This window comes from Nansenia antarctica, assembly GCF_963989245.1.
Source record: "Nansenia antarctica genome assembly, chromosome: 3".
Taxonomy (NCBI): Eukaryota; Metazoa; Chordata; class Actinopteri; order Argentiniformes; family Microstomatidae; genus Nansenia; species Nansenia antarctica.
The window spans coordinates 29,086,530-29,208,425 of record NC_137688.1 but is presented as its reverse complement, the minus strand read 5'-3'; the positions used below and the strand labels follow the sequence as shown (position 1 = coordinate 29,208,425).

The window sequence follows — 121,896 nt, the reverse complement described above, 5'->3', positions numbered from 1 at the left end:
TTAACCAATTATTAAAATGTTAAAACTTAAATTAAAAAAGCATTAACTACACAGACTGTGTGCTTGCTGCATGGGAAAGTATAGTATAAAGTATATACAAAAGAAAAAGATGCAAGCTGATGAGGCACAGAGTAAAGCTCTTGTGTCAAAATGCTCTCTATACTGTACAGTACTTGTGTGTGTTGATTACCATTATTCCTTTAAATAAAGGTATCGCTGTGACCAATGACCACTACAGTCACAATAGCATATGAATCAACTTGTAATCAATGGATGGAGCAGCAAAAAAAAAATGATAAAGAGTTTGAACTAATTGTTTGATCTTTGGATAGACCAGAGTCACTGTCCAGACCAGAGTCACTGTCCAGACCAGAGTCACTGTCCAGACCAGAGTCACTGTCCAGCCTCACTGGACCTGCAAGAGCGTTTGGTCATGTTTGCGTGTGATGATCTGCTGGAGAGAGATGTAGGTCCCTGTGATGAAGCCCACCAGGCCGATGACACTGATGATGGAGTTCTTGGCCGTCACCAGGGGTGACAGTCCCTCGGTGTGAAAGGTCAGGATCTGGAGGATGGGGGGGAATATCAGCGCCAGGAAGCTGCTGCTCACAGAGCCCACGAGGGAGATGACGAGGTCCAGCTCAGGAATCAATACGGCCAGAGCACCTGTGGAGAACACAATGGGACAACAACCAAAAAATCACATATCACACACCTAGGGAGGTATGGGGGGGGGGGGGGGGGGTTAAATGAATAGCAGTAAGAGCAGAACAGAGAAAACAAGCCGAAACAAACATCATTGTGATGACTGTTTTTCATGTGTCTGTGGAGCAGGCGGGTGGCCATGCTGTGCGGGCCACTGGGGGAGAAGTCATCTTCATCTGCTGCTAAGAGGATTGATGTAAACAGGGTCGGGCAGCTGTGCTCGCTGAAATAAGTCGCTGATGTCCTGCTGCTCCGCCACACAGAACTCTCTCTGTTTCTCACCGTGCGCCACAGGAAACCAATGGACTTTTTGAAATCTTCAAACATTCGCACATTGCAAACGCCTAGCCAAAGCTACACACTCGTACACGTGCACACATGCTCGCTCACGCGCACACGCGCGCACACACACACACACACACACACACACACACACACACACACACACACAGTCACTTACCATCTCCTCTATCAAGAGTGGAGAAGACAAGTCTACTGCACTTGTTCTCTGTGTGTTTGACACATTATGAGCGCCTGATAAGAGTCTTTGAACAATAATCAATCGCCTGTGCACCGTTCTCACAAAGTCTGGGGATCCCCCAGGGGGATGGGAAGGTTGCCCTTTCATGTGACAAGTCTGCAAACCACCTCGCGAGGGGTTTCCCGGAGTAAATGCATCAGTCCTCTTAAGGCGTCCTTGTATAAGGGGTCTTGAAAAGGCATTTGAAGCTCTCTGAGCAATTGAATGAGACAAACGGTCCAGGGAGGGGCGTACTTAGAGTGTCAGACTAATGTACAGCAAACAAACTACCCAGCTAAAGCTGACGGCTCTCCCCAAAGATAAGACAACTTCAAAAGGCAGAGGAGGGAACACTTGGAGGACGCTTATTATGTGACCTTAAACCAATCGAATCACATCTCCTTACTAGGAATGGGCAGGGTTATGTGAATATCCATACGGACGTATGTATTAGTAGGTTATGTATTATTTGAATTATAGAAAGAAATAAGATACAAATGTTTTAGGACTGTGCATTGCACAATACTATGACTACTACTGTCTCGTGTCAGGTGCCTTTCACAACCGGCGAAATGTAATATTTCTATCAGGTCGATGAAACAATGATTTTTCCTTTCCCATAGTCAATAAATAGATCTCAAATTGCATTTGTTTTCATTATTTAATCAACACATAGTCACAATAAGTATGTATTATGTGTAATGGTTATTTCGATACTGAATGCTCAGGGTCAAGTCAGGCTAATTTACATAATGTGTCTGCAGCAGCATTAACCACATTTTAAACTATCCTAACAACAACAAAATCTATAGTGAATAGATAGTAGTGAAACAATAGTGAAATCATTTAAAATGCCCATCCCAATCCTCACCCCCCAAAAAATGCCACATTATTCTGATCAGCTTTCAAACTCCTGATATGACTTTCCAAATGATCTACTACGAACACCACCAGAGAATAGTGACAACCATAGAACTGCTCTCCCCAAAAATGTGTGACTTCGATCAGCATCTTTTTTTCACCATTCATTTATGTTTTGGGGGGAAATTGAAGGAACCAGTGCACAAACTAAAATCCCTCTGACTCAGGAAAGGTAACACTGTCACATGATTTGCTTTTGAGTCAGCAAGTCAGGCCTGGCAATCCAATTTCATTGGACAGTGTTAATGACATTCTTGAGGACGTCACTGGCAAATTCACTGAGAAAAAGTTTCCCTAAACAAGAGTGGCCCTTTTGGTGCCCTTAAGCTTGGCATCAGCCCTGCCTCCCACCCACCTGATATGAGTCCAAATCCTTTTACTCCTCTCCAGCCCTCACCCCTGGCTCACCTTCCTGCACCACTTAACCAGCGCAGAGTAACGTCCCCACAGTGATGCGCTCAGCCTAAGAGAGAAAACTCTTTGGCTCGAAATATCGGGAGGCTTCCAGATTAATGAGCTCTGCCACTCTGTTTAAGGTAGATTTCTGAACAAAGCACTCTGCAGAGAAAGCCTTTTTTATTTGCAAACACAGCAAGGTGTCCAACAGTATCCAACATTGTCATATCAGTCTCAGGGATATTGTATATTGTATACAATGGATATTGTATCGACACATGTCAATTAAGCAATATCACACGAGAGGGAGTGTGTTATACTGAATATCAGCACGGCTGTGATTCGGTCGTAGGTACGAGGCCGCAGGCCGAGTACCGAAGACGATCACAGCCGTGCTGATATTCAGTATAACACAAGACGATCACAGCCGTGCTGATAGCGATTTATTAGTTAACAGTAATAAGCGACAACAGATTATGATTTGTTCGTTTATTTAATCATAAAAATAAACAAAAAATTGTTCCGCAACTGAACTTCAAATGGACTGTTGCCTAGTAACCTGAACACAAACTGTAGTCTAATTAATGGTCATTTAGTAGAACGGCGGCGGAGTGATACATAATAGTTAAAAGTCCCAGTACTGTTATACTGTATATCGTAACTCATGGAATGCCTCTTGTCCAATCAAATTACTTGGTCGGAACTAACTGTTGTATAATGGCCTATATTGTAGAAAAGATGAAAGTGGGGTTCTTTTGCCTTGCTGAACCGCTCAAGATTTATTACATACAGTATGAACACCTAGCTGTGTTTGATTTGACTCATTGACTCCAATACAAGCCAATACAACTAATTTGACTCATTTACGATAAATATAAATATATTTAAAAATATAAATATATTTAAAAATATAAATATATTTAATATAATTTAATATCTATATTTAATAGATAAATATATTTTCTTAAATATAAGAAAGGTATAACCTTTCGCACTGTAAAACAAGTAGAAAGTTATATTGCAAGACTACAAAGTTCAGGACATTTTTACAAACATGAAATGTGTGGGAAATACTGTCTCTTCATTCCTTGACAAATCAAACGAAGGGAGAGAGGAAGGACGGGACATGTGCAGTGAAGGAGTAATAACAGGAGTAATAACAACAATTTAGCTCGGTATTGCAAACAGTTGTTGGAAGGAAATGAGTTTCTCTCAGAATGATTCAAATCGGTCGAGCTGATTTGGAAAATGGCAAAAGAATTATATGAATTTATTGAAAATGAAACTGCTTGAGCCCTTAAGACACAATGTAAGAGCAATCAAAGAGTTTCAGACTGCTCCTAGAAAAATACATTGCTGAGATGGAACCTGTTTGATTTAACACGGTTGAGTGCCTCAAGGTTATTTGAGATTAAAGGTGTTTGAGAGTACATCCTTCTCTGGTTTAATTAAGAGTGGATATGGCACATTCAATTGGATGGTTGACTACAACTCTAGGAATCCATTCCTGACATGATGTACTCCCTTAGACGTGAACTTCAAATTATGATTTCCAAATAGTTACCAGATTCTACACCCCATAATTTCTATGCCAAAAAAACAAAACAGATCATGGCTGTTTGTTAAGAACACGACTTAAATAATTGAGGTAGAAAGGTAGAAGACAGAGCAAAAAAAAACACCCCAAATCAGCAGCAAAACATCATAAAGAAAGACTTTTTTTGGGCCAACCTGAGAGGATATCAAAACTGTTGCTGAAGCACGACAGAAAACGCCTTAGGGGATTTAGAAGCACAGAGATTTAGAACTGTGGAATAGAGGATCTGTGTGAGGGGGATCATAAGTGCTCCTTTGAGATGCACCTTCAAATGACAAAGCATATAAAAACAGAAATGCCAATAAGGGATCTGGGGCTTCTGCAGAGAAATACATCAAGTGCTGAGGATTGCCTTCTTCTTCTCTGGATGACAATAGCAGAAGATGATTGCTCCAAATTATAGTTCTCAATGGGAGAGCACAACAAATAAAACCTTGCTGCGTGCTTATTGCATGGCTTCATGAATAAATGCATATAAATGTCTTATGAAACGATGATTTTAAATAATTGGCATGCATCTTAGGTAGAATAGAAACCAGGTAATAAACGGTAGCAACGTTTTGTGAATGCGAGAGCTATGGCCAGTCAATAGAAGAAAAAAATATACAGTATATACCTACACATAATATATACACCTACACATTACAGTTTGACTTTCAATCTACCACAGCTATGGTGGTGTGACACTGTGTGTGAGTCCTTATGAAATAAATAAAGACAGATAGAAAGGATAAAAGATGGAGAGAAATTCCAATACAATCCGATACAACTAAAAGCTATATGTATATGACATGAAATACGAATTAGAAGGTCGTGGGAGGACCTTCACCCTTTTCTGCCTGGCATTCTCTAAGACCTTCTGTGTTTCCTAACCGAGGTGTCGCTTTGAGTTTGAGGGGCTTTCTCTTCACAAGAGAGAAGAGGGTACAAACAGGGAGGGATTGAGATGGAGAACAGAGGCCTTGTGGTGCTTCCTGTGCTCTGCGGCAGGTCAGAGTAAAGACACATCCCCCCCAGGCAGAGCCGTGGGGCAGTGTTGGGTCCTACACCCCTCCGGTAGCGTGTCACCTTCCTGCCACTGTGCTACTCTAGACAAGCTGCAAGACCAGAGGGGGCTCACGCAACGTCCTCTCCGGTTTCCATCAAGAGCATAGCAACCCGCTAGCTTTTGTAACTGAGGCCCGGGGGCGAAGAGCCAAATAACTTGTTGCTTTACTATATGTTAGCTCCCGCAAAACTCAACCCCTGCTGGGAATGAGGAAAACACCAAGAAAGGAATTACCACATCACATCATCAGGAAGTAACACATCCAAGGGAAAGTGTTGACTTCAAAAAAGAATTCATAGCATTGGAAATGACTGAGCTTTCAAGTTTGGTGGGGAAATGCACTCAGAACCAGTCTGGTGACAAGGAGAACAGAGGGGTAACAATGCTTCGGTTGTGGGTTCGAATCCCACTGGGGCCATATACAGTATACTGCAAAATGTATGAATGTATAAATGTATGAATGTATGCACTCACTTTGGATAAAAGCCTCAGCTAAATGGCATATACTGTATAGATTAAATTGAATGTATATATATACACTGCTCAAAAGAATTAAGGGAACACTTAATCATCACAGTACAACACCAAATCAATTAAACTTCTGGGATATTGATCTGTCTGTCACACCCTCTACCTCGAGGTAGCGGGCAGTGCCTCTCTCTCTCTCTCCTTCTCCCTCTTTCCCCCTAAACAGCAGGAGTGTTGTCAGGTGTGTGGGAATCAGGCTCAGCTGCTCTACATCTCAACTCATTAGCCCTCCATAAAGACCCAGTCCAGCCTTCACTACTCTGCCAGATCGTAGCTTCAGTTCCACTGTTAGTCACGCTTCCAGCCTTACTAGTATTCTGTTCTGTCAGTCTGCTCAGTAGGGGTGCAACGGTTCTCGGTTTTTTTACGGACGGTTCGGTTCGCGTTCCACGGTTCAATACACTAGTGAACCGTGACGGTTTTCGGTTTATCCTGTGTTTCATTCAAAGTCGGATGTTTGTTCATGGCGAGCGGAGTTGAGAACATGGCAACAGTTTGAGGAAGTCCTGGATTGCTACAAATCTGCGTTGTGGGGTCATTCATTCTGGTTTTGGTATTGAATACAGCGATGAGGGAATGAAAACAGTGAACAGAAACGCGTGTCGCAGAAATGCTTCACGCGTGTCCTATATGCGCTTAAAATGCGCATAATGGGTATATGGGATACAGCTCTCATAGCTAAAGTGCATTTTAACTTTAATTTCTTCCTCTCCTATTATATACTGGTCCTCAAGCCTAAGAGGCACTTTTTTTTGTGACGCCAGCTGGTGAAACCATAAACCACTTGCGTGAAACGGCTATACTTTGTTATGGGTTCATTGTTATTGTTTGAGGCTAACGGTAAGTGATGCATGGCTTGTAAACATACTTTAATTTTAGGACGTGTTCAAAAGCAAGGACTGTGTGATCATCTAATTATGTGTAGTTAGGTGTTTTTAGCATGTTGATGTTCTATCAGCATGTTGTTATGTTATTAAAATACAGTTTAGACGTTCATAGCGCTGTGTTTTGTTAGCTGTTAGCAACGTTTGCTTCCGGTTTCATGACAGCTAGTTTAACCCTATATGTGCCTGAGGTCTAACAACATTCAAATGACTAACTTCGTCATCTTTTTTCGGATTTCAATGTATGACACTTCATTTGAAAGCTTATGATCTGTAGTTCCAATCCACAACAAGTCACATTTGTAATTTGTTTACATTTGAAAGTGTTTTTTGTTTATATATATTTATATTATACAATATACCATCATATTCTGGAATGTGTCTAAATGTTAAAGTTCCATAAGTATAAGCAAAGTAAAGTAACAGTTTGTAAATAAATAGTAGCATTTAAAAATTTAAAAAACACGTACCGTACCGAACCGTGACCCAAAAACTGAGGTTCATACCGAACCGTGGGCCAACTGAACCGTTGCACCCCTACTGCTCAGTACCCTAACCCTTGTTCCCTGTGCCTGCAGTCCTTTAAGCCTGACTCCTGCCTGCCTGCCCTACCTGTCCTCCTACCTGCCCTCCTGCCTACCTGCCCTACCAGTCCCGCTACCTGTTCGCCTGCCCTATCTGCACTCTGTATGATCATAACACTGTCAGGAGAGGCAACAGCAAGACAACCCTCATCGACAATCTCTGTAATTGCATTGAACAAATAAACGCCTGGATGACACAAAACTTCCTCCAACTAAACCAGGACAAAACAGAGATCATTGTATTCGATGCACCTAACAAAAGATCGAAAGTCAGTGCAAAACTTGATTCGCTCTATTATATTTGATGTATATATTTTTTAATGCTATATGTAAAGCACTTTGAAGTGTATGAAATGTGCTATACAAATAAACTTGCCTTGCCTACAAAATGATGGGAAGAAAAAAGTATGGAGAAGGCTCGGAACGGCTCATGATCCGAAGCATACCACATCATCAAAAACATCAATAAAACACAGTGGAGGCAGTGTGATGGCATGGGCATGCATGGCTTCTAATTAAACTCTTATCTGGTTTTCCAGATGGCAGATAAACCGAGAGAGAGATAAGAATGAGTAATCTAAGCAGCCTACGTCAAGTAAACAGAGTTAATTCAGAATTAAAGGCTTCTATGAACTGACCATGGGTCAGAGAAAATTGGAAAACCTAGTCAGTCAATGCCTTGCCTCTTGGCATTTAGCCCTTGACGTTGGAAGAGCTGCTTTGACGTCACAGCAGGGCAGACCGATTCATACAGATCTTTCATATACAGTATATCTCAAAAGTGAGTACACCCTTTAGATTTTTGCACATATTCTGTTATATCCTTTCAGGGGATAACATTATCCTACTGAAACTTTGATATAACTTAAAGTAGTCAGTGTGCTGCTTGAATAACAGTATATATGTATTGTCCTTTGAAAATTACTTAGTACACAGCTGTTAATGTCTAAACAGCTGGCAACAAAAGTGAGTACACCCCATAGTGAACATGTCCTAATTGTGCCCAATGATGTTGTTTTCCCGCCCTGGTGTCATGTGACTCGTTAGTGTTACAAGGATTCAGGTGTAAATGATAAGCAGGGCTGTTAAATTTGGTGTTTTGGGCACAATTCTCTCTGAATGCTGGACAACATGGCACCTCATGGCAAGGAACTCTCTGAGCGGCTGAAAAAAAGGATTATTGCGCTTCACAAAGATGGCCTTGGCTATAAGAAGATTGCCAACACCCTGAAAATGAGTTGCAGCACAGTGGCTAAGATCATACAGCGGTTTTCCAGGACAGGTTCCACTCGGAACAGGCCTCGCCAGGGTCGACCAAAGAGGGTGAGTCCACATGCTCAGCGTCATATCCAGAGGTTGGTTTCCAAAAATAGACGTGCGAGTGCTTCCAGCATTGCTGCAGAGGTTGCAGAAGTGGGATGTCAGCCTGTCAGTGCCCAGACCATACGCCGCACACTGCATCAAATCGGTTTGTATGGCCGTCGCCCCAGACAGAAGCCTCTTCTGAAACCGATGCATAAGAAAGCCCGCAAACAGTTTGCTGAAGATAATGAATCCAAGAACATGAGTTACTGGAACCATGTCCTGTGGTCTGATGAGACCAAAATAAACCTGTTTGGGTCAGATGGTGTCCGGCGTGTGTGGCGGCACCCTGGTGAGGAGTACCAAGATGTGTTTTGCCTACAGTCAAGCATGGTGGTGGCAGCATCATGGTCTGGGGCTGCATGAGTGCTGCCGGCACTGGGGAGCTGCATTTCATTGAGGGATACATGAATTCCAATATATACTGTGACATCCTGCAGCAGAGCATGATCCCCTCTCTTCGGAAACTGGGCCGTAGGGCAGTTTTCCAACATGATAATGACCCTAAACACACCTCCAAGATGACAACGGCCTTGCTGAAGAAGCTGAAGGTTAAGGTGATGGACTGGCCAAGTATGTATCCAGACCTAAACCCAATTGAGCACATGTGGGGCATCCTCAAGAGGAAGGTGGAGGAGTGCAAGGTGTCCAACATCCGTGGGCTCTGTGATGTCGTCATGGAGGAGTGGAAGAAGATTCCAGAAGCAACCTGTGCAGCTCTGGTGAATTCCATGCCCAGGAGGGTTAAAGCAGTGCTAGATAACAATGGTGGTCACACAAAATATTGACACTTTGGGCACAATTTAGACATGTTCACTATGGGGTGTACTCACTTTTGTTGCCAGCTGTTTAGACATTAACAGCTATGTACTGAGTAATTTTCAATGGACAATAAATCTATACTGTTATTCAAGCAGCACACTGACTACTAAGTTATATCAAAGTTTCATTAAGATAGTGTTATCCCCTGAAAGGATATGACAGAATATTTGCACAAATCTAAAGGGTGTACTCACTTTTGAGATATACTGTATATATTAAAAAACATGTCAACATTAGAAAGACAACACTGTGAAGTTTTCATTATGAACAGAGAAAAATAATCTTAAGAGGGCGGTGAGAAAAGCTGTCTTTTCAACAACTTGAATTGACAGAATTGAAAATAAAAACACTCAGAAATATCCAATTAACTAATGGATAACATCATTCTTCTATTCTCTACTATTTCAAAGAGTTTGAACTAGTCTGAACTATAGCGTAGTTTAACTGCTCCCTATGGATATAGGGTATATATAGGGATATATATATATATTGGCTGTATTGAATATCATGATCAAAAGAGTTCTGATTGAAATAAGATACATTGTTTTCAGTTGTCATAATCTGACATCAAGTCAGTTGTCATAAGCATGTAATGAGATCTGTTATGTCATTGTTATGATAGAGTTATTACGTCCTCCTTATGACAGAGGGTTAAAGTACAGAGGCAGATCACATGTTCTAGATGTATGTAGAACTCAGTAGCCCTGTGCGCTGGAACACACAAGCCAGAACATTCCATTCGGTTGTTAAGTCTGACGTCAAATGTGACGTTTAGCAATTCCCGCGTCCAAACCAGAAATTCCCTGTACCAGTGTACTACAGCGGTAGAATGACAGTTCAATCGTTTTTTAGACTCGGATCTATTCATACAACAAGGGACACAGCACTTTCGCATTTTCCCATATTTGTCAGCGTCTTTGAGCCTCGGAAAAGCGCTATATAGTATATATACTATATAAATATAAGGAATTATTATTATTACTGAGGCATTTTGAAGACAGCGCCTCAGCCAACTTTGGACCCGGAAACACGTCACAACTTAACAACCGGATAGGGCACGAGCCTAGTTCCTGTTTCTGTAGCATGAGGAAACTTGATGTACAAGTAACCCCTGGTTACTAGTATTGGCAGTATAACTCATCTCAGCCTCTCTCTTCAACAGCCAGCCAGGAAACCATGGGCACTAGTGTTCCATGTTCTATATAACACAAAAGCCTACCTCCAGGGAATAAAGGCATCCCCTTCACATATCTTTGTGTTTGAAAACCTTTTCTCACATTCATAACCAATTACTTTCCACGAACTGTCCTACAGCCTACGTCAATCCTCCAACTGTGCCATTGTTTCTTCATTATGGAGTCTTTGTGTTATTCTACAGCGTGGCACTCTTCATCCACTTGGCTTCCACTCATTAAGCAGGAAGGCCATGAAGGCCTGAATAATCGAGCAAATTTCCTGCAGACATAAAGTAGCATATGCATGTATTCCTTTTTATATCTATATTAATATGTAATACAACCATGGAGGGGCAAAGATATTTTATATAAGATGTCTTTTATAATCGGGATCCAACAATGCTAACAAGTGTGAGAAGTCGTCATGGTAACAAAGAAGGAGAGGACAGAGGGGTTTCTGGGATATGGAAGCATTGATGTGGCACTAGAAATCTAGCCCTGGTGTCTGAAACTAAGTCGAAGAAGTTTGAGAGGGATGACAAAAGTAAAACAAATTAAAGAATCCTGTGACTCAAGCTACAAGGTATTAACACTGCAGAATGTTCTACAAGTTTTCCCTCCTCTTCACAGGTGGGGAAGCTAAAAAGGCTAGGCTCTCATTGTTGGAGAGTTTTCAAAAAGTCATTAAATATAGCCTACTTAATAATTGAACACCATTAAGTGCTCTAGGGGCCATCTAATCATTTGAAAATACAATGTGTAAGGGTGGGGGGGACCTACAAAAGGTTGTAAGATATATTTAAATTGATTGAAATCCTTTTTTCATTGAAGCAAAAAAGTAGTCTTTGAAAGTATCAAACGAAGGAAATGAATTGCATTTGATTGCAGCCACTGCAAACTAGATTAGATGCTTTTGTGACACAACACAAGAGGCAACCTAGAGCAGCCATTCTCAACCTAGAGCAGCCATTCTCAACCTAGAGCAGCCATTCTCAACCTAAAGCAGCCATTCTCAACCTAGAGCAGCCATTCTCAACATAGAGCAGCCATTCTCAACCTAGAGCAGCCATTCTCAACCTAGAGCAGCCATTCTCAACCTAGAGCAGCCATTCTCAACCTAGAGCAGCCATTCTCAACCTAGAGCAGCCATTCTCAACCCTGGGGTGCCATTCTCAACCCTGGCTTTGTCAGGGGTCCAAAAAAATATTCTGACGTTGCTGACATAATAAAATGGATTAAAAAAAAAGAATAGTTTTTCAACTTATCATGGAAATGCAGATCATTATCCGTCTCATAATTCATTCAAAATTTCTCACATGCGCATTTCCCCAAGTCACAACGTCAACGCCGGGGTCAGCGGATGACGGAAATAGCCTAATGTATGGTTTGTTTTTATTACCACGCAATGCATTGAGAGACTGTTGCATGAAGCACATGAAACTAAACTAGCATGGAACGTTTTTTTAAATGAAAGACTCCAGAATCAGATATTTCTGGATCTGAGCCTCAACTTCATCATCCAGTGGCTCAGCAGGGAGTAGAGGCCAGGGAGGGTAGTAGAGGCCAGGGAGGGTAGTAGAGGTCAGAGGGTAGTAGAGGTCAGAGGGTAGTAGAGGTCAGAGAGGGTAGTAGAGGTCAGAGAGGGTAGTAGAGGTCAGAGAGGGTAGTAGAGGTCAGGGAGGGTAGTAGAGGTCAGAGGGTAGTAGAGGTCAGGGAGGGTAGTAGAGGTCAGAGGGTAGTAGAGGTCAGAGGGTAGTAGAGGCCAGAGGGTAGTAGAGGTCAGGGAGGGTAGTAGAGGACAGAGGGTAGTAGAGGTCAGAGGGTAGTAGAGGTCAGGGAGGGTAGTAGAGGTCAGAGGGTAGTAGAGGTCAGGGAGGGTAGTAGAGGACAGGGAGGGTAGTAGAGGTCAGAGAGGGTAGTAGAGGTCAGAGAGGGTAGTAGAGGTCAGGGAGGGTAGTAGAGGTCAGAGGGTAGTAGAGGTCAGGGAGGGTAGTAGAGGTCAGAGGGTAGTAGAGGTCAGAGGGTAGTAGAGGCCAGAGGGTAGTAGAGGTCAGGGAGGGTAGTAGAGGACAGAGGGTAGTAGAGGTCAGAGGGTAGTAGAGGTCAGGGAGGGTAGTAGAGGTCAGAGGGTAGTAGAGGTCAGAGGGTAGTAGAGGTCAGAGGGTAGTAGAGGTCAGAGGGTAGTAGAGGTCAGAGGGTAGTAGAGGTCAGAGAGGGTAGTAGAGGTCAGAGGGTAGTAGAGGTCAGAGGGTAGTAGAGGTCAGAGGGTAGTAGAGGTCAGAGGGTAGTAGAGGCCAGGGAGGGTAGTAGAGGTCAGAGAGTAGTAGAGGTCAGGGAGGGTAGTAGAGGTCAGAGAGGGTAGTAGAGGTCAGGGAGGGTAGTAGAGGTCAGAGGGTAGTAGAGGTCAGAGGGTAGTAGAGGTCAGAGGGTAGTAGAGGTCAGGGAGGGTAGTAGAGGTCAGAGGGTAGTAGAGGTCAGAGGGTAGTAGAGGTCAGGGAGGGTAGTAGAGGTCAGAGGGTAGTAGAGGTCAGGGAGGGTAGTAGAGGTCAGAGGGTAGTAGAGGTCAGGGAGGGTAGTAGAGGTCAGAGGGTAGTAGAGGTCAGGGAGGGTAGTAGAGATCAGAGGGTAGTAGAGGTCAGAGGGTAGTAGAGGTCAGGGAGGGTAGTAGAGGTCCGAGGGTAGTAGAGGTCAGGGAGGGTAGTAGAGGTCAGAGGGTAGTAGAGGTCAGAGAGGGTAGTAGAGGTCAGAGGGTAGTAGAGGTCAGAGGGTAGTAGAGGTCAGAGAGGGTAGTAGAGGTCAGAGGGTAGTAGAGGTCAGAGGGTAGTAGAGGTCAGGGAGGGTAGTAGAGGCCAGAGGGTAGTAGAGGTCAGGGAGGGTAGTAGAGGACAGAGGGTAGTAGAGGTCAGGGAGGGTAGTAGAGGTCAGAGGGTAGTAGAGGTCAGAGGGTAGTAGAGGTCAGAGGGTAGTAGAGGTCAGAGGGTAGTAGAGGTCAGAGGGTAGTAGAGGTCAGAGGGTAGTAGAGGTCAGAGGGTAGTAGAGGTCAGAGGGTAGTAGAGGTCAGAGGGTAGTAGAGGTCAGAGGGTAGTAGAGGCCAGGGAGGGTAGTAGAGGTCAGAGAGTAGTAGAGGTCAGGGAGGGTAGTAGAGGTCAGAGAGGGTAGTAGAGGTCAGGGAGGGTAGTAGAGGTCAGAGGGTAGTAGAGGTCAGAGGGTAGTAGAGGTCAGAGGGTAGTAGAGGTCAGGGAGGGTAGTAGAGGTCAGAGGGTAGTAGAGGTCAGAGGGTAGTAGAGGTCAGGGAGGGTAGTAGAGGTCAGAGGGTAGTAGAGGTCAGGGAGGGTAGTAGAGGTCAGAGGGTAGTAGAGGTCAGGGAGGGTAGTAGAGGTCAGAGGGTAGTAGAGGTCAGGGAGGGTAGTAGAGGTCAGAGGGTAGTAGAGGTCAGGGAGGGTAGTAGAGATCAGAGGGTAGTAGAGGTCAGAGGGTAGTAGAGGTCAGGGAGGGTAGTAGAGGTCAGGGAGGGTAGTAGAGGTCAGAGGGTAGTAGAGGTCAGGGAGGGTAGTAGAGGTCAGGAAGGGTAGTAGAGGTCAGGGAGGGTAGTAGAGGTCAGAGGGTAGTAGAGGTCAGAGGGTAGTAGAGGTCAGGAAGGGTAGTAGAGGTCAGGGAGGGTAGTAGAGGTCAGGGAGGGTAGTAGAGGTCAGAGGGTAGTAGAGGTCAGAGGGTAGTAGAGGTCAGAGGGTAGTAGAGGTCAGGGAGGGTAGTAGAGGTCAGAGGGTAGTAGAGGTCAGAGGGTAGTAGAGGTCAGAGGGTAGTAGAGGTCAGAGGGTAGTAGAGGTCAGGGAGGGTAGTTGAGGTCAGAGGGTAGTAGAGGTCAGAGGGTAGTAGAGGTCAGAGGGTAGTAGAGGTCAGGAAGGGTAGTAGAGGTCAGGGAGGGTAGTAGAGGTCAGGGAGGGTAGTAGAGGTCAGAGGGTAGTAGAGGTCAGAGGGTAGTAGAGGTCAGAGGGTAGTAGAGGTCAGGGAGGGTAGTAGAGGTCAGAGGGTAGTAGAGGTCAGAGGGTAGTAGAGGTCAGAGGGTAGTAGAGGTCAGAGGGTAGTAGAGGTCAGAGGGTAGTAGAGGTCAGGGAGGGTAGTAGAGGTCAGGGAGGGTAGTAGAGGTCAGAGGGTAGTAGAGGTCAGGGAGGGTAGTAGAGGTCAGGGAGGGTAGTAGAGGTCAGAGGGTAGTAGAGGTCAGAGGGTAGTAGAGGTCAGAGGGTAGTAGAGGTCAGGGAGGGTAGTAGAGGTCAGAGGGTAGTAGAGGTCAGGGAGGGTAGTAGAGGTCAGAGGGTAGTAGAGGACAGAGGGTAGTAGAGGTCAGGGAGAGTAGTAGAGGTCAGAGGGTAGTAGAGGTCAGAGGGTAGTAGAGGTCAGAGGGTAGTAGAGGTCAGAGGGTAGTAGAGGTCAGAGGGTAGTAGAGGTCAGAGGGTAGTAGAGGTCAGGGAGGGTAGTAGAGGTCAGGGAGGGTAGTAGAGGTCAGAGGGTAGTAGAGGTCAGAGGGTAGTAGAGGTCAGAGGGTAGTAGAGGTCAGAGGGTAGTAGAGGTCAGAGGGTAGTAGAGGTCAGGGAGGGTAGTAGAGGTCAGGGAGGGTAGTAGAGGTCAGGGAGGGTAGTAGAGGTCAGAGGGTAGTAGAGGTCAGAGGGTAGTAGAGGTCAGGGAGGGTAGTAGAGGTCAGAGGGTAGTAGAGGTCAGGGAGGGTAGTAGAGGTCAGAGGGTAGTAGAGGTCAGAGGGTAGTAGAGGTCAGAGGGTAGTTGAGGTCAGAGGGTAGTTGAGGTCAGAGGGTAGTAGAGGTCAGAGGGTAGTAGAGGTCAGAGGGTAGTAGAGGTCAGAGGGTAGTAGAGGTCAGAGGGTAGTAGAGGTCAGAGGGTAGTAGAGGTCAGGGAGGGTAGTAGAGGTCAGAGGGTAGTAGAGGTCAGGGAGGGTAGTAGAGGTCAGGGAGGGTAGTAGAGGTCAGAGGGTAGTAGAGGTCAGAGGGTAGTAGAGGTCAGAGGGTAGTAGAGGTCAGGAAGGGTAGTAGAGGTCAGGGAGGGTAGTTGAGGTCAGAGGGTAGTAGAGGTCAGAGGGTAGTAGAGGTCAGAGGGTAGTAGAGGTCAGAGAGGGTAGTAGAGGTCAGAGGGTAGTAGAGGTCAGAGGGCAGTAGAGGTCAGAGGGTAGTAGAGGTCAGAGGGTAGTAGAGGTCAGAGGGTAGTAGAGGTCAGAGGGTAGTAGAGGTCAGGGAGGGTAGTAGAGGTCAGAGGGTAGTAGAGGTCAGAGGGTAGTAGAGGTCAGAGGGTAGTAGAGGTCAGAGGGTAGTAGAGGTCAGAGAGGGTAGTAGAGGTCAGAGGGTAGTAGAGGTCAGAGGGTAGTAGAGGTCAGAGGGTAGTAGAGGTCAGAGGGTAGTAGAGGTCAGGGAGGGTAGTAGAGGTCAGAGGGTAGTAGAGGTCAGAGGGTAGTAGAGGTCAGAGGGTAGTAGAGGTCAGGGAGGGTAGTAGAGGTCAGAGGGTAGTTGAGATCAGAGGGTAGTAGAGGTCAGAGAGGGTAGTAGAGGTCAGAGGGTAGTAGAGGTCAGAGGGTAGTAGAGGTCAGAGGGTAGTAGAGGTCAGAGGGTAGTTGAGGTCAGAGGGTAGTAGAGGTCAGGGAGGGTAGTAGAGGTCAGGGAGGGTAGTAGAGGTCAGAGGGTAGTAGAGGTCAGGGAGGGTAGTAGAGGTCAGAGGGTAGTAGAGGTCAGGGAGGGTAGTAGAGGTCAGAGGGTAGTAGAGGTCAGAGGGTAGTAGAGGTCAGGGAGGGTAGTAGAGGTCAGAGGGTAGTAGAGGTCAGAGGGTAGTAGAGGTCAGAGGGTAGTAGAGGTCAGAGGGTAGTAGAGGTCAGGGAGGGTAGTAGAGGTCAGAGGGTAGTAGAGGTCAGAGGGTAGTAGAGGTCAGGGAGGGTAGTAGAGGTCAGAGGGTAGTAGAGGTCAGAGGGTAGTAGAGGTCAGAGGGTAGTAGAGGTCAGGGAGGGTAGTAGAGGTCAGAGGGTAGTAGAGGTCAGGGAGGGTAGTAGAGGCCAGGGAGGGTAGTAGAGGTCAGGGAGGGTAGTAGAGGTCAGAGGGTAGTAGAGGCCAGGGAGGGTAGTAGAGGTCAGAGGGTAGTAGAGGTCAGAGGGTAGTAGAGGTCAGAGGGTAGTAGAGGTCAGGGAGGGTAGTAGAGGTCAAGGAGGGTAGTAGAGGCCAGGGAGGGTAGTAGAGGTCAGGGAGGGTAGTAGAGGTCAGAGGGTAGTAGAGGTCAGGGAGGGTAGTAGAGGTCAGGGAGGGTAGTAGAGGTCAGAGGGTAGTAGAGGTCAGAGGGTAGTAGAGGTCAGGGAGGGTAGTAGAGGTCAGGGAGGGTAGTAGAGGTCAGAGGGTAGTAGAGGTCAGAGGGTAGTAGAGGTCAGGGAGGGTAGTAGAGGTCAGAGGGTAGTAGAGGTCAGAGGGTAGTAGAGGTCAGAGGGTAGTAGAGGTCAGGGAGGGTAGTAGAGGTCAGAGGGTAGTAGAGGTCAGAGGGTAGTAGAGGTCAGAGGGTAGTAGAGGTCAGAGGGTAGTAGAGGTCAGAGGGTAGTAGAGGTCAGGGAGGGTAGTAGAGGTCAGAGGGTAGTAGAGGTCAGGGAGGGTAGTAGAGGTCAGAGGGTAGTAGAGGTCAGAGGGTAGTAGAGGTCAGAGGGTAGTTGAGGTCAGAGGGTAGTAGAGGTCAGAGGGTAGTAGAGGTCAGAGGGTAGTAGAGGTCAGAGGGTAGTTGAGGTCAGAGGGTAGTAGAGGTCAGAGGGTAGTAGAGGACAGAGGGTAGTAGAGGTCAGAGGGTAGTAGAGGTCAGAGGGTAGTAGAGGTCAGAGGGTAGTAGAGGTCAGGGAGGGTAGTAGAGGTCAGAGGGTAGTAGAGGTCAGGGAGGGTAGTAGAGGTCAGAGGGTAGTAGAGGTCAGGGAGGGTAGTAGAGGTCAGAGGGTAGTAGAGGTCAGAGGGTAGTAGAGGTCAGGGAGGGTAGTAGAGGTCAGAGGGTAGTAGAGGTCAGGGAGGGTAGTAGAGGTCAGAGGGTAGTAGAGGTCAGAGGGTAGTAGAGGTCAGAGGGTAGTAGACGTCAGGGAGGGTAGTAGAGGTCAGAGGGTAGTAGAGGTCAGAGGGTAGTAGAGGTCAGAGGGTAGTAGAGGACAGGGAGGGTAGTAGAGGTCAGAGGGTAGTAGAGGACAGGGAGGGTAGTAGAGGTCAGAGGGTAGTAGAGGCCAGAGGGTAGTAGAGGTCAGGGAGGGTAGTAGAGGTCAGAGGGTAGTAGAGGTCAGAGGGTAGTAGAGGTCAGAGGGTAGTAGACGTCAGGGAGGGTAGTAGAGGTCAGAGGGTAGTAGAGGTCAGAGGGTAGTAGAGGTCAGAGGGTAGTAGACGTCAGGGAGGGTAGTAGAGGTCAGAGGGTAGTAGAGGTCAGAGGGTAGTAGAGGTCAGAGGGTAGTAGAGGTCAGGGAGGGTAGTAGAGGTCAGAGGGTAGTAGAGGACAGGGAGGGTAGTAGAGGTCAGAGGGTAGTAGAGCTCAGAGGGTAGTAGAGGACAGGGAGGGTAGTAGAGGTCAGAGGGTAGTAGAAGTCAGAGGGTAGTAGAGGTCAGAGGGTAGTAGAGGTCAGGGAGGTTAGTAGAGGTCAGAGGTTAGTAGAGGTCAGAGGGTAGTAGAGGTCAAGGAGGGTAGTAGAGGTCAGGGAGGGTAGTAGAGGTCAGGGAGGGTAGTAGAGGTCAGAGGGTAATAGAGGTCAGAGGGTAGTAGAGGTCAGAAGGTAGTAGAGGTCAGAGGGTAGTAGAGGTCAGAGGATAGTAGAGGTCAGAGGGTAGTAGAGGTCAGAGGGTAGTAGAGGTCAGAGGGTAGTAGAGGTCAGAGAGGGTAGTAGAGGTCAGGGAGGGTAGTAGAGGTCAGAGGGTAGTAGAGGTCAGAGAGGGTAGTAGAGGTCAGGGAGGGTAGTTGAGGTCAGAGGGTAGTAGAGATCAGAGGGTAGTAGAGGTCAGAGGGTAGTAGAGGTCAGGAGGGTAGTAGAGGTCAGAGGGTAGTAGAGGTCAGGGAGGGTAGTAGAGGTCAGAGAGGGTAGGAGAGGTCAGGGAGGGTAGTAGAGGTCAGAGGGCAGTAGAGGTCAGGGAGGGTAGTAAAGGTCAGAGGGTAGTAGAGGTCAGAGGGTAGTAGAGGTCAGGGAGGGTAGTAGAGGTCAGGGAGGGTAGCGTAGGGATGAAGTGTGCAAAAGTGTCAGAGAAAACACTGGAGGCTAGCTATCTAGTTGCTGAGATAGTAGCTAAGGCTAAGAAGCCACACAAGATAGCCGAGATGGTCATATTGCCACCATGCAAAGCAATTGTCAACAAAATGCTCGACCCACAAGCAGCAAAAGAAATGGCAATGGTTCCGCTTTCGGACTAATTGCCAGTGGACCAGGAGCTCCGTGTCTGTCTCTCATCCATCTCTGTGTCTGTCTCTCATCCATCCCTGTGTCTGTCTCTCATCCATCCCTGTGTCTGTCTCTCATCCATCCCTGTGTCTGTCTCTCATCCATCCCTGTGTCTGTCTCTCATCCATCCCTGTGTCTGTCTCTCATCCATCCCTGTGTCTGTCTCTCATCCATCCCTGTGTCTGTCTCTCATCCATCCCTGTGTCTCTCTCATCCATCTCCGTGTCTGTCTCTCATCCATCTCTGTGTCTGTCTCTCCTCCATCTCTGTGTCTGTCTCTCATCCATCTCTGTGTCTGTCTCTCATCCATCCCTGTGTCTGTCTCTCATCCCTCTCTGTGTCTGTCTCTCATCCCTCTCTGTGTCTGTCTCTCATCCCTCTCTGTGTCTGTCTCTCATCCCTCTCTGTGTCTGTCTCTCCTCCATCTCTGTGTCTGTCTCTCATCCATCTCTGTGTCTGTCTCAGGGTTTCCGTTAACCGGTAATTCCCGGACTTTGTCCGGTAAAATTTGTCGAAGTCCGACAAATTGAAAACTCGTCGGACAAAATGTCCGGTGAAAATAATTCCCTCTAAGCACAATTTGAATACAATTCGCTAAAGTTCACATTTTGTATTCAAATTGGCTTTGGGCCACCATTTTCAGCTGGGCACCGGACACACACACACTCGTGCACGCGCGGCACTGCCCGAGAGAGAAGGACCCGCCCCCTCCAGCCAACCTATAGGCTAACCAAAGGGGGCGGGTCCTTCTCTCTCGGGCAGTGCCGCGCGTGCACGAGTGTGTGTGTGTCCGGTGCCCAGCTGAAAATGGTGGCCCGAAGCGGAAAGCCTTAACTTTATCGCACAATAACAAGGATAACAAACGAAACGGACAACATTTACACTAAGATGGAGACAAACTTCAGCGATATGATCTAACAGCCGGTTTTCAGGACGACATACAGACCCGTATGAGCTTACAGGGCTATCCCCTAAGTATGATTTGACAGGCAGCTAAACGAAATGCCTTCCCAACCAGCGAGACCTGGGGGGTGTTCTATCAACGTCGCCAAAGGAAAACCTAGGCCTACTTCGCCAAGTCCCGCGAGACTCTTAAAAAGATCCAGGCATATCTTGATAGATCTCGCGAGACTTGTCAAAACAAGCCCAGACTTTCCTCCAGCGACGTCGATGGAACACCCCCCTGGTTATAGAAATGACGTTGTTTTATTGATAAAAATAAAAAAAAGGGGAAAACTGGAAAGAGAAAATAGAAAACTCACATTAATCCCAAACAATTTAACAAACTTCAGTTAACGTAATGTGGAGTCCGTTCATTGATCGATGCTGTCTGTTCAGTTCCCAGTGAGGCGCCCGTTCAGCGCTGGACCCGTTCAGCGCTGGATTTGACGCATGGCATAGCGCGCATGCGTCAAATCATGTTATATTATTATATAGCTCGCATCTAATCGTATCGGATGAGAAATAGACATTAAATGGCATATATAGGCCGCTACACAACAGTAATCACCGCGACAAACAGCTATATTAGATTTGAAGAAAAAAAAATATGATTTTGAAAAAAAAAATAATAATATATATTTTAATATGATGACCGGAATATATCACGTTTGTCCGGTAAATCGAATTCTTCCCGGACACGATGTCCGACGGCAAATTTTTCTAACGGAAACCCTGGTCTGTCTCTCCTCCATCTCTGTGTCTGTCTCTCATCCATCTCTGTGTCTGTCTCTCATCCCTCTCCGTGTCTGTCTCTCATCCCTCTCTGTGTCTGTCTCTCATCCCTCTCTGTGTCTGTCTCTCATCCATCTCTGTGTCTGTCTCTCATCCCTCTCTGTGTCTGTCTCTCATCCCTCTCCGTGTCTGTCTCTCATCCATCTCTGTGTCTGTCTCTCATCCCTCTCTGTGTCTGTCTCTCATCCCTCTCTGTGTCTGTCTCTCATCCCTCTCTGTGTCTGTCTCTCATCCCTCTCTGTGTCTGTCTCTCATCCATCTCTGTGTCTGTCTCTCATCCATCTCTGTGTCTGTCTCTCATCCATCTCTGTGTCTGTCTCTCATCCATCCCTGTGTCTGTCTCTCATCCCTCTCCGTGTCTGTCTCTCATCCATCCCTGTGTCTGTCTCTCATCCATCTCTGTGTCTGTCTCTCATCCCTCTCTGTGTCTGTCTCTCATCCCTCTCTGTGTCTGTCTCTCATCCATCTCTGTGTCTGTCTCTCCTCCCTCTCTGTGTCTGTCTCTCATCCCTCTCCGTGTCTGTCTCTCATCCATCTCTGTGTCTGTCTCACATCCCTCTCTGTGTCTGTCTCTCCTCCATCTCTGTGTCTGTCTCTCATCCCTCTCTGTGTCTGTCTCTCATCCATCTCTGTGTCTGTCTCTCATCCCTCTCTGTGTCTGTCTCTCCTCCATCCCTGTGTCTGTCTCTCATCCATCTCTGTGTCTGTCTCTCATCCATCTCTGTGTCTGTCTCTCATCCATCTCTGTGTCTGTCTCTCATCCATCTCCGTGTCTGTCTCTCCTCCATCTCCGTGTCTGTCTCTCATCCATCTCTGTGTCTGTCTCTCATCCATCTCCGTGTCTGTCTCTCATCCATCTCTGTGTCTGTCTCTCATCCATCTCTGTGTCTGTCTCTCATCCCTCTCTGTGTCTGTCTCTCATCCATCTCCGTGTCTGTCTCTCCTCCATCCCTGTGTCTGTCTCTCATCCATCCCTTGTGTGTGTGTGTGTGTGTGTGTGTGTGTGTGTGTGTGCGCGTGTGTGTGTGTGTGTGTGTGCGTGCGTTGGCTGTCAGAGGGATGCAGTGTCGACTGGGGTGACTCAAGATTGTCATCCTTTTAAAGGGTGCCGTGACTGAGGTTGAGACATGCTGCTCTAGAGATTACACCACTGTCTGGAACCTATCGTTCACCGTGCTCCCTTTAAATCTCAACTTCCAAGAAGTCTAGTTCCCGGTTCCCGAGATTTCATCGCAGAACAATAGTAGGATAATGACAACAGTTTTCAAAAATGTTCTCTCTTTAAAAACAACAACAACAACACAAAAAAAGAAATGACTTTGGAAACAAAGTGCATCTAGGCCTACTCACTATTTACAGACAGACATTAGCTTACATACATCCTGCATATTTCATGGCTATCTACCAGGTTCTAGGAATCGGAAGCATGAGGTCATTGGACAAATGATGAAAGAAAGAGAAATGCATCTCTGGAAAGCTTCCATGAGAAATTCAAGTACCTCTAAATGCGGAAATTGTGGACCAATACAGCGAATGACAAGGCAAAATGGCCTCCTCATCTCCTGATAGCCTATGTATGTATCCCAGACTAGGAGCCATGCGATGCTAAACTAAGCAATCAGTCTGACAGCTGTGGTCTGGTGTACGAAATCTATTTCCCACGCAGGAGAACTATCAATGTGACACGGTTGAAACAGTCAGATAACAAAGAGGCCTGTCTGCGTCTAAGACTGGCAGGCAGGCAGGAAGGTGCACAGAAGGTGTTTGTCATATCAAAAGCATCATTCTATTACACGTACTCGATTTGATCAAGTACGTCACTTTCACAATATCAAATCTTTCAATTAAGACTTCAGGAGTGATGACAAGACTGAGCTGAAGTGAAAGCTGGGCAGATCTTCACGTTTCTACCGCCCTCCGTCCTCTCATTGGGACGAACAGATGGCTACAGCAGAAATGTGTCAAACACTGCCTCTTAGTGCACAAAAGCGCCATTTGTTGGCCAATGTAACTCCTCACAGGACAAAGTGCAAGCAATTCAACGAGAATCACAAGGCTTTGTTGAAAGGAAATCAATATCAGAAATATCACCGCTAAAAATACCACAGCTATAACAAGAAATGTTTGTCGTGTAATACTGTGCACATGGGGAATACATTAGACGAGAGTGAAAGTGGGAGCAGACAGTTTAATCACAGGCATTTAGAGAGATTTATTGAGCTCATTTGTGGTGGCCAAGGAGCAGGGTTGTGACTCTCCCTCAATCTCCACACTAACCACTCCCATGACAACGTACACACACACACACACACACACACACACACACACCCACACACACACCCACACACACGTCAACATTACTCAGCATTGCTCTCCAACCGTGTGTCATATTTCTCACATCCCTGTTGCTCTCATATTTTACTGGACATGACGTAATGTTCTGAGCTATATAGTAGCTAGAATATACTTCTCTGAGCTGAACGTAAAATGTTGAAATAGAGTTCAAACGCAAGGACCTTACTCTTAACTTTCAAGAAGGCGCTTAAGTAACTTAGCAAAAGGATAATACAGTATAATATGAAATACATCACATAGATAGGACATAATATCATGCCTAGAAATTGTATGTTGGATGCTGGCTTCTCTTAAAGGTGTTTGCTACATCTGATGTGTCATCCAATCAGAGTAGGCCTCAGGCCTAAGTCAAATACATACAGTACATACTCTGTATAAAATAAGTATTTAACAGGGTTCCTACAAGTTTCAACAAGTCAAATTTAAGACCTTTTTAGACCTTTTTTAGACCTCTTTGAATAGAATCTTTGACTTCTTCGCGACACCATATGATAGCTTTTTGTCATCCTCAAGGGGATGAAATTAGGGATTTCACTGCCATACAGACAAAAAAGGAAGCAAATTGGCATTTCTTTGGTTCCAGCTTGATTAGTTTCTGCGTAAATAGATGTAGTCGGACTGATTTCCTTGCAGGATCTCTTTTTTAAGACCTAGCACCTAATTTTTAGACCGAATAACTGACCTTTTTAGGCCTTGTAAATTGGATTGCTGGATTTTAGACTTTTTTTTTAGATTTTAGGCTTTTTAAGACCAGCGCGGGAACCCTGATTTAAGGAGTGCTTGATTTTGCTTAAGGTACATAGGTTGCCTGGTACTATGTAAATTAAGTAAAGTGCAGTTCAAGTATTTGAACGCATCCGACATATTTGACCCAAGTCTGATCCACCTAGATGGACATTAAACCTGTGCTATGAGGACACATCACAGAGGTCCAGACTGAGCGACTCACATGTGAAGACAACCAGGGCCGTGCGGATGAGGAGGTCCAGAGGCAGCTCCCATCTGGGTGAGACCCGGGCCACCGCCGGGGGGATGAGGATCTCTGCCGGGACGTAGAACTGCAGAGCGAAGGTGATGTAGATACCAAAACAGTACAGCAGCTTGACGATCTGATACATCCTGATAGACAGAGACACAGTGGTTAGTGATGTGATACATCCTGATAGACAGAGACACAGTGGTTAGTGATGTGATACATCCTGCATAGACAGAGACACAGTGGTTACCGTATTTTCCGGACTATAAGTCGCGCTTTTTTTCATAGTTTGGCTGGTCCTGAGACTTATAGTTAGGTGCGACTTATATGTCAATATATATATATATAATTTCATACTGACTGACATGAACCAATGAGTAAACATTACCGTCTACAGCCGACAGAGGGCGCTCTGGGCTTGTGACAATTATATGCTGCTCCTTTACCCCTGAAGAAGTGATCTAAAACATTAGCTTGTTGAAGCTAAGCAAACGGTAGCTTGGTGAACTTAATGGTAACTTGCTTGTTGGACTCGCTGGCTTGTTATGCTCATTTAGCCTATTCAGCCTCCCAGGTATGTTCTTTATGCTATTGTGTTGCTGAATAACTGTTAATGTGGCTTGTTATGTTAACATACCGGACTTCTATTCAGCCTGTTGTTCTGTGTGCTATTGTGTAGTTGAATAAACTTGCCTTTCCAGATTAAATGTCTGTTCTTGGTCTTGGATTTTATGAAATATATTTCTAAATAAATGTGACTTATAGTCCAGTGCGACTTATATATGTTTTTTCCTCTTAATGTCGCATTTTTTGACTGATGCGACTTATACTCCGGAGCGACTTATAGTCCGGAAAATACGGTAGTGATGTGATACATCCTGCATAGACAGAGACACAGTGGTTAGTGATTACGATCATAGTAGAACCAGTTAGTTATCAAAGTACTCAGTACTCATAGCTCATAATCACACTTGAAAAGAACATGGCCATCATCTATATTGTTGAATTGTCGCCATCTCTTAAAGAGGCAATCTGGGATTGATTGGTACATCCATGTTTGATGATATACAGCATAACTAGACATATAACTATAAATATAACTTAAGTTCAACTCTTACCCCATCAGAACCCTAAATATACGCTTGTTTTACTCTATTGTTTGTAAACAATGTAATTGTACACAAACACGGTATAGCTTAAAAACAAGTTTGCAACAATCATTATTATCTCATAGAGGGTCAGTCCTTGCATTCATAGCTGTCTTTGTGAATTTGAGAGTTGTTACATTTTTCTTTCAAATTTCTCTTCTCTTTAAAAAGTCTCGGCTTCTAAATACAAAATACACATTGATATGAATGGTCTGATACACATTGATATGAATGGTCTGATACACATTGATATGAATGGTCTGATACACATTGATATGAATGGTCTATTGGAGTGGTTGACTGTTAGCCTTCGCTGTGGGAGCAAAGTGGAGAATGGAGAAGCAGAGAAGCTCTCACTACTGTCCTACATGGCAGCTCAGGCTGAGAGGATATTTCACCTTAACATTAAACAGGCTGAAGCCTTTACCTTTAAGGTAAAGACTTGGAGAGAACAAAAGGCTTCAGTCACCATCACATCCTAAATACCCCAGTGGTGTTTCTGATTGACATCTCTAGCATCCCCCCTAAAGCTCATTGGTCAGCCTTCTTTCATGATGACACTCCATGACGCGTTCAATCTGCTTCCTCTCTCCAGCTGCCCGACTGAGATCTGCTCCACCAGGCCAGAGAACAACCTTCTCCTACGTTCCGATTGCCTGGTCTACTTGCTTCCATTACGCCAAGAAGCAGCAGGGGAGTAGTTGCCTTCAAATGATGATAATGAGTCCAAGTGCAGTTATCTGACACCTTGGATTCATTTGACTGATGGGCTTCCAGTGTCTTGGCGGAAAAGCTATTAGAGTGAGTCACTACTAGAGTGAGGCTTCATAGAGTGAATTTGCAATGGGTTCGAGGGTAGACATAAATACTGTGTATGTCAAGGAAATCAATGCGATTCATTGATCAGCTCTTCAGTTAGCGAGTCTATAGTGGGAATCATGCCAATGGAGAGAGTTAACCGGTTGCTTTTGTCAAGCACACTCACTCATAGGGCTTTCACACCGGCAAAGAACCGTTCCGGTTCGCGTTCGCGTTCGGAAACCTCTGAACCTTGGTGCTGTCTGGTGAACCAGCTCGCGTTCATACCAATTTAAGTGGAACCATCCGCATCATCAACGATGGGTGATGAAGGGGCGGGATAAACAAAAATGGCACAACTAGATGGCAGCTACTTCACTGGACATGAGGATAATATCTTCCACTACAGTATCTGAAATAAACACTATTTTCTATGAAACAAAACAAAAGATACGTTCTACACACGTTCTCTTACATTGCTGGAATAGAAATGGCTTACGAAATTTGCGTTCGCGCGTGTGTGTGTGTTTGCTGAGCATGTGAGGAAGATAGAGAGAATGCTGAAACTTTTGATAATTGTTTTGATCACTAATGATTAGATTTAGATTAGACTACATTTTGTCTCCTTCCTTCTTGCTGGTCTCTGCAGCCTAGAATATAACACCCACTGACAACGTGACTGTTCTACGTTTTGGTTCCCGCTTAAGAACCACTATTTTCTGGTTCCCGCTGCGAACCAATTGAGTTTCGGTCTGAACGCGCCGGCCGGTTCCAGACTTGGTTCGCGAACGCGAACCGGAACGGTTCTTTGCCCGTGTGAAAGCCCTATCAGTCACCCCTTTCAAAATCTGAGAGAAATGACCTATAAAGAACACAAACATATAACGGATATCATAATGGCCAACAGCCACTTTTCGCTGAAATGAGTCATATTCAACCAAACTCCCTTCCATCAAGTCCCTCCAGGCAACCCGGTGTCGATGGAATGCGGCAAACATCATCAAGGACACCTCGCACCCCAACCACGGACTGTTTGACCCCCCTACCATCTAAGAGACTCAGAAGGTACAGGATCCTCAGGTCCCGTACCAGCAGCAGCTTCTTTCACAAAGCTATCACTCTGATAAACAATCCCCCCCTCCACACACCCCACTGAACTACTAGTACTTGTACTCTGCAAAGACAATAAAGTTGAATCTAATCTAATCTACTAATCTAATTGGGGCAAAACCTGATAATGATTTCTGTCAATACTGCCTCAAAGGGTTGTCAGCAGTGTACTACAATGACTCACCAGCAGTTGGGCAAATTAAGGGTGATGCTCCCTCCTATCGTGTCCCCGAAACAGATGTAACCAACGGTGCCTAGGCTGATGTAGAGGAAGGTGACGAGGCCCATGCCCAGGTAGAGAACCAGCTTAAAACTCTGTGGATTCTGCATCTTATTCTCCAGTGGCAGGACCTGAGGAGAGACAACAACACACAACACAGTTAAACAAACAAGACAACATCAAAATGTGTATTCATAAAATTCATGAAGTCATATTTACCACTCCAATTCCCTCGAAAGCAAATATGGCAGTTCCAAAGAAGAGGGGGTAGTTCTTGGCTTCTCCCACCTTTGGCAAGTTGATAGGGTACGGGATGTGCTGACAAAGAAAAAGTAAAAACATTTGTATCTCAGTTAAAGTACAGTAGTCACTCCATAATACAATGCATAACAGTTCCTTTCCTACAAATACTTGCAATTAAATACATACATTCAGTGGCACAATTGTGTATAAATGTCTCGACAATTGACCAGACATATTGATCCATAGTATCATAAACATAAGGAAATAACGATCTGTCTACAGTATATCTCAAGACTCACGCAACAATAATAAGCATTTTAAAAAGCCTTTTTTTTGTATATACTCCATGCTTTTGCCCTTCAACATGGTGTGAGTGTCAACAATCATTCTCCATATCTCGTATTCATTGCAAATACATCTTTTGTCTTTTTTTGCAGGGTGGGAAATTGCTTTCCCAGTTATGCATATTTATCTGGGCACGCAACAGCTATCTATTTATCAAAGGCACCTATTGTGTGATTACATTTTTCAGGTGGGAATTGGAAATCACGGGTGCCTGTCACGGGTAGTTGCCTCTTCATCCATAACAACCACAACTCAATCAGTGAAGACAAAAGCCAGGGAGGGCATTGGTACAGAGAACAGACGTGTCAACATCGAATGCTATCATCATAATGTTTGAACATTTTATGAAGATTGTAATTAAAATTCATCAGATTTCTATGACAATAAATTAAAACTGGAGGGAGTACAACACGTACGAAGGTAGCTCGCTTCAAGCAATACCATAGGGAAGATACCTCATAAACTGCAGAATGTAAACATAATTGGAGACACTCGTCACTTTGAGACAGGCTGGTCTGGTAGTTAACTGGTAGCTATTAATGATAAATATGTGCTGCATGGAGACTCACCTAGCCACGGTAACGAGATGAGTGTCTCTTTGTGTTTACATTCTGCAGTTTATGATGTATGGGCTTTTTGTAGTGTATAGCACCCTGCACTGGAGCACTACAGCAGTGGAAATAGAATGGCAATTCACACCTTTGATTTGAAGGCTATGATTTCATTGATAACTTCTGAAGTAGCCTGTTAATCATTGCTTAAGCCCTATTTGCACAGGCCTAGTATTATCTTTTGTAAAGTAAGGATTCCACCGCAAATTACCTACCATATTCCCTCAAACAGAGGTGTTGTGTTAATATTAGTCTCGTGCGAATCGGCATCTCTGTGATTTGGGGTCGTTTGCAATGTTTTTTGTTTTCTCCACGCCGTGGAGCTGCAGTCGAAATGATAAATGTATGTTGTGACATCTGTGTTGTGACAGCATTTTGGGTGCAAATTCAGGAGGCTCATCTCTCGCATGGAGACCCGTTGGCAGAAAGAGCAAGCTCAAACCCAGAGATGATGAGATGCATGCATGGCTTGTTACATATCTATTATGTATAATAGATATTATATATATATATATATATATATATATATTTTGTTACATATCTATTATGTATAATAGATATTATATATATATATATATATATATATATCTTGTTGCATAGCTATGGTACACAGAGCCTTGACATCATATCCGGTGGATAATTTCAGTAAATTTGAGTAAAATACATCTTACATACATTTGCTTATCCCATGCGAATGAGCCACACGAAACACAGACATGGGCGGGGGTTTGGGGGTAATTTTTAAATCACATGAGCGTCAAAATCTCAAATGAATGTTTCCAACATCTTGTGGAATCAATGCCCCGAAGAATTTAGGCTGTTTTGAGAGCAAAGGGAGGCCCTACCCAGTGTGTGTGTGTGTGTGTGTGTGTGTGTGTGTGTGTGTGTGTGTGTGTGTGTGTGTGTGTGTGTGTGTGTGTGTGTGTGTGTGTGTGTGTGTGTGTGTGTGTGTATGTGTATGTGTATGTGTGTGTGTGTGTGTGTGTGTGTGTGTGTGTGTGTGTGTGTGTGTATGTGTGTGTATGTGTGTGTATGTGTGTGTATGTGTGTGTGCGCCTACCATGAATGAATAGATGTAGATGAGCACCAGGCTAGCACACATGGCCAGGTTAGCCACCAGGGACAGGGGAGCCAGGTACTTGAGGTTGCGTGTGAAGACCAGCAGGATCACAAAGGGCAGGAAACAGAGCATGTAGAGGCGCGAGTCAAAGCTGGGGATCAGAGGCACACCTGTGTGGTTGGCCGGTGGGTGGCAGTTCCAGGTTGTCGCGTTTGCTGCTTCCACAACCTGGACAAAAGAAGGTCACACATCAATGAACACATGTTCTTAAAAGCACGGGGGTGGCCTTCATCTAGACTTAGAAGACACAAAAACTACTTTGTACTTTAGGAATCACCATGACTAGACGAAAGAGTTACGGTGAACCTGATAAGCTCACAGTAAGAGCATCCATACAAGAAGTATGTTTCACTCGTCAACAATCAGTGGAGGCAGATTGTAATGCATGGAATGGAATGTGGAACGGTATCAAAAATGTGCCATTGTAATGCATGGAATGGAATGAGCAATGGTATCAGACAGACTTGTTTGATATTCCTCATTCCATTCCGTGCATTACAATGAGCCTGGCCTCCGTTTCTACCTCCACCAGCCTCCCCTGTCTGGAGAAGCTAAACACTACCATCTAGTGGCATGGAAAAGGTCCTACGGCCTGTGGGAGATGTCCCTTACCTGTTTGATGTTGTCACTGAGGAACACAAAGTAGACACAGCAGAACCCCAGCTGGGTGATGATGAGGAACAGGTTGACTACTCGTCTGACAGCAAGGTCACAAAGGCACAGACAGAGGCCAAAACAGGACACAGTCAAAGACAATTCAATAATCAAAACACCAAAAAACAAGAGGCATCCTCAAAAACATGTATCCAAAACTAAACATTGTGGAGAGATGATTTTTAAAGCACTATTTAAAAATACATGGTACATTATATGAAGGTAATAACCCATATGTTTACAAATATACTCATACTCAGTGTAATTCATAACCTAGATAGACATTTTATTACTGTGTAATAACAACATATTTTTACCTCCCCCATATTGAGTGTCTTCTGAGCCATGAGACGTTTTCCATCCCATACTCCATAGCTTCTCCGTAAGTCAGAAACGGTTTGTTCATCCTGGGAAGGAAGACAAAAGGAAAGAAAGGGAAAGAATATAGAAAGAAAGAAAGAAAGAAAAAAATTAAGGGAGGAAGAAAGGATTCAACAAAAACAATTGTTAAACATGGTGTTTTCTAACCAACAGCTACTTCCCCCAGGCTAACCAACAGCTACTTCCCCCAGACTAACCAACAGCTACCTCCCCCAGACTAACCAACAGCTACCTCCCCCAGACTAACCAATAGCTACTTCCCCCAGACTAACCAACAGCTACTTCCCCCAGACTAACCAACAGCTACTTCCCCCAGGCGATCAGACTCATAAACAAGCCTACTGTAGACAAAGTAAGACTATTATCCCTAAACACATGTATATGGACTAAACACATGTATATGGACTAAACACATGTATATAGACTAAACACATGTATATGGACTACATACCCTTAAGCACACAGTCACCTTTGTACTACTTGTTTACTATTTGTACTGCTAAATTGTGTCCTGTCTTATTTGTCTCTGACAACTTGTCACTTGTCTCACTTATGTCTTAAAACTAGATAAAAGCATAATATATTACATAAATCTATAGCATGAGGTATTTTAAGAAAATCCGGGTTTGTTTGGATATATTTTAAGATGTAAAAGTAATTACAATAATGTTTTGGAAAAACTATTATGATTTATTTTGATAATGGGAAGAACCTGAGATGACAATAGGTCCATAAAGTGGGATTAGGTGGACTAAAACCCACACTGCAATATTATATCAGAGAAGGCTGGCCTGATGTGAGCTGGAGTTATATTCTGCTTTGTTTGCACAAAAGAAAAATGAAGTGTGCGAGTGAAAGTGAAAGAGCTCCTACGATGGGTCATGTGAGTCACACTCGTGACAGTGCAAACCAAAAAACGGATGTTGAATATTGAGAGTGGTTGCAGATGAGGCTGTGAATGGAGTTCACTTACTTTACACTGAGATGATGTGAACATTTTACGAGGACGTTCATACAGTGGACAGCGATTATGCCAATCGCAAGCAGACTCAGAGGCCCTAACTGTAGGGAAGAGAGGAAGAGGACAAAACAAAGACAGATCCTGTGACTCCATCTCCAACTGTGTTTATTAGATATATAGATCCTCTTTATCCAGTGTTTCAAATTAAAGTGAACTATAACTAAGAATATATAACTATAACAATTCTATCAATTGTGAATACAGGCAAACCACACTACAGGCTCAAACTGAATTGGAGGTGTAGGCTAAACGGTGGTGAAACTGACACAGCTCACTGTTCATCTCATCTCATCTCATAGACATTATCACTGGACACTGATGCACAAGCCCACCTGCCCTTAGAGAACAGGAGAAAGAACACAGATCTGCAGTGCAGTTTGCCTTCATCAACAATTGATTGAATTAGGGTTGTACAGAAATAAATGCAATAACGAATTTCAATGAACAGGATAAGTAAATATATAATATTTATAGGTATCTTCTTACCACAAGCCCCGCATTTTTGACAGCCAGTGGCAGACCAAGCAGTCCTGTACCAATGTTTCCCTTCAGCAGGTGAATTAGAGTCTGACAAATACTGCAAGAAGAATATATTAGCAGAATGTGTATCCATGATCTCAACAATGAGACACTGTGAAACTGAAACAAAATGAATGCATTAAAAACTGAACAACCATGCTTTCTGGCTGCATAAGAAGATTTGTGTCTTTAAACTATCCTAGACACCTGACATCTGTAATTGATTGGAGCCTACAAGACTTAAATACCATCAAGTTCTGTAATAAATACTAATGGATGTAACATGAACCATCCTTACGAAGTTCCTGATCGACCTCCGATTCGCTCATACTCGTTCTGGACTCTTGAAGGGCCAGGGGGGGGAGGAGGAGGACACAGAATATCGTCCTCTGAGGGGCTGTTTGATAGGCTTGAAAAAGGTGGGCCTGAGACACAAAGACATAGTCAAATTTCAGGAAAGAATTGTCACAAAAGCTTGAGACCAAAAGAGTATGGCCCTGTTGACAAAGGTATTCTACTACTACATCAGGTTGCTATACAGTAGGCTACATTAGGATACAAAATACAATGAAACGAGTGTGTATTCAGTGTGCCCTCCTACTACTTGTATTGTATTTGCTCTGAAGAGAAATGTCCACAGTGTGTTAATAGCGTTTGTGTACACAACCAGTACATGATGTACCAGATGGTATATCACACCATTTGAGGCCATTGCCATGTTTCATAGAATGCAGTGAAGCAAAAGCTTTCAGAACGCATGAGGTCATTTATCATTTGCCTAATCATTTCAAATTATTATTATCATCAATGCAAAATAATTTTTTCAAAGGACATTCTTGAGCTAAATCTAATGCAGGCCTACCCTCGTCACGAGCGTTAGCGTTGGAGGTCATGGCTGGTTAGGTAGGTGGATCCTCACACTGCCAGCCTCTCTGATCCTAAGGACAGCAGGTGAAGGCGTCCCACATTGACAGCCTCTATAAAGATAACAAGAAACACAGTGCAATTAGCTCTCTTAGTTCAGCGCTTGTAGGGCATCACTTTGAAACAGTGACAGTACAGCTTGTACAGGAAATGATTTGTCTAAACATGTTGTACTCTTGTGACTATCAGTCAAACTGTCTGGGAAAATTAACACATTGACGACCCCAACCTGGTAGACAATGAAAGCTGGTTCCTCTGGCCAAGATTTGACATTTGCTTAACAACAGAAACATTTGAATAGTTACAGGCTTGACCACCTCCTTTGTTGACCCATGAAGGTGATAGCTTTGCCTTTGTTCACTCCTGTCCCCTCCCTCTCCACCATTGTGATACCATTGGAAAGGGAGGGCTAAAGTCACCCGCATCACCTTCATCCCTCTTCCTCATCTCCACTGTTGTAAACGTGACCTCCCCTCACTGTGGTTTGGACCTCACCTGAGGGCGTGTTACCATACATCCATGTTTCCTCTCTATCTGGACTTTTCCTGAGAACGTTTGACTACCAGACTCTCTGTCATGCTTGTTATGCTCTGCCATCCCACCCTGGGTACGAACACTTTGCTCGGCTGCCCTCGAACAGGCGGTTCAGGACCATGTACCTCCTACAGGTACCTGGGAGTACAAATTAATAACAAACTGGACTGGACTGACAACACCGAGGCTCTTCTCAGGAAAGGGCAGAGCAGACTGTTTTTCCTGAGAAGGCTGAGGTCTTTCGGTGTCTGCAACAAGCTGCTGCAAATGTTTTATCAGTCGGTGGTTGCCAGCGTTCTGTTCTTCGCCGTGGCCTGCTGGGGTGGAAACATCTGTGCCAGGGATGCTGCGAAGCTAAACAAACTGGTGAAGAAGGCCAGCTCTGTGGTGGGGACCGGGCTGGACAGCCTAGAGGTGGTGGCAGAACAGAGGATGGGGAAAAAACTGGCGGCCATGCTGGCCAATCCCTCCCACCCGATGTACTGCGAGCTGGCGGGGACAAAAAGATTTGGACAGTCCTTCGTTCCAGCTGCACTCCGACTCTACAACCAGGCCCTGCAGGGTGGGGGAGACCTGGAGCTGGAACTTTTGGAACTTTTTACTTATTGAGCCTGCACTGTTTTATGTATTTTATTGAATGTTTTCTGTTTTCTGTATTGAATGTTTTCTGCCCTAACTGAGCTGTTTGACAACAAAATTTCCCCATTGGGGACAATAAAGGTTTTCAATCAATCAATCAATCAATCAATCAATCAATGTTCGCAAGGACAAACAGACTGAAGCTCAGCTTCTACCCCAGGGCCATTCAGGCCCTGAACACAGCAAAGACCTAGGTTCTAGGCCCTGGACAATCTAGACAAATTGATGGCAGCTACTAGATTGAAATCAAGTGTAATACTGAAACACAAATGTGTACATTTCAAACCTGCAAACTGCGACACTTTAAATGAATGTGCAATAACACTATGTGCAATATGACAACCCTAGGGTACATAAGGTTCAGAGAATAGGAAATGTTAGAATAGGTATAGCATAGCATAGAGTACAGCACAGTGTTTTATTTGTATAGTATAGTGGATAGTGTACATAGCCTTTATTTATGTAAACCAGCTCCTTTCCCTTCTTGTTTTTTCGTTTTTTTCCCTAGCACCAGGGGAGCCCCCCCTCCCAAATTTCGTTGTTTGGTACCTGTACTATATTAATGACAATAAAGACCATTCATTCATTCATTCATTCATTCATTGTAAACTGTTCTCCTTTTGCAAAAAACTATTAAATACCTTTTCTATACAATTCGAAGAAACAAGGCTACCTTCATCTATTTTGTATTTAGATACATAATAATATTAAAACTAATATTTCTCTAACAAGCTACAAGGCCTAAGGGATATTAGGATATATACCAATAGATTATTTAGGAATTTTAGGCTTATATTATTCTTGTAGATGCCTCATGCACTTAATACAATCTGTCTTATACAATCATAACCCCAACTATAACTATGTCTGTTTTACACCAATGTTTAAACAACTAACAAACAACACAGGTAGGTAAACAAACTGTATAGTTTCAAAACATGTTTAAATCTCCCATGTTCATGTTCATGTCGAGTCCTTACTATGAATTGGAGTGGTAACATTTACCCCCATACTCCACCTTTGTGTGTTTTGTTTTTAAACTCTGGTATGTGACACGTTTTCACTCTGTTGAAACGTTGAACCCTTATCTGAGCTGGACAGTGCAGCAGCATGCTGTTATTCACAGTGGATGGGTCAATATTGGGTAGCAATGCATAAATAGTAAACATTATATTCTATAATATATCGTTATTATAGAATACATCTATGCAGTTATGAAACTAATCGCATTACTCACCAATAAACACAACATCAGCTGTAGTTGCGACCTAGCAAAATAATTATTTATGTTCATGCTTCAAACCTAATAATAATTCATTAATCGGCTCTGTAGGTGACTTACCTTGACAAAGCTGCTGACTGCTCCTTTAGCCTTTACACTGGGTCACTTCAGTGCAAATTCATGACAGAGTTGCATTTTAAGTCCATTGTCATCAATATTTTGTTCAGCAAGCAGTTCAGCTTGACATTGCTAGTCTGTACGGTCTGCGGTCTCCAGACCATTTCCGCGACACAGGGCGTCTGATCACATGATCTGAAGACGGTGCGTGTCAGCTGACTTGATGGAAACGTTCACCCAATGTCACACGACGTTGGTAGTAACTAGTGAAATATCGACAACAAAGCGAAAACGAGTTGGTTAAAATGATCAACGACTTTATCAAGTAGGAGAAATGTCAATTCACATTTGTGCCAGAATGATCTAGTTATTGTGATGGCATAATAGATCGGTTTTTTTCGCGGTTTCTGTCATAATGTAGTGATGACGTCATGTAGGGGCTTAGAGAAAGCCACCTGCCTGGCTATAACAAAATAAATCTAATTAACTTTTTGATAGTACACAAATCTAAGTGTACTGAATTAAAAAGTGTCCACAATCAAACTATCACCGTACCCTATCGCATATGCATTTCGCTTTAAATAGGATCTATAATCATTTCACCAATTCACTACAGTAACTTCTTGATGATCCCTAACTGATGTAACTGATGTAGTCCATTGCTATCTGAAGCCGGGTAGCCAACTCACTCCAGGTTTGCAGTAGCCGAAAGTCCATTGATCTGGCAATCCACCTAAACATATTACTGCAACATGACGACCGTGAGTTCCCGATCATTCCTCATACCTATAAGACGGTTATTTGTATAGTATAGTATAGTGTATAGTGTATATAGCCGTTATTTATGTAAACCAGCTCTTTTCCCTTCTTGTTTTTAGTATTTTTTTCCTAGCACCAGGGGAGCCCCCCTCACAAATGTCGTTGTATGGTACCTGTACTATATTAATGACAATGAAGACCATTCATTCATTCATTCATTCATTCATTCATTCATTCATTAATATATGTAGCCAGCTAACAGAACATACTAGAAGCAACGCGTTGCATGCCTTGAGATGTGTGGCTAGCTAGCTAAAACAAGCTAGCGCCAATGGCTGCCTCTCGTTTTATGAATAATAACAAAGTTTGTGATTTATTTTGTATCCACACAGAAGCACGAATTCTTTGTCGACATGACGTGTGAGGGATGCTCTGGCGCTGTCACCCGAGTCCTCACTAAACTGGGTGAGTGTCAGTGTGTTTTATAAAATAAATCAAATTCACTTTTTGATAGTACACAAATCTAAGTTTACTGAATTAAAAAGTGTCCACAATCAAACTATCACCGTACCCTATCGCATACGCATTTCGCTTTAAATATGATCTATAATCATTTCACCAATTACTAGTACAGAACTTCTTGATGATCCCTAACTGATGTAACTGATGGAGTCATTGCAATCTGGACCAGCCCAACCGTAAACTATGGAGTGCTATACAATAACAACTGTTTTGTAAATGTTGTGGTCCTACTGTAGATTACCTTGTTGACAAATGAATCAGCATTTGAAATGAACAAATCGTTTTTGTCAATAAATACATACACCTGCTGCTTTCATGGTCAATGTCTTTCATTGAGCACAAACTGCCATGTCATGTGATGTACAGTACATGCCTCGAGTCATGTTCATATTTTGGTTTGCGACACCACTCTTTAACGCTGCTAAAACATTGTATGACAATAAGTTGTTTTCCTGTCTCTTTTACTTTTGTTGGAGAAAGATGTAAAATTTGATATCGACCTCCCCAACAAGAAGGTTCTTATTGACTCCGATAAGGATACTGATGTACTTCTGGAAACACTGAAAAAAACTGGGAAGGCAGTCAACTACCTTGGCCCCAAATGAAGAAGGTTCATCGTTCTTGTCGAGAACAGGTGAAATGCTTCAATCTTTTCAAAACGTGATTTCAACTCTGCTTCACCCTACCCTTGAAATTAATTTAATTCAATCCACCAATAACATGTCACTTATCAACACATAGTTGGTACTGTAATTAGTTGTGTTCTTGTTTTGTGTGGCAGGTGATGCTCTCTGCTGGTGTGAAGGATCATGAGAGGAAGCTGCTGTGACTGTTAGGAACAGTCTAGCTGTCATATTGTAGGGACCACTGGAATGAGCTCTGCAAAGCTATCCACCACCTTTTTGATATTTAGATAAACACAGTATCATTGAGCACTATATACATGGTATTCAATTATGATTTTTATGAAAAGTGATTTTGGGCAGTTAGGGGAAAAGGCAGTCACCACCTTGTAACCTTTCCTCTTAAAGTCTTAATGTTGTCTATACCCACATGTACATTAAAAGGTTGATTCCACTTCAGAGCCTGTTGTGATTCTTTTAGCTATTTTTCTCTTTAATCTCCAAGTGTTGCATTGAAGATTAATTTGTTACTTCACCAAAACTGGGGTCGAAATGCAAGAGAACATTCTGTACCAGCTAATTTATATTAGATTTGTACTATTACTAAATCTACCACGGGGTGGCAGTGTTTGATCTTGTTTTAATTTCGCAGACTCTTCTTTTCGCTGCAGGGTCATACTTACAGTGTTACAGTGTTATACACAATGACATGTAGGCCTATATTGTCACAAACATGACACATTGTCATCAGGTTAAGTGAAATTAGGGAATTGTAAATCACTGACACTCATTCTTGAGGTATTTATGTAGTTTATCATGAAACAGGTCTGAAATATAAATGAATGAAGCAATGAAAAATATATACTATCTCTAAGGCGGTTAGGTCTTGGCCTAGCCCCATGGTGCTATAACAGACTGACCACCCCTTGCCTCTGTTGGAACAATCCAAGTGGAACTGTGTACTATCCCAAGAGAACATACTACTATGGAGTAAAAGAGGGTGGCACAGCAGATGTAGAAAGGCCATCCAAGGTATTTTAACATCAGTGGCATTCTCTTTAATGGATACCAAGAAGGTGAACACCGCACTCTCACCAATCACAGCTGCCAGGAAGATAAGAAGATGGATAAGACATAGCCTAAGAAATTGAACCATCCTGGCTGATTTGCCAAATAATGTTACCCTGCATATCATTACCAACAGAAATGCAATCTACAAAAATGTCCTTATACATTAAGTCAAGTATTCCATTGAGGCATATGCCCTGATGCAGTGAGGATTCCTTTAGTGTGCACAGCAGCTAGTTGAGACATATTTCATACCTGAAAAATGTTCAGGAGTAGTGCAGCAATAGCTGTCCTCCCCTATGTGAGAGCTGGTCTCATCTGCCAAGAAAAGAGCAACATCTAAGACAAGCTATAAGTGCCTGGAAATAAAAGAAATAGGCCCTGATATGAAACCCGCCATCAAATATGAGTATTGTAGTCATTTAGGTATTTTGGGTTATTCTTCGAAAGACATACCAACTTGGAAAGCTCTATACTCTATGTAATTTAAGTGCTACATTGCCCTAGAACTGTTCTCTTGGAGGAGACAGGTAGTCATTTCAGTGTAATAAAACGTAATGAATAACCCCCATTTTATTACATCATGTGAGTTGTCAAAATGTGTGTGAATAAAGACATCCTGGTGTGACAGAGTTTGAGTCTGATGACCTAATATGATTCATGCTACTAGGAACACAATATCAGACACTGACACAATTCTTGTATTGTCATTATGTACTGTATACTGACGCACTCTCTCCACAAAATAGCTAATATAATTACAGCTCACCCACCCAAGCCGCCCAAGCCATAATGGAGCACAGAGACACATTGTGAACAACACAAACCTGACAGACACTATGGTTGTCATCGCTGTTACAGGGTTCCTCATGCCATACTGTGGTATGTTTTTTGTTAAAACATTATTGTTTCAACCACTCTAGTCAAATGGTTTAGCCTAATCTTTAGGACATCCTTGAGGTTCCATTAGATTCTCTCTAGTTTACAATTGATGAAATGGTCAGTCTTCTTTCAGTCACTGATGACAGCATCTGATGGTGTTTCTGCTAGCAGATATTGGTGTGTACTGATTATATCACAGTTGAAATGAGGTTGGGTGATATTGACAATCTAAACATATTGCCTTTGTGATTTTAGCAAACATGGATACCATCAGCTGGGCATATACGTATCTTGACCACATACACGGTGAATATGCTGTCATTGTTGTCATCAGCAGCATACATGTTACTGTATGTAGAGGGGGAATGGAACACTTCAGTCCACATTTTTAAATGCTTATAGAAATCAGGCAATTTTTTTTCTCATGCAGAATTAAACAATTTTAAATGTTGAAACAATGTTGAGTAACTGGGACTAAATGTATCAGCTAATAATAAAACAAGTTGATGCATAATCCAACCACCTTAATCATCTTCAATATAATTTACCTTGTGTAATTCCCTTTTACCAAGGACTGTTTACCAATTTAAGAGACTTGATTAGAATTGATTAATTATGATAAAAATGGGCTTTTTCAATATCACACAGAAGTCCGAGGTAGCTCCAGAATGTGAAGGAGGCAACACTCACTCTCCTGTCCTGAGTTGACCAGCAGGTTGTCCTCCTCTGGGGAGAGAAATGGGCCTGTTAGATCCTGTAGGCCAAGCCAAGGGAAACAGAAACACATTGGGGGGCTATCGAGCATTAAGGTAAATGTACATATTGAGTGCTGAGATAAATATACAGTTGGCTCAAAAGTGGATTTACTGCAATATACTGTATTTCCTTTCTTGTATAATTGAAGACGCAGCTGTTGAAGCAATATGTACTGTACAGTACATACTCTACCACGTGCACTGTATAAGCAAACATATTGTCACAGCTAATGATGTGTCTTGAGCCCTTTTTTCTACCGTGGCAAACGACTTGGTCATGTGGAATGTTTGACTCTCAACAACAACTTGTTTTGGCTTGCACTGCACACACTGTGGTTCTCTTTTCATTCCTGCGCTGAAAACATGTCCTCTGGACTGGGATGCCTGATAGGGCTGATAAAGTGGAGCGACAGAGGAGACTGGGGGAGATCAGATTGGGAGGAGGACTATGAAGGTAACACGCATAGCCAGCAGTTTGTTTAGACTTCCTCTTTCTCCTCTTCCTCTGTAATCAGGGCCTCATCTTTAAAAAGGATCACAGTCAGTTGGCCCCTAGAATGCTCAGACAGACACTCACCAACACTTGGCCCCCTTGTAGCGCCTCATAATGGAGGAGGCGCCTCTGGCAACAACCCACAACATACAGAATGACGGATTTTGCACATATTAAGTAAAATACATACAGTTATACAGTACAGTACAAACAGTAAAGGGATGAAAACCTTAAAAAACCTGGATAATAATAATGTACACTGTTTATACTAGATAGTGTATATCATTGTTTATATATATATAGGGTTAGGGTTATATAAATACACTATATGGACAAAAGTATGTGGACACAATTATCGTCTGGGGCTGTTTTCATGGTTTGGGCTAGGCCCCTTAGTTCCAGTGAAGGGACATCTTAATGCTACAACATACAATGCGATTCTAGAGAATTGTATGGTTCCAACTTTGTGGCAACAGTTTGGGGAAGGCCCTTTCCAGTTTCAGCATGACAATGCCCCCATACACAAAGTGAGGTCCATAATTACATGGTTTGCCGAGTTTTGTCTGGGAGAACTTGACGGGCCTGCACACAGAGCTCTGACCTCAACCCCATCCAACACCTTTGGGATGAATTGGAACACCGACTGCGAGCCAGTCCTTCTCGCCCAACATCAGTGCCCAAACTCATTAATGTTCATGTGGCTGAATGGGAGCAAATCCCCGCAATCAGCATTTTTATATTCTAAAATCTAGTAGAAAGTCTTCCCAGAAGAGTGGAAGTTGTTATAGCAGCAACGGTGGGACCAACTCCATATTAATGACCATGGTTTTGGAATGAGAAGTTTAACAAGCACATATGGGTGGAATGTGTGTATATGTTACGGTACATGTGGGAAAACTAGGGTTAGGGTTAGGTGCTAGGGTGACTTGGTACATGCTGGCATGTCTAACCCTAACCCTAACCCTACCCCTAATCCTAACCCTAACCCTAACCGTAGCACCCTAGCACCTAACCCTAACCCTAGTTGTACCGTATTCCCACATGTACCGTAACATATATATATATATATATATATATATATATACTGTATATATATATATAATGAATAGGGTTAGGGTTAGGGTATGAATAATTAATTTAGAGCAACTGCCACACCTCTTTGAATACTGTAACTATGTGACATAGGCCTAGCCTCAGCACCTAGCCTAACGGGTAGGAACATGTGCCTCTGTTCAGGGAAAATGTTGAAAATGCTATTTAAAGGTCATTCAACATGACGGAGAGCATGTACACACTTGCATGCTATACAGGTAGGGGCAAGAGCAATCATATCGGCTGATGCATTCCAGCAGTTTAAAGCACTTTTGGAGAAATGTTACAATTACATTTTAAATGCACGTTTTTTTCTCCACTGTACCCAACTCTTAAAATTCTAAATATTGTTTTGCTGTAATTTATATATGCAAAGTTGCACACTCTTTTCCTTTTGTTGTTTTGGTACACTTTCCTATTAGTCAGCAGCACCTCATTTGGATGTCTGTTCTTAATTAATTAGGCTACTGAATTTATACATGGAAAACAATTCTAAACAATGCTTCAGACATTGTCACTAATTGAATAGGTGGAATAAATGTGGCAGTAAAAAAAATCGACTCCTAAACGTGCTTGTCATCTACCTTATCTAACTGTCTGCTGCTGATTTCACAAGTGTCCTCTAGATTGATGATACACTGTCAGAGGGCCATAATATCACAAAACCAATTTGTGTCAAGGTTGCTCCTCTGTGTCTGCTCAAATTCATTTCCTCACTACTTGGCATTGACCCCTGTAAGAAATAGACATGGACATAATGACACATTCAATAAATATCTCAATCTAGTCCTCCTTTTAAAGTTTAAATAAAAAGACTGCACCTTTAATGTAGTCAATAATCAACTGTTGAAATGTCTATATATCTACACTGTATTCCTTCAAACTAACCCAAACTAACCCTATTTCAGTTGTAATGTTCCAGTAACTAAGAATTTCCAAATTAATACCAACAAAAAGGGCACTTCACTTTTATGGCTGAACGTCCTGTTTGGTCTTTTCTGTCCAGGCAGGATGTGTGCCAAAGTGTCTGGCCAGAACAGTGAGTACAGACTGTGATCCACCCTATACTGTACACGTCATCACAATCCTAACCCGTGGAGACAGAAATCAGAGGACAAACTCAATGTAATGCATGGAATGGAGTGAGGAATGGTATCAAACACATCCTCCCATTTCTACCTCCACCAGCCTCCACTGATCCTAACTACGTATTTGCTGTTCCTCGATACTTAGTGGAGCTGCAAGCCCTGCAGCAACTCGTGAGCTTAGAATGATACGGTTCTATCTCCGTTTAGGGTAGTTCAGAGATATTGAGCGTCAAAGTTTTTACACTCCATTATGTTTTGTGTGATGGAACCTTTGTATTTTATTAATTACTAACTAAAACATTTCAACATTTTAAAAATAACACCACACAGGCATTAATAAACACCTAATGGATCAGATTATGTAAATAACTCAATTTTGACCAAAAATGGAGATAGAACCTTATAATTCTAACGTCACAAACTGATAACTTAGTTATTAGTCTCTCGCCATGTTTTTTTTAAAAGATATCATGAAAAGATAATGCAGTCACTCTCTGCTTTAGTATGGCTCATACGGTACCTGTGTAGTAACTATGTAAATACTCTATTAACAACATTGTATTCACGTGCTGAACATAGTACCGATGGCAAGTGTTTTGTTCCTTCATGGTGGTCTTTATTCCACACAAACTGCATAAATATTTACATAATCATTAAGTAACAGGATGTTTATACAGTGTCGTTTATACTGTACATGTGTAAGGGCAAATGTCAGAGATAATATTATTACTAATTGCAACATCATTTCTGTCAGACAGCAGTATGCTTGGTGATTTGGACCACTGTATGTTTGACAGTCGTATGCACCCATATATCTAGCCTATAGCTGTTATTTCCTTGGCCATGGCATTTTAAAAAAAATGAAAAAAAAGATGGAAGATCTGCCAAGAAATATAATTTGCATACAGTAACATGTTGATACAGACCCATACAGTAACATGTTGATACAGACCCATACTCAATTGTACACTTATTCTCAGTATAACTTGAAATATAGTGATGTGACCCTGAAGATGTGAGGTCACTGTTGAGACTTCATGGCGGTCTCACCGGGTGTCCTCTGTGTGAAGGGTAATTATAGACTACAACTGCCAATCAGTGTAGGTCCCTGATGTCACTGTGTGGGGTCAGTCAAACTGTCTGCCTTGAAGGACTTCAAAATCATCGACCTCTCCTGTAACACCATAACAAACACAATGTCAAGTAGTAAGATTAGATAAAAAAGTGAGGGGGGGGGGGGAGAGGTATATATACTGTATATATTTTAGATAGCCCTGCTTAAATCAGAGTTCACTGGATTTCTTTTGCTGTTTACCACTGAGACGGACAAACAGAAACATATAATTTACACATGTTATATTTTCAGAAGCTTATAAAACCCCAAAAACTCATAAGTTGTATTTTGATTTTACAGTTCAATGTTGATTCTTGATTATAGTGCTGTTGTTTTGTTTGAGCTGGGGGGGTTAAGCTTCCAGCAAAACATCTATCAGCCTAAAAAGGGCCTCTGTCCCTCTCGGTACAGTAGTAGTAATCATTTTTAGAGCCAGTGTGACTTTATAGAGGAAATGGTGGTGAAAGCTTTGATGTTGGCTGCAGGATTCAACTTTTTTCGGTCCTCATTTAGACAGATCCCCGCGGTTAAAGTGTACTTTTCACATGCAGGTGTGTCTGGAAAAAAGGACAAAATAAAACCGTAAACTGATACATCTGTCAACCTTTCGATGGAGTCTAATATCATAAACACTATAAGCTACTGAAGATGTCCATTTGCAGTAGAAGTGACAGGCTTTTAAAAATTTGCAAACTGCTCTGTCATCTATCCATTACATCTGTTTATTGGTTGCCTACTACTATGAGAATGAAGAGGTAGTTTGGCATGATAGTCAAACTTCCATACAGTCATCTGCAGGCTACTGGGAACGTTCATAATTGCAATTATACACTTCATTCCAGCTTAGCTGTGCAGCTCTGCGAGGACTTGTTGCCTCAGATACAGACAGTGCCACGTCTGTAGGGCATGAGAGCAAGTATAATTACGTCTCCTCTCCTCCTACGTCATCGCATGCATTCGGGTCAGGCTTTAAGTATCTGCAGAAGCCAGAATGGAAAATGCCACGTTGCAGAGTAGTTCTTTTTCCTCCCTTGTCTCATCCAGATGTTTTTTTCTAGACGCTGGTCTGGTCTGCACTGTAGGAACAGGCATTAGTAATCTACCACTGATACTGTACATCCACAACCACCTCAGAGATATTATAGGAAACAAACAAACACACCTGACTATTTCTGGATGATGTTGAGGCAGGTATTATTGATGGGTCAAAGGTGTACCACTCAGTTACTGACTTTTTCTGATAAACAAACTGTTGATAGATTTGACATACATTATGTAATTTGCTCAACTAAAACATATGTAAATAGTCCAAATGAAACATGCTCAATTTCAATGTCGTTCTTCTTATGAACAATTTTTCAATTATAACCGTATCTAAGGACTAACATTAATCAATACTTAAAATCTGACCACATTCTCACACATGGTAATTTGACAATGGTTTTATTCCCTGTACTAGCTAATTTCTGTAATCATATAGTTTTGTCTGGAGAAGACACCCTAATGACAGGCAGTGGTTGTATATCATCCTAAGGATGACAACTGATAATTGGTTGGGGTGAACCAAGATGATACTGATCATGAGCCACGGTTATTTCAAAGGTATGGCCGCAGCTGGTCACTGTGGCTTTCCACCAGCCCTACACAGTTATAAACACCATGGCGTAGAAGCAGACATTGCAGAGAAGGGGCTATGCATCAAGTTTACACAATCAAACATCAAATGTATATGATGTATATATATATATATATATATATATATAGAATATATTTCTGATTTGAAATACCTCAAGAGGTTTTTCAGACTGCGACAGTAGAACTTGTACAATGCATGCCCAAATGTGTGCTAAGCTCTAATATACAGTATACCAAATCACTTATAGGGGGGAAGTTTTGAGCACCAAAATACGGACCTTTAGTTATTGTAACACTATCAATTGAGCAAAGTAGGTTTGCCTCATGATCTCAGTGTGGTTTCCAGTTTGGCTGCAGGCTTTTTCTCCACACAAGACCAAACCAACAATCAATTGTGAAGAGCAGACACATCTACCCAGTCTTCAAAAACATAAAAAAGTAGAACTGAAAAGGTATCTTGGGCCTGTACAACACCAATGCTTAAGGAACATGCTAGTGGGAACATAGAGTTAATTTTAGGACCGTCCCACCCCGAGAGGAAGGAGGGGAGGGGTCAGGGGGGGCTACATGGGCCTGCCCACTGCAAATGTCTTCTGTGTGAACTTGTCTTGCTATTAGATTGTCCCAGGCCCCTGCGACAGCTGACTTCTTTTGGTTTTTCCGCTCGGTGTAGGCAATACAAGGTAAGACCATTCCTGAGCATCCCCAACCATTGATTGACCATTTAGCCCTTCTTAACAGCACAGTATTGAGTTGTTCTGATATGTCAACCATGTTTACCTTTGAAAATGTATTCTCTGCAGGTTAGTGATTTATAATACCTGAGGGTATGGAAAAGAGCACTAATCTTGAGGTTTTGCATGATCGTATGTTGTGTGATCTATCTATCATATTTGCACATTGTGCAAGAGTTAACATGTGTTGTCCAAACTTCAAATATAAATAAGTTAAACATTTGAACACTACTATAATCAACATTTAGTTACACAGATGCAATATTGAAATCCAGTCCAGACAGTTGCTCTGTGCATTATTACTCTTTCATTAAAATCGTTCCAAATGTAAACAAACTGCGGAACCAGTTCTGGCATTCTTTTTTGGACCAGCACAATGTGTACCAATTGTGTGCCACATATGCAATAGGAGGAGTGAGAGAAGGCTGGGAAAGGCAGGGGCGAGGGGGATGGGACTCCACAAAGCCTGAGAGGAACTGTTCTCAAACATCTCCCTCCCTCCCTCCCCAATTACTTCCATCAAAAGGAATGCATGTTACCATGGCAATCCCCACCAGCTGTTTAGGGCCTTTGTGAGATTTGCAGATGTCTGACTCCTCACTGCCTATCAGACTTGGCTCGCTGTCTGCCTGCTGCTGAGGAATTCGCAGAGAATCTGGCAACTTCTAAAACAATGAAAAACACTGGCTTACTTTATTAAAACAAAGGAAAGTGAATGAAATACCGTGCTCTTTACTGTATACAAACAGTCATGAATGAGTAATGGACTCTGTAATTAGAATATCTGACTATGTTTTGTTCGATTTTATGTTGCAATTTTTATGTTGTAATTGTCTGCTTTTCGAGTGAGCAAAGCTTGAGTGAGCAAAGCTTCTAGGCATAGGATAATAGGATATCTTTCTCTTTCCAGCCTCCACAGTGAGCAATGAGGGTTTGACAACAACAACATTTTAAATGGACTATTTGTTCACATATTCGTTGACTTTTAGGTATTTTTAGTACGTTTTAGTAAAAGTAAATGCATTAGTATGAGAGAGATCCTTTACCCAAAAGAAAGGTTGTTTGGTTCTGTCCGCTGAAAGGTACCTACTGTTGTTGAGAGTTTAATCCAGGCCAAGAAAAGGAAAAGGGACTGTGGAAATGTGGGACTGCCTGGCAACCATAAAGAACGCCTAATCCAGGACAGGAAGGCGTTATTGTGCCCCTGCCATCGGTTCCCCAATAGTGTGACGTGGACATGCCATGGAGATCCAACATTTGAGTCAGCATAAAAACTGTGGAATTACCGCAGAGTGGCAAAGTGGCAAAGATCTCACTTCAACTGAGGAAACAACCGACTGACCAAAAGTGCAAAATCACAAGGGGATGGAAAGAACAGGGGGATGGGTGTGATAGCAGGGGAGAGCAGGAGAGGACAGAGAAGGGAGAGGTTCAGATTTACTGTCTGTAAAAGGTGGAAGGAAGCAAGAGTGTATTGTCTAAGCAGTGACACTCCTCTGGCTCAGAGCCACGCGCCCAGAGGGATGGGGCCTGTATCTAGTGTACAGAGTGGTTTCCCCTCTGTCAATAACAAAAGCCCTTTTGTGTCCAGCAGTAAATGGCAAACATACACCACACAGATTTCATAATGTGTGTAATGAACACATCAAAGAAACAAAAGTATACCACAAGTACAATAGAAGAACACATGATTGTCACATATCTTCTATTAGCTAAGTTATGGGTGAATTGATTCATGAATTGAAGTCATTCAAATATGTGAAATAAATAAGCAGTTCTTACTTAGACTGGTGTGTTTAAAGTGTGTGTGCTGGGGGAGATTAAGGATTAAGGGTGGAGACATAGTACACATAGTTCTTAGTCACATATTGAGTTACAGAGAGAGTTCAATTCACTCAAATCTGTGAAAACACCTGAAGCCAAATGCTTTGAAACAACCTCTTATGAGAGAAAGAGAAACTTCGGATGGGGGATGGGGAATACCTTTTAAAGGTCGGGTGACGTTAAACTCGGGTTACATGGACCCATTTACTGCTATCCCCCCCACTCTTTTTGGACAGCTTATAGATTCCTGCAGCATAAGAATGGCCCATGAGTATCTATAGAAACCTATACAAAAACATATTTTGTCTGGCTTCTGTTTTTCTCTTTTTTTCCCATTGATGGAGATCTCATATTTCATAGAAAGTACATTATATTGAATGTATCACCTGCTATTCAAAGAAAGAACTCTTTTCAAGATTGGGCAAGGCAATACCATGTGATCGTGGAATTTGCTCCTGAAATGTACTTTTAGCAGGTTTTGAGCATCACACAGGGGGTTCTGTATTGGATAGGTGTCCTGCGACAGGTGGCTTACCACCTGTTACATAATACATGCGCCCTGGAAGCCAGAGAAAGTGAAATCTGAGATTGATTTGATGAGACTCCCCAAGACTACCACTACTACTGTTAGAACAAATAGTGTTTTATTTCTCTTTGGAGGTTTTTGGGGAACAAACACCAGTAGAGTTGGCAAGTGTTTACTTGTTTACTCCATGTTTTCAAGGATGTACTGTATGTATAGCTGTCAATGTGTCCCTAGTTAATGTTTCTGAGGATCCTTGAACGTTTACCCACCTGTTATGTCACTATGGAGAAGCAGAAAGAATTCCCTAATCCTGCCCCGTTGAAAGTCTCTTTGAAAAATGTTGAGATCGGCACTAGCTGTTTTCCCTCCTAGTTTACGCCTCACAACTTGCTTACCAAACAAACCTCCCAAATTAAATACCTGACGAAAAAAGGAATCCTTTATACACCACTGAGTTTCCCTTACCCCTGGCCTGTTTGATTATGAGTGGTGCTTTCCAAATAAAATAATTTGTTTTGCTGTTATGTCAGTCATCCGGCTAAGCTACAGAAAAAAATGACTAAATATGAATGTTAAAAAGGGCATTAGATGAGAACACAGTGGCTCTCCAAGACAAATACTGACATTTTATGAAGATTATTGTAGTATTTCCTAAACTGAAGGGCTCACATTGGTCTTGCTCACAGACACACCCCCTATATGTTTGTTCCCGGCAAAAAAACACCTTTTTTCTTGTCAAAGTAGAGAGAACGTTCCTTGTGCACAGCTTTGGAGACGTCACCCGTCTGCAACTTCTGCCAGAGTCACTGTATTTTTCCACATCCAAACCCATGCAGAGGCACAAGCAGCCCAAAACTGACCTCTCAGTTCCAGATCTGGGCCCTTCTTCTCACTTTCCAATAAACGGATATCAATGGGGAAAGGAACAGCTTGAGTTGGCATGGCTGCCCTGACATCTCCCGTTGTGGCTAGCCACATTGTTAGTCAGTTCTGGTGAGATTTACACCAAGCAGAATCTGCTCATCAACAGCAAAGTTGGCTGTTTTGAAGTATCTCCTTGCCACATTCCATAAAACTAATGCTGCAGAAAATTCAACATTCCAAAGTGAGAGCTTTGTAGATAAGCAAAAGGGCAAAACTATAAAATATGATGCTTGAGACTAGTCTGAGACTAAAAAACACCAGGTACTCAGTTCCCGGTATGCAAAGCTTACTGTCTTCACCGTTTTTGTCTGTTTTCAAGCCCTGGCAACCAGCCAAGTGAAGTGTTTTTTTTAAATGTCAAATCAATTTGCCCTCAAGGCAGTGATTTGCACAGACACTCCTCAAAGATTATGGATTTTGCCAAGGCATGTCTGAAAATGTGGTGGAAGACTGTCAAATTATTTTTCTTCCTGAAGTGGTTCAAATTCCTTCACTAAATTGCAAACAAAATAAAACTGTATGATGATTTGATTACTTAAAAATGTACCAAATGAGGTCTCTCCAATGATATCAGTATTGTTATTTTGCTTCGTGTATGAATGGCAGGATGCACTATATTCACGAAGATAGAAGATAATCATCATCATCCTCAATAGCCTACAAATGAAAATGCATGATTACAGAAATCACATAAACAAAGTGAATGTAGCTTTGATGTACGCCATCTTTTTTTTCTATTACCACTCAACATCATTGATAGCATCACTTTAATACCCTTATACTCTAGGTAGACCTCCTTTAATCTTTCAACCATAATCAATGTATGTCTGGAATAAGTATACTATCGTGGTTGTGGGTGGAAAGAGCAAGAATGCCATAAGGGAGAAGTCAGTGAAGTGTACTAGGAGACAAAGGGCCCTTATCTTATTTTGACTCAGACGAGACAGATCCATTACAGGGGAGAGAGCACCTCACATCAAAAGCTTCACAAGGCCTATTCAGGAAGGGGAAAGACAGGGGTTTTGCATTGCAGAATAAAGATATACTCCCTTACCTTTTATCTTGGTCGGTCACTGTGTCTGGCCTTTCTGCAGATAGGGACTTAAGGGCTTCTACTTAGCACCATGTGAAGTCATCCAGTGGAAGCATCTAGAACAGGTCTAAAGGGAGTCTAAGGTCATGGACATATCTCCTGCTGTTCTGTAGTTAATACTAAAGGCTGCAGTAAATAAACAAGTGTGCAATGGAAACATATACGTTCAGCCTCTCCCTAGAGAAATTATAGTGATCAATTACTGTAATACAGTAGGCCTACAAGAGCAGCATGCAGACATTCAGCTATGCTAACGCCCAATTGAACTGAGAGGGTCAATCAAACAAACCACAAACAATTTGGTCATGTCTTCCAAGTAAACAGACTGGACATTGGATGTTTTGTGTGAAACTGGATGACCATGCCAGTACACCCAATAGTATTGTATGTTGTGCTTTCATGAGTTGTATTCGACATAGTAAATGTTTGGACTGTGTCGGCCTCTACGTCATAGTTCAAATGGGCTCTCTGAATGTGGAACTAATTGATCAGGAAAATGGGCGAGAGCTAGCCATCATGTTGATGGAGTGTGTAACTGTTTATCTTTGTGTGTGTAACAGTGTGTAACTGTTTATCTTTGTGTCTCTTCAGACTTTGAGGATGAGGATGTGGATCGTCTTCCTCCTGTGCCTGGCTGGCCACGCCTTAGCCGCTCCCGTAAGTCATCCTTTGAGAAGTGGGCGTGCGTCTGTGTGTGTGTGTGTGTGTGTGTGTGTGTGTGTGTGTGTGTGTGTGTGTGCGTGTGTGTTTGTGTGTGTGTGTGTGTGTGTGTGTGTGTGTGTGTGCACGTGCGTGTGCATGTGTGGATGTGTGTCTATGAGTGTCACAGCTTATCTTTGCATCTTTACTTCTTCAGACTGAGGAGGAGCCCATGGTGGAGGAGGAGGCCATTGTGGAGGAGGAGCCTATTATGGAGGAGGAGCCTATTGTGGAGGAGGAGTCTATTGTGGAGGTCAGTGAATTTCCCAAATCCAGATGTCTATGTACCTCACAAGGGTTTTTGGTTGGCCTGCTGTTTTAGGTATACTTTGAAACATGAACACGCAACTGGGCCACAGAGGCAGTCTAAGAGGCTAAAGGATTTTTTTCAGATTGCATTTCTTGACATGCTCACAAAAGAATGCCATCTCTACAGCTTGTACTGTAGCAGAGGATTGTCTTCTGAATGTTGACCATTTCCTGTCATGTAGAAGCCCAGAGGCATTGGGATCCCACAGGTCTTATATATAGCCCAGAGGAAGCCATTACATGTTCATAGCTTCACCACATGTGGATGCAGCTGCTTGTTGTTTGTTGGACAAGCATACTCCCATAGGCCACTCTGTACTCTGAAGTGGACTCCTTGGTTACTCCCTTTTTTTATTTCCCTTTTTTATTAAGAAACCAACATGTAAATCATTGGTCATGAGAATTGGTAGTCTAACCTTAACCCTAACCCCTAGATTACTTTCTGGTACCAAAAGTGTTAAATACATGCTACCTTACATGCAGACTTCCCCAATATCGTTTTTGACCTCTCCACTACCTCTAAATCCGGGCACCCACATTACAAATCCCAATGTAAAAAGTTCTCTTCGAATCTGGAACCAATTCAGAAGACACTTCAATCTGCAACAGACAAGTACACATTCTCAGAAGAAATATCAGAGCAGATATGGGAGGACAGCATAGCTCGCATCCATACCTCTTCCCTGTGTATAAGACATGGTTCAATGCAGTTCAAAGTCCTTCACCGATTACATTTCTTGAACGCTAGCTAACAACAGCTAAAATATACCTTGCAGTAAACCCCAAGTATCCCAGATACCACCAAAGCCCTGCCACTTTGGGCCACATGTTTTTGACATGTCAGACACTGAACAATTTCTGGAACATTTTTGGTGTGACAAGTCTCATCAGACAAATGCTATTGTCTTTGCTTCTCTCCTGGCACGCGGTCTTATCCTTTTTAACTGGAAGTCAACAAAAAACCTTCATTTATACAATGGGTTAGAGAGGTGATGACTAGAAAAAATCTGGTACTCAATACGTGGGTCTTCAGAAATAGTTATATAACATGGTCCCTCTTCATAGACGACATAGACACTTTATCTTTCGCTTGAGGGGCCTTGGTTTGCTTGCTTGGTGGGATGTGCTTGTTGTAGATCGCTTTGATTTGATTATGGGTCGCCATGGCCATGGTTATAAAGATCTTGTAATAGTAAACCTTAATGTTAAAAGAATATGTCTTTTTGCCCTTTTTTGTACTATTTTCTTTTAAAATGTATTGTATTTTTTTCCCTCTTGTTTGTACATCTGTCAGTTCTAAACATGTAGTCCATCCAAACATTACTGCTTTAGTTTACTGTTTACCACAGGTATGGATGGATGTATATATGGATGTATGTTTACCTTGGAGGGCATGGTGGGTGGGTATGAGGAAAGGGAATTAGAAATGGAAAAATTAAAAATTAAAAATGTTCATCCAGAGCTTACACGCTATACAAGGTACTGCATTCTTACAGTTGAGATTAGACAATATATGTTTCACCTTACCCATTAATGTGTTGAGACCTAAGGAGGTACTATTTCTGACTTCTCCATGTTGTTATTGATTTGTCCCAGGAGGTAGAGATAGGGGCCAACCCAGTCCAGGTTGAGACCGGAGATTTTGATGAGGCCATTGATGTGGAAGACGAGGTTCTCACCGAGAGTAAGTTGTAACCATCAAAAATAGCAAATGCTTAGAAGTATGACTCATAAACAACATGCTACCTTACAACATTTGACAAGCTAACCAACTAAATGGCTAAATTGTGGTTATTACCTTGACGCCAAACAAAATGTGTATCTCTAGAAGACTACCAATATAATAGAAGCTTGCTGGCATTTGATTTAGCTGTATTTGATATTTGCGACAGCTGTGTTGTGAGATGTGGAGTGTATGGCGTAAGGAAAACATTGGTAATAACAGACTGCCTCTGTCTCAAAAGGGAGAGGTATAATTACGTGTTCCAACAGGCTACATGGGCTTTATAGTAAAACCCTCTCTTTAAGTGGCAGGGGCAAAGCCACTTGCTTTCTTTGCCAATGCCAGGAATACCAATCTGCTGAACCGCTTAGCTAGAACGCTAAAAGTACTTGGACACTTTGTTCCAGTTTGAAACGTTTCTCTCTTTGTTTTCTTCTACATTGTAGATCCCTGCCTTACCCACCACTGCAAGAAGGGCAAGGTGTGTGAGGTCGATGACACCAACACCCCAATGTGTGTGTGCCAGGACCCAACAAGCTGCGCCGCTGCTGTTGGAGAGTTTGAGCATGTGAGTAATGATCACAAACATTGTTCAAACCGAGGTAATTACTTACTTAGGCCTTTAAATTCCCTAGGGAACATACCGTTCCAGTTGTTGCTTTCTATGATAGCACTTTGATCTCCAAAAAGACCATTATTTTGTTTTGCTTCTTTTTTTTAAACTTAAAAAACAATATATATATATATATATATATATATATATATATATATATATATATATGTTACGGTACATGTGGGAATACGGTACATGTGGGGAAACTAGGGTTAGGGTTAGGTGCTACGTCGATTTGGTACATGCTGGCATGTCTAACCCTAATCCTATCCCTAACCCTACCCCTAACCTTAACCCTACCCTTAACCGTAGCACCCTAGCACCTAACCCTAACCCTAGTTTTCCCACATGTACCGTGTTCCCACATGTACCGTAACATATATATATTTATTTATTTGTACATATCTTTACCAAAATTAAAGATTTTCATATTTTAATTGCAGGTTTGTGGCACCGACAACAAGACCTACGACTCCTCCTGCCACTTCTTCGCCACCAAGTGCGCATTGGAGGGAACCAAGAAGGGCCACAAGCTGCACCTGGACTACATCGGACCTTGCAAATGTGAGCAACACCCTATTTCACCACTGAGGCATTCTCACCATCCCTTAACTTGCCCTTGGACATGTTGTTTTTCATAGAACTATTCATACTATTTAGCATTTAAGTCAGTCACAAAGGGAAAGCCCTGGTGATAGCTTCCATGGTGTGATTGATGGGTGGGAGCTAAGGGGTCACGCCTTACAGGCCCCAACATAAAGATGGCAGGCAGGTCTGAGCCTGCACGGTATTGTTGTCCCTACTTAAACTGAAGATGAGGCCCCCCAGCTCATCCCCTCATTAACAACCCTATATCTCTCTGTGAAGGATGTGTATATCTCTCTGTGAAAGATGTTTATATCTCTCTGTGAAGGATGTGTATATCTATCTGTGAAAGATGTGTATATCTCTCTGTGAAGGATGTGTATATCTCTCTGTGAAGAATGTGGAAGGCCTGAATGGCGCAGATGGAGCTCATGTTGTTGCTCAATACTAAACTCAGAGTAATCATTAAATGTCATTTACTTACAATAAAATAAGGTTAAGTACAGTCAAAAAAGTACAGTATGTGGCAAAAGGGTGGACATTGTTGTAAGCTTATGGTTTCTGCTGTTTCCGGATTCTGACGTGTTTTTGCTGGTGTGTCCCTCCAGTCATTGCTCCCTGTGTGGACATGGAGCTGAGCGAGTTCCCCCTGCGTATGAGGGACTGGCTGAAGAACGTGCTGGTGACTCTCTACGAGCGTGACGAGGACAACAACCTGGTCACCGAGAAGCAGAAGCTCAGAGTGAGTGGACGAGCACAGAGACCATCTGGGTTTATGGTTTATGACCACTGCAAAAACATGATTTCATAATGATTCTACTCTGTTATTAATAATTCATGACAACATTCAAAGTAAATCATGTCTTATCTAAAGTACATAATGCACTTTAAACAGCAAAACATGATTGACGTACATCAAATGATGCACACTTTAAGACTAAAAAATCACTCTGGATAAGAGCGTCCTAAAATCAGACTCTTTGCAAATGTGTTTGTTTTTGTAGATCAAGAAGATCTATGAGAACGAGAAGAGGCTGCAGGCTGGGGAGCACTCCCTGGACCTCCTGGCCCACGACTTTGAGAAGAACTACAACATGTACATCTACCCCGTACACTGGCAGTTTGGCCAGCTCGACCAGCACCCCGTTGATGGGTACGTTGACAATGATGGTTTCAACATCCTCTTGTGAAAACACTGTGTGCCGGTGTTACCTTATTCAGTTCCATTCTGGGACCAGCCATTAGACATCAAAGTGATTTGTCATAATGTCAAAGTCTCTCACAAACATCATTCAGGACATATATAGCCTGTTTTATGTATAAACAATATGTGTGTGTGTGTGTGTGTGTGTGTGTGTGTGTGTGTGTGTGTGTGTGTGTGTGTGTGTGTGTGTGTGTGTGTGTGTGTGTGTGTGTGTGTGTGCGTGCGTGCGTGCGTGTGTGTGTGTGTCTTTGCTCATATAGATTCCTGTCCCACACCGAGCTGGCCCCCCTGCGTGCCCCCCTCATCCCCATGGAGCACTGCACCACCAGCTTCTTCGACCAGTGTGATGCTGACAACGACAAGTACATTGCCCTGGAGGAGTGGGCCAACTGCTTTGGCATCAAAGAACGTGAGTATCAACTCCCCTCACCCCAATCACAATCCTAAGGCTTGTTTTGATTTATGAACAGTCATAAACTGTTTTATTTTCTATTAATGTTTGGAATCTTTTCTGTTTTCAGAGGATGTCGACAAGGACCTTGTCATCTAAACTCTGCAGAACTCTGACAACCTCCTAGTCACTTTTGGGACATGGTGCTGATCCCTAAATTACAAACACAGTAACGGTGCTAATTGCAATTTAACGACCTACCTATACCACTAAAATTATATTAAAAAAGATGTGCACAGTTTGTACTAACCATCACAAAAAGTGATCTTGCAACTTCCAATGTTCTTGTTTGTGTAAATGAATAAGACTTTTAACCAGATAGATTAGAATAAAGCAGAGGGCCCGTGTTGGAAGATGTAAATGTAATACTGGACTCTGTATGTTGAACGGGTTGTAATAGTGGATGTTGAGAAAAAATTACATATATTTGTGACTTGATCAGGGCTTGAATTGAACATAAATTTGACATTTTTTGAGGAGACAAATTATTGTGAAATCGAAAAAAAATAAAGTTTCTAAATAAATTATCATTCTGCTTGCTTTTTGAACCATGTTAGTTTTTGCACTCTTTTGGTGGTGGACTAATTTTTTGTCTGTTTATTGTTTTTGTTTGAGTATTATTGACTTTGACTACTGCTTTAAATTTCAGGTTTGTTTTATTGATATAGGTTCCATGTTACAAACAAGGGTATGTTAAGTGTACTGACATTTTACACAATAAAAGGACGTTATTGTTTGAACTCCATGAGGAGAGGATCTCGCAGGTTGAGAATTTTTCTCACACTAACATGTTTACTGACCTTTCTAACTTTGTGCCTCTGTGTGAGCACAATATCATTCTTTCCACAAATAAAAGATATTGAAATGTCCAAATATTTTTGCATGCATTCATATCTGTATTTCTTTCCTCAAAATATTTCTAATCTCTCCTCTCTCAGATTTTCATACAGACAAAAACAATCTTACGGTTAAGCTAATCTTAATATACAAATATGTCATTGGGAAAGCAAATCTACCAACCAGTGCATGTTTTTTTTTAATACAGTAGTTTTGACATCTTACATAAAGCCTCCAAACCATACATAAGCTCCAAAATATCACTGACATGAACTAGTAATCAATATGAGTATAACACATTACCAGCACATAGCCAGATGTACAACATGCTGATGATAGCTGCAAGTTACATTCAACATATGGGACAATACTGTTATGAAACACACATGTTTGCAGAATCGTAGAGGACACACATGTAGTACTTATTTCTATGGTATATGCAAATATTTCGGAAGCCTACTAGACTCATGTGTCTCTTCACAGAACCCACAACACATAGCATAGCCTCTAGTTCAGTTCACCGAGAGCCCATAGGCCTATGCTATGCAAGACAAACACTATACGGTGAAAGAGTAACACTAATTCACTGTTCAAATGTAAGGGAATCAAATTGGCTTGTCTTTATTTGGTAAAAAGAAAGAGCCTACATATTCCTATCAAAAGGGTCCCATGGGAGATGGGAGAGAGGCAGTAGTGCTCACCCTGTTACCATCTTTACCCTTTCAGCCAGACACTAGTGTCAGGAATTTCAAACAACTGCAGAGCCTCATTCACAGAGAGGCACCACCCACCACCCCTCCACATAAGGGAACATGGCACCTCCTTCCTTCCTCACCCAGACAAATGGTGAAAATATACCTGGTTGGCAAATGTACAGACACTTTTCTTTTGCGTAAAGAAACATTATGTTGTGTTAAGTACTGTAAGTATAAATGTATCTGCATTTAGGGCAGAAGGTTTCACTATCATGATGTTCAATAGGCTTCATATGAATGGCACCATTGATCAGTTTTCAATCTCATTGTTGCAGGCAGACCATTGATACTGACCAATCATAGACCTATAGTTCCAGGTGACCTGCTAAAATGTTATGCCTAATGATATTATCAAATGTATCAAGACAGTCTAGGCATGAAGGTAGGTTAGGGTGGGATGGAGTGGGAGGTTGGTGACCAGTGTGGAAATAAGTGTGTTTATAATAATAATAATAATAATAATAATAATAATAATAATAATAATAGGTTTATTGCCATGCAATCAACTTGTCAGTCAATTGTTGTAATTTGCTATTTTTTGCTCTAGCAAGGGGTTGGCCATATACGAGCAATTAGGGGTTCAGTGCCTTGCTCAAGGACACCTCGACATGTGATCAGCCGGGGTTCAAACTGCCGACCTTGCAATCATTTGAGGCCGGCTCTACCTGCTGAGGCACTGCCACCCTTTATTGTGCTACAGTATAGACTAGTCCCCTCCTCCTCACATCAGAAGTCAAAACCTTATACTCATCATGCAATGAATTCCTTTATTGAGAATGTGTTGCCATAGGTGTCACGTTAAAATCAACATGGAATGTGTCGCCCTCAAGTGGATAAACAGTTTAGGCGCATATCTCCTTAATTTGCCCTGATTTGTAAACACGGGTAAATTACCAGGAATCTTTGCTTTTGAAGGAGATGGTAAGGAGACGAATATTTTAGACTACAAATGCACACTCCTCTTGTAAATTAATATGCTGGGCAATCTGTTCAGTGCTTACAAAAAACAGACGAAACAGCGATTATCTATATTATTTGTAATATGCTTTGGAAATAGTCTACATCAGTGGATGTACGGTGATTGATTAGACGTTTTTAATAAGCTTTTGGCCAATGCGTCCTTGTCAATACTGTTCTAGAAACACACGTTTCATTCGGCCTCAGAAGACGCTCTGGCAAAACACAGAACAGCGGTGCGTTCGCTCCTCGTGAGGCATCCGGAGTGTCAAGACTAAACAAACCACCGGCACAGACCGCCACATTTACTCCAATTCAATTGGTCCTAGAGAATTACAGGTAATGAATGGCCCACAACAATTGGCTGTAGGACGAGGCATTTCTTGGTAACAGTATTTGATTGGTGAGATATTAACCACACTGTAAATCCACTGGCTCGTGATTCTCGGGTGGAACATCCATGCTAGGTTGCGTCGCATCGCACCAAGTTCAGACCGGCAGCCCAGCACGTTGTAAGCCGCTAGAACACTCTTTCTAGCTACCGCCTGCCTGGAGCGGAGGTGATTCTGTGAAATCACTCATTTCTAAATCAACCGCTTAAACAATTTGACTCTTGGTAAGTCCATTCTCATATCATCTGGTAGATATAGAAAAATACATTTCCGCTTCTGTTTTAAGCGTATATCTGCTATGATTTGTCCATGCTAGCTAGCTAGCGTTAGCCAGAGAGGGGAGGGTGTAATTGCTGGAATGGAATGGAACATATGCAGTTCCATAAAACGGCATCAAACCCATGCGAAGGAAAAGATGTACGTTCATGAATCATATTTTCCATGCGGGGTTGGTTACCTGTCATATAATATCTCATTAATGTTAATGAATACAAACATGTGGGGGTGTATAATGTAACTTCAAAGATGGGGCGTGCGATGACGTTTTCGTTTTAGGGATTAGTCCGTTCGGCTAGCTAACCGGGCTAAACTGCTAAGCTAACAATTAGCCTTCATTGGCCTCTTTATTTGTCTATTATCTTAGGCAGCCTTACATAGTTAACGTTGCCTGGCAGACACGTTAGACGAGGCTAACGTTATAGCAAGAAACGTATCACTAACCCACCAGAATGTAAGCCAAATAAAGTGTTAAAACGGTCACTTCAAGCTGGCCACATCCATCTGAATATCCTGGCTAGTTACCGAATTAGGTCGCTCGCCCTGTTTGGTCGTTAATTTCCCCCGAAGCCGTTTTATCAGTGCAAAGCTTAACCTTCCCTGTGCCAAAGCTCTCCGTCGTATCATCGGGACGGTGGTATTTGCAGGTTTGGCATCATTAGTTGTTGCTAATCCAGTTGGCTTTTTGAGGCTAACTGGGCGACACGTGCTGGATATGATCTGCCCCTAATAGTATTTGCCCGATCCATGTCTCCCTGTCAGTTGTGTGTCTGACTGTTTAACCAGTTACGTTGTCCCGCTGCTAAATAGGAACAATAGCCAGCAAAGCTACCTCATTACATGGTAACCAACACCAGTTGGAAGAATGTTGAAGCTAGCAAGCTAATGTGCTACAGTCAATGATGTATCTAGGATGGATGCCAAATGGATGTAAGCTAGCTAGTTAGCCACCTAGCCATTCATGGCGTGGTCTTTGTTTCAGCTTATGTATTTCTTTGGGGACAGCCTACTTTTTTTGCAGACCTAACACACGTTAGTTGGCCATCGTTATCTATCTATCTTGTCATATTAAGTTTGGCGAACCGTTTGCTTGTTCCCTGCATTCCAAGGTTTGCAAACCTCCCTGTGCCGAATGAGCTAGTCAGCCCCTGGGCCAGCTGCAAATTCCTGCAAGTTTGCTTGTAGCTGGACGTGATTGGTTAGGAGGAGATTGTGTCCTGGTAGCTATGTCAGTGCTGAAGCAGATGGTGGTTGGTCTGAGCAGGTGCAGCGTATAGTCCAAAAGTTGGACCAAGTTAATGATACCCCCATCATGACATGCTTGTGCTGTATATTATGTTTAGATCTATCCAGCTGACCAAAGAAATGGTGATGGAGAAGCCAAGTGCCCAGCTCGTCGGGCGGGAGTTTGTCCGACAGTACTACACACTTCTTAACCAGGCCCCCGACTACCTGCACAGGTGAGCTGAACAGAGCATCTCCCGAGGCGGCACTATGCAGCCCATGGTAATTTGCTTTCAAATATATTTGTTGTGTACCAGGTTGCCTACTACATTGTAGTCAGTCCGGGCAAGACAGGATATTGATGTATTGTATTGATGCTGTTCCTCAGAGGTTAAACACATCTCGCAGTGCGATTGCACTATTTGTGACACAGAATGCGACCATTATCATAACAAAAATAAACCACTGCAGCATAAAAAGGAATTGCTTATTTCCCCACCTCAGGTTCTATGGGAAGAATTCATCCTATGTGCATGGAGGCTTGGACAACAATGGCAAACCGGTTGAAGCAGTCTATGGCCAGTCGGTAAGTCGTTTTGGTCCTTACATAGGTCTACAATTACTTCTAGAAACACTTCATAACATCTTAGATCGTTAGGTGTTACCAGCATTTCATGCCATGCTATTATTTAAATCAGACTAGGCTGGATTGGTGTTCTCAACCGAATTCAGAATTACTCACAAAGGCAATTTCCCCCCTATACAGGAGATCCATAAAAAGGTCATGGCACTGAGCTTCCGTGACTGCCACACCAAGATCAGACATGTGGATGCCCATGCGACCTTGAACGAGGGAGTGGTAGTGCAAGTGATGGGGGAGCTGTCAAATAACATGCAGCCCATGCGCAAATTCATGCAGACATTTGTGCTGGCCCCTGAGGTAGGCTCCTCAGCTGTAAACATGGATATTTATGTCTCTCACACTGGACTAGCGCACGCTCTTGCAACAGTTTTTCCATTGTCCTCTGGTGAAAGGGCCAGCTCTGTTCAGAACATTATGGAAATATACATTTCTTATATTCGTGGTGTTTTTCCAGGGCACCGTTGCAAACAAATTCTACGTTCACAACGATGTGTTCCGCTACCAAGATGAAGTGTTTGCCGACTCGGACTCAGAACCCCCTGAAGGTGAGTTGTGAAGGATTAAAATGATTTACAGATGTGTTTCATTCCTATTTAGTTAATTAAGAGTTATTTCCTGTGATTAAGAACAAATTAATTAAAGTTTTGGTTTGGTTAAATGTAGCTTTAATTAAATGGGGGGGGTTTTAGTTGAAGAACTGTACACTGGGTTGAAAACACAAAACACATCAGCGTCAGATGTTTTTATTAGCATGTTCTTAGCCAATAGCAAGTCAGCCAGATGTCAGGATTTTGATGGTGGGATTGGACAAGACCATGTGCCGAATCACTGATCTACACATCACCTGCTGTAGGAAATAACCTTCAATTGTTGATCAATATCAGCAAATCTGTCCAGTGCCTTGCCTGAGGCTGATCATCTAAGAAAATGCAGAGTGGCTTTGAAAAGCCCTTGGCTAAAGGCTGCAAGGCTGTGGACACTTCGTCAGTGTGTCTGTTCGCTTGTCCTTCTCCATTGTTTCTCCATTGTTGTAAATAAAGTCCATGGCATGCTCTCACCAAAAAATAAAACTGTTACCTTTCAAGGGTCAAACTGGGGAAACTGTTTGACCAAACACAAGTTATCAAAGTTGGACAGCCCTAGACTAAATATAATTAAACTTGATTGCAGCAGATGTTTTGTCATAGATTTCCCAACACTGTCAACAAAACACTTCCCTAATTAATCTGAAGAAACTGTTTGACCCAGCCTCTTAAACAGCTTTTTAGGAAAAGCACTTCATCATTTTGTTTGTTGCTACAGAGTCTGAAGATGAACTGGAGGAGATTGAAGAGAGGGTACCTTCCCCTGAGGTGACACAGGGAGAGTCTGCTGCCTTCTACGAACAGACATCCTGGTAGGTTTAACTTGTCTTTTCTTTTGATAAATGCTTATGATGTCTCTATTCCTTGCAATCATTGCGATATGTTACAATTATGTGGATGCTGGCTAGCTAAAGGCATGCAGATTTTTGTTTTTTTTCCATAATGAGGAGAAGATGGTTGAGTTAATATTAAAACTCTGTGTGTCAGCCCAGAGCCAGAGGGGCTGCAGGAGGATGAAGAGGAGGAAGAGGAGGAGGTGGTGGTGGTAACCCCAGAGCCCGAACCGGAGCCCGAGAAGGAGGAGGCGGAGCAACCTGTGGTGGAGCTGAAGCAGGAGCTGGACACAGAGCCAGAGACACACACAGAGGAGCAGGTGGACGGGAAGTGCCCCGTTTCGCCCGTACCCGCTGACCCTGCACCCCCTGCCCTTGAAGAGAACAGGGTAGGTCCACATGTTGGCACGTAAACCTGTACAGAAGTCCTGGGCTGTGTAAACCTGTACAGAAGTCATGGGCTGTGTAAACCTGTACAGAAGTCCTGGGCTGTGGAATTCTAGAAATTGTGAATTCTCCGCCATTTTGTGTTTCTTTGGCACCATCTTGGTTTTACCAGCCGTCACCTGCTTTTAGGGGTGGGCATCGACGATCGATAATTGATCGATAAGGATCTTGGTCGATCACAAAATAAAACATTTGGTCGATCACAAATTTTTTTTTTTTTTTTTTTTTTGTGATCGACCAAATTTTTTATTTTGTGATCGACCAAGATCCTTATCGATCAATTATCGATCGTCGATGCCCACCCCTACCTGCTTTAGCCGGTTAGTTTGGCCAGAGGCGAGGCCATTTCAGCACCACTACGATTTACGGCCGTCCTCATTTGGTTGACTAATACCGTGTCCGCTTTTTTCTCTGCTAGCCCTTCTCCTGGGCCTCCGTCACCAGTAAGAACCTCCCCCCCAGCGGAGCAGTCCCAGTCTCAGGAATCCCCCCTCACGTCGTCAAAGTCCCATCAGCACCGGTATGCTAACAGCCGCTGCTGCATGTGAAAATGCCCTACGGTGTCTGAGACCTAACGTATATCATGTGCCAGTTGTAAGGACCACACCTACAATATTGATTATTCGGGAATACAAAATGCCCTGTATCGTTTGGCCGTAGCCAACAGGTGACGAGGGTGATTGAGTGTGTCGTGGTCTTGCTGTTGTAGCCCAGGGTGGAGGTGAAAGCAGAAGCCCAGACCACAGCACAGAGAACCCAGAGGGATCAGAGGCCGCGGGAACCAAGGCAGGGAGGTCCACCTCCAGTCCACCGGGGGCCCAGACCAGGAGGTACACACAACAAAGGGATATATTAGATATAGTATAGATTATTTTATAGTCAGGAATTCCTATTTGTACTACTATCTTTTATTCATAATGCATTGGAATGCACCTCCAAATGGACCAATACTTTTTCCTGATTTTCCATGTTGACCACTGTCAGGGTCGTATGTAAAGCTGGGTCAGTCTGCAGCTTTTTGCATTATGACATCCTAATGTGGTCTGATGTGAACGTGTTGCACCTCTGTCAGTGCGGGAAGGAGAGCAGGGTGGAGAGTCTGAGGTCCGCCGCGTGGTGAGGTATCCAGACAGTCACCAGCTATTCGTCGGCAACGTCCCCCACGACGTGGACAAGGCGGAGCTCAAGGAGTTCTTCGAACGTAAGTCCCTGTTGGCATGGCCAGTGGACCTTTTTTTGGAATAGTTGAATGGTTTTACCGATATTTTCAATGTTACGGTGGTAATCTAATGTGATCTAATCGACACACGGTATCTGTAATGTGATCCACTTCTTCCAACAGAGTACGGTGTGGTCCTGGAGTTACGGATCAACAGTGGGGGCAAGCTTCCCAACTTTGGATTTGTGGTGTTTGACGACTCAGAACCTGTGCAGAAAATCCTAAGCAACAGGGTAGGAATCGCTTTAAAGAAATGTTATGATTGTTTTCAGGTGCCTACTGGTTTGATGAACTATACTTATTTGGAGTTGTAGAAATGATATGCAGTGCTCCTTTACCATCAACCACATTGAATCTAGAAATGTATTTTTGGGGGAGTTTTACTGTTTCTTAATGCATGTACTGACACAGCTCTTCATCTTCTAGCCCATTAAGTTCCGAGGGGACGTACGGCTGAACGTGGAGGAGAAGAAGACCCGCTCTGCTCGGGAAGGAGACCGGCGAGACATCCGCCCCAGAGGCCCCGGTGGCCCAGGGGGACCCCGTGAGAGGATAGGGGGACCTAGGGGACCTCCCACTCGCGGAGGCGTGGCACAGAAACCAAGCTTCGGCTCTGGACGGGGTACCGGACCCAGTGAAGGTCGCTATATGGGACCGCGCCAATGAAGTTCTACCCATCTACGCCAGCTCCTGCTGAAGCCAGTCCTCCCCCCTGAGTAACACCTACGGCTCTCCACCCTACTGCTTTTTGTTTCCTACCCTGGGATTCTGGAATGTTATCCCAATCTCCCCCAACACACACACACACACACGCGATCTGGACTTTCTCCTGTCTTTTTTTTCATCCTGAACTTGAATTTGTCGTAAGAAAAAAAGGGTAAAAACTACTTGAATTCGGAAAAACCCAGAGTTTGGTTTTCGCGTTCTCTCCCTGTTTCTTAAAGGAACGTGTTTTTACTGCTTGGGCAATCCTGTGTATTGCTACCACCGTCTTTCAGGTCAAATGCAAGTATGGTTTTATTTGAAATGGCTACGTTGAATCATGGTTGTGAATGAATGGTTATCGTCGAGCATGTAACAAATCCTGTTTGCCTTCTACTGATGCACTTCATTGACATGAAACTACAAGTCAGCTGATGAGAGAACTAAATAAACTTGATTTACTGTTTTAAAACTGACTCTGCTCTTGGTTCCTGATTGAGTGAAACTTCTTGGGATTTTAAACCACTGAACAAATGCATTGCCAAGGCTTAAATCCAGTATGGAAAGTAATTTGCTTTCACTTAAGTTAGACCAGTCTTAAATAAAGTGATTAGCATTGATTTTCATCCATTGTGTAATTGCCCAGCTTGTCGTTTATAAAGCAGTGAGGTTAAATGTGAAGAGTACATGCATCCTTTACTTAGGATGGAGGAAGGTTATGTTTATCCGTGGCAACAAACCACTGGAGAAGCTGGAATCCAGGATCTAGTTTCGTGGGTAATAGTAGATCTAGTTTTGTGTGTAATAGTAGATCTAGTTTTGTGGGTAATAGTATGTCATAGTGTATCTAGTTTTGTGGGTAATAGTAGGTATTGGTAATGTTTAGGAGCTGACCCCATCTCATTAGTAGCCTTAAGGTTTCCAAGGGTAGTGTGGTCAGGATCATAGAAGTAGGCCAGGACCAGTGGAGGTAGGAATCGGATGCGCTCATTGTAATGCATGGGATGGTATTCCTGATTCTATTCCATGCATTGCAATGAGCCTGTCGATTTCTGCCTCCCATGGACTCAGGACAACACCTATTGACACTGCTTTCATTAGGATTCAGTACAGTCCTAAGTGTTATTTCAAAACGTCAATTTGCTTTGAAAGAATAAATGCACATAACTAAATAAAGTTGGAACATATCTACTGTTGGGAAATCAGCACATCCTACTTTTTCCCATGTAGACTCAGTGAAACAAATGATCTTAATAAACTGACAAATATCTTGACCAGCATTACGTGATTGGCTGGAAAAGAATTCCACAAAGATCTTCGATTGCAGTGGAGATAGTTAATTCATTAAGCCCTACATTCATGCATCGTTTTCCTTGGACAAGTGTAAAGTTAGTCCCAAAATTCTGTAAGTTAACAGATCCACAGGCGTAATGTGATCTGCAAATGCAGATTCTGCAGTTCTATCTCTAACTTTTTAAAATGACTTTGAAATGATTTGTTACTGCTTTCGTTTTTTATTCACGCATCATGATTTACACATTTAGAGCATTTACTTGCAACATTTTAAAATTTTATTTACAAATACAAAGGTGTTTGTTTGTGGATAGTTATTTACAAGTTATTTATTTAAGATGTTTTTTGTTCATGGATCATGGTACACATTTGTGAATTCTATGATTATTTAAGTATATTGGCAGTATCTCTCTCCATACCTTCCTTAACACATAGACTCATAGTGACAAGTTGCTATCTGAGGTAGAAACACTTTATAACCCAACACATTTTTCTCAATTGGAAAAGTCTTCCAAAAACATGTCTTCCAATTCATGTTTTATTTACCAAAATATCCCACTTGCCCTAGAACATGACACTAGAACATGACAGTAGAACATGACAGAGGAGACAACATCATCTGGGAAGGTCTGCCAGAGGGTATTTGCATTCACAACGAGTGCAGCTTCTCAAGTACCCCTAGATTCTTCTACCGCACCCACACCCTATGACCCACACAGACTCCAAATGTCCTGATACAGCTGGCAACAACCCTCTGAGCATACGGCCCTCCAGCTGGTCCACCCTCACCCAGACCCCCCGCCCCAGGGCCCTGGAACACAACACACACTACTGAAGCAATCAAGCCACTCATTAAGACTATTTGCATCCATTTACACTCACCACCTCTTGTGCATGTGAAGCTTTTATAATGGAGTAATTCACACAGATCGAATTTCAGACAAGTGGAGTAATCTTTAGCATATCACACCAGAAAGGGCTAGCAGCTAGCTTTGCTTTAGCAGCAAGGGGAAGCTAATGCCCATGTAGCCTATTTCATAACACATTTTCTGTCAGAGGCTTCATGTTTCACTGGGTTCAAGCCCCAAGGAGGTTTTCAGTGTCAGCTGTAATGTAGTTCTAGTCCCAGTGTGATGTACTCCGGGGCCATCCTAGGAACCAGGTGGTGGAGCTGGCAGTGGGGGAAGGGCAGTTGATACACATGACTTGAACAAGGGCACAAAATGAATGAGTCCAGGCTTTTGTGGGACATCATCCACGCCTATAAATATACCATCAGAGAGAGAGAGTTCAGTGAGTTATGACATCATCATCTCACTATTTTGAGAGGAGCATTTTCTTTTAAGAAAGGAAGAGCTCTTTGAATGATCTTAACGTGGCAATCTGGGATTCAAACTAAGACAAAGTGGTCTCCCCACCGTGTTCCTGGGATGGAATCACTCTCAAATTCATTGACTGACCATTCATGAGATCAGACTTATAGTTTAACCCTGAAGCTATACAGTGTTGGTTTACAAACCCATTATTTACACTACAAACAATGGTGTAAAACAAGTCTATGTTTGGGTTATGATGGGGGTAAAACAAGCCTATGTTTGGGTTATGATGGGGTAAAACAAGTCTATGTTTGGGTTATGATGGGGGTAAAACAAGTCTATGTTTGGGTTATGATGGGGTAAAACAAGTCTGTGTTTGGTTATGATGGGGTAAAACAAGCCTATGTTTGGGTTATGATGGGGGTAAAACAAGTCTATGTTTGGGTTATGATGGGGGGTAAAACAAGCCTATGTTTGGGTTATGATGGGGGTAAAACAAGTCTATGTTAGGGTTATGATGGGGTAAAACAAGTCTATGTTTGGGTTATGATGGGGTAAAACAAGTCTATGTTTGGGTTATGATGGAGGTAAAACAAGTCTATGTTTGGGTTATGATGGGGTAAAACAAGTCTATGTTTGGGTTATGATGGGGTAAAACAAGTCTATGTTTGGGTTATGATGGGGTAAAACAAGTCTATGTTTGGGTTATGATGGGGGTAAAACTAGCCTATGTTTGGGTTATGATGGGGTAAAACAAGCCTATGTTTGGGTTATGATGGAAGTAACACAAGCCTATGTTTGGGTTATGATGGAGGTAAAACAAGCCTATGTTTGGGTTATGATGGGGGTAAAACAAGTCTATGTTTGGGTTATGATGGGGTAAAACAAGTCTATGTTTGGGTTATGATGGGGGTAAAACAAGTCTATGTTTGGGTTATGATGGAGGTAAAACAAGTCTATGTTTGGGTTATGATGGGGTAAAACAAGTCTATGTTTGGGTTATGATGGGGTAAAACAAGTCTATGTTTGGGTTATGATGGGGGTAAAACAAGTCTATGTTTGGGTTATGATGGGGTAAAACAAGTCTATGTTTGGGTTATGATGGGGTAAAACAAGCCTATGTTTGGGTTATGATGGGGTAAAACAAGCCTATGTTTGGGTTATGATGGGGGTAAAACAAGTCTATGTTTGGGTTATGATGGGGTAAAACAAGTCTATGTTTGGGTTATGATGGGGGTAAAACAAGTCTATGTTTGGTTATGATGGGGGTAAAACAAGTCTATGTTTGGTTATGATGGGGTAAAACAAGCCTATGTTTGGGTTATGATGGGGGTAAAACAAGTCTATGTTTGGGTTATGATGGGGTAAAACAAGTCTATGTTTGGGTTATGATGGGGTAAAACAAGTCTATGTTTGGGTTATGATGGGGGTAAAACAAGTCTATGTTTGGGTTATGATGGGGTAAAACAAGTCTATGTTTGGGTTATGATGAGGGTAAAACAAGCCTATGTTTGGGTTATGATGGGGTAAAACAAGTCTATGTTTGGGTTATGATTGGGGTAAAACAAGTCTATGTTTGGGTTATGATGGGGTAAAACAAGTCTATGTTTGGGTTATGATGGGGTAAAACAAGTCTATGTTTGGGTTATGATGGGGTAAAACAAGTCTATGTTTGGGTTATGATGGGGGTAAAACAAGTCTATGTTTGGGTTATGATGGGGGTAAAACAAGCCTATGTTTGGTTTATGATGGGGTAAAACAAGCCTATGTTTGGGTTATGATGGGGGTAAAACAAGCCTATGTTTGGTTTATGATGGGGTAAAACAAGTCTATGTTTGGGTTATGATGGGGGTAAAACAAGTCTATGTTTGGGTTATGATGGGGGTAAAACAAGCCTATGTTTGGGTTATGATGGAGGTAAAACAAGTGTATGTTTGGGTTATGATGGGGTAAAACAAGCCTATGTTTGGGTTATGATGGGGGTAAAACAAGTCTATGTTTGGGTTATGATGGGGGTAAAACAAGTCTATGTTTGGGTTATGATGGGGTAAAACAAGCCTTTGTTTGGGTTATGATGGGGGTAAAACAAGTCTATGTTTGGGTTATGATGGGGGTAAAACAAGCCTATGTTTGGGTTATGATGGGGTAAAACAAGCCTATGTTTGGGTTATGATGGAGGTAAAACAAGTCTATGTTTGGGTTATGATGGAGGTAAAACAAGTCTATGTTTGGGTTATGATGAGGGTAAAACAAGTCTATGTTTGGGTTATGATGGGGGTAAAACAAGTCTATGTTTGGGTTATGATGGGGGTAAAACAAGCCTATGTTTGGGTTATGATGGGGTAAAACAAGCCTATGTTTGGGTTATGATGGAGGTAAAACAAGCCTATGTTTGGGTTATGATGGAGGTAAAACAAGTCTATGTTTGGGTTATGATGGGGTAAAACAAGCCTATGTTTGGGTTATGATGGAGGTAAAACAAGTCTATGTTTGGGTTATGATGGGGGTAAAACAAGTCTATGTTTGGGTTATGATGGGGGTAAAACAAGTCTATGTTTGGGTTATGATGGGGGTAAAACAAGCCTATGTTTGGGTTATGATGGGGTAAAACAAGTCTATGTTTGGGTTATGATGGGGGTAAAACAAGCCTATGTTTGGGTTATGATGGGGGTAAAACAAGTCTATGTTTGGGTTATGATGGGGGTAAAACAAGCCTATGTTTGGGTTATGATGGGGGTAAAACAAGTCTATGTTTGGGTTATGATGGGGGTAAAACAAGTCTATGTTTGGGTTATGATGGGGGTAAAACAAGTCTATGTTTGGGTTATGATGAGGTAAAACAAGCCTATGTTTGGGTTATGATTGGGTAAAACAAGCCTATGTTTGGGTTATGATGGGGGTAAAACAAGTCTATAATTGGGTTATGATGGGGTAAAACAAGCCTATGTTTGGGTTATGATGGGGGTAAAACAAGTGTATGTTTGGGTTATGATGGGGTAAAACAAGCCTATGTTTGGGTTATGATGGGGTAAAACAAGTCTATGTTTGGGTTATGATGGGGTAAAACAAGTCTATGTTTGGGTTATGATGGGGGTAAAACAAGTCTATGTTTGGGTTATGATGGGGGTAAAACAAGTCTATGTTTGGGTTATGATGGGGGTAAAACAAGTCTATGTTTGGGTTATGATGGGGTAAAACAAGTCTATGTTTGGGTTATGATGGAGGTAAAACAAGCCTATGTTTGGGTTATGATGGGGGTAAAACAAGTCTATGTTTGGGTTATGATGGGGGTAAAACAAGTCTATGTTTGGGTTATGATGGGGGTAAAACAAGTCTATGTTTGGGTTATGATGGGGTAAAACAAGCCTATGTTTGGGTTATGATGGGGTAAAACAAGTCTATGTTTGGGTTATGATGGGGTAAAACAAGCCTATGTTTGGGTTATGATGGGGTAAAACAAGTCTATGTTTGGGTTATGATGGGGGTAAAACAAGTCTATGTTTGGGTTATGATGGGGGTAAAACAAGTCTATGTTTGGGTTATGATGGGGTAAAACAAGCCTATGTTTGGGTTATGATGGGGTAAAACAAGCCTATGTTTGGGTTATGATGGGGTAAAACAAGTCTATGTTTGGGTTATGATGGGGGTAAAACAAGTCTATGTTTGGGTTATGATGGGGGTAAAACAAGTCTATGTTTAGGTTATGATGGGGTAAAACAAGTCTATGTTTGGTTATGATGGGGTAAAACAAGTCTATGTTTGGGTTATGATGGGGGTAAAACAAGTCTATGTTTGGGTTATGATGGGGTAAAACAAGTCTATGTTTGGGTTATGATGGGGTAAAACAAGTCTATGTTTGGGTTATGATGGGGTAAAACAAGTCTATGTTTGGGTTATGATGGGGGTAAAACAAGTGTATGTTTGGGTTATGATGGGGTAAAACAAGTCTATGTTTGGGTTATGATGGGGGTAAAACAAGTCTATGTTTGGGTTATGATGAGGGTAAAACAAGTCTATGTTTGGGTTATGATGGGGGTAAAACAAGCCTATGTTTGGGTTATGATGGGGTAAAACAAGTCTATGTTTGGGTTATGATGGGGTAAAACAAGTCTATGTTTGGGTTATGATGGGGTAAAACAAGTCTATGTTTGGGTTATGATGAGGGTAAAACAAGTGTATGTTTGGGTTATGATGGGGTAAAACAAGTCTATGTTTGGGTTATGATGGGGGTAAAACAAGCCTATGTTTGGGTTATGATGGGGTAAAACAAGTCTATGTTTGGGTTATGATGGGGTAAAACAAGTCTATGTTTGGGTTATGATGGGGGTAAAACAAGTCTATGTTTAGGTTATGATGGGGGTAAAACAAGTCTATGTTTGGGTTATGATGAGGGTAAAACAAGTGTATGTTTGGGTTATGATGGGGTAAAACAAGTCTATGTTTGGGTTATGATGAGGGTAAAACAAGTCTATGTTTGGGTTATGATGGGGTAAAACAAGTCTATGTTTGGGTTATGATGGGGTAAAACAAGTCTATGTTTGGGTTATGATGGGGTAAAACAAGTCTATGTTTGGGTTATGGTGGGGTAAAACAAGCCTATGTTTGGGTTATGATGGGGGTAAAACAAGTCTATGTTTGGGTTATGATGAGGGTAAAACAAGTCTATGTTTGGGTTATGATGGGGGTAAAACAAGTCTATGTTTGGGTTATGATGGGGGTAAAACAAGTGTATGTTTGGGTTATGATGGGGGTAAAACAAGCCTATGTTTGGGTTATGATGGGGGTAAAACAAGTCTATGTTTGGGTTATGATTGGGGTAAAACAAGTCTATGTTTGGGTTATGATGGGGGTAAAACAAGTCTATGTTTGGGTTATGATGGGGGTAAAACAAGTGTATGTTAGGGTTATGATGGGGTAAAACAAGTCTATGTTTGGGTTATGATGGGGGTAAAACAAGCCTATGTTTGGGTTATGATGGGGTAAAACAAGTCTATGTTTGGGTTATGATGGGGTAAAACAAGTCTATGTTTGGGTTATGATGGTGTAAAACAAGTCTATGTTTGGGTTATGATGGGGGTAAAACAAGCCTATGTTTGGGTTATGATGGGGTAAAACAAGCCTATGTTTGGGTTATGATGGGGTAAAACAAGCCTATGTTTGGGTTATGATGGGGTAAAACAAGTCTATGTTTGGGTTATGATGGGGTAAAACAAGTCTATGTTTGGGTTATGATGGGGTAAAACAAGTCTATGTTTGGGTTATGATGGGGTAAAACAAGTCTATGTTTGGGTTATGATGGGGGTAAAACAAGTCTATGTTTGGGTTATGATGGGGGTAAAACAAGTGTATGTTTGGGTTATGATGGGGGTAAAACAAGCCTATGTTTGGGTTATGATGGGGTAAAACAAGTCTGTGTTTGGGTTATGATGGGGTAAAACAAGTCTATGTTTGGGTTATGATGGGGGTAAAACAAGTCTGTGTTTGGGTTATGATGGGGGTAAAACAAGCCTATGTTTGGGTTATGATGGGGTAAAACAAGTCTATGTTTGGGTTATGATGGGGGTAAAACAAGCCTATGTTTGGGTTATGATGGGGTAAAACAAGTCTATGTTTGGGTTATGATGAGGTAAAACAAGTCTATGTTTGGGTTATGATGGGGGTAAAACAAGTCTATGTTTGGGTTATGATGGGGGTAAAACAAGTCTATGTTTGGGTTATGATGGGGTAAAACAAGTCTATGTTTGGGTTATGATGGGGGTAAAACAAGTCTATGTTTGGGTTATGATGGGGTAAAACAAGTCTATGTTTGGGTTATGATGGGGTAAAACAAGTCTATGTTTGGGTTATGATGGGGGTAAAACAAGTCTATGTTTGGGTTATGATGGGGTAAAACAAGTCTATGTTTGGGTTATGATGGGGTAAAACAAGTCTATGTTTCGGTTATGATGGGGGTAAAACAAGTGTATGTTTGGGTTATGATGGGGTAAAACAAGTCTATGTTTGGGTTATGATGGGGGTAAAACAAGTCTATGTTTGGGTTATGATGGGGTAAAACAAGTCTATGTTTGGTTATGATGGGGGTAAAACAAGTCTATGTTTGGGTTATGATGGGGTAAAACAAGTCTATGTTTGGGTTATGATGGGGTAAAACAAGTCTATGTTTGGGTTATGATGGGGGTAAAACAAGTCTATGTTTAGTTATGATGGGGTAAAACAAGTCTATGTTTGGGTTATGATGGGGTAAAACAAGTCTATGTTTGGGTTATGATGGGGTAAAACAAGTCTATGTTTAGTTATGATGGGGGTAAAACAAGTCTATGTTTGGGTTATGATGGGGTAAAACAAGTCTATGTTTAGTTATGATGGGGGTAAAACAAGCCTATGTTTGGGTTATGATGGGGTAAAACAAGTCTATGTTTGGGTTATGATGGGGTAAAACAAGTCTATGTTTAGTTATGATGGGGTAAAACAAGTCTATGTTTGGGTTATGATGGGGGTAAAACAAGTCTATGTTTGGGTTATGATGGGGGTAAAACAAGCCTATGTTTGGGTTATGATGGGGTAAAACAAGTCTGTGTTTGGGTTATGATGGGGTAAAACAAGTCTATGTTTGGGTTATGATGGGGGTAAAACAAGTCTATGTTTGGGTTATGATAGGGGTAACACAAGTCTATGTTTGGGTTATGATGGGGGTAAAACAAGTCTATGTTTTGGTTATGATGGGGGTAAAACAAGTCTATGTTTGGGTTATGATGGGGGTAAAACAAGTCTGTGTTTGGGTTATGATGGGGGTAAAACAAGCCTATGTTTGGGTTATGATGGGGTAAAACAAGTCTATGTTTGGGTTATGATGGGGGTAAAACAAGCCTATGTTTGGGTTATGATGGGGTAAAACAAGTCTATGTTTGGGTTATGATGGGGTAAAACAAGTCTATGTTTGGGTTATGATGGGGTAAAACAAGTCTATGTTTGGGTTATGATGGAGGTAAAACAAGCCTATGTTTGGGTTATGATGGGGGTAAAACAAGTCTATGTTTGGGTTATGATGGGGTAAAACAAGTCTATGTTTGGGTTATGATGAGGTAAAACAAGTCTATGTTTGGGTTATGATGGGGGTAAAACAAGTCTATGTTTGGGTTATGATGGGGGTAAAACAAGTCTATGTTTGGGTTATGATGGGGTAAAACAAGTCTATGTTTGGGTTATGATGGGGGTAAAACAAGTCTATGTTTGGGTTATGATGGGGTAAAACAAGTCTATGTTTGGGTTATGATGGGGGTAAAACAAGTCTATGTTTGGGTTATGATGGGGGTAAAACAAGCCTATGTTTGGGTTATGATGGGGGTAAAACAAGCCTATGTTTGGGTTATGATGGGGTAAAACAAGTCTATGTTTGGGTTATGATGGGGGTAAAACAAGTCTATGTTTGGGTTATGATGGGGTAAAACAAGTCTATGTTTGGGTTATGATGGGGTAAAACAAGCCTATGTTTAGTTATGATGGGGGTAAAACAAGTCTATGTTTGGGTTATGATGGGGTAAAACAAGTCTATGTTTGGGTTATGATGGGGTAAAACAAGTCTATGTTTGGGTTATGATGGGGGTAAAACAAGTCTATGTTTGGGTTATGATAGGGGTAAAACAAGTCTATGTTTGGGTTATGATGGGGGTAAAACAAGTCTATGTTTGGGTTATGATAGGGGTAAAACAAGTCTATGTTTGGGTTATGATGGGGTAAAACAAGCCTATGTTTGGGTTATGATGGGGTAAAACAAGCCTATGTCTGGTTATGATGGGGTAAAACAAGCCTATGTTTGGGTTATGATGGGGTTAAACAAGCCTATGTTTGAGTTATGATGGGGGTAAAACAAGTCTATGTTTGGGTTATGATGGGGTAAAACAAGTCTATGTTTGGGTTATGATGGGGTAAAACAAGTCTATGTTTGGGTTATGATGGGGGTAAAACAAGTCTATGTTTGGGTTATGATGGGGTAAAACAAGTCTATGTTTGGGTAATGATGGGGGTAAAACAAGTCTATGTTTGGGTTATGATGGGGGTAAAACAAGTATATGTTTGGGTTATGATGGGGGTAAAACAAGTCTATGTTTGGGTTATGATGGGGGTAAAACAAGTCTATGTTTGGGTTATGATGGGGTAAAACAAGTCTATGTTTGGGTTATGATGGGGTAAAACAAGCCTATGTTTGGGTTATGATGGGGTTAAACAAGCCTATGTTTGAGTTATGATGGGGGTAAAACAAGTCTATGTTTGGGTTATGATGGGGTAAAACAAGTCTATGTTTGGGTTATGATGGGGGTAAAACAAGTCTATGTTTGGGTTATGATGGGGGTAAAACAAGCCTTTGTTTGGGTTATGATGGGGGTAAAACAAGTCTATGTTTGGGTTATGATGGGGTTAAACAAGCCTATGTTTGAGTTATGATGGGGGTAAAACAAGTCTATGTTTGGGTTATGATGGGGGTAAAACAAGTCTATGTTTGGGTTATGATGGGGGTAAAACAAGTCTATGTTTGGGTTATGATGGGGTAAAACAAGTCTATGTTTGGGTTATGATGGGGGTAAAACAAGTCTATGTTTGGGTTATGATGGGGTAAAACAAGTCTATGTTTGGGTTATGATGGGGTAAAACAAGTCTATGTTTGGGTTATGATGGGGTAAAACAAGTCTATGTTTGGGTTATGATGGGGTAAAACAAGTCTATGTTTGGGTTATGATGGGGTAAAACAAGTCTATGTTTGGGTTATGATGGGGGTAAAACAAGTCTATGTTTGGGTTATGATGGGGTAAAACAAGTCTATGTTTGGGTAATGATGGGGGTAAAACAAGTCTATGTTTGGGTTATGATGGGGGTAAAACAAGTATATGTTTGGGTTATGATGGGGGTAAAACAAGTCTATGTTTGGGTTATGATGGGGGTAAAACAAGTCTATGTTTGGGTTATGATGGGGTAAAACAAGTCTATGTTTGGGTTATGATGGGGGTAAAACAAGTCTATGTTTGGGTTATGATGGGGTAAAACAAGCCTTTGTTTGGGTTATGATGGGGGTAAAACAAGTCTTTGTTTGGGTTATGATGGGGTAAAACAAGTCTATGTTTGGGTTATGATGGGGGTAAAACAAGTCTATGTTTGGGTTATGATGGGGTAAAACAAGCCTTTGTTTGGGTTATGATGGGGGTAAAACAAGTCTTTGTTTGGGTTATGATGGGGTAAAACAAGTCTATGTTTGGGTTATGATGGGGTAAAACAAGTCTATGTTTGGGTTATGATGGGGTAAAACAAGCCTATGTTTGGTTATGATGGGGGTAAAACAAGTCTATGTTTGGGTTATGATGGGGGTAAAACAAGTCTATTTTTGGGTTATGATGGGGTAAAACAAACCTTTGTTTGGGTTATGATGGGGGTAAAACAAGTCTATGTTTGGGTTATGATGGGGTAAAACAAGCCTATGTTTGGGTTATGATGGGGGTAAAACAAGTCTATGTTTGGGTTATGATGGGGGTAAAACAAGTCTATGTTTGGGTTATGATGGGGTAAAACAAGCCTATGTTTGGGTTATGATGGGGGTAAAACAAGTCTATGTTTGGGTTATGATGGGGTAAAACAAGTCTATGTTTGGGTTATGATGGGGTAAAACAAGTCTATGTTTGGGTTATGATGGGGGTAAAACAAGTCTGTGTTTGGGTTATGATGGGGGTAAAACAAGTCTATGTTTTGGTTATGATGGGGGTAAAACAAGCCTATGTTTGGGTTATGATGGGGTAAAACAAGTCTATGTTTTGGTTATGATGGGGTAAAACAAGCCTATGTTTGGGTTATGATGGGGTAAAACAAGTCTATGTTTGGGTTATGATGGGGGTAAAACAAGTCTATGTTTGGGTTATGATGGGGTAAAACAAGTCTATGTTTAGGTTATGATGGGGGTAAAACAAGTCTATGTTTAGGTTATGATGGGGGTAAAACAAGTCTATGTTTAGGTTATGATGGGGGTAAAACAAGTCTATGTTTAGGTTATGATGGGGGTAAAACAAGTCTATGTTTGGGTTATGATGGGGTAAAACAAGTCTATGTTTTGGTTATGATGGGGGTAAAACAAGTCTATGTTTGGGTTATGATGGGGTAAAACAAGTCTATGTTTGGGTTATGATGGGGGTAAAACAAGTCTATGTTTGGGTTATGATGGGGGTAAAACAAGTCTATGTTTGGGTTATGATGGGGTAAAACAAGTCTATGTTTGGGTTATGATGGGGGTAAAACAAGCCTATGTTTGGGTTATGATGGGGTAAAACAAGTCTATGTTTGGGTTATGATGGGGTAAAACAAGTCTATGTTTGGGTTATGATGGGGTAAAACAAGTCTGTGTTTGGGTTATGATGGGGTAAAACAAGCCTATGTTTGGGTTATGATGGGGGTAAAACAAGTCTGTTTGGGTTATGATGGGGTAAAACAAGTCTATGTTTGGGTTATGATGGGGGTAAAACAAGCCTATGTTTGGGTTATGATGGGGGTAAAACAAGTCTATGTTTGGGTTATGATGGGGTAAAACAAGTCTATGTTTGGGTTATGATGGGGGTAAAACAAGTCTGTGTTTGGGTTATGATGGGGGTAAAACAAGTCTATGTTTGGGTTATGATGGGGTAAAACAAGCCTATGTTTGGGTTATGATGGGGGTAAAACAAGTCTATGTTTGGGTTATGATGGGGTAAAACAAGCCTATGTTTGGGTTATGATGGGGGTAAAACAAGCCTATGTTTGGGTTATGATGGGGGTAAAACAAGTCTATGTTTGGGTTATGATGGGGGTAAAACAAGTCTATGTTTGGGTTATGATGGGGTAAAACAAGTCTATGTTTGGGTTATGATGGGGTAAAACAAGTCTATGTTTGGGTTATTATGATGGGGGTAAAACAAGCCTATGTTTGGGTTATGATGGGGTAAAACAAGCCTATGTTTGGGTTATGATGGGGGCAAGTTGAACTGAGATCAATGGGGCATTTATACTTCAAGAATTTGACATTTTACTTCAAGAATCAATGGCTATAACATTAATTTAAAAGGAAAAGAATGGATGTAATTCCAGACAGCCCCTTTTAATTTAATTAAAATCAGGCTGAGCACACTCAATTCAGTTGCTAGACAGATCATCATCAGTGCCATTGCTTTTATTTAATTACCAATGGCAAATGGATTTAAATTCATGCGGCATATGTAGATAGATGCTGTTTACTTGAGAAATATTGGAAGATTTTCACTAATGAGCGGTGTGGTTGCATCATTCTCAATTATGACAAAGACATAAAATATGAACAGATGAATGAAAATAGATTAGAATAGCACACTATATTGTGCCCGTAACATACTTGAATGTGGATTGCAGTGGTTCATGTTTGACGACATTGGCAGGACACTTGTGTAAGTGCATTGAGATGTATTGTCCCACCCCCATAAGAAACACAATTTCTTAATCACACTTACTGTACCCCATTAGAACAGCATATTTACTACACTGCACTTGTAACCTTGGAAACCAATAATCTACTGTGATAAATAACAACAGTCAACTGGTTGGATTATGTATTGCCATGGACTAGATAGAAAGCACCTGGTGATAGAAAGTTGTTTTGCCTTATTGAGACATAGTGTTAGGTACTATACCAGTTTTAAAGGCCTATTGTACAGTGAGAAAGTGCTTAATATTGCTTAGTTTGTATTCCGATTATTGTATGCAGTCATATTATATGTGTTTGAGTTTGAGTTTGTGTGTGTGTGTGTGTGTGTGTGTGTGTGTGTGTGTGTGTGTGTGTATGTGTGTGTGTGTGTGTGTGTGTGTGTGTGTGTGTGTCTTTGTTTGTGTATCTGTGTCTGTGTGTTTGTCTATATCTGTCATGTCTATGCATTTTATCAAGTTTGAACATTTGGTTTGGCCAGACATGACTGACTCAAGGGAGATAGGGAATTAAACAAACAAAGAAACAAGTGTGTGTGTGTGTGAGTGTGTGTGTGTGTGTGTGTGTGTGTGTGTGTGCATTCGCTTGTTAATGTACTACTGTACATGCATATCAGACATGATTTGTTCGTGTTAACAGTAAATTGACTGGTTTATGCTGCAGCTGTGATTAAGTAAATTGTGATTGCTGTGTCAAATCAAGAGTGTATTCATGTGTTCAGCTGACCCTCCACAGAACAGTCTGGAGAATGTTGAATTGAGTCAAACATTGGTTATTTTCGTAAGTCAAATTTGTTGTTCTGACATTGCCACTGGGTATTTCCATTATATATACAGTATGTATATAATTCATCTTTCTAATTGTGGTTACAACATTTTCAAACAAGTAAGGGGAAGTAAGTAAGGGGAAAATCTTCAATATATGCTATGCATTGGTATATACATTGGTGCAGTCTGATATAAAAAATAAAAATAAAAAGAGGAAATGCTGCTATTAAAATCACACCAATACTGTACATGATCATAAGACCACTGGACGTTTTAAAACGTCCAATAACAAATGTGTACTGCAAGTGGTTTATATTCCTCGAAAAATATGTATCTCTCCTTAAACCTTCTCCTGACATGGTTTAAGCGAGAACGCAACTAATTATTTGCATGACCCGTAGTGAAGAGATTTGTGGAGTACATTCAAAGTAAAACATATAAGCGTGCTCTAAAAACCACAGGGGCCGAGAATACAGCAATCCAATTACACAGCTGTCAGTCTGAAGTCTCAGTCGGGTTTAGCTGCCAAAACAATGCTAAGCTAGCGGACCAATAGCCCCAATATATGTTTTTATAAAGGAAACTCAATTCAAACAGTGGAGAAGGACATGTTATCCTCATAAGCTTCTTCTAGTTAGCCATTGAATGAATACAACCTAGCGCAGAGATTTATTTTGCAATTTTTAATATTTTTTATGATTACAGAGATCCTTGAGTTGAGCAACAGAACTCAATAGTCCAACTCCAACAATGTTCAAAAACAGGTAAGAGATTTTTGTTCAGAAAACCTTTAATTGTAATTAGAATTAGTATTATGACATATTTCAATAAATATTTAGTTATATACAGATACAGCAGAAATTGTACATTCCTTTTTTCTTCAAATTGCTCACATTTTTGTACAAGCCAAAAATATCTGCCATTGTATTTATATTCATGCAAAATATTTAGTGTTTTTCAGATTAATGAAAAATAAAAAAGGATTTGCTGAACTTTTTTCTTGCTCTGAAGTGCACTCTTGGATTATGTTACTGTAATTAGCAAATTAACATGTGCACTTTGTGCCAATACACAATAGAAGCAAGTAAACCAAAATTAAGGCCATTCCAACTTGTGCAAAAAAAACAAAAAACGTTCCCTTTTTGTTTACAGCAGTTCAAGAATGACTGTTTATCCCATGTCCATCTCTTTCAGTGGCACCAAAGTCATCACCATCATCAGGGTATTTAATTTAAGAAATACAATAAACAAAATGAAACTGTGGAATCATTAATTATTAACAAATCATAACATGCTACTTGAATTTCATATCTGAAGATAATTTGAATGAACTGTTCAATACAGTTTGCATGTATCATATTGCACTGTCTGACTATGAACCCAACGCTTGCAATATGTATTTCTCCTACAGTCAAACACATTTAATACAATACCTATGAAGGTAACCGTAGGCTATATGAATTACTGTCAATTGGACATTTTTGCCAGTGGACGTTCCAGCCTATTCCATCCTTTTATTGATGTCACCCAAGGCAAGACTGGTGGTCTGCTGAGCTATTCATGGTTTTAATGTGTTTATGTAGTCCCATCCATTCAGAGCCATCAGTATCATTTTGATCTTAAGTAATCAATGGGTCTTGTGAGCTCAAATCCATGTTATTAGCTCAGTGGCCCCTGACATGGTCAGAGTACAAGTTATGACTATTGAATGAATGACTGAATAGAATAGTGGTTGAATTAATTAATGATATGCTTAAGTCCTTGTCTGCTGCATTTACAACACTATGTGGCACAATACATATACTCTCATATATATATATACTCTCATTGAATTAACATTTTTGGCTGAGGTCAATAAATTGTTACATTTTCTGGATTAACTAATAGTAATACATTTTGTGGTAGAAATCTATTCCAAAACATTGTGGTATACAAATGAATATTTATCAACAATTCATACTGCATTTATGGCAAAATATTCACCGAGCCAATATTTGAAATGGCCAATCAGTTTCTAACTCCATTCTAGCTATCAGCTTTTTATAAATGCATAGTTTTGGGCAAAGCACAAGATTATACATTACTTAAGTATTCTCCATGTCGAAAAGTCCAGTTTCTGGGATAAAGTAACAGTAATACAAAAACATAGCCCTTCAATCTAACATGCACCCAGTGTCTGATCCAAACACACAATATTATTTTTGGAAACACCTGCCTCAACTGGAAGATAATCTGAATAACAGAAATGTTATACCTACATATTTACCATAATATGTTTTCCATTTGAACCTATGTGTCCATGAAAAACGACGTAATTGTGAACTCTCTTGTGCAAGTCAACCAACCCCCGGCCATATTGAGGGGAACTGTTTAAGAACACATACTGTATCTCATGATACAATATGTCAAATTCATAATTCAGGCTACATACTGTATATGACCTGTTCAAAAGCAATGGAATACTTTTCAAGATAAAAACAGTGACATACTGTAGAAGCAAAAGAAAACCATCCATATCAAAATATATCTTAATTCAATCAAAATATATCTTAATTCAATCAAAATATATCTTAATTCAAAAGTATCATATTACCATCTACAATAAATGGACGCTCATTATCCACATATGTTAATGGAGGGAACTGAACATAAGTCTAAAACTGTGCATATGTGTTGCAGAATTGTGGCATCTTTCTCATGTCATATGCAATGACAAACCAGGAAGGCAATGATAATAGATGAATAAAATGCTTTCTTTGGTTTTGAATAAAAACCAATTGGAGAAATACAAATTTGGTAAGAAGTAAATGACATCCACTCAACCACAGTGTTTACTATGTCCCATCGATAACAAAGGTCAGAAGGTTTATTTCCTGTTGTGGCCAGAGAGCAGAAATGGAGGCTCCACTTAGTTTCTGGTGCTTAGTGACAGCAGTTTAGGCTCAGTAAACAATGTACAAATGATGTGGGCACAGTGGAAAGTATCCAATATGCAATATGAAAAGCCACTGTATCTGCCATTCTCAGTTGTGTTCAGAAAGATAACAGTACTAGGAGGGTGAGTAGTATACGTTATGCTTGATACTAGTGTGAAGGGTGTGAGTCATCAAACAGTATACAGTATGTCCACCAAGCACTATGATAAAACATTCAAATAAAACTCATGACACACAAGTTCAAACCAAGTCATGATCATGTTTTGACATGGTAAAGCTACAAAATAAAAAAAAATAAAAAACATAATTGCATATATTAATTATTGCATAGAGAAGCCTGGTGAAAGGTAATGCATTTCAGTTTCAAAGAAATGATTCCAATGCTTTTCTGTCGTAAATAATGCAATGTATAATACACAAATAAGAACAATTACTTATTGTGTTATTCATTGCAGTTTAAGTATGGTTTCTGTGATTTTAAGTGTATCCATTACTATCACTTGCTATTTATGTGTGTAAATAATAAGAATTTGTTGAGCTACATTAATGATGTAAATGTAGAGATGGGAGAAATAGTTAAGGTAGAGTAGGTGTTATCGTTTTGAATTTAAATGTACTACATATTCCTCTCTTGTCTGCTGGGGGTCTCTACTGGGGGGTTAAACCAGAGAAGCAATGAGACATAAGTGAATGTTAACAGTGTAGTTTCAAAGACACAATTAGGAAGAAACAAGGGTGTTTATGCTTATTCAGCATAGTATCACTTTTAATGAATCATATTTTGAATAGTATACCATTACCTTATAAAATAAGCACATGAATAAATAAATGCAACAAAGATGACGTGTTGATGGCAAATGTCCCCTCCACATAGATCCCAAGAGCTTGAGCTGCAGACTGGATAACAGCAACGTGATGTTTACTTGGCACAGAAATCAAAAACATTATGCATTAATTTAGAAATAAATTAAGTACAGATAGAGGAACACATTGACCACATCTTGTATAAACAATATTTCAATCTCCACTCATCAAGTTTCCGTCATGTAATTGATAGCAGCATCAACCACATGAAATCTCAGTTTTTTTTGTCGAGGTTCCAAGGAAAGCATTGACAAGTGCTTGCAATACACATTGAAGCAAATTTAGATATATAGGACACATGATCCTTGCATCACGTTATTAATGGAAGCACCAAACTGCCGTAGATCCTTTAAAAATCGTTTGTTTCCAGATGCCTGCCTTTCGAAGAAATAACAGTTTTTATTTATGATAGATATATAATATATTACAGTGCTGTAGGTTTCCCCAACTTCTTCGTATAATGCAGATTCTGTCTTCAAGTTGCAAAAAAAACATCTTATAAGAGCATCTCTCTTCTTTTCAATCTCTGTCAGTTGTCAATTCTGTAGTTCTTGGATGTATCTGTAAAAGTCTAATTTTTACTTGAACATTTTCTCTTTTTGTAAATATATTGCCACATTCATATATCATGCATTTTACTGCATTGCTATTGCACTGGTCCGGATTATTCAGGAAAAAGGGGGAACAAAAAAAAAATGAAATATTGATAAATACCTCTGCCAAGGAATCGCCACCAAAAGCGAGTGAGCGTTGAAGAGAGTAGTGGAGCGAGGGCGTAGTGAATTGATATTCTCTCTCCTCTTATCTACGTCATCAGGTGTACGTCCGTGCTGCGTATGATCTTGTATATGATCCAGTAGAAAATATTAAAAAGGAGGAAGACTAGTGGGAAAGCCACACGAGACACCGTGTCGATTCTCTTCGCCCGGCCGATGAAGAGCTTGCGCATTTCTTCCACAGTTTTCTCCGGGGGGCCGGTGGCGGTGGGGGCGTTGTTGTTGTTACCTTTGATAGCCATGCCGTCTTTGGCCTGCAGGCAGGCTGGGCCCATGCCATAGGCAGCGAAGCTGAACCGCCCCTCCCCAGCCTCATCCTCCTGTAACACAGCCGAATATTCATTCTGTTAGGAATCAAAAAACCCATTACACATTTGATATTCTCCTGCTCTCTCTCGCTTTTTAAGTACCACAGACACATACAATAGGCACCTTATGATCTCCCCTGAATGTCAAAGTCAAACATAATTTGGAGCAGGCTATCCAATTAGCCAACCTTGCATTGTGAGTGATATGGATTGCATGAGTTACCAAATGATGTAGCAGTTTTGTCATCACGCTAGGTTTGCAGTGCTCTTACTTCAGTGCATGTAATAGTAGAACAGACATCTTATCTCAATATTATACTGTATGTAAATGACATTGTCCTTTTTACTTCAATGTAATTACAGGTAATGCAAATCCTGCATACACAATTCCTTATCACAAACTAGCAAGGAGCGTCCTTATCTTATCAAGCTTGGTTCAGAAATTGAAACGCAGACACGTAACACTTCTACTCTGCCAATTGGAATGGCCAAGACCCTGTGCTTGTGCTCAAACACTTTCCTTTACACAGATCCATTTTTAGACTCCACGTCCTCTTTCTGTCCTTGTCTTTATGCCACCCCATTTATAACTGTTAATGTGTGTTAGGGTGAATGGACAAACACACGCACACACACGAACGCGCGCACACACACACACACACACACACACACACACACACACACACACACACCAAAAAGAGGAGGAGGGTATGAGGGGCTTTTTGCATTGCCACTACAGCTTCCCTGTCCACCGCAACATCTAACGCTGGCTCCGCCGACCTCTCCTCGTCCTTCAGTGGCACTCGCCCGCCATTTGTAAGTATTACAGATGCTCTACTTTATTCCTCCTGCCACATGATTAATGTGCTGGCCGGGCGACGTGACGTGGAGCTGTAAAGAGGGACGGGGCTGCGGCTGGCGTTCTCCCTGCCTCATTTTCACATCGGCTCAGGCTGATTCATTACCTCGCCTCCTAATTAAAAATTCCCCATTGATGCAGTAAACTGAGGCGACTCATACACTTATTGTATGTTGGGGGGGAGGGATAGATAGTGGGAAAGAAACTCATGTCCTTTGAGTTGTAGTGGGGAACCAATTTATGGCTGCGCATCAGGATGCTGCCCACTCCCCTCCTCCTGCATTTGCAAGTTAGAGCCGTGTCTAGTGTGACAGAGAGGACCTCTTTGCCCCCCCATCTATCACGCTCCTGATTGATGCATTTATACCTTTTACTGTGCTCACATGATTAATGGCAAAGATTAAAAGGAAGCAAAACACCGAGTTTTTAGCCTCTACCTTATCACAAACTATCACTATGTGTTGGTGTAATGCACCCGCCGGGAAAAAAAGGGGTTATTTGCATAAGCCTGTTTAGGGAGTGTGTCACGTCTAACTATCATCAACCCCCTCTCCTCTGGATTCTCGGTGTAGCGTTTTCATTTTATGATTTCCCATAGCAATTCAACACAACACCCATATATTACCGTTTCCAATTCATTTCAATTGGATTTCCATTCACTTTTGAGGTCATGACAAGCTTTTAAGATATGTTAGGATTAATACATGTTCACTACAAGTGGATCAGGTAGGCTGAGAAAAGTTTCTTCTTCCTTTCTTTGGACTGCCATACTGGTATCAACTCTCTTTTCCTATTCTGACTATCATGGTTGCATAAAGATGGTTGGCACGAAAGCCTCTCATTCATGAAGGCATTAACCTAGAATGATTATGCACGTGATCTGTTGCTCTCTTTTCATATCAGGGCCAACGGTTGATGTTAATTATCCATACAGTTGGCATAACACATGTACAGTATAACACATTTAAACTACACCTCACACAGTTTTCCCCCCATATTCTTTAGTATGGTATCATTGCTATGTGGAAATTATTTTTTAAAAACGAACTATATTTTAGTATCAATTAAGGTATTTTATCAATTAAGACTTTAAAAAAAAAACATTGTCTTATGTCTATTAGGCCTGTTTTTACTAAGATTTATAGACTGACTAATGATTTATATATGGCTATGACAAATACACAAATACGTCTCAAATAAATGGCTTACATAAAGGACTCAAATACATGTCTCTACCAAAACTATTGTCCTATACCTGCTTTAGTTTGGCAAGAACCAATGACTCCACTTCATCTAGCTCTGTCCTATCCTGCAGGTTAGAGTGTAGCATCTTATCACTTACGACTTATTTACATAGATAACCCTGGTCCTCTTATCTGTCACTGTTCACAGAGTGGTAGAGTGGTAGTGGAGCTGGTCCTCTTATCTGTCACTGTTCACAGAGTGGGAGTGGAGCAGATCAGGGCGGGTGCAAGGAGATCCCTTGTGAAAGATTCCCCTTGGGCAGTAATCATCCCTAATGAGCTGATTATCCTCGATCAATCAAGACCCTCTGCCTAATAAGGCCTTGTCACCGCTAAGCAGTGGAACAGAATCTGCAGTCAAGGGTCACATTACTTCACCTAGTTATTAATATATTTTTGGACTGCCAGAGCAGAGTAGAGCAAAAGAGGACGTCTGAAAACTACAACACACTCAGCCACGTCCCTAACGTCTCCTAGTAGAGTCTTTGTCTTCTAGTGTCTGCCCGCGGGGCATCTCCTTACAGCACAAATTAACCACTGACCAATGTCTCTTTTTAACCATGAGAGAAATCGAATTTGAAGCATGTGAAGTAAGATATATAGACAACTGAAGACATTTAATGTATGAATTTGACTACGGTGTTTGTGGTTACTTGAATATAAGCAGAAATACCTCCATGACTTCATACATCATTTATTTTGAAGGATTTTTTTTTATACAATGCTGGGCAACAACATTGATAGTTAGGGTAAATTTTCAAGAAACCAATATTCATAATGATGTTTGGGCCTTTTTCTATGGCCCTTTTCAATCTCAAGAGCTTGTTTTAAACAAATGGGCTGCTGCCGGACAGCCTATCCTTCAAGGATGAATGGTGCTATTGATCTGAATGCAGCAGTTATCCCCACTGACCAGTAGGGGGAGGTGTCATTCTGTTAGCTTCAGTATGCACGTATGCCTCCAGTTCTCCCAGGACACAGTGTCTGCTGGTTTTTTCGCTCTTGGCTTTTTATCTGGGACTGATATGAACCATGTATATCCACTATTGGGACCATCCATTACATTCACTGATCATTCAAGCACAGTGGGAGAAAAACAAAAACCAACACTGCGACTAACAGGCTCTCGCTGTAGCCTACACCCCTGCCCGGAGTACATCCCCTCTTTGAAGGAAATTAGGTGAGAGAGGGCTTAAATGGCCTGCACCAGAACTGCCTCTCCGTTGTTTTATTGTGGAGCGCCTGGATGTGACAGTTTCCTCTGCAGTCCTCAGGCTGAGTGATAGCCTTTAAGAGCCGTAATGGAGGACTGTGCCCAGGCGGTGAATCACATTAGAGTCACATTAGAAATAGTGGCCAGTGAGGTTAATTAAGAATATGTGATGCTGAAGCCTGTCTCCATAAGGCAAACTGTATATATATATATATATTTTTTTTTTGGTCTCTGTTCGGGTCAGCTCAGAATAGACAAGTGCTATCAGAGTCATGGTGTTATACCCTGTATGGTATTGGTGTTATACCTTGTGTGGTATGGCACAGGAGGGGAATGTAAAGAATCATTTTTTTATTTTATTTTTTACGGTGGCGCAACATCTGGGGCCTCATTTATAGAAAGTACTCAGATCAAATGTTGATCTTACCCGTGTCGTACGTAGAAAACCACGTCAACATAGTGATTTATAAAATTTCAACGTGAGTCAATTTGACCGTGGAAACGATTGTAGCTCTACGTCGAGTATTGACCTTGCGTACGCACATTACCTACTGGTTATGCAGAGTTATTACAGGCATGTGAGTCGCACTGCCTAGTGTAATTCATGCAAGTGGCTCGTAATAAAATTAACGATGTTGTTATCAGCCGAGAAAATGAGTTTAATTCAAGATTTAAAAAGAACTGATGTTTATGATTGTATTTCAGTCTTCCTTTATATCCCCCCCGGAGCTGTCTATCTCCCCTTCAACATGCCTAGTGCGTTCCACAACGGACCTTGCCCGGCCACGCGCTAAATTATACTGGATTTTCTCCGGTGTCTGGGAGTTCGCAAAGGGAGTTCGCAGCCATATAAGAATAAGACCACCTGATAAGAATAAGACCATTATATTATTACAGTATAAGTAGCACTCGAGTTGACGGGGGATGGCATCCCCCAGAAATAAAAACAGTCAAAATCGCCCCCATCTTTCGTCCTCCTCTTTTGTCCCCCTCTTTCCATACGTAATTTTATCAATGAAAGTGGTATTACTGCTATTTCAAGGTGCGAGGATTGCACACATGCAATGACATTTTTTACCAAGTTACTGACACTGAAGTCACTGACGCTGAGGGGATGCTAAAATTGTCCTCATATGATAAAATCCACCACCTCCCCTGATTTTCTTTTACAACTTGAGTACTGAGTATAAGCATGTGCCTGGTTAGTTGTCATGATCAAACGTTACAAATGCAACTTACCGGGAAGCCACCCTTCTCTGCCCTCTCCCGCTTCCAGACGAACGCCTACCCTATATTATAGCACTTGTCTTAATTCAGCCGCTATAATTGAGCCGCTTTCACAGGGCGTTAATACAAACCTCATTCACCTGCGTTCATTTGACCTGCGTTGGTATTTATAGAAGGAAGCACGTACGCAACTTTAAACCACCGCAGCCCGTTTTATAAATAATGCTTACGTCCGTTTAGAAAAATGTGCTTACGTGAAAGTCAAAGATGACGTTCAAGTACTTTTTTAAAATAAATGAGGCCCCTGGTAAAACACAACCAAAATATATCCCACTTTAGTTATCTCCAAACCTAAGTACAATGAATACATTGTGTGAAGATATCAGATTGATAATTGCATGTACATTTGAATTGGATAAGTTTATCTGCCAGGTATATAAGTTTATCTGCCAGGTAGCCTTTCACGCCCCAGCCGTGCATTCACAACATCTGACTCTGTGTTTTACAGCAGTACAACACAACGTCAAGTCTGGTTTTCTGGTTGAAAATGGTCAGCATTTTCAGGAAATGCAGAATATCACTTGACCCTGTTTCACCTACAGTACATGATATCACTTGACCCTGTTTCACCTACAGTACATGATATCACTCCAAATCCCATGAACTCATATGAAATAGGTCACTCCTGCCAACCAGTCGGAATTGGGGCTGGTATCATCTCATTGGACCGGTATCATCTCTGGTGAAGTGCTGGAGGCTACAATAGAGAGCGGTGTGGTAGCACTGCTTCACGGATTTACCTGAAAGTCTAGCAGGAACAGTAGACTAATCTACCCTCACCTATTACATTCCTCCCCTGTGGGATTGGGGATTATAACAATAGGATTTAGGATTTATTTTGAGCTTTTTACTCGTTCAATGACTGGATTCAGATTCACTGAAAGTCTGAGAATAGCCCTGGCAAGGCACACATGCCAAGGAGCTTATAGAATGTGCCCAGCTTCTTGTAGGTTTTTGAGCCTTTTTATTTTTATGCTATTTTTTATTTTTATTTTTTTATTTTATTTTCATTTCTCACCATCTCAGACTCAATCAAGCAGGTTTTCAATATTCCCTCAAGGCTGACAGCTTTACTTCATGTTCAATATGGAGCCTTGAAACTGATGAATGTCAGTTATCTGGACAGATAAAATTGATCTATAAAATGCTGAGACGCACACACACACACACACACACACACACACACACACACACACACACACACACACACACACACACACACACACACACACACAGAAAACTACTCTGACAATAAAATGACTGATGCAGAACATGAATCCTCTGACGCTTGGTTTTACAGTGGCACCATGTGCCGTGCAGTTGAAGGCTAATAGTTGAAGGCTTCATTTGAATTTCATTCATCAAGACATACATTTCAAAACAACGATTAGATATCAGACCGCAACCCAGTTTGTTTGGACATGAATGTGAAGTCTTATGAGACTGTGTGTGTGAGATGTGGTTTCCATGTGAAATTTGATTGAAGCCGAGACCAAGACAGGCATCAACCGTGGGGGGTGTTGTAATGCAGAGCTCTCAGAGCCAACAACCTAAACAGGTGGTGTGTTCGGTCTCGTAAATTATGTATTTTCTGAAACTAAGTTACGCCTTGGGGGGGGGGGAGTTATTACGCTTTTGTGAATTTGATATGCAGCACAGCTCATTGTTCTCTTGGCTATATCCCCTGTCTTTAATCATTCTCCATACTCCCTCAAAGATGAAATATTCATGTTGTGTGTACTGGTAGTGAATACTTGACAATGTTCACATCAAACAAAAGCTAAATATTGAGCAGACAGGCTGTCTTCCTGAGGACCGGGGGGGGGGGGGGGGGGGGAGAGGATGTGATAAAAAGATAAGGGGGGTTCACCTTCATGTGTCGTCTCCTCCTCCTGAAGCGCAGGAGCTCCTTGTGTTGCCGGGCGATGAAATTGACAGCAGCATACTCCAACAGGGCGGAGAACACGAACAACAGGCACACGGCCATCCAGATGTCAATGGCTTTCACATAGGACACCTGCGGTAGGCAGAGCAACAGAGTCAGTGGCGGGGAAAACAACAGTTACTGTAAAGTGATATATACAGACTTAACGGGTTGCAGATGAAGGTGAACTGCAAAGCGGGTTTGCTCTGAATGATTGCTCTGTATTAATAGACAGGTTCAACATCTTGAGTGAACCTGCGTGGCAGTTTGCCGTCGTCTGCGATGGATGGATATTTTCATTGTATGTCCATTGTATCATATGTATTTTCAAATAAATATTTTAGACGTTTAAACCGCTGGGAGAGTCCATGTTTGCTTCCATATCAACGCTGCTAGCTGCATGTCTATCATGTAATCCTCGAGGTCCCAGCTCCACTGGTCAGTTACACGGTCAGTTGATTGGGTTCACGAGTTGCCTGATCAGTGTGATGCATGGAAACCCAAGCCTTTGACCCGGAAACAGCCTAGGCTGAGCTAGGCTTGGGCGGCCTTGTCTGTCTGGCTGAAGCTCAGTGTATTTGACAAGCTATTGACCAAGTGGCCCCGGACTGCAGCGTAGGTGGTGTTCCAACATGCATGGTTGGGAAGACACGGCTACAATGATGAAGAGGCAGCAGCCTGAGAGCTCAGTGAGACCAGCCTTGGCTGGTGTGTCGTTGCTGGACTCGATGTTTTACACAGATCAGGGGTCAGTTTCCCCGAACGCTTCGTAGCTTTAAGTAGCCCTTTATTTCCTTTTTTGATCCATGGCCACACCTCTCCTTAGACCAGCAATGTACTTCATTCAATGAATTTGGTTCGCTCGTGGCGAGAAGACTGACCTGCAAACATTGATTTCACAATAGCACTCTCTTGCGGCTTTGGAGCTGGGTTGTCAGGAGAAATTAAGTACTACTTACGCTATGGAGCTTTTGGGAAACTCACCTCAGATCTTTACATTTTGTTGGGATTAAATTGTACAATAGTATATTAAGAAAAGGGTGTAATAATAAAAAGGGTATATTCATATATGTATACCATATCCTTTTCACTTGTAAGCTTCTGTAATGAAACGTCATGTTTGTACTGTAGATTCCTGCACCACCCCTGCATTAAAATCAATGGCGAGGAGGATGTGAAATAATCTGTCATGGTTTCCATGATAGACTTGTTGAGCATAGCAAATACAGGATTACAAATGTTAGAGGAATGGCTGAGTACTGGCATTCAAAATGGCCCTCTCTCTCTCCTTAACTGACATCAATGCAGCAAGCCACTCTGGCATGGGGAAGAGCAGTATGTGCACCTTAGCTCAGCTGGGGTGTGTGATCATTATTGTGACAGCTGAACTGCATAGAAATCATGGTTCACTGGTTCAATTTTCAGAGCACATGAATCACCTAATGTCAACAAACAAAATGGGGGGCGGGGGGGGGGGGGGGGTAGTTTCCCAGGACATAATTATACAATCCTAGTGGCTTATGCAAAGCCTACTTTTTTGGTATCTGAAAACCCCTGCAGCAAAAGATGTTTTCTTTAAAATAGGTATTTCTTTGGAGTTGGACTATTTTAAAGGACATACTGGAAGAGTGCTGTGGTGTCTGGTTCTCGCTGTAGACGAAATCCATTCTATATATATATATATCATCATATAACCACAACTTGTGCCGCCCCATAACAAAACCACAATTAAATTATGAACAAAAACCCCAAAACATTTAATCAGAAGCATACTGGATGTAAACCATATAAGACGGTGTGTGTCCTTAACTGGCCCAGTATAGAAGGGCTTAGCCTTGGGCCAATGGGCATGAGTGTTGTTAGTTAGAGGAGTGTGTGAGGAGCAGGTGTGCTCAGTTTCACCTTGGGGAGGGAGGCTCTGGAACCAGAACTCTGTGTGGTCATGGTCAGCACCGTGGTGATGCCCAACCCCACGCGAGCAGGTGCAGCGTCCATGTTGATCCAGAAGGACACCCAGGACAGGATGACAATCAGAAGGCTAGGGATGTACATTTGAATCAGGTAATAGCCCATCTGCCTCTCAAGATGGAAGCGAGCTTCGATACAGGTGAACTTCCCTGTGATGTAGACAGACAGGGGACAAAGAATCGCTTTAGTATGGAGGGTAAACTGAGATTGGAGACAGTCAACAAACACTGAAATATCTTTCTGATACTACTACTGAGGTCAACAACTGCAGCTGCATACTACTAGCATGACAAAGAGCGCATTATGTAATCATGTTGTCATGTTCCAAGCACCAAATAAAAGCTACAACAAGACAAACTAAATAAAAAGGAAAAACATAAGAAAATAAAAATTGGGAGCAATGGCCACTCAGACTCCTTTTTCCACATGACTGTTCAGACTCTGACTACTTATTTTCCTGCAGTGAAGGAGACTGAAGTGGCCGTCAGTTTGACTGACCAGCTGATGTCCACCTCTCAGACTAGAGCTTCACTATCAGTGGCAGGTGCTCTGTTTGAACCTCTTCACTTCCCCTACCACAGCTGTCGGAAAACCAGGGCTGCAATACTCTCAAATGACTACCTTTCTATATGCCCCTCTACAGCAGCAACCCTCTAGGGTTAGGGGGTTAATTAATGACCATTAATAGGTGAAAAGACTGGATAGGTTTCCGCATATTGCGACTGTCATCATATCCCAGATCCCACCCAATCAGTGAGTAAAGGAGGGAACCTGAGAAGAAGAAAGACAGCTCAAACGATCAGGACACAGCTCATGATGCCAAGTTAAAATAAGAAAAAAAAGAAGAAGAAGAAGAAGAAGCAGAGCATTAGAAAACCATGATAGGGATCTCTTTTTTCCTGCTGACACTCTGGTGTAAGCTGGCTTTTCGGAGTGGCTGGATGCTGAGGAACCATTTAATCAGCTTAGATCAATTGTAGACAGCTGTCGTTGTCAAGACTTTCAATTCAATTAGAGTTAACCCTAAAGTATTGTTTTGGAAGTGAGTGGGGCCCGCTTCATTGAAATTGATTTATGGCTGTGATACACTTCAGAGGGGGGACTTTTAAGTGCACTCCATAGTTTCCATCTGATAAGACGAGGGAAAATTATTCATTCCGTATCTTTACAACAGGGCGTCTGGTGTCAGAGACAGAGCGAGAAAAATGACTAGTCTCCTCAGACAATCATATTTGTAGACAGAAAACAAACGATGTTGATAATAACGTGGCGAGCTAAACTGCAATGCACCAGCACAATAATTAGTATTGCACGTAGTGTCTGGAACACGACTCTATGGGGGAGAGGACGGGGGGATGGAAGGGGGGATGGGGACAAAGACGGACAAAGTAGATGAACGCTGAAGTGCGAAGCGCTGGAGCCAACGAATGTTCTCTGCACATCACAATGGATTGCTGCTAATAAATTTGAGAAAAACGACACTTTAATTCCCCTTTAATGCTTGATTGGGGAGCAGCAGAGCGCGTACACACTAGTGCAGCATGGCTGGCGAATAATAGGCCACGTTGTGTAGAGGGGGAGGGAGGGGGAGAGAGAGAGAGAGAGAGAGAGAGAGAGAGAGAGAGAGAGAGAGAGAGAGAGAGAGAGAGAGAGAGAGAGAGAGAGAGAGAGAGAGAGAGGGAGAGAAATAGGTGGGGGAGGGAAAGAGAAAAAGGTGTGGGGCAGAGGGGAGAGAGAGAGAGAGAGAGAGAGATAGTCTGTCCTTGAAGAATTCATCTCCAAGATTGGAAGGAGAGGAGAGGAGCGGAGAGGAGGGGAGAGGAGAGGAGAGGAGGGGAGAGGAGAGGAGAGGAGAGGAGAGGAGAGGAGAGGAGGGGAGAGGAGAGGGGAGGAGAGGAGAGGAGAGGAGGGGAGAGGAGAGGGGAGGAGAGGAGAGGAGAGGAGGGGAGAGGGGAGGGGACGGCGGGGTGAGGGAAGACCCTGAGGGGTCCTCACTGGTGTTCACCAACATATAAAAAAAGAAGAAGGAAAAAAATGGACTGAGAGAGTAATGGCAGAGCAGAACAGAACAGAGTCAACATACTGCAGCACGCCCTGACCGGGCTGTGCCTCAGTGTGTACCTGTGTGTGTGTGTGTGTGTGTGTGTGTGTGTTGTATTAGTCTGACTGTATGTGTGTGTGTGTGTGTGGGGGGAGGGTTCAGCATGCCATCAAGATGCAGCTGTACTCAGGCATGTCAAGGCTGCCAGTCCACTCTTCACTCAGACAGATACAATCCATCATCCAGGCTGTCGCTGGGAGCTGTCGCCATCTTTTGAGTGATGGTGGAGTATTTAAGATAATCAAGATTTTATGGCCCCACATATTAAGTATTTTGTGTGCGTGTGTGTCTGTGTGCGTGTGTGTCTGTGTGTGTGTGTGTGTGTGTGTGTGTGTGTGTGTGTGTGTGAAAATAAAAAGAAATCAGCTCTTTCACCCATTGTTGCTTTTTTTTTTCTCTCTCATTCTTCTATCCGATTCAAACTGGACTGGCCTTCAGTCTTTCTATTTTTTCTATTTGATCTGGAGTGTAAGAATTCAGACTGGCGAGGTCGACTGGACAGATGGTTTTGTGCAGGACTGATGAGGCTGAGGGAGGATGAACAGAACATGGCAACGGACTTCCCTTCCTTTCCTCTACTGGATGTTTATGCATTAACGTGTCAATGTAACAATGCACCACATACAGTAATGCTTTCCCAGACAACAATATCCCAAAATAGAGAAGGGGGCTTAACATGCAAATATCTACACACACACAAAAAACAGACTATGGGGAAAGAGACAGAGAGAGACAAACCGTGAGCTTAGAATGATAATCTCCGTTTAGGGTAGTTCAGAGATATTGAGCGTCAAAGTTTTTACATTCCATTATGTTTTATGAGATGGAACCTTTGTATTTTATGAATTACTAACTAAAAAAAATTCAACATTTTAAAAATAACACCACACAGGCATTAATAAACACCTAATGGATCAGATTATGTCAAAAACTCAATTTTGACCAAAAATTGAGATAGAACCTTATAATTCTAACGTCACGAAACAGACAAACCTGTGTTGTAGTGCTTGGTGCAGTATCGCAGGTCTTTCTCCTCTTTCAGGATGAACTGAGGTAACGTCAGTCCGTCAGCTACCTGCACGGCTCCTTTTTCGTCCCACTCGAATATGAGGTCGTTCATGGTATACCCAACTGACAGGGGGACAGAATAAGCACAGATCAGATCTTTACCACCTTATATTCAAACTACTGGCGAGGCCGACAAAGAGTAAATAACAGTCTAGTATAATCAAGGGGCCGTGCACACAATCGATCAACTCAACCACTCGAGTTCCACAGTGTGTACTGTACATACTAAAGAAATACGGCTTGAATTTGTCTCACCTATGAGAACAATAAGTAAATAAAAAAAGAAAAATAATAATAATAATCTGAAAGGGGTACAGAAGCCAGTACTGGCAGGTTGAAGTAGGTCCCCCCCTGACTCCTGTTTCTACTGAAGGTGCACGTAAATCACCACACCTTTCATCAATGCTGTCCGCCACGCCAAGGCCACATCCATCTAAGAGCCACAATATAAATACGACCCCCCCACGTCCCCGTCCCCCATTCCCCCCATTGCGTTTCGAGAAAAAGGTAATGGAGTACTCACAGCTCTCCAGCTGCATAATACAGGTCTGCACATCCATAGGGAAATTCTTCAGGTCCATGGGGCAGGCTAAGATCAGCGTGATTCTGTGAACAAGTCCAGATAGCAACTGTTTATTCGTAAGCTAGCCCTAATAACAGACTGTTCCAAACATAAGCATAGCAGCACATTGCGACAATACTGCCAGGATGCACTGTAATGGAAGGCTCCCAGGATGCACTGTAATGGAAGGCTCTCAGGGTGTCTTTTCAATGACAAAGAAGAAGAAGCCTGCTCGCTGCTGTCCGTGTGCAAAGCTAATAAACCAAACAAACTTGCTGCATTTGCACATTATTGGACTCCTGAAACATAATACAGAGAACATAGGTCTGAATCTTGTTACTGCACAGTGATATTTCACAATATGAATACAAAAAAACCATCTCTTTACAAGCACCAGCCGACAACCGTGGCTGAACCTATATATCTGAAAACACATTTACTGTCATCTTCAGATGTGTGTGTGAGGAGCAGTGGTCACATTGTGTGTACCGCCAGGGTGAGATAACATCATATTTGTAACATCGTCATTATTTATCAGCTTTTTTTTCTCCATCTGAGAATACAGAGAACACTAAAGCAGGTTCCATTTCCGAGGAGGTGCAGGGGAAGATCAAACCGATGTAGAGGGTTGATTTGATGGTGTCAAGTAAACAAATGAGAAGGCCTCTCTTCACTGCCTTCCATAGCTATTCACAAAGATCAACTTATCCCTGCCTGGACAGGGCTTAAACACTAGGCTTGATAACAGATCAAACACATTGAAGAAACGCTACCACTCAAGTGCATTACTTTTGTTGCTATGGGAATGCTAATATCACTCCCTTTCACCCCAAGCAAAAGCAATATAGAGGCAAAGCTGAGGTAAACATTTGTCATCCGTAACCCTCGAGTATCTCTGAGACACCGATCAAAGAAGGAAGACACAGTATGGAATTACGGTTACCTTATACTATATAGCACATTGCCGTTTTTAGAAATCCTTAGCAACTTGTTGTCAGTTGTGACTTCGTGGAAATTGGCCCCCTTCTCGTTGGCGAAGAACAGATCAGGTTTCCAAATCGAGTCCAACATAGAGGGGTCTAGGTCCAGAGAGTCGTCTGGGTATTCACTGTAGGCCAGCCGGGGGTCATTCCACTGCTGTCTCAGGAAAATGTTCACTCTGTAATCCTGGGACACAGAAGGGATATGTCAGGGCACATGCATGGCTCACCTGGGTCAAATACATACAGTTATATACTTGTGTAATCGTGACGTTAGAATTATAAGGTTCTATCTCCATTTTTGTCCAAATTTAGTTTTTTACATAATCTGATCCCTTGGGTGTTTATTAATGCCTGTTGTTTTTTTTTTTTTTTTATGTTGACATTTTTGAGTTAGTAATTCATAAAATACAAAGGTTCCATCTCACAAAACATAATGGAATGTAAAAACATTGACGCTCAATATCTCTGAACTACCCTAGACGGAGATAGAACCGTATAATTCTAAGATCACGTAATGTATTTGAAGTGTGCTTGATTAAGATTACAATTGGCACTTTTGGGACTATTTCATTGGTTCCATTGTACCAGGCAAAACACGTATTACCACAAGGTGTGCTTGATTAAACTTGTTTGCAATGAGGATTTCTTTCACTTACTATTTATTTGGTTCCATTATTCTAGGCACACTTAATGAAGCGCAGACACGTGGCAGTATTGGTATGCAGACTTAAGGATGGCTTTACATTATTTTGGCTTTACATTCGTTTTTTTTTTTACATAAAAAACTGTGCATTTAGACATAAAACAGTCAAGTAAAAAGAAAAAGACATCAAAGGTTTGCTTTTGCAGGTAGAGAAAAGTCATGCATTGAGGTAGCAGGATCCTTCATGCAGAGGATATAAATGGTGGTTTATTGTTGATTGTTTATTTAATAAATGTCTCTTTGAAAAACCAAAATAGCCTTCATGAAGCTGTGGCATTTAGCCACAACATTCCATGGTAATTGACAATTATTCTAGAATATGGGCAACCAGTTCTATCATTCCATAATGATCATTAAGCTGTCTGTGCAGTAATGTACCATGGGATGGCATATCAGCCCACCACGGTGCGGCAGGTGACCTTTCAAATGGCAATCAGCCAAAACATTAGAAGGACATTTTCCCCGCAATTATTCTGACAGAAGGTGGCCTGTTTATTAGGTGAATTTCAAGGATGAAAATGAGTTTACGAGGAAAAAGGATGGCCTTCTTTTTGATTGGAAAAAATCAACCCTCCCGACACTAGAGGACGCATCGCTTTGAATAACTTGGATGAATGATGAAAATCCCCCCAGCAACAACACAAATATTCTAATGCTCTACGCTGTTATAACATAATGTCCCACGGTAGGGAGGCTATGTCTCACACATCCTGACAACACATCTGCTTCCCCAGACTAGTAGAGGTGTGCACTGAATCAGGAAGAAATCTAGACGCCATGGGATTTAAAAGAACCCCGACGTTGCCCCACCCAGCAGCTAGGGCTCTCTATCATCGATTTCTGTAGGTCTTGGAAAACACTGCTGTTTTTAACGCCAGAGGTGTCGACACAAGTCCTTGGTTCTGCCCAGGAGTACCTTACTACAGGAGTACCTTACTACAGGAGTACCTTACTACAGGAGTACCTGACTGCACTGACTATTTTTGCCAGCGTCCTACTATGACGCTGATAGCTGATGGACAGCCAGCAGCACACAACGGAATGTCATTCTCTGAGCACTACAGACATCAGGTGCAATTTGCATGTGAAAATGTCCTGGGAAACATTTGTTCCTTTGTTTCCATGTTTTTAGGTGGAATACTTTCATGGTAGATGGAACACATCTTACAGTGGCTCTAACAGTATTACCCCCATCATGATTATCCCTGTGGTGTTGTTAGCTTAGAAAGAATACAGTTGTCTCACATTCATCAGCAGAAAACCGCGGCGCACTCATATATCTTGGTGTGATTTCTTTCGGGCTAACTGATTTATGACAACAGTCCACACATAATGGGATTCAAGCCGAAGGCCAAATCCACTCCTGACTGTGACATATTTGAAAAGTTTGGCCAGTCACATGACTTCTCGGTTGCAAACAACTCCAGTAACGAATGACAGACTTTGCGATTTATGCGTTGACTCCCCTAGCCCGCAGAAGAAAATGAAAGAGCAGAGCAGCTAATTAAATAGCCACTGGGATAGTCCCTGGGGGGTCGTACCTTTAAGACAGGGTAAACAATTAGGACGGCAGGAGGGGCCGGGGGGATATAAGCAGGGTCCCTATAGTGGACCGAGCCGGTTGGATCATTACGGCATGAAACATTGTTCTCCGCAGCCTATAAGCACTAAAGATTTATCGATGTCATTCTCTATAGTTTCAAACCCCCCCCCCCCCCCCCCCCCCAAACCTTTCTCCACTTGCGTTTAGTGTGAATGAGAGCACTTGGAAACTCGGATCAATTCCACTGGTCGTGTAGGAGGAAAAGAGTGGAAAATCGTGCATTTGTTCTGCATGAGGAGTTTCTGCAGTCAGCAGCGGTTTTAAAGCAGCTCCACTGATGCGTCACATGGGAGACTTGGCTTAGTGTGTAGGGGCCGAACCTTCTTTGTTTGCTCCTCCAGACCATTACAGGGGCATTCTGGGATTCCAACAACATTAACAAAGCGGTCACTCTGCCTACTTTTGTGGGTAAACAGCTGATGGATGGGGCTGGAGAGCATCTCAAATTCATAGATGCAACTACGGATGCAAGGACTGGCCACCTATGAGATGACATGTTCAGTTTTAAGACAGTTTAACTTATTGGACTCATGAGGCATGTATACGTTTTACTCTTCAAGAATCAATGACTATATATAAATCATTTAAAAGTAAAAAAAAAAGTGGTTGTACCAATCACAGATTGCCTCTTTAATGATGGTGTCATCTGGATATTGTTTTTTTGTTAAATTTAATTTGTGTTTGAAGTACTGACCAGGCTTTCTAGCAGAGCACAAATCGATTCAAACAACATACAACATAAAAACAATTTACAATATATTCACCACAATATACACTCTAGCGAGCATATTATGCTCTAGCTTGAAAGTAATATGGACCGACTGATGATTTTGTAGTATTTCTACCTAATGGATTTTCTATTAAATGTGGCTGAATAATTTCCCCATCTGAGCACAGAGGAATTTCACCCATATCATTGTGCACAAATGGGATATGATCCCCCCTTCAAATGTTGTTTTGAATGGAGGGCACAATGAGCCAGTGAAAATGTAAATATTCACATGGCACCACTGGCTTTTCCAAAGGACAACTTTGGCACACTGCATACTACATCAGTAAGGCCATCATTATTTCAATTAATTCACATTTTTAGAGGAATAACTGTGACACGCTCTAGTGTTTTGGTTTGCATGTCGGCAACCAATCAAAATGTTCAGACTTTTATTTTGAAACACGGAAATACATTTCAACGTTGTTGAGAATCACAACAACAAACTTGCTAGTCAAGCCAAAATACTGCAACGCAATGTGATTGGGTGAGTAATCCCCACTGCTACCTAGTTAAATAGAACACTACTTTACATTGTTAGCAGGCTCACAAAACAAGCTGTGTTAGTTGACTAGCGATCTGTCATTGATTTTCAACAACGCGGAAATGTATTCACATTTTTCAAAAGAAACGTCCAAACATTAAATCGTATACCGACACGTGGACCAAAACACTGGAACGTGTCACAATTATGCAAGTCCACATAGTATTGAAAACATAAATAGTTATCGAATAGTACCTAGTATCTATCTTAGAAATTAAGTAAGCAATATCAATGGCAAATTTTAAACTGGAATTCAACATATTGGACTCACCATTGTTGTTTCAGCAATAGACCCAAAACTGTTGATAAAAATGTTGCATGTTACGTTTACAGGGGGACCTGTGAAGGAAGAAAAACAAAGATACACAATATATTACAAAACAGTCAAAACATTCAGATTCCCCTTAGCTCTTTAGGCTGTCTACAAAAGTGGAATTACATTAAATCAATGAAAAAACAGTAATTTTGAATATTATTTCTAAGAACATCAGAATAAAAAGCTCCTCAGAGATACCAAGGTTGTTTTCAGATGATAGCTTCAAGGTTAGAGCAAATATCATTGGGTTGTAGTGAGTGTCCATTGAAGCCTGTATTACCTGGTTGTACAAACACAAATGTGATTACCCAGTGACGAGAGTTGACTTTCAATGAGGTCTGGGAGGAGAGCAGCACACAGTCTAGCCCTCCGCCCTCAGGACATGAGTGATATTGCTTAAAACGGTCAATCATATTGAGCACCAATTCCAGGAAAACCCTCTTCATTGCCAGGAATTCGACATAAAGCCACAAAGCTATCATTTTGTCAATCAGAGACTAACTTATTAATGTTGTATCAAATTTAAATAAAATAAAAAAAACATCCATAATTTCTTCTCCAGCAGCATGACAATTTGAGGGACAAAAACTGTGGTCAACATAAGAGAAAGCATAGTCATTATGTCATACTCTCTGTCAACATATACGGTCAGAACATGCACTTTGAACACAAACCCATGTTTAACGTTTCCGGGCTCCTCTAATTCAGATGCCTCGCGGCCACAATGAACTGGGGGTCTGAATTATTTTGATGGCCAATTATTCTCTCTGTCAAAGTCTCACAGCTGCTGCAGGCAGTGTAACAGCAGATCATTTGAGACACACACACACACACACACACACACACACACACACACACACATAATCCACACTCCAATCACAGGATTGGAAAAAAATATATAAAGCAAATATAATATCAAACATAAGGTACACCATGTAATTAAACCAACAGTAATAGAGTGCCCACAGTAAAACAGTAATAATATTGTTACAAAGAACTCACAAAGTCATACAAATCTGTTGGAATGTGCATGCATAGCATGAATGCAAGTAACATTAACCTTGACATTGACACCATATTACACAGTATAGTCCAGCATGTTTTCTATGGATGGATTCTGGCTTCACACCGTATTCCTACCAAGCCATGTTTAGGTCTTTCTTTTCACGGCTGCGGAGGAAGAGAATGTAATCATTTGTCTTTTCTTGACATTCCTAGTGTGTGACGCAAAGCTAGGGGGAATCTACTGTCCTCCTCTCCTCCTCCTCCTCCACCGCAGATTATTTCATGGGCCTCCAATGAGGGAGGGAGGGAGGGAGGGAGGGAGAGAGAAAACGACAGCTCATTAACTGTCAAAGCAGAGGGAGAGAGTGAGAAAGAGGGAGAGAGGGAGAGAGAGAGAGAAAGAGAAAGAGAGAGAGAGGGTGACTCATACTGTAGCCCATAATGATTTGCGTTACCATGTTTTTGACAAATGGACCAGACCCCTGCAAACAAGGCCGTCGTAGAGAGGAGACCCAGCGACACACCGCTGCAGAAGGGATGTGCGGAGCTCTGCTGAGGTGTCCTTCCCATTCAGTCCCTTGCTTCCTCACCCCCACTTTCATTAGAAACAAGTGACAACGGCGATAAACCAAAATGAAACAAATTCTTTGTTGCCTCCCGCCGTGGTGCTTAGAGACGTCCGTGGCCTTAGCTACCCACATACCGTACTGTACCAGGCACCAAACGCTTCTGTCAACTTAACACCTATACATCCAATATAGTATGTGATCATTTCGACATAATGAAGTAAGTTTACTAAGCTTTAAGACATTGGGACACATCCATTCATGATTCATTTCCTCCTAGAATAATGACTACATATACATCTGAATGTACTGTAGGTTCAGCTCTCTGTGCAAGGGAACTACTGCTTAACCACAATCCCAATACAACTGACCAGCAGTGGGTTTACTAATTAACAGCTCAACCCATCAGCACTGTGTCCTGTACTCACATCATTCTAGGCCGACATTAACTGCTAACTGACCAGAAACTAGACAGAATGAAGAATGGTAGATCAACAAGCTCCTTACTGCTGCAGTAGTGGAGGTACAGGTAACAGTATGGAGGTAGTATTCCTGCTGCAGTAGTGGAGGTACAGGTAACAGTATTGAAGGTAGTATTACTGTATGCTGCATCAGTCATCGCAGGTGTGTAAAACATGGGTATCTTGGGGATTGGCATGCCTTAATTGTCATTGCTTTACTTAACAATGTAAATTCTGTGTCCAATTTGCACATATAATTTCAACCAAATGACACCTTTGTTCCATGGGGCGAGTAGAATTGATTTTAAAACTAAACAACAAGTGCTTAACAAGCAGCCATAGTAAAGTAGGGCTTTCAAATTGTTATATGAATAAAATACAGAATTCTACCGGATCACTTTACAATTGAGCTGGCTTCAGCAAAAGATAGAATGGCCATGAGACATTAAATATTGATATTGCTTCGTTTGTACCTCTAAGGTGTCTGCAAAGCAATGTTATTGAACTAATATATATTCCAAACATGCACAAGGAAGTGGAGCACAACTCATTTTACACATACAAGCTGGGGAGAAAAGTGTTATTCCTTAAGCTGGTTTTTCATTATGTGCAGACACCTGAGCTGAAACGCCGGACAGTTTGCTGTTCTCAATGCATAAATATCCGGTCGAACACACACACACACACACACACACACACACACACACACACACACACACACACACACACACACACACACACACACACACACACACACACAGTATGAGCTAGACAATTTCTAACTGGTATCGAATACCTGCATCAACAATAACATTGGTGGTGATAGTATGCTGAAAGCAACTTTCTTTTTTTTTGCTTAATTTGTGTCAAGATACATTTCAAGCCTTTTTCCTTAATTTCCAAAGACAATACATATTTTACTACTGTATGTAAACAAGCTTTGCGTGTGACAATACCTCACAGTACAACCTATGGAACATACATTTACCTCACAGTACAACCTATGGAACATACATTTACCACACAGTACAACCTATGGAACATACATTTTTGATGTTCGGCTTTATGAGATGAACGGCAATCAGTGGCCAAGAAAACATTTCTGTCACATTTTAATTGGAATGCAACATGAAAAATGGTACGTTTCTCAGCTATGGATTCTCCCATCCATCACCAACTTTACAGAAAGTCAACTTTTTGTGGGAGAAACTTTCCCTGATTTGGCATTCAGGAGCAGAGAAAAAGCCATTACTACACATCCATCCATAGCCAGCCTCCATATGCCAGAGGGGTTTGTCTCATTACAAGGTGAGATGTATTCAAATTCAGGGGGGTGAATGGATAGAAAGGTATCCCTGGTTAGATCACCTGTTCTCTGACTGGCTGGCTGGCTGACTGGCTGGATTGCTTGCTTTGCTATGGTAAGAGCCTCAGAGTTTGCTGTGTCACATGCCTATAAGTAATGACAGGCAACTAAATTACCCAGACTCCTTTTCCTGGGCCTGGGGCTAGCAGTGACTGATGGGAGGACATGACAGCCTTGGAGGGGTGTGACTCCAGAACGACATAAATCAATAGCAGGTCTCTGCCACGGGATCCAGGCTGGAGAGAAGAGTTGACTGGGGCATTATTCCACTGGATTACTTGGGGCGCTGGTGTGCGGGGGCATCAAATAAATCAGTCAGTGGTTTAGCTACCGTTGGGGGAAGACGTTTGACTCTTCGCTTGGTATTTTAATCATCTTAAGAGGGAGACGTGAATGTACAATCACGACTCTGAGCTGTATCAGTGCTCTGCTCAAGCAATCAACTGAGTGAGGTTCTGTCTTGACAAGGAAGAATCAAATGATCCTGCGGTCAGTCGATCATTTCAGCTGATATTGGACATTTCTAATGTTTATTATTTTTATTTATTTATTACATATTGGTATCACTTATCAAACAATAACCAGACAGCTAAATACATGGTCATTCATCCTTGTTCTTACTTTTGATACAGTATAAAGATATTTACCAGTGACAGTCACATGTTTGCCAGTACACCATCAGACATTGTAATGTGATATAACTGTTGGAGTGAATCCGTTGTGTGTGCAGTATATCTGACATGATAAATGCACTGCCTGCAACCTACTGTAGTCACAACATGGTTGACTGAATTTGTCAAACCATTTGTTTACCCTGATAGCCATAATCAAACAGCATAATCCATTAATGATGCATATAATCTACAATCAGGGAAGGTTTGATGAATGGGAAAATGTATTCATCATACGAAAATATGCAGAGACAGACCCTATGGCCTTTCATAAGCTTCCCTAGTGGGAGAGCACTGGATGTGTTGGAAGACAAATAGCTATGGGCCTAGCATGAATCTACATAAAACCTGACTCCAGGGATGAGTCGTGTACATTGTATGCTGAACATCCGAGTAAAGAATTCTGCTCTAATCAAAATCTAGCGCTGCAGAGCCCTCACGGTCTGACCTGCAGGATTTGCTGAATGAGCTCTCCCTCTTTCCCTCTCTCCCTCTCTCTTTCTATCTCTCTCTCCCTCTCGCCCTCTTTCTCTCCCTCTCTCTCTCTGTCCCTCTCTCTCTCTCCCTCTCTCTTTCTCTCTCTCTCTCCCTCTCTCCCTCTTTCTCTCCCTCTCTCCCTCCCTCTCTCTCTCTGTCCCTCTCTCTCTCTCCCTTTCTTCCTCTCTCCCTTTCGCCTTCCAAACTGACATTTTCATGTGATAAGGCTAAAGCAAAGCAGCTTGGCTCAGTGGATTAGAAGTAAGGTGATAGTTCTTTGTTTCAGCTTGGATTGGACTGCTGATTTCAAACTCGTTTAAAAGTTGTGCAAGGAGTCAATAACAATCATGACAAGAAAATAAGGCTCAAGTATTCCATTGAGTATATTGAATCCACAGCTAGGGGATAAGCACATTTTATTTCCCCAGTCGTTCTTTACCAAGAGAGTAGATCAGGTGAAATAAATGGCACCAATCTAGAGGCAGTCATCCATCTGTTCAGCAGTGTGTCTGTGTCAGGTGACTATAACACAATCATACAAAGGTGCGCAGGCAGGCACACACACACACACACACACACACATACACACACACACACACACACACACACACACACACACGCGTGCAGGCAGGCAGGCGCGCACACACACACACACACACACACACACACACACACACACACACACACACACACACACACACACACACACACACACACACACATTTTCCCAAAGAGCTTACCATCTAAAATAATCCACATTTCAACAGATAAATAACAAGTAGTGATGCAATGTAGCCTTTCTACCCCTTCATTCTAAATGACTAGTTAATATGCAACTTTGAAGCCAAAAATCAGACATGTTGCTAATCATTCTTGTCAATCGTAGCAGACAATATCTTGTTCAAAATAAGGTCAAGTAGTAATTGATGTCTTTAGACTAGACTGTCTTTAGACTAGAACTAAATGGTGTAGTCCATTGCATTAGTCACCCATTGTAATCACGACAATAGGACAATCACCGATCTTCTCCATGTGAGAATCAAATATACATAGTGTATATCATTATACTCTAATATACATACTGTATATCATTATAGTCTAACAATCAAGCAAACAAAAGATAAAAAGCTTGCTTTTACTGAAAGGTAATATTTCTTGTATTATATTCAAATTGTCCTCTCTAAAACAACAATTAGAGAACACATTAGAGAAGAACAATTTCCATGTCAACATAAAGTGAAAAAGCTTGAAAAATTGCTGACATTTCGACAATTGTGCTTGACTAATTGCTCTATTGCCAGCTGTTCAACAACAACAACAAGAACAATAACAACAACAACAACAATCTCCCTAAAAGTTAATTGACAATAAGCCTATTAACTGATAATCCACATATCATACAATGACAATCAACTCTTAAATCCATTCTAAGCGTACAAATTCAATGTGACTTTTTCGTATTTTTTCCATTCTTAATGACTTTAATCGGAAACGGAAGTGACTTTCATAATCCATGATGAAAAGAAAGAAAGTACCTTTCTTGTGAGAAGCTTCTGATTTGGTGCCTTGTGGGTCTAATGAAAAAGAGATCAGGATTAAACACATCACATTCTAACACCAAGTATTGATGTTGTTTTTCTCATTGCGGAAAACAACAATAAGAACACACTTTTATTTGTATTTTTTATTATTACATATTTTTTTAAACATGGCTACAAGTTATGCAAATATCACACTTGCCAACACTTCAGACTGGTAAGTGTGTGGCAGCGGACGTAGAGGCCGACATACTGAAGGCAGAGCGGGAAGGAGGGATGCACGAGGTTGTCAACAACGCTATAGCGGGCAGGAGAGGAGAGGCGATGCATAGAGATGAGAGGAGGGGAGGGGGTGCAATGCAGATCTCTTCACGGGAGGCAGAGGTGGGTTAGCAAAATGCACTAAGAGATGCAATAGATCGGAGAAGGGGGAAAATGCAAAGACCACATGTCAAACTGGCTTCGCTTAGACAGGTTTGCATCATTTGGCCTTAAATGCTCTTTTCTTATTTGGCAACTGAAATCCAGTAACTAATTCCATTGGAATGAACAGGATCGAAAATATTCTAAAATGGAATTGTTCTACCCCTTGTTGTTGGGCTGCAGAGTTGTGCAATACAAAACAAATGGAACCTTCCTTTCTGGACCAAGTGAGACATTAGAATGTATAGCACACTCGGATTTGAAAGACTTGGAGACTGAGGTTAAAAAAAATGAACATTATTTTACACTAACTGTAGTTAGTCCAATCATTGCGTTAATTACCTTACCAAATGACATTACCATAAGTTGCTCTAAACATGGGTAACCGTGGGTAACTGTGCGTCATTCCAAACTTTTTTGGCTTCTGACCAATTGGACACAACAAGCAAGGGTATGATCACCGTCCAAGACATGCTGCAATGTCATTTTTTTGCTTCTTCGGCGTATAGTAAATAGTGATCACGCTTTACTTTTATATGTTACTCTACATTTTACTACAGTGAATCTACAACAGGCGCAGGATGTCAGGTGGTTAACCAGACATACTAGTCATGTATGAACACATCTGAACACAAACATGAAGCATTTTAGAGCAAACACATTTAGTAAAAATGGATTTTCAACAAAAAACACATTCCCAGACGACATTCGTTGCGGATATAAAATACTCCAATCCTAATTATTTTTTCTCTTGTCAACGGTGAGAACATAGAATATTATTCAATGAAACATTGTGAACACAGACGTGTGTTGATAAATATCCTATTTTTCCTACCGGAGGCCCATTGAATTTGTAAAACAGGCGGCTGCATTTCTATACCTGACAACTGCCATTGTGAGGGATGGGGACTAGACTGAGCGGCAGTCTTTGTGGGATATTGCAATCTATCAGTGTCACCAGAAAAGGAAATCGTTCTTAAGATAGATGGAAAGTATTCGCCATGACCATGAACTGTTGTAGACAGGTGACTTAAACTCTATAATCTGGCCAGATCCATGTGAAGGCAATTTTTCCTTCTTTTTGAACACACCGCTATCCCTCTTTGTCATTCTAAGCTGCAGCTTATCCTTTGTGCTCGGTCTGAAAAAACACATCCCAACATTAAACCACTGCTTTGATTGTTTTCTTTGTTGAAGGCTACGTTCTCGTAAAGGCTAATTACCACCAGTGCGAAAATCTATTCTCCTTGTGTTGCACAGAGGTACATCAAATAAAAGGCTTTGTTCAATATACAGTACAGAAAAGAGAATGTACAATAAATAGCTTTAAATATAAATGTACATTCAGGCCCAACCTCCTAACATTCAGGCACCATTTCACAAAAGGGCGATCCCAAAATGCAACAGTTAAATATGTCTACTATGAACAATAAAAACATTCGCTTTGGGTCAGAATTAGTGTGTCACAGTCACTCTTAATAGAGTCTACTTTTTTCACTTCCATTGCTAGAAATCAAATGACCCACCACACATGGAACTGAAAATACCCTTTAAACATAGTCATATTATGTTTCAGTGACATGAGAGATGTAGTAATCAAATGCCCTTGCATCCTCTTGTTGATTATTACTGAGCCTTCTGGGTATTTGTATCAAGATGCTTCATAGCAATAGCAAGAACAGACTACTAATAATACAGTTCATAACAATACATTTGAATACTATTTTGTTAAAAGAGGTTGGTTTGGCTTTGTGTAGAAGCAGATATGTCCATGTTATGTATTGCAGCGACCACTGACTGTACGCTGTGTCCTCCTGTCCTCCTTGGCTCACTTCTACAGTATGTTATCCATTAAATATTCTGCGATGTCCTTTCAACTCTGCTTCTGCTAGATTTTGAGACATGATCAATATTTTTGTCATAATTCAAGAGGAGGTCACCTCTGCAACGATATTAACATTCTACTCTAACATTCTCTATTCTATTCTCGTGCAATACAGCAAAGCACACATTTCTTGACACCCCAAAAAATCAAAAAGGGATCCAGTAAGTCTACTCTGTAATTTATGGGGAAGTAACCCAGTTAATTGTTGGTGTTTATCACTCTGTACATGAAAATAAAGCATTGTACCGTTCCACATTGTTGGATTTCCTATAGTCAGCAAATCAGTCCAGTTGGTTCACCATTGACATTTGTATATGAACAATGCTACCCCAGCACCCCCCACCCCCCATTGCCCCCCCCCCCATTACAGTATTCCCATTAATCCTATTAAAGTCTCATTAAACAAGTGCTGATAACACCAAATGAGCATCAAGCTCCACCAGCTAATAATATGTCATCTCTACAGGTTCAGACAGCGATGAGGAAGGAGATGCGGAGAGAGGTAATAAGAAACATACAGGAGGACATCCAGGAGGTAGAAGCAGAACAGTAAATATACCGCAGCAGACTGTATATTTACCCATGTACACTTGTCTCGAGAAAACTCATTCAGAAGCAAAGTGACATAGTCATTCTAAAGCTGTTACACTGATCATCACTGTTAATGCGGTGTGGCAGGGGCTCTGAGAGGGGAGTTTGTGGAGAGAGGGACTGAGGGGACTGAGGCATCGGGAAAGAAAGCGACCCAGGGTGACGATATTTTGGTGGAATCTGTGCAACCTCATGGTTGTCGACCCCGCTGCACCTCACTGTGACTGATGAGGAGGGACAAGGTTAAAGCGGAGACTGGAGTCTACAGCTGCGCTCTGCGCCATTCATCACTGCGGGCCTCGTAGATTAGAGGAGCCCTACCTAGCGGTCCCCGCTAACTGAGGAACTACCACCACCTGCTCTTCAAGCTCTGTGACCACCAATGGGGAGGGGGGGGGGGGAATTCCAATTTGTTTCACATATCATTTTGATCTGTAAACAAGCTTTGCATACAAAGGAGGCATGGAGTGAGGGTGCGGGAGGGGGTGGGGGGGAATAATCTGACTACCTTAACCTTCACCATTGTTGGGGGATGAGCGTTAGAGAGAGGGCGTAAAATGAATTAAGAGGAGAAGATCTCATGGATCTCATACTTGGGATGTCCCAAATGTGTCAGGATATTTCCCCTTCCGTTCCAATAGGAAAGCTGCTAAGTCAGTGTGAAGGGTTTCCCACAGCGAGCCCCAGTCATGATCAGTGTAATTTCCTCTCATGCCGGCACATTCGTAGCTTCAGGCAATTCTCATCTTTTTTTCCTCCCCCTGTTTTTTTCACTGTTGCTGTGCCACCAAATTAGCAGGGTTGGTGGTAATTTGATGAGGTGTGTATCCCCAGCAAGAGCTCGGGAAAGAATCTTGCTCCAGTTCTGACATTCCACTGTGTTTAGCTTATAAGCAACTAAGCAACCCTCCATTATTTCTAAGTGCTGACTGAAAACATTTTTTGGACAGTGTGCACTTTCAAAAGTTTATTAAGAAATGGCCTGTCAGGCTGCTTATTTCATGGATGTGATTAATGTCCTTCGCTGGCAAAGGACAAAAAAAATGTTGGAAGCCGACAGCAACAGCATGGTGTTGACCTGACAGGCATGACAAACCCGAATTTCAGATTGGCCCCTCCCATGACAATAGGTCGCCACACACTAGCCATACAATTAACATAATTACATTACGTTATTAAGTTGGATTCATCTCTTGAATATGCATTAGAAATCTACATTAGGAAATTGTTGGTGTAAATGTACCATTAGTGTACTTTAAGCATTAAATGATTATTCAATGATTTAGGGATTTAATAATTTAAATAATTTAGTTTAGTATTAGTAAATATCACACCTATTTGCAGTTGCTTGAAGGATGGGAGTGTTGATTATTTAGTCTGTGCTGTTGGTCGCTACTGATCCTGTATCAAGCAGTTTCAGAGGTTACAGTTTCAGAGGTAGTTACACTGAACTGCACTTTTGATTTATGTTACAGTGCATTAGAATACACAATCATAGAGTAGATTCCTATATACACATAACTTTTATATGGGCATGGTGAAATCATAATGCTATAGTTCATATAAATATTAATTACAAAATAATCTAATGTAAGTCGATATATGTGTGCAATGAGAATAGTGAAGAGATACGTTGTATGAGTAGACGTGGTTCTGAGACTGAGATTATACTTAGGCAATAGTAAGTAAGTAAGTAAGTAAGTAAGTAAGTAAGTAAGTAAGTAAGTAAGTAAAGCTTTATTTATATAGCAGTAACTTCTTACACCTATAACTGCTGTAAAATATTATAGGCCAAACAAGTAGACATGGACAGAGTAGTCTCATAGTAGAGTTTGTTCAAATGTTGTTGAATACAAATCTAGTATCTTTGATGGGTAATCAGAGCCAGACGTTTATTGTGTGGCTGTTTGTGTGGGTCAAGTTAAGTTAGTAAATTCATGTCATTGTTGTCTTATATGGTATATCATTTGAGTTCATTATTGTGCCATGTCTTCCCAAATTAAGGGTTATTAATTATACACACTGTATATTTATACTATATATATTTTATATAATGATGTCATATAATTCATAATATGCCACCTGAACTAAGAGGTGCATGGATCATTACTGGTGAACATTTTGGAATTTGGGTCAAGTATGAAGAGTTCAACTACATTTTGGATTGCTCGTCTAAATAGTAAATAACTAAATATATATAAATATGTAAAGAATCTGGAGGGTTGCCTCAGTCCTCTAGAATTGTCTGACTAATGTATAATGTAATGTATAGCTCTATACTGCATTATTATTGTCTGACTAATGTATAGCTCTATACTGTATTATTGACAGGAAAGGAAAGCTCTGACACGTGTGTCTTTATGGGTGATCCATTTGGGGACAGGTCATTTGGGGACAGGTCACTATTGTCATGATCTTACCCTGTTGAGCAACACGCTCCAGGAGAAACTACTGTGACCACCAGACATACATTCAGGATATTCAGACGTATCAAGGGTTTTTTACAGGAATGTAGCCAACCTGCCCATGATAATTAATCATTCCAATAGAAGAATATCATGACAATATATCATGGTAGCTACATACATTCTGTAAATATGTGGAGGAATATATGGAGGATTACTGAGCAGCCTGATCCAACCTTAATAATAATATAATATTCAAGAATGGGAGAAATTACCTTGCTTCAAAACTGTACAGAGAGTGAACCGAGGAAATCAGTAAATTGAAAAGAAAAGTCATATATTCATATATTCCTTGTTAAAACATGTATACATCAATATATATATATAAAGTGAGAAAATGAAATGTTTTTTTCTTTACTTTCTTCATCACTCTTACTGAAATAGTTTTCCAGGTTATTGTTTGGCTACATTCCTGTGTTATCCAATTGTGTCTTGGTGGCAGCTCCTACCTTTAAAATTAGGCCGGATTCTTGCATCGTAACCCGAAACTTTGCCCATGAGTTTGTCCAAGAACTCGGAGGGAGGCATGGGGGAGGCAGCCTTCCTGGCGGCTGCTTCTTTAGATGCTGCCAGGCTGGGGAGAAGAGAGAACAATGTGAGAGGGACATTTGAAACATTTTTGTTGAAGAAATACAGACACATTTCTATAACTCTGCTTTCATCATCAACTTACAGTAACAACTACACAAAGAATTACAAATGTATGTATTTACAAATTAGATAATTTAGATAATTTTAGATAATTTAATAATTATAGTAATTATTACATTAAACTGTTATACCTGTTTGAAGGAAGCACAATTTTCAAATGTTTAAGAAATAAAGTCTAGTATAGTGAATTAACTATGGAACTAACAAATACAAATACTCTAAAGTGACGCAAACTAATGGAAATTACACTTTGGATAATCAATTATGCCAATGGTAGTTCAATATAATGATTTGTACCTTTGCACTTTGAAGTGAACTTTAAAAAAATGATTAAAATAAAAATCTATGATATTGATTATACACTGTGTCTTTGGTATTTCCAGATATAACACCTTCACCCAGTGCAACACACCCATGTATGTCAGACTCTTTCTACATGTGCCAGCTATAGAGCCTAACCTTTGAAAAACCTAAGAAATACATTAACAATTGTGTAAAACGTCAATATAATGTGGCCTATAACATACGCATTCATATAACTAGTTGCCCTTTCCAAAACAGTTGTGCAAAGTTGATTTAAAAAGTATCACAAAGGCACACCTAAAGTTTCAAAAAGGACAACTGAGACAGCACATGTGACAGTTACTTTTACATGTGTATCAGTTTCTTAGAAACTAAGGGTAATGTTGAAATACAAAAGTACCTTTGAAAAATACAATTATATGTAATTATAAGAGTTGAGGATAGAAAATAAACAAAGGCACGTTTTCTCTGTAAGCTCATTAGGTATTCCTCACCAATTACCCATATCAGTAATAAACATGGGATGCAAATGTCAGAGGGACAGAGAGGTAAATTAGGCGGGTTGCTGTCTGGTATTGCCCCCATACTGCTACCAGCCGGCCTGGGTCACTCTAACTGTCAGGTCATTGCCCAAGCTGTGCAGTCACATGAGCACCAACCCCAGAGGCTGCTGGGCTCAGCCAAGCACTGTCTCTAAACCCTGATGCCATGGAGCTTCATACAACTCCTGGATCTGAACGGAGCTGCTACCTATTTAGATTTCTTAGCAATTGCACTGCATCCTTTTGGAAATTCCCAAACACTCCCAATGGTAACTAAGAGTGTTGCAGAGGAGGCTTCCCATCAATAGGTGACTAGGGTTGGGCCAGTGGAAGGTATTACCGCTAGCATACGGTGTACAAGTTTACACCAGTATAATTCCCCACCATACCATCCATACTGTTGAATGAGGTGAGATCAGTGACCAGAGACACTGTGGAGGATGTTGAGCCTGCTGCAGCAGCCTGAGAGAGCGGGAGAACCACGTGAGGAGAGGGGAAGCTGGGTCTGCTCATTTGATGATGCTGTGTGTGCTGTTGGGCCGGGTGGCACAAAGAAATGTCCACTCAAGGATTTCTAAAGCCTTTATAAACCCTTTATAAGCTGGGCATAGATGCTTTGCAAATTATTCAGTAAAGTAAGTAAACTTATGTTATCACAGGCCATGGTCTGGTTACAGGGTACAGGTCTGGTTACAAGTCTGGTTACAGGGTACAGGTCTGGTTACAGGGTAAAGGTCTGGTTACAGGTCTGGTCACAGGGTACAGGTCTGGTTACAGGTCTGGTTACAGGGTACAGGTCTGGTTATAGGGTAAAGGTCTGGTTACAGGTCTGGTTACAGGTCTGGTTACAGGGTAAAGGTCTGGTTACAGGGTACAGGTCTGGTTACAGGGTACAGGTCTGGTTACAGGGTAAAGGTCTGGTTACAGGGTACAGGTCTGGTTACAGGTCTGGTTACAGGTCTGGTTACAGGGTACAGGTCTGGTTACAGGTCTGGTTACAGGTCTGGTTACAGGGTACAGGTCTGGTTATAGGGTAAAGGTCTGGTTACAGGTCTGGTTACAGGTCTGGTTACAGGGTACAGGTCTGGTTATAGGGTAAAGGTCTGGTTACAGGTCTGGTTACAGGTCTGGTTACAGGGTACAGGTCTGGTTACAGGTCTGGTTACAGGTCTGGTTACAGGGTACAGGTCTGGTTATAGGGTAAAGGTCTGGTTACAGGTCTGGTTACAGGTCTGGTTACAGGGTACAGGTCTGGTTACAGGTCTGGTTACAGGTCTGGTTACATGTCTGGTTACAGGTCTGGTTACAGGGTACAGGTCTGGTTACAGGTCTGGTTACAGGGTACAGGTCTGGTTACAGGTCTGGTTACAGGTCTGGTTACAGGTCTGGTTACATGTCTGGTTACAGGTCTGGTTACAGGGTACAGGTCTGGTTACAGGTCTGGTTACAGGGTACAGGTCTGGTTACAGGTCTGGTTACAGGGTAAAGGTCTGGTTACAGGTCTGGTTACAGGTCTGGTTACAGGGTAAAGGTCTGGTTACAGGTCTGGTTACAGGTCTGGTTACAGGTCTGGTTACAGGTCTGGTTACAGGTCTGGTTACAGGTCTGGTTACAGGGTAAAGGTCTGGTTAGAGGGTACAGGTCTGGTTACAGGGTACAGGTCTGGTTACAGGTCTGGTTACAGGTCTGGTGCTTTGTAAATGTGGTATAACCCTTAGCATAACATTTTCTAATAAAGATTTGTGAAACATAGACCTTGTGGTAAAAAAAAAAGAAGTGTTCATTTGTTTAAAGTGGGACCATGTCGACTGAGAGTTGTCAGTGATCTGATGCTGTAATCATTCCAGAGGCGTATCAGCCTTTCAACTCGATCGAAAGAGACTAGGCCACTGACAAGGTGATGAATCACAACATCTTTACCATCAACGGAGCCATAATGGTTCATTGACGGCGCGTTCGAATAAGCTATAATTTGATGTCAATCATCAATATGAATCAATACAAAGACAACATTTCTTGAAACTGTATTGTTTTTAACTTGCTTTTAATAGTAGAACATTAAGTCTATCAAAACGTATTATATAATAGCTACGTATACCAATTGCCCCACAATGCAGTAGGCCTAGATCTCACAGTATCTGGATCAGATAAACACAATGCCGGCTGGGAAGTTTGTTGGATCAAAAACTAAAAAGTTCATAATTTCTTTGGACATGCATAATACAGATTATACTATATCTAAAGCTTTGCACAATGTGTTTCAATTCAGTAGTAGACAAACACACTCAAACTGACAACACAATTAGATTAGTCATGGTGAGATTAGAGTATGTCCTCTACAAAGATAATTGTCTTTAGACGGGTAGCTTGGGACCATGCTGGGGGATGAATTATTTTGACAGTGTGAAATTTGGGGACACACTCTTCCGCCTTTCATCTTCCTGCTCTTGGTTTGATCATCTATGAACACGTGCCACAATCCCATTGAATCGCCCCATCAACAGAAGAATCCTCTAACAACATGGCCCCATCAACAGAGGAATCCTCTAACAACATGGCACCACAACCTTCTCGGATTTCCATCTGGCTTCTCCCAAGCGGCCTTGTTCTTGGGTTTTCATGATCAAAGTTAGATTTGCTTTAATTATTTCTGATCAATGCTGGCCATGGCAACACTGTGCAGACCCATGGCCAGTGCTGATGCTGCAGGAAAAAAGGCTGAGTCTCCTGCCAGAGAATAATATGCAAACAACACAGAGACCTGCATACTTTAATGTGAAGCTCCAATCATTAGCCGTAAGTGTACCTCATTATGTTCTTAGAGCCTCTGAAGACTGGAATCCTAATTGATCTCATCCTTGCATTTTGTAACACTCGAGAAACCAAAGCCTTCGCTGGCACCACATGCTATGTAGAGTACGAGGGCTTCTCTCCTTTCAAACAGTCTGCGATCCCAACTGACTGGTAATAAATGAGCGTCTGCAAAAAACTAATAACAAACCTGTGTAAATGACTGTGTAGAGTATTCATGTGGTGTAGAAGGCCACATTTAATTTAGAAAAAAAGTGATGCTTTATATCAAGTTGTGTGTAGTAATGATACTGCATAATTCCACGTGTAAGCTGTTGTATGATGTTGTTACATAGTAATTCAGTCATTGTTGGTAGTGATGTTGTTATAGAGTTGACATGTTTGGTGGAATAAATTGCCTACTGTTTCTTCTTCCACTTGTGTTAAGCATTAGATTCATTCTAAAGACCTTTAGTCCTCTTGGAAACTGCACTACTTACATCAGTTCTTGTCCTTGTGTAATGCATGCATGTAATTCTTGTCATTGTAATGAATAGAATGGAATGAAGAATGATATCAGACACACAGGTTTGATATCATTCCTCCTTCATCCCATTCCTCACTCCATTGCATGCATTACAATGAGCCTGTCATCCGATGTGCACCTCAACCTGCCTTCACTGATGGAAGCAGTGCAATTTCCTAGAGGAGCAGGTAAATAACACTTTCTAAGATTGCAGTACAACAGAGCTGCTATCAATTCATTTTCTCCATGACTGAGTAGAATGAGAGGTCATTGATAATAAGCTCTGTTATTTATAGTGCAATCTGTCTTTGCCTATGTTGATCAATACTGTATTATCATAGATCATGCTTTGGAAATGAACCTGCCTAAAATTGATGACTGTGGGGATCATGGAGAACTTCACTGAGCTGTTCAATTGCTTTTCATTAGAGGCAACTGGCAAATGTATCACATTTGTTTCATTTGTTATGATAAGACATATATGCACACTATTAATATCTGGGGCCTAGTTGACTCCAGTCACAAACACTGCTAACATGACTTACTTTACTTACAATCAATCTTACAATCTTGATTGAATTACCAAGGCATGATGACTAAACATAATGTATTAACATTTGGAAATAGATTTTAAGAACACATATTTCAAGTTATTTGATGAAACACATGCTGTGATATGTTTCAAGTGATACAACTGCTTCTCAAGGCCATATCAAGGTTATGTTTCATGAGCCAATGGACAAGGGATGCCAGAGAGAAAACAAAATGATCACTGAGTTATCATGAATCATAGCCTAACAGGAAATACATGTTCTAGTAGAATGCAGAATAGCATTGTATTTAATACAAAAAAATGTAAATTCAATACATTTTAGCCTAGAGAGGTGTGCATATTGGAAATGCACAAATTGATTAAACTATATTCAAATGAGGGATAGCACCTATGAATCAAATCACAGATATATCATTTGTTATGATTTAGTGTGACAAGATGGCTATAAAGCCCAAGGTAAAATTAATAAAACTACCGTAACTCCATTTTACAAGGTTGACAGAGCTTGCTTTATTACTGCACAATTGCGAGATACAGTACTAATTTTTGTATTTATATATTTAATTTAAATCAGTGAATATTCATTCTCGAGAGACTATACGTGACCACATTTGCCGCATACATATGCTCCAGATATGGTTTATGACTCCTGTCACTGGATTGGGGACACATGTTCATTTACACATTGCAATCCTTTGTGCTATGTTGCTTGAAATACTCCCTTTCCTACAACTGATTACCTGTTTAATGCCAATAAGTCCATCTTGTCAAACACTTTGAGTGTATGATTATCAAAAATAAGACTACAATGATAGGTTTCAAGTTTCAGTTGCAAGTTTCAAGTTGTATTGTTAGGTCACATTACACAAGTGTAAGAGAGTCAAATGCTTCGGCTTCGGTAATTGTTTGGAGTTTTTACATGTGGTCAAATCATGGCAGTCATCCAACAGGAAACAGGCAAAAACACATAAAACAAAACCCAACTTAAATAGGAAATTCGGAAATGTGCAATGTCTGTGAAAAGCGATGGTTCTAGATCATGTATATTCATCAGCTTCCCTGGCATTGACAGAGTAATCAATGGTTGGTAAAAAGTCTGCATTTGAAATGAGGTCTGGGGTCTAGGTTGAGACTGGAAAAGAGATATCAATTAAGAAGAACTGCAGAGTTCAGCAGAGGGAGCTGAGACGGCAATATCCTGATTCTAGTTCATTAACTAAACAGTGTGCCCAGAATGCAAAATAAACACTGCAAGTGGCAGATCCAACGCAAATAAGAACACAAACTAAATAATAGCGTTTTAATAATTCATTTGATCCAATGTGTGAATGTAATCTTGATAGGACATGCCATCCTATAAATGCACAGACAAGACAAAGGGCCTTGTTTAGTACAGTACAATGGGAGCAGCAAATGTGTACTGTATGAAAGGAATACCTGCAGCTTCCACTGCCAACATTCACATGGGGAATAGATATCATTGTTGACAAGGCCAAAGACAACAAGACAACAAGACACCTCCTGAACTAAAGTGTACTATGCAACAGTATGACTATCCTGTATATCATTAGAGGAACAAACGCTGCATGACTGCAGTCCGAGTTTGGTTCCTACCATACGAACACATTGGCAGCATTACAAAGACTTTCAGTACCAAAATATACCCATTTGCAAGTGTGGTGATCAAGGACAATATAATGATACCATAGTCCTACAGGCAGAAAACAAAAGCAGAAGTCATCATGTTGAATCTCTAGGCTAAATGCTGAAAAATCTATTTGACAATTACAATAGCATTTTCATATGAAACTCCCCTATTATGTGAGGGCACATACAATAGAAGCCAGAGTACAGTTCCCTGTTCTAGTAATAGGTGACTGACACACACTATTCAAACAATTGCTGAGAAGCATACCTCTTTAAACCTCTCACTATGAATACAGTAGTACAACTCAAATGCATGCGTTTTCATTAACGTGTGTGTGGTGTGTGTGTGTGTGTGTGTGTGTGTGTGTGTGTGTGTGTGTGTGTGTGTGTGTGTGTGTGTGTGTGTGTTCATTTACTTTACTTTGACATGCCTGTTGATAACAGAAATGTCTGATCATAAGAGACATCATTAGCAGGTAATGACCACTAGTGTTCGCTGTAAGGGCTCTCTAGCACGTCCGAATTCAACGCAGTCGGCGACTTGATGCAACTCACTATGTAAAGGAATTGCATCAAATAAAGGCAATGCAACTTATGCAACAATGCAACAACCTTGTGATTCAATCTGGCCAATATGCTGCTGCATTATTCCCATCCTTTTCAACTTTTGTTAGTGCGTATAAGAAACAATGGTGCATTTTGAAACCACCCATACAAAGAGAAAGCAATACAAATGATATTTAAAATCATCATGCACAGTAAAGTCAGATATAATGCTTACCTGAAAAAGACTATTGTTTCCCACAAATAGATCCCCAGAGCATTTATTCGGTACATTTTTGCCGGTTTCATTCGGGTTATCTACAGGATGGGGCTCCGATAGTAGAATTCCAAATCCTTGAATGGTTTCGGACCTCCAAGGTGAGCGATTCTTCTGTTGCTCGTTTCAGATTCCAGAGTCACAAGTAAACCAACAAGATTTTCATAACCGCCGAGGCCAGGAAATCATTTTCCTAAGACCGTCCGTTATTGATTTGTAGCCCCCAGATATTGAGTACTTTTCAGGACCGCGGACAGCGACAGAAGCGGCTTGCGGAATTTCACCCAGGTTCGTGTTGCTCTGAAGGTGCAGACCGAGGCTACTCGTTAGAACAGATCATTCCGACGTTTATTCTATGATGCGACCCACAGCGGGAATTTGTTTTCTGTTGAACACGAAATGTGTACATACTCCTTCGGTAAGATATTTGGCAATGTGCGTCGCGTCTCAATGTCTCAATCTCAGGAGATTTCACTTACGTGGTGTATATCCCTAGAACAGCGAAATTCCACAGTTGTTACACGA

At 41.7% G+C, this 121,896-nt stretch overlaps 5 protein-coding genes across 5 annotated transcripts; 3 read left to right on the top strand and 2 right to left on the bottom strand.

The window, feature by feature from the left end:
• Positions 1-406: 406 nt before the first annotated feature.
• Positions 407-35,659, bottom strand: slc36a1 (solute carrier family 36 member 1; the record flags this gene model as incomplete). Its single annotated transcript, XM_080527143.1, has 12 exons — positions 35,642-35,659; positions 33,065-33,179; positions 32,501-32,627; positions 32,170-32,260; positions 31,636-31,724; positions 30,599-30,688; positions 30,240-30,324; positions 29,568-29,795; positions 27,528-27,626; positions 27,273-27,439; positions 24,006-24,175; positions 407-666 (listed from the first exon to the last, which is right to left on the bottom strand). Exons 2-12 carry the CDS (start codon positions 33,093-33,095, stop codon positions 407-409), a joined length of 1,437 nt encoding a protein of 478 aa, XP_080383269.1. The 5' UTR covers positions 33,096-33,179; positions 35,642-35,659.
• A 640-nt stretch (positions 35,660-36,299) lies between these two features.
• Positions 36,300-37,989, top strand: atox1 (antioxidant 1 copper chaperone). The gene is made up of 4 exons (XM_080526876.1): positions 36,300-36,399; positions 36,790-36,862; positions 37,400-37,553; positions 37,701-37,989. The coding sequence occupies exons 1-3, from the start codon at positions 36,391-36,393 to the stop codon at positions 37,522-37,524; spliced, it is 207 nt and encodes a 68-aa protein (XP_080383002.1). The 5' UTR covers positions 36,300-36,390; the 3' UTR covers positions 37,525-37,553; positions 37,701-37,989.
• Positions 37,990-46,304: 8,315 nt separating this feature from the next.
• sparc (secreted protein, acidic, cysteine-rich (osteonectin)) lies at positions 46,305-57,204 on the top strand. The gene is made up of 10 exons (XM_080525786.1): positions 46,305-46,352; positions 51,362-51,427; positions 51,627-51,722; positions 53,375-53,462; positions 53,948-54,069; positions 54,558-54,678; positions 55,308-55,441; positions 55,704-55,852; positions 56,164-56,312; positions 56,425-57,204. Exons 2-10 carry the CDS (start codon positions 51,371-51,373, stop codon positions 56,451-56,453), a joined length of 945 nt encoding a protein of 314 aa, XP_080381912.1. The 5' UTR covers positions 46,305-46,352; positions 51,362-51,370; the 3' UTR covers positions 56,454-57,204.
• Positions 57,205-59,412: 2,208 nt separating this feature from the next.
• On the top strand, positions 59,413-65,622 carry g3bp1 (GTPase activating protein (SH3 domain) binding protein 1). Its single transcript, XM_080526133.1, has 12 exons — positions 59,413-59,519; positions 60,915-61,031; positions 61,300-61,381; positions 61,562-61,735; positions 61,893-61,983; positions 62,741-62,834; positions 63,010-63,244; positions 63,721-63,822; positions 64,012-64,132; positions 64,375-64,503; positions 64,645-64,754; positions 64,948-65,622. Exons 2-12 carry the CDS (start codon positions 60,937-60,939, stop codon positions 65,185-65,187), a joined length of 1,473 nt encoding a protein of 490 aa, XP_080382259.1. The 5' UTR covers positions 59,413-59,519; positions 60,915-60,936; the 3' UTR covers positions 65,188-65,622.
• A 19,046-nt stretch (positions 65,623-84,668) lies between these two features.
• glra1 (glycine receptor, alpha 1) lies at positions 84,669-121,403 on the bottom strand (the record flags this gene model as incomplete). Its single annotated transcript, XM_080526782.1, has 10 exons — positions 84,669-84,959; positions 91,421-91,567; positions 93,377-93,591; positions 96,537-96,674; positions 97,135-97,217; positions 98,117-98,340; positions 102,047-102,114; positions 108,173-108,211; positions 113,989-114,113; positions 121,333-121,403. The coding sequence occupies 10 exons, from the start codon at positions 121,401-121,403 to the stop codon at positions 84,669-84,671; spliced, it is 1,401 nt and encodes a 466-aa protein (XP_080382908.1).
• Between the last annotated feature and the right edge of the window lie 493 nt (positions 121,404-121,896).

Bases quoted from the DNA above. Each gene is read 5' to 3' on its own strand.
- sparc (XM_080525786.1), top strand. From the start codon at position 51,371: ATGAGGATGTGGATCGTCTTCCTCCTGTGCCTGGCTGGCCACGCCTTA. The intron at 51,723-53,374 runs GTCAGTGAATTT...GATTTGTCCCAG, and splicing joins AGGAGGAGTCTATTGTGGAG to GAGGTAGAGATAGGGGCCAA. The intron at 55,853-56,163 runs GTACGTTGACAA...TTGCTCATATAG, and splicing joins GACCAGCACCCCGTTGATGG to ATTCCTGTCCCACACCGAGC.
- g3bp1 (XM_080526133.1), top strand. From the start codon at position 60,937: ATGGTGATGGAGAAGCCAAGTGCCCAGCTCGTCGGGCGGGAGTTTGTC. The intron at 62,835-63,009 runs GTAGGTTTAACT...TCTGTGTGTCAG, and splicing joins TTCTACGAACAGACATCCTG to CCCAGAGCCAGAGGGGCTGC. The intron at 64,133-64,374 runs GTACACACAACA...CACCTCTGTCAG, and splicing joins CCGGGGGCCCAGACCAGGAG to TGCGGGAAGGAGAGCAGGGT.
- atox1 (XM_080526876.1), top strand. The intron at 36,863-37,399 runs GTGAGTGTCAGT...TGTTGGAGAAAG, and splicing joins CCGAGTCCTCACTAAACTGG to ATGTAAAATTTGATATCGAC.